Genomic DNA, 144,179 nt, shown 5'->3' on the forward strand with positions numbered 1-144,179 from the left:
TTTGTCCCTCCTTCCCCCTGCTTGAATGGGGAACACCTTTCAATCAGCGACCTCAGATTAATAAACCTGACTCACACCTTGGAATTGAGTTTGAGGGGATTATCTGAGTTGGATGGGAGACTTTTGCTTCTTTTTGCATGTCAGTTTTTGTCAGTGTTAGCAGCTCCCTTGATACCAACAGAAGACCACTGTTTTCTATAGGTAAAATATAAAGGTCTAGCTTTTCCAAAGAACCCCTCTTGCAGCAGTTCTTTAGACACGCCCATGGCAGGTAGATGGATTTGCACTGGAGGCTAGCAACAGCCAAGAGAACAATGGAAAACCCTTCTGCTTCCCATAATGGAAATGTGATTATTGCTGAAATAACTTGCTTAAATAATGGACTTACTTAAATAATGGCTTTGATCTCCAAAGAAAACAAATACTGTGGATTTATAATAACAGAAAACCACCATATCATCTCCTGGCATGACAGGAATGCTTTTTGCATTTCCTGCATCATCCCTGCATTCCCTGCAGGGAATGCATTTTTTAAATGCAACATGAACATTGCAAAGGTAATTTTTGTATCAAGGCTATGGGCCTCAAGCCATACAGGATTAGCAGGTACCTCGCCAAGGGTCTCTTCTGGATAAAAAATATTTAAACACATTAAAAGGAGCATTGTGCTATGTGCACTGAGTTGACCTGGCAAAATGAGATTGCCAAAGGTCCTTTCTTTTTTCTCTTTAGAAAACTGTGTTTGAATTAAATAAGGCAAGATCTCTGGGATCCAAGAATTGGCAGGGCTCGGGCATAGACGCCATCAATTTACTTTGGCCAATGTGTGTGGCTGGAGATCTGGTAAAGGAAGGTAGTGGAAGTGAACAGATCGACATCACCTGTTTTAACAGCCACCACAAGCATGGTTTTTCCTATATATCAGAGCCCATAGAAGGTCTGGGAGATGGTAGTATACGCACCACACAACCTGTTGTCTATGACTAATGGATCTCAAGCCATGAAGGTCTTCTCCAAGGAAGGCAAAACAAGCCACCAGTTGAAAACTCCCCGCATGAACTGGAATCATCCTTAGGGGATGGTACTATGTAATTCAAATGATATTGCAGTGACAGACTGGACAGCTATGGGGAAAACTCATATCCTTGGAGCGGACTGGAGAATGAAAGCCATCCTGAAGATGAACACAGTGGAATGCTTTCAAAGACCAGAGCATATTGCAGTAAATATGGTCCAGTACAGACCACTCAAAACTATATATATAACTATTGCTTACCCTGTGGGAGATACCAAAATGTGCAGAATGTTTTCTAAGCATTGCTCCTTACTCAAAAAGTTCCCAAGTCAATCCAAGTGATGTTTTTCTAAAAGCCGATGTTTTGCTATGACTCACATGACAAGGAAGGCTAGAAAGTTGTCTGGAAGGCAATACTTTGTAATGAGATTCTGCAGTTCTCCCCTTGGGATATCCTTCAACCCATGACCTTAGCTTCTCCCTCTAGTCCCAGAGAAGATGTGGACCAAACCCAGTCCTTCTGAATTCGGTCCCATCCTTCAGCCACAAAGGTGTCTTCGTCTCCTGTCCCTACAGTCTGCTGAAGGAGGATCAATGAGGATTCAGTTGTACCAGCCTGGGCAGGGTTTTTATATTGTGCGACCTTCCAAGGAGTACGCTGGATTTGATCCCCTGGTTTCTGAGGCACAGGCTTTCGCTTGAGTGCCTGACTTGACCAATTCACAGGCAGCAACAATTTGATTAAACAGTGCTCATTTTAGCCTTGTTTTCTAAGAAAACAAGAGCTTACGTGATTATGCTACCTGTTATCTGTTTGTTCATCTGTCTGCTTCCCGTAATATCTTTTGAACTGGTTAGCTAATTTCAAACAACAGTAGGACAGAGGTCTTAGGGAAAATGAGGTTAATGGAAATTGGCACTTTATTAATGCTATTAACGCTTGTTCTGAGGGAAAGACAGGGAGAAGCATATCCCTTTGGGAAGCAGTCAGCATTGGCAAGTGGTCCACTCATCTAGGCACCTTTTTTGCCCGCCAGAGGTACCCACCAGGACACAAATGGGAGGTGGGAAATACTGATAGGAGTGCATGAGGTAGGGCCAAAAGCGTGAATCTGTAGAAATGGAGACTTAACAAAACATTGTACTTTTTGTTACCATTGGTGGAAGTTCCTTGTGATTCATGTGCCCTGCTAGCAGACAAACAAGGCTATAGTTTTCTTGGTGATTCAATGCCAACACCACAGCTGGTCCCTTTGAAATTCTGCCAACTCTGACTAAAGGACTCTTTAACTTTCTTTGCTGGAAGAGGGAAGAGCTCCTGGTTACCAAAGGGCAACTCTTTGGTAAATACCCAAGTTGCTGCCTCAACATCACAGACAGAGAAGGAATTACGAAGAAAACAGCTGAACCAAGTTATGTCATGGCATTCATTGTTCTCCACCCTTTCCTGAGTCTGTGTCAATCCCAGCAAGAACCTCTTCATGGCATATAGGGGGCAGAGCTGCAATGCAATATTTGATCCTGAGGGGTCCCTGGTTGTCTCTGTACTCACTCAAAGTGTAGAAGGCTCTTGCAAGCTTTCGGTGACGAAGGACTGGGTCTTGGCAGTAGCTGCTTGTTACCAACACACTGTAAAAATCTCCAGGTATAAATACAGTCAGTTTCTCTCAGAAATCGACATTATCTTAGACAAGATCTCTGGGGGGAACCCAGAAAGTCATGTAGTCAAAAACGCCTCACCTTTCTTTAATCAGGAAAGAAAAGCCTACAAGCTATCTAGCATTTCAGAACTTGGTGCAATTAGGAAGGATGGTGATGTATGAGTACGTTAACATTTGGTCAAAGTGTTACCATTTTACAAAATGGTTTGTAAAAAAAATACATTGGTTTTGCCCCCAACATGTCAAATAATTCCTTAGAGCAGTGATCTGTCACATCCCTGCTGGTTGCAGACTGAGGTGTTTATTTAAATTATTTTCCCATTGCCCTTTCATGCTGCAGGAGCCCTGCACGTCTCATGGACTGTTACTCTGTGGTCCATATTCCACAGGTTAAAAATGTTAATCGCCCCAGCTGTGTGAATGCATGAACACCATTTTAACCATCCCTAGTATTTCCAGGCTTGGATATCCTACTTTCTCCCAGGCAATCTTTTCAAATGTTTCACTATCTTAACAAGTGGAAAACATCTGATCTAAATTTCCCTTCCTGTAATTTCAGCCTGCTGCTTTTATCTCATCCACCACGGACAAAGAGAACAGATTACACCTTCCTCTCCTGAAGCACTCTTGTAATTACGTGAGAAAGGATCATATGACCCCTGAGTCGCCTCTTCTCTAAATTAAAACAACCCTGGCTTTTTTTCAGCCTTCCTTATAAGTCCTTGTTTGTATTGAGATAGGCCTACCTGCTGGATAAAGCAAAAGTGCAACAGTCTACCTTCTCATTAGAGCTGAGCAGTGATTACTGCAGCTACCCGTCACCAAGCATGAAGAAAATGTTCCGGTCTTATATACCACACATTTTTGGGACCTGGAGCTAGAAATACCTAGATTCAAACACAAGTTCTACTGCTGCCAGTGTGTCTGATCCTAGGTAAATTGAATCCCGGTTCATAGCTCCTTCACTTGACAGACAGCTCTGGAAATAACAACTTGCTTAACTTAGCAGAGCATGACCGTATAAAATTGGAGATTGTGCAGATGTTGTAAAGTCTGGTGGAAGAGCTCACTGCTATGACAGACTCCCACGTGAATAGAGGTTCTCTTTTAGAAGTTATTTTAAAAATTTTGTTCTGAAACACTACAGGTGTCTTTAAAAGTCAAAGTTCTTCAAGAGTGACTACATCAAAGCGCTGGGATATCACTAGCTTCCAAGTAAATATAGGGAAGTGCAGGACTTCAGAATACCAGGAATCCCATGGGTAGGTATTGATATTTGAAGCCCTCCAAGTGAATGATTAAACCGATTTGCCTCACATTGCTGTGACTCATGGATTTCCTAGTATCAAGCCCTCTGAGCCTGCTGGGAGGATTCTCTCTACAGTAGGTGTAGTCCTCCTCCCTAAAAGATGATTAGAAATATCAGAATGCTTTCTGGTTCAGGCTGGTCTTTTTATTTTTGTATCACTGCAGGACAGATCCACATGGAATCACTCAAATGATTATTAGATAAGACTTTTCCTCCAGACTAGAACTTTCTGCACAATCACCTTCTTTTAGCTGTACTGGCCAAGAGACTCTGTTTCAAAACTTTGTATGGAGTTTTATGGGCTTCCTAGCTCAAAAAGAGGATTTGGGTTGTTCTGGTTTTAAGACATTAAATTCTAAGAGAGATCTCTCTGCAGTAACAATCACAAGGAGGACCATTTCATAGCATTTTCTGAGGTTGTGTGGGCATATTAAAAGACACCAATGTTGCTTTTTTCTGCTCTTTATTGAATGAATGAATTTGACACAGGTAGATGCAAGCAAGTAAAAAGAAGCCCGTATTTTTTTGTAAGAGGGAGCGGGCACTGATGTAAGTTACAATCTCCAGGTGACCCAAGTCCACTTGCAAACATTCTTATTGCATGTCCACTCAATTTATATTTGTCTATCTGCAGTTTATTCAGGCACTACATTTGCTTCTCCGTGGTAGCAGGATTGCTGAGGTGAATTTCACAGCTCTTGCTGCCTAGTACTACTCTAGGGATTGCTTTGAGGAGCACAGTGGCAGAACTTGTCTGTTCTGCTCCCAGCCTCCCTCTTCTTAGCCCATTGGTTTATTTAACTGAGCTATACCCTGCTCAGCACGTTCAACCTGTGTTCACCATGTGTCGCTCACAGCTAGATGAAGTAGTCCAGCCTTCAGCTGTGCTCACTGCACCAGGATTCAGATTGGGAGGACAGAGATGGTGATGACACCATCCTGGACAGATGTGGAGGTAGCTGACAAAGTACTGCTGCAAATTTGCCTTTTGTGATTAGCATAGACCTGCAGCTCATTACCCTAAAGAGCAGCAGTGCCTCCTGAACTTTGACAAGAAACACTGTATAACAGGGGAGCTTCTCATCTTGCAGTACCAAGAAAAGCAGGTTTTCCAAGGCTTGAGGGAAGAGTAACCGAGGCAGAAAGAGAAGTCTATTATCAGTATTCATTTCAATGCAACTCTAGCCAAAGGAAGCCTTGAAAGAGATTATTTATGGAGACTGTAAGAGGGAACAACTTTTCCAGGCAAGTGGGACAAGACTGTTTTTCTACAGGAAAGAGATGTTTATCTAAGCAATGCATCGATAATTAGGAGAGGTGAGTTACTGGAGTTACTCAGCCTTACTTAGAAATCTCACTTATTATTTTGGGCTTTTCATTGAGGACTTCATCTCAAACTCAGGAGTTGAATTAGGGCAGAAGAGCTTGCTCACAAAAAAACAGCAACAAGACTTGCTTCCTCTACCCCTGAAGAGGCCAAGCTCAGCCACCACGGAGTTCCTTTCATTAACACAGCCATTGGGACTTTCGCTGCAGGCTGTGCGGGTCAACGTCATAAGTAGTATTACTGGTATTACAGTGGATCACAGGTAAAGAGATAAAGAGCAAAATACCTAGAAATTATATGCTTACTATGCGCCAGCATTGATGGCTCTCCACCCAGGCTAACCAGGCCCACAGCAGATCAGCAGTGCTCTCCGTCCACGTCGGGCATTGCAGGGCTCAGGCTCAGCAGGGCAGCACAGGGAAAAGGGGCTAGCTGAGGGGGCCAGATGGTCAGTCAGGGCTTCCCAGTGGCGCAAGCACAGCAGCAAGACAACGTGAGGGGATGCACTTGTCTGAGAGCTGCCTGCTCGCATTCATCTTGAACCCAAGGTGGGACAGGGTAAAAGAAATTACCCAAGAAAGGAAAGTGGTCCCTATTAGCCTCAACCCTCTCTTACGCCTGCCCAGGACCACGTCTTTCTCCACTTCTGGGCTGGGCCTGGCATGGGACTGCAAGGTAAGGAGGTGCTTTCCCCAAGTAGCTGTCTTGTGTTGGACTCCATCTTCCTTCAAACAAATCTGATCCAATGGGTACTTCTGCTTGTTTCCTCTGCCACATAAGGCCTCAGACAGGGTAGGAGGCACAGTATTGTTCCATGCTCAGCTGAAATCATCCTAGATTTCTCCCAGGATTTCTCCAAATTGAACATGTCCAGGTCTGTGCGTAGAAAACCATATAGAAAACCCAGAAAACACCTGCCCAAGTAATGGTGGGGTGACCCTGAAAGATTGATATCTGCCACCTGGCTTTACCTGCTTTGATACTAGAGAAGTTAGAGCCTGCCTTAAAGCAATACTTAGCTTCTATCTTACACTCACTTCTCTGTGAGCAAACCTGGGTTCAGAACACAAGTGCAACTTTGGCTAAATCCTAGAGAAAATCTCACTTGGCACCTCCAGAAGACAGTTTATGGCATACAGAAAAGCGAAGCAAATAAGAGAAGGCTGTAGAGAATTTTAACATAGGAAAGAGGATCTGTGTATTTTGTCAGCATCCTTTCAGGTCCTAATATTATTGGGGGAAATGTTAATTGAGCTAGTTAGTACCTGTGAAGTGAAAAGTCAACCCAGAATCACAGAATGATGCGGGGTTGGAAGGGACCTCTGGACATCATCTAGTCCGACCCCCCCTGCCAAAGCAGGTCCACCTAGAGCAGGTTGCACAGGAACGTGATTGCAGCTCTTTAGGATAATGAGCTGCAGGTCTATGCTAATCACAAAAGGGAACCCAGCTAGGTCTTCCTCATGTAAACCTTCATCTGCATACCCATGTTGTCTCCTTTGCATGCTCGTCATAGCACAGACCTCCCAGTTCTCAGCTGCATAGTGCTTGAAATACTCACAGTGGCAGAAGCTACCTTATGTCACTCCATCTGTGAACACATGCAAGCAGAGCATTCATTTTTTGCCTAATTAACTGAAGAAAGGGATTGACTAAAAGCAATATTTCACTCTCAAATTTTAAAAATATCATTCACAAAGCTCACATAAATACTCTGACAGGAACAATTGCAATTACAGTGGCCAAGTAATAAGCACAAGCAATTAACACAGTCTTTAAATACTTTAAATATAACATTTCTGTCCTGTTGATAGGAAAGATTTTATTTTTTTTTTAAATCAGAGGTTTGGAATAAAAGCATTTTGCTACACAAAAATGATTGAAGCATTTCTGTGTGTGTGTGTTATCTTTAACATGTTCCCTCTTCTGGAACTACTAAACAGATTTCCCAGGGGAAAAAAACAAAAAACAAAAAACACCAAAAAAACCACCCCCAAAACCAACCAACCAAACAAACAAAAAAACCCAAAGCAAACAAACAAACAAAAACCAAAACCCAAAAAAACCCAACAGGCAAAGTTCATTCAACATGCTTCTAAGAAACACGTTTTCAAAAAAAGAATAGGGAACAGATCTGAAAGTTTTATTTTGAATTTAATTCAAACAGATGTAGTGGCCTGTCACCTGGTTTGCGCTACAGCTACTTGCAAGACAAGTGGAGAATGTTTGACACAGTAAACTCTACCTCCTCCTAGGGCTGATATAACAATGACACAAAGTGCCACAACATCAAACATCAGGCCCAACTGTTTTTAAAAACCAAGCAGTATGAAGCAGCTCTCTAATTCCCTTCCAGGTAGCCATAAGCGCCTACTCTGCCCTTTATCTTCCTGCTGTGCAGCTGTCTATGGCTGTGGTCCCTCAGCCAGGCCAAGACAACTGGTGGACTCCACCTCGGTGTGGTCAGGGGCTGTGTCAAACCTCGGCGCATATTCAGGTGTGAAGAGGATAAATCCGGAGTGGACAGCAGAGACCTGCTTTCCCAGAGAGATAAAGCACTGCGTTGCTCTCCCCCTGCCTTCTCCAGCAAAGCAAAAACGTGAAACCAACTTTCTTGATGCTCCTTCACTGCCTGGCAGGGCACCTGAACGGGCCTCTGGTCCAAGCATCTCCTCAGCCTCTGGGTACAAAGAGCACTAACGTGAATCATAGAATCATAGAATGGTTAGAGTTGGAAGGGACCTTAAAGATCATTGAGTTCCAACCCCCCTGCCGTGGGCAGGGACACCTCCACTAGAGCAGGTTGCTCAAAGCCCCATCCAGCCTGGCCTTGAACGCTTCCAGGGATGGGGCATCCACAACTTCCCTGGGCAACCTGTTCCAGTGCTCTTACACCAATAAACTTATTCTTAAACCAATAAAAATAAAATATCTTAAACCAATAAACCAATAAACACAGAGATGACACTGGTCCTTGTAGGCTTTCTCATCCGTGCCACACAATATTTATATACGATGCAGATTGTTTTCATGAGATGAGAAATGCAAGCTGGCTAGAAAAAACAGGGCAGAAAATACTAAGTTTGATAAGCTGTTACTCAGATTTTCATATGGAACAGCTGAGAGAATGGAAACCAGAGGATATTTACATGTTCTGGCCTTCTGGGAACGTACCGAGGCTGCATTACATTCAGGAATGTTGCCTTGTTTGCAAACCAGGAAACCACCTCTTGCTTGTGCACCCAGCAGCACAATTAGAGGGAGGAAGGGCAGCACTCAGCATGAGAGAATCTGTGAAAACATAACAGTGGAAAACCTCCATGTATTACACTTAGACTAAACAAGCTCCTTGCACACCTTTCTCAAGCCTACCAATGACACTGCACTATGTAATGGAAACCCTACTGCCAGTGAAAACGAGTGGTGAGTTACACCCTCCCGTGCTTTCCAAAATCACCTTTCTGAGGAAGGAACTTAACGGTGAAGGATTTACGGAGAAATAGAAGGAAATTTCCTTGTTTTATCCTTCATGCAATAGCTGTGAAATGACAGCATGAAAGCTGTGATTCACAAATGGGAACATCCCCCCCTAGCAAAGGAGCTGGTGCTGTGCTTTCTCATTTTCCAAAACTCTGAGTCACTTTCTCTGTGTTTAAGCAAACATCACAAATGAAGTTTAAGCTGTTCTTGAAAGCATTAAGTCTTTTGACGCAGATGGTTACCTTTCTTTCATGATCAGCAGCTCCACTTCGAGTACAAAGGAAATTAAAAAATCCCATTCAGTGCTTGCCCACATTCACAAGTCACAGACAGATCAAACTAAAAGTGTTTCCTGTTCCATGGGAACAAAAATGGATGAAAATGTTGCATGCAGGGAGTGCATAAATGCACTAACACACACAAATTGCCCTCCTGCATTTTTCCTCCATGGAGCTTTGGCTTCCATCAGTAACAAAAGTTTTTAATAAACCGTTTCAGCTCAGAGAGCTCTAGCAGTCATAGGTGCATAAATTGAAAATTTCATTTGGTTCATCAGTTCAGTACCAAAATTAAAACTTCCCATCGGAAAGGATTTGTAACAGGTACTATCCACTATTATTTCTTCTACAAGATCAACACTGTCATTCCCAGATGTCCAATACCATCTGTGAGTTGTGAAATTTACATCTATGAAGCACAGCTCCTGTTCACCATTCTGTGTATTGGTAGATAGACCTGTGAGTGGCAGGCAAGAGTTGGAGCCACAATCCTCTTGTTTCACCACTGGCTCTGCCACATCCACGTGGAAAGAAGAATATACCCCTAGACTTCTAGAAGAACATAAATGAGAAAATACTAGGGGGTATAGTGAATTCAAGTTCCAGGCAAAAATGCAGAGCTGAAAGAACATCCTTCTCAACAAATTTTATCTCAGCTTATCCTTAGCTGCACTCATAAGCAGTTTTCTCAAACTTACTTGCTGTATAAAATCATTTGCTGAATTGCTTCGGGTAATCATTTCAGGACTTCACTGAGTTCCAGCGCAGTTTCTTTACATTCTAAATCTGCGCTGTATTGAACTGTTTTGCTCAAATATGAAAATCACATTCACCTTTCTATTCCCTGACTATGCAAAAGAAATATAAAAGCGAAGCTTCTTCTTGACTATTCAGGTTAGCAAGAGCAAAACCTGCTTTTTATGACTACTCAATTCAATTCCTGGCTTGTGTGATCATTCCTGATGAGAAACCAAACACAAGAAAAGTTCAAACAATAAACATAGAAGCTTTTAAAAATGTGAAGGAATATTCCAGCACAACATGGCTGTGAACAACATTGCTTCATCCATATAATAAGATAAACAAAGGAGAACCTTAAATATTTCAGCTGAAATGCAATTTGTTCATAAGTGAAAAAACTCAACATACTAAACCAATCTTAAACTGGCAATAACTGCATCAGTAATCATTTCTCATATGTGCTTCTGCTGTAGAAACTATGAGAATTATTCATGCCATATTGCAAAAACACTCTAGCGTATCATGCTAGTTCTTCTGATATAAAAAATGTAGCCAAGAATCCCACTTGCAAATCAACATATAACATATATGCAGTGCAGATGATTCATTCCTTCTGCACCACTCTTTTAATGTGTTTGTTAGAACTACTTTTTCTATCTCATTTTCATTTAGACAGTTTGTTTCTTTATGGCTTTGTCTTTAACAAAGAGAAAAATTGTCCATAACTGTGAGAAAAACCATGAAAGCTCCTTAGGCACAAACCCATCATTTTTCTCTTCACCTTAATTCCACCCAGAGACCCTCAAAATTAATTACTCGGGGTGGAGGAAGGAATGTACTGCCCCTATTAAGAGGAATCATGAAAGATATTGCCTTGTTAATATTGGTATTAGGTGGCTCCATAAACCACCCTTTGCTAGGATTTGTCTCCCATGGGTAAAACACCAGAGGTACTGACACCAATGGAAACTTTATCTTGACACTTGTTTTGGCCGATACCTAATTCTGCAAAGGTGTACAGTCTCAGCCATCACAAAATCCCACCCCTAGGTAACCCTGTGGTAGTAGGAACTATGCAGTTGGGCATACAGCTGTAATGGGGTGACAGTGCTTGGCTCTGTACACCCCTGGCACAAAGCTTGGATTTACCCAGAAGAGTGCTACAGAAAACAGTCACAGGGCTTTCTCCTGGAGGAGGACTCTATGCATTTCTGTCCATACAATTTGAAGCTTGATCCTGCAAATGCTGGAGGATGGGTGATTTACTGAGTGATTTGCCTCAGTGCAACCTGTGGGCAACAGGGTCACAGGTCTCCTCAAGCAATCAGGATATTTTTTTATTGTATTCAGGAACTCAGGCAGAGACAGAGATACCACATTTCAGGCACTGAAGCCTGGTAACTTGAATGAGCATTTCTTCTCAGGTGTACGCTCATTTGCCATCCACCCATTCTCCCCCCACCCCCATCCATAGAATCATAGAATAGTTTAGGTCAGAAGGGACCTTTAAAGGTCATCTAGTCTACCCTCCCCTGCAATGAGCAGGGACATCTTCAACTAGATGAGGTTGCTCAGAGCCCCGTCCAACTTGACATTGAATGTTTCCAGGGATGGGGCATCTACCACCTCTCTGGGCAACCCGTTCCAGTCTTTCCCACCCTCATTGTAAAACAATTCTTCCTTATATCTAGTCTAAATCTTCCCTCTTGTACTGGTGGAGTTCACAGTCCTGAGGAATTCGGGTCAGGTGAAGAGCAAAGTCAGGACCTTGAATTTTAAGAAAGCAAACTCCCAGCTCTGCAAGGAGTTAAGTCAATAGGATCCCCTGGGAAAGTGTCCTCAGGGACAAGGGAGCAGATCTTTAAGGACACTTTCTATAGACCACAAGAGCTCTTGTTCCTCAGGTGTAAGAAATCAGGAAAGGAAGGCAAGAGACCAGCATAGCGGACTTGAGATTTACTGGCCAAAGGGCAAGAAAGAGATGCACAGGCAGTAGAAGCAGGGACAGGTATTCTGGGAAGAGTATAGGGACGCTGACCCCATCCCTACACAACCGGGCAGCATTCCTAAGCCTTCCCTAAGAGGAAGGTCTGGCCAGCATACTGGACCCTCTGTTCCCCTCAGAAGGGAGTTGCCTACGGCTGTAATCGCTTCTTTCCTTCATCATGGAGGTGGGTGTGATACAGGGCATAGGCCTTTCTCACCTTGGCAGCACCTCTGCTGAAGGTGGCCCATCATCCAGACCCTCATCCATTGACCGGCCTTCGCATCCAGAGAGAGCCTCACGCCTGTTGTACAGAGGCACTCAGGAAGGCAAGGCAGGCAAGGAGGGGGTTCACCTGCCGGCCCGAGCGTGGACTCCCCTCCATTCACTCCCCCCCTTTGAGCTACCGTGTTCTGCCTGTCGGCAGCGGGATACAGGAGCTGCTTGATCTGCGGTTTTTCCTGGTGGTTGTTCCTGTTTCACCCACGCACCCACCCACCCATCCATCCATCCACCCACCCACCCACCCACCCATCCATCCATCCATCCATCCACCCATCCATCCATCCACCCACCCACCCACCCACCCATCCATCCATCCATCCACCCACCCATCCGTCCGTCCATCCATCCATCCACCCATCCATCCACCCATCCATCCATCCATCCACCCACCCATCCATCCACCCATCCATCCACCCATCCGTCCACCCACCCACCCACCCATCCATCCATCCATCTATCCATCCGTCCGTCCGTCCATCGGTCCACTCGGCCACACCTCCCCCCCGACTCCCGCAGGATAAAGAACGGGAATCCAACGCCCATGGCGGCAGTTCAGGTCTCCGCTGACCCACGCAGCGGGGCGGGCTGCCAAGGCCGACCCAACGGCCGCCCCCCCCCGCCGGCTCCGCCCCCCCCGCCCCGCCCCCGGGCCGCCCGCCCGCCCGCCCTCCCACGCAACCGACGGCAGACCGCCGCGCTCGCCTTCCGCCCGCCCCGCCGTTCGCCATGCTGCCCCCGGGGGCGCTCCGCCGTCCCCTCGCCGCCGCCGCCCGCCTGGCCCGGGCCCGGGCCCGCCCGCAGGTACCGGGTGGGCGCTGCGAGCGGAGCGGGGCGCGGGGGCGCCGCCGGGGTGGCGGGAGCGGGGCGGGGTGGGCGGGGCTTGGCTCGACGCGGGGGCGGGGTTTGGCCCAGGTGGGCGGGGCGTGGGGCGGGCCGTCTGTCGGCGGGCGCAGGGGGCCGGGGCCGTCGTTGTCGCGACATCCTCTTTAAGGAGCCTGTGTGCGAGCCCCGGGGTCTTCTCCGGCAGCGTGTGCCGTGCCGTTCGGGTGGGAGGGGTGGCGCGGCAGTGCTCCAGCGGTTGCTGGAGTGGCAGAAAGCGTGGCGGCTTCTCTTCTCCTGCAGAAACGGGGCCCTGGCCGCGTCGCTGACGGCGTCGCTGCTGTCGTGGCGGCGCGCTGTGAGTGCCGGATTACCGTTCCTTCCAGATCCTGCGGGGACTCGCGAAACGCAAATGCTGGAAGAAGCTGTGACACATGGCAACCAAAGCTAGATGTGTGCTCCTCCAAGGGGTCGCTAGGAAACAAGGGCCGTGGTCGTGGCCGTCACTGTGTTGTGGCTTGAGCTGCACGGTGTGCGCGCCTGCTGATGCTGGTGGAGTAGCTCATGCCCAGAACCCATCCTGCAGCCACCCTCTGGGCAAATACGGGCTAGGGCCACAGATTCGGTTTGGCCTTAATTTTTCAAGTTGTGTTGGAGAGGCGAGTAGGGCGTGCGCAGGTTCCTGGGGCAGCTGCTGAAGCAGGCCTGTTCTGGGGGGTCTCGGGAAGCAGCCAGCGATGGGCAAGGATGCCGACTTCAGCAACCTCGTGCTGGCAGGAATCAAAGTCGTTTCCCAGGCGCTGGCACCTTTTTCTTCCTGTTGCCAGCAAGACGTTATTTGCTAGCGCTGGTGTAAGACTGCAGCTAGAGAACGCTGCGGGAGCGTGAGTGGGTCGAGTAAGGGCAACGCAGGCAGATGTTGGTATCGCCTCCGCTTCAGCCGCATCAGCAGCCTCACCGCTGAATAGCGTGTTCCACCGACTCCCTTTTCGCGGCTCTGGCTTTTTGCATCCTGCCGCTGGCTGCCTGAGGAAGGAGTACGAGGGAAGGAGAATTCCCTTGCTTTGTTGCGGGCTAATAATTAAACAATTGAGCGCGACAAGTGAAAGACACGTCACGGTCTGTTGCGCCGCCAAAAGGAGTTGCAGCAAATAATGCACGTGGGAACTATTTCCAAGGAAAAAAGTCACAAGATCGTGAAGTACTCCCTCTCCCAGCCCCCAGTATATATCTCTATAGAGTCTCACTTTTTTTAAAAAAAGTCTAGAAATTAGACAGAAGGCGGTTTTCTGGTGTGAGAATTAGTTATTTTTCTTAATGTTTCCTCTCAGGTACTTGCATCCCTTGCTACAGGGCCCAGGCAAAAAAATAGCATTTTCTACGAAATTCGCACATACGATATTAAGCCGTCAAAGATGAAGGATTTTGTGGAACTGGTCAACAAGTACTTCCATCTTCGCACAGCTCACTCGGAGCTGGTGGGATTCTGGTCTGCGGAGCTGGGAGCGATGAATAAGGTTGTCCACATTTGGAAGTACGGTACGCTCAGCACCCCTTTGCGCTGCTCTACTCTCTCTGCGCTCCCCGTCTCCTAGGCAGGAAGGCAAAGAGAACGCTTACCCGGCTTTTATTTGTTGCTCTCACTGTAAGAAAATAGATATTAAAAAAAAAAAAAATCTGTTCCTGTGCTCATTACTGAAAAGAACACTGCAGAGCCTGTCGTGACAATTTTGATGTGTTGGGATGAGAGAGTTACAGCTCTTCTTAAACAGAAGTCTCTGCTCAAAACAGGTATAATAGAGGGATTGCGGCACAGTGCCGCAGTTCATGGTTATTTCTAATTTAGGGCCCGTTCCTGAACCACAGATATCTTAAGGATTTCCAAATGGGTTGAAAAAAGGTTGAGACCTCCATAATAAAATAAAACATATAAGTGCAGATAATCTATATGCAGACTCTGTATGTTTATATGCATGTGTAATTGTTCTCAAATTTTAGTTCAGTGCAACAGTCACTCCCCTAAAGCAAATGAGCACGCATTTTGCAAGCTTAAACTCCTCCTGCAGCTGGACCATGCTGAGGTGGGAAGTCACTCCAGCTGCCCCGGCACCCCAAGCACATGGAGCGTTTCGTTGCTGCTTCAGCCTTGGTGGCAGCAAGGCTTTTGGCAGTATAATCAACTTTTTATGTTGTTGGGAGTCGGTGCTGAGCTGGAAGGTGCTGGTGAGCCAAGAAAAGCTAAAGTTATGTGATAAACAAGGTGTGCTGGCTGTGCTCTTTGTGGAGCCCAGGGGAACGTGGTACTTGGGTTGTGGAGAGGTGGGAAGGCTCACTGGTGTCATTTCTTTGTATACCTGCTGCGGTATCTGTGTGCTGAGACAGAGAGTTTTGTTTCTGAAGTGCTCAGTCTGCTCATTGAAATCCAGCATGTTCATAGTACCTGTTCAAAATAAAGAGTCTCCTCCCCTTTTGTCCTGGAGGAGTGGAGGGACCAGCCGTCTATTGACAGGAATACTATGAGTTTACGTGTATCTGTGGTTCATAAGTTGTCCTCCTCCTCAGAACTTTTTTGCCTTGTTCTTTGTCTAAAAAAACCACCCCATTTTTAATAATCTATGAGAAACCTTTGAAATGGTTAACTAAGGAAAAACTTAACAATTTTTATTTCTTTCCTAATGGTGTTTACATGTGTAAGGTACAACATACTTTCTTCTTGATCCATCAGACCTCTGCTTATATCTTTTTAGTAGTTAAAAATAATCAGTATATTTTTCTCTTGGTCCCAAGATAACTGCTGTTTCTCAAGATTCTTCCCATTCTCAGATGCTGGATTTTTCTCTTGTACTATTGAAATCTGTCTGCGTACACATACTGCTTAGGATGCCACTGCAGCCTAATCAATTGAAATTCAGACATTCTTAATTCAGTGGATTTGTGGAAAAGGTCCGGATTTGGGGCATTTAATAACTTTTTATGTAGCTGAACGAACAAACATTACTTCTACACTTGCAATGTTAATGTCATTTTATATAACCCAAAACTTAACGTTTTTCTTTGTTTTCTCTTGGTAGGCTAATATTCCTTCTGAATTTTCTTTCCCACTTCACTTCCTTATCCACTGTGCTTTCTCTGAATCTCCTTATCCTCAGTAACTGTTGCCACATCCAGTAGTCCCTGTGGATGCCATATATGAATCTTTCACTTAACTTTTTTATAAACTTCCTTGGAAAATCTGGTTTGGCTTGAAACCATTTAAATCTGAGAGCTAAGGCAAAGATATTTGCAGAATTTAAAGGCAACTTACCACATCTGTGTTGAGCTAATATGCTGTATAAAAAGATCAGTTTCAAACTTATGTAAGTGCAACTTGCCTCCTTGTAATTATACCTTTTGTTTGAGTCTGATGTGACGTTAAGTGCATTTTTTTCATCTTTTTTTTCTTTTTTTTCCCTTTCTTACAGAGGATTTTGCCCACAGAACAGCAGTCCGACATGCACTAGCCAATGACAAGGACTGGCAGGGAAAATTCATCTCCGCAGCTCTCCCCTTGATGGAAAAGCAGCACAATGAGGTTGCTTATCTGGTTCCCTGGTGTCAGATTGGGAAGCCTCCAAAAGAAGGAGGTGAGCTTATCTTCTCTTTTGCTGATAAAGTTAGTGATACTGATGGACTAACAAAAAGTGGCTCAAAGTTTAAACAAGGTATTACGTGGTTTTATAACCCTTTATGTAACAAGCGCATGTACGTACACCCATGTGAAAAAGGTGACATGACACAGATGAGAGACAAGGTTTTTAAGAAGGATCTTACACTGACTTAGATCAGTAACTGACTAGAGCCCTGATTGTTAAGGTTGTGAAGAGGTGTGTGAATTGCCTAAATGAACATGCAAAATGGCAGCGCCATAGCAGTGATCAGAGCAGTCTTCCTGGACTTACGTTGTCATCTACCAGGACTTGAGCAAAGCATTTTACACTGTCCCGCATGACGTCCTTGTCTCTAAATTGGAGAGACATGGATTTGACAGGTGGACCTCTTCGTGGATGAGGAACCGGCTGGATGGTCACACTCCAAAGAGTTGCTTTCAACCGCTTGATGTTCAAGTGGCAACCAGTGATGAGTGGTATTCCTCAGGGACTGGTACCGGGACCAGTACTGTTTAACATCTTTGTTGGTGACATGGGCAATGGGATTGAGTGCACCCTCAGCAAGTTTTCTGATGACACCAAGCTGTGTGGCGTGGTTGAAATGCTGGAGGGAAGGGATGGCATCCAGAGGGACCTGGACAGGCTTGAGAGGTGGGCCTGTGTGAACCTCATGAAGTTCAACCAGGCTGAGTGCAGGGTCCTGCATGTGGGTTGGGGCAATCCCAAGCACAAATACAGACTGGGTGGAGAATGGATTGAAAGCAGCCCTGAGGAGAGGGACTTGGGAGTGTTGGTTGATGAGAAGCTTAACATGACCCAGCGATGTGCGCTTGCAGCCCAGAAGGCCAACTGCATCCTGGGCTGCATCAACCCAAACCACACTTTGATTCTATGACTCTATGATCTGTCAGTGGGAGTACACTGCCTGGAGACACTAAAGACAATGATTATTCTCTTTCACAGATGTCTCTCTCGTCTATCAATTTGCTTTGATAATACTGCTTTCACAACAGTTTTAAGAAAAAAAAAACCCAAAATAATCCCTACTTTTTAAAGATACATGCAAGTCAAGCATACTTGTAACAATCTTCAGGTTAGGTGTAGATGTCCTGCCCTGATGTATTTTAATTCTCTCTGTAGCAAATGTGGTATTAATAGTATTGTTCCCCAGCAGGCCGTTCCACAATTTATGAACGTTTGCAGACTTTGTTTCATGGAGTGGTTTCAAACGGGCCTTGCTTTAGCCCTCAGCATCTGCACACATACCGTAATCCGTGTTCTTTATTTCCCTGTGATTCTGATTGTTATGCTGTTACAATTCAGTTTGAAAGCAGTCCAGTTTTCTTTTAAAACTGGAGAGCTGACTTTTCAAACACGTTGGTCCCATTTCAGTTTATCATCTCCAGCACATTGCAGGAGAATGAGACTAGACATACGTTGCCATGTGGCAAGTGTCTAGCTTTCTATTAAAGTGTCAGCCATTGTGATCTAGAGTAACTGCCAGAAAGAGATGGATAACGTGTCTTGTAGCAGGACTGGAGTTTTTCAGCAAATCATGCCATTTGTCTACACAGAAGGGAGATTGTTTGGCAGAGCAGAGGTGCTGAGCTAGTCCTGGTCTGTTGGTCATGCCTTCAGATCTTGCTGTGACCAATTGCCAGGAGTCGAAGGGGGCTTATAAGGTCATAAACCACTTCAATGCCAGAAAACATTACCAGTCTTAGAAAAGGCATTGTTTGATCAGCTACCCAAATCCTGTAAACATTTGTGAGTATCTGTGGTTGCTGCAAAGTGGTCTGAATCTCCCCAAACTTCCAGGCAACACTGAAAGTCGCTAAGCTGGGCTTTGTGTGAAGCCTTCAGTTCCTCAGGGTCTCTGGTAACTTGCATTTGCACTTGAACTAGCTCCAGTTAGCGAGCCCCTTGGTGTGCTCTTGTGAGCCCCTGGATGCTGTGAGATGTTGTGCATGCTGGGATGAAGGGGCAGTTTCTTGTCCTGCTGACCCCAGATGGCAGGGAATGGCAGTACTGGTTTCACAATAAATACATTGTGGCCCTGACACACTGTTTGAGAACCAGCACATTAATTTGTGTTTCCTGCCTTCAGTTGGTCTTTTCCTTTTCTTCCAGGAGTATACGAATGGGTTACTTTCCAGATGAAGCCTGGTGGGCCAGCACTGTGGGGCGAAGCATTTCGCGCTGCAATCAATGCTCACATCAACACAGGCTACACCAAGCTGATTGGTGTTTTCCACACAGAGTATGGGTTACTTAACACAGGTAGTACTCAGTTTGACAGACTTTGGCATGGGAAGGGGCGGAGGGAGAGGGGCAAGCCCTTGTCCTGGATCGGGATTGGCCAGCTTGATGAAAATGTTGGTGTGGATCACCAAATTCCTGTAAACAGTCCTTGAACCCAGCTTTGCATGTTGGGTTACAGGCTTAAGCTGGGTGCTGCTATCTTAAAAGACTCAGATCTGATGTTAAAGAGTCAAACCTTTTAAAGGCTCAGCAAAGGATCGTCCCACCGCTTACTGGAGAATTGTTTCTGCTAACTGCAAGGCATCTAACAGGTGAAGAGAGACTGCTAGGACTTACAGTACGTGTTGTATGGCAGCATAGCAGTATTCAGCTGACTTTATTTGTCCTTTTTCAGTCCACGTGATCTGGTGGAATGAGAGCCCAGATCACCGGGCAGCGGGAAGGCACAGTGCCCATGAAGATGCCAGAGTGGTAGCAGCTGGTAAGATCCAGAGGACTCACTAGCATTACCTGCATGCATGCTGAGAAAAATATTATTTCTTGTTGTATTGCTGTCTTAATTAAATATGCATTTAATTTCAGTGCGGGACAGTGTCAGATTCTTGGAGTCCCAGCAAAATATGCTCCTGATTCCTCTGCCGTGCTCGCCCTTGAAGTGACCTTCTTCTAAAGGATGTAACGGATGGCAGAAAGGACCAGATGGAGGTGCTGTCAGCAAGTGCCATCACATGAATCGTCATACCCTTATGAACTGAGCCAATTGTTCTTCATTTTACAGTAAATGGATGCAAAATGCTGATCACTAGCGTTGTAAATCAGTAAAATTTTGCACCCTGATAGCAATTACTAAAGAGAAGTTTATAGTGATGTACCTATATCCCCAGGAAAAAGAACTTGAGCCATATTGCTTTTGGCGTGAACCATACTTCACCTATCTTTTATTTTAACCTCTGAATCCCTAATCCTTTTCTGCATAGCTAGATCACTATCAAACCTCCTAAGTGCCCCTTTCCAAAGTTACAGCTCAGGGCTGGTATCATTTTCATAATGTACTTTTGTAACTCTTGTAATTATCGCATCTTGGATACTGCATACTGCTGTAAGAAGGAATCCCCCACATACCTGTTACCCAGATACATTTTAATCAGACTTCTCATTGGGGTGCTTTGTATTAATTCTGGGTAACGTAAAACATTAGTGTGCCTGGAATTGCCCCCAGGAGGTGTTGCAGTGAAGCTGCTCTGCCACAAGAAGAGCATTTATTCACTGTGATGTTATAGTTCACTTCGGCCCTTTCTTTTTCTGTTCAGTAAACTCTCCCTCAGAACTGTGGATTAGATACATAATGCTTTGCCTCATGTATTTTAATGTTTGTTAACTGAAATTGGATTAGCTCTTCTTATTCAACTGTGTAGTCGAACCCAGCTGATCTACACCTACTTACGTTCTTCGAAATACTTTTTGCAGGACTGTTAAAAGCCAAATAAACTTGGATGAAGCATGAATTTTTAAGAGCTTGAGCTGTAAACGCTACTCTTTTTAAACTTTGAAACGATAAACCCCATTCTCCAGGTACAGCATTCGGCATGTCAACAACAATCTTGGTAACAGTTGCTTTGGAGCCAGTAGAGTGAATAGCAGCAGGGCAGACTGAGAAAGTCAGACTTGGGTTTTATGTGCAGCAGTATGGAGCATCCTCTTCTGCACTTTAAAGGTCACTAACTGGCAGTAGCACCTGGGAGGCTTTTCCACACCTTAATCACTGACCTGCAGTAAGTGACTGATTTTGCATCTCTACTGAAGTATCTCTGCAGTCTGCCTCATGATGATTATTGCTTCTGTGAAGTGCATTACGATCTCATGGAAAGCACTGAAAGCACAGGTGTAGTCCGAGGTGCACGGATGGGATGCAGCTGCTGTGGTAAGGGAGTATAACAGGTCCCAGTCTTCATGCTCTCCTCCCTCCAGCAGGACCATCTTTAGCACTCTCAGGTAGAACAACCACTGCTTTCAGAAACCACTGCCTTATATTATACCTTTAAAAAGTTGATTTGTAAAATGTAAGTGGCTGATAAACCATCACTATTAGTTGATTCAGAATGTTGCTTTATGGCAGTTAACTCAAAGGACTTTAAGTAACAAAAACATGGGCTGAAAAATGGGACAGGGAACTAATAGGACTTCTTTTTTTCTTCTCCACTTGAATGCAAAAATTAAGCTGTTTTATTGTTTACTGGGGAAAAAAAAAGTAGTTTTACTAAAAAAACCTGGGCCTGTGACACCTATTTTCCTTGTCACTAGCAATGAGAGTGAAAAATACTCAGGATGTACTTTATTCCAAAGTTTGTTGTTTTCTGACGAGGTTGATAAATCAAGCACATAACCCAAAGCACCAGCTGGACACTAGATTAACACAGGATACCCAGGAAATTTTAATTGGCTTCCTCTCTCAGGATGAATTTTCTTAATGAGCGTAACCTCATGAATTGGTTGGATTCTGGAACTTAATTGGTTGACAGCTGGAATACAGGCAGCAGGAAGGCAAAGTTTTAGAATCAGTTTTCCTTTGAGCAATCAGACCATTACTCTGCTTGCATTTGTAAAATGCTGTTCAAAATCAACACAGTATTAACATGAGTGATCCTCCGGTAATTTGATATTAGCTAAGTTTAGGGTATTTCACATTCTTTATACTCCAACATTAACATTTTCCTTTGTCAGTGAAAACAAGTATAGGGTACTTTTAGCAAGGAGAAGGGACAATTATCCATAGTTGCAGCTTGCCACATCTCTCTAATGGAAATATGCAGAGGCAGGTACCAGACTTGGGATTTAAACATGGAGGTAAGTTTGTTATGCTCTGCAGCTGGGTTTGACAGTTACACTGATGATTTTTTTTCAGGGTTTGCTGGAGACCTTTCCATTTACTGACTTTAGAAGCTTGAAATAGCACTTGCCTTTCAAACCTTGTGCCACTTCACTGACCTGAAAATAGAATGTGGCTCATGCCAATTTGTAGAGATACTGGAACTTGCAAAGTTCACAACAACAACAAAAAAAAAAAAAAAACAACAGGCAAAACAGGAGCTGCTAAAAGCACTCCTCAAAAGAACATACGCAAAAACGACACTTTGAAGACCAATGATGCCGTAACAGCTTTATTTTTTACTTAATGCAAGGCAATTAGAGTGCCTTTTAATACTTCACATAACAGTTATTAGCAAATACAAATATATATACCTTTTTTTTTTGCTTTTAATGAAAATGTCCATTTAAGGATTTAACTTAGAAATTTCAGTTGTGAAATCTCTCTAGATTTTTGCAAAGTTAACAGATATTCCAGTGCAAAAATAGATCCCATTACAGATAGCATAAAGTGCTTGGAATGAAGGACCAACTATAATTCAGGAGGGAAGGATAAGCACAAAGTGGTGGTTTAACCATGGGGGAAATACAACTCCTTACTAAAATACAGGTGTACTACAAAGAGGGATGCAACATGTCAATAGTAATAAAGTTTAAAATAAGTTAACACCTCAGTGCAGTTTCATTATCAAGAGTGGTTCATATACTGACTGTATGTGATCCTAGAGTGATTTTTCCCCAACATATGAGAGTAAATTAGTGGCTGTCTGAACTTATTCCATGACAAATCTTCGTCTGAGAGTTGCATTATGCTGTCTGTTCAGTGCAAACAAGACAGATCAGCGCTCTGAAACAGTTCAGTTAATATCTATGTTTACTGCAACATTTTGTCACAGCTAGCGGACTCCGTATAAGCATGACAGTCACAGGGCAATAAGAATCGAGAATCTCTTTTTGATGGGCTAGGGAAAGAGTATTATGATGTAACTTGTTTCCTGCTAAATCAATCATTTATATGAGCAGTGACACAGAGCAAACCACAGCCCTTTCAGGACCAAATCTGAATCCTCCTAGAACTCGTTCTGGTTCTACATGCATTAGTTTTGTGCAATGCAGAATTTAAGCCCTTCACTTCAGTGACTTAATGCTGATTTGTAATAGTGATTTTTAGCAGTGGTAAGCCTTCAATACATGCTATTTGTTTCAAATACCACAAGATACCTGCAGCCTGTTACAGAGAAGTCATGGCTGTAGCTCAGCTGTTCAGTAATTTTTCTGCACCTGGAAGTCTGGTGTATTCATCACCCCGTAACTCATCCCCATAGGGTGACGATGCCATAAAGGTAATGACTAAGCATGTTTTAAGTGAGGTATACCAATCCCCATTACACTCCTTTCTCAATCCCCTTAGCAATGTATTATACAGATAAAAAAAAAATAGTATGAAAAAGGCACTTCAGCAGAGCATGTAGTAAGCTCTTACTTCATCCCAAGGCAGGACATAGCAGGGACCGGGAACTTGTGCTAAATATTTAACTGTTTGTGTATTAAAAATGCTGAATTGGTCAGTATTACCAAGTATACCTGGAAATATGTAATCAACCTTCTTCAGGCTCGTGCCACCCTCTTCACTGTTTGTTGGGCTGCTATGGGCATTCACAGAAGAAAATGGTCCGTGATTGATTCACGGTGGAATAGCATCAAGAACTAGTGCAGAACCTGTACGGGTATTTAAGGCGGAGGCACGACATACAGGAATGGCCCAGGAACTGCACATGGGTTCAAACCACATTACGGAACCTATTTCTGAATGTAAAAGCAAGACAGAGGGGCCTGTAAGTGTATTAACAAAAGCATACTCTCCCATGACTGTTGTACAATGTGAACAAGAATTGGTTGTCAATGTAATAGTATCCCCTCTAGTACTATTCTGGCTTTGTAAAACTTTGTTGTATTTGTAAAAATTATTGACTGATGCAACACTACTCTTTTGAACCATCTTATTCTTGAAGGGGATTTTTACTGAAGCAGTTCCAGAGCACTGGAACAGGCTGCCCAGAGAGGCTGTGGAGTCTCCTTCTCTGGAAATATTCAAAATCCGCCTGGGTGCGTTCCTGTGCAACCTGCTCTGGGTGAACCTGCTTTGGCAGGGGGGTTGGACTAGATCAATCTCCGACGGTCCCTTCCAACCCCTACAATTCTGTGGTTCTGTCACATGTATAATAAAGGTGTATTCTCCAGTTAGGGATCACCTAATGACTGAAACTACACTGCACAACAGAAGCAGAAACTTACACATTAATCTAACATTATATCAGTTTCCAAACGGAAAAAAAATTAGGTGAACAACTTGCAGTAATTGCAGATAGCGGCTGATTGCTAGAGTCTGGAACTTGGTCAGATCATGAATGTAGCTATTGCTGAATGGATAGAATGAGAGCATAGCATTGCAGGCATAATGTAAAGAAATACTGTGGCTACAAAGATCAACTGAAAGCACTTTCAATCCCTAATTATGCTACCTTACCTATTTAAAGTCATAAATAATACTGTTAAAAAAAAATCTACATCTCATTTCTAGTTTTATCTGGCAAATCCAGAAATGGCAACATGCTTGTGCTAAGCAGTAACTTCAGATGATGGGTACCTTTCTGGTGCAAAGCAGGGGCTAAAGAGCAGATATTACATATCTGAGTGTCATCTCATGATTTAGAATTTGCTCTTGGCATTAGCAGCTTGTACAACTACTGAGTTTGCTGCTGTGGTCCAAACCCTAGGTCTGCTTCTCTCACACTTCCTCCTACTAGGTGTTTGTGCAGCGGCTGCAGTACCTCAAAGGAGCAGGAGAGTACTTAACTACACAAAAAACTAGTCAGAGTAGGTTATTGGTTGTGATGCTGGTGGGATAATCCTGTGCATCTGCAGGGTTCACAGTTCTGCATATCACCGCTTACTGATGGAGATGAATGTATACGATGGCCTGTCTCTTGCCATCCCATCTGCACAGTACTGCTTTGGGGCCCCAGATTTGTCACCAACTGACCTACACCAGTCTAGGAAAAGCAGGTGGTCAGGTAAGTTTTCACAACCTAAGGCTACAACACCGGTGGTGACTTTTCTTGCCACTGACTGTCTTGGTGCATTCATTGCCAGCAATGGATGTAGCACCAGGAAATTCCCACTCCTGACATGATTGTTTTAAAGACTAAAACATTCATGTCTAAAATACCTATAAATAACCACTGGCCATGATTCCTCAATGAACTGTTTTTGCAACCCTAGTAAAAACATACTGTACAGGACAAGATACAGTATGGTTGAAAGCCCACAGCATCTGATGGGTGCTTTACCACAGCTTCAGAGTTATACTGTAACGAGCTAAGTTCAAGTCTTTCACTTGAGAACAGTACAAGACGACTCCAGGAGGCACTGCCCCTGTAAAGGAATTTTGTTTTCATTGCATTGAATTGCATTGCATTGAATGGTTATCAGTAGAGTGTCCAGTTTCTCTTCCTCTAGCTTCTTCTGTGGGAGTATCCTATCCCAGGAAAAGGAAGTTTGCATTCTGCTTATCATTTCTTTGCTGAAATTGGCTCACACACAACTTTCTTTTACCTTCTCATCTTGCAGGAAGGAATTAAGGATTGCAATGTCTACCACAGTTTGGTTTTTGTGCAATGACAGGTCCTTAGTGTGGTCGTCGTCGCTTTGGTCCTTAGCAAAATTTACAAATACCTACAAGAAAGAAGGCCATGTCACACATCACCCAGGATTTTCATTAATTCAGGGCATTTTATACACTGAGCATCCTGAACTAGTCCTGCAATTCAGTATTCTTTGCTGAAATGACCTTAAAATATAGGTCTAGTAAGTTGGTGGACTTATTCCTAACTCTGCACAAAGAAGGTTTTGACAGGCTACTTAAAAAACTTACTTGGTCAAGCGTGGTCTGAGAAACGGAGTAATCTTCTATGTGGAGTCTCTTTTTGTTCTGTGAGAGAATACTGAATATTCTGGCCAGGGAGGATGGTGAAGAGGGAAGCTGGTACTGCAGCATATTCCGATGCTTTTCCTTCAGGACACTTCCGGGGAAGGCATGCCCAAAGAACTCCTCAACAGGCTTCAGGTCTGGGTTTGCCCCTGCAATTCTCACCACTATGGTGTAACCATCTCCGAACCTGTAAACAAGAGGGCCAGCACAGGAGTTATGCACCTTTGAAAGAGAAGTGGAACTTAAAATCCAGCAGCGTTTCCCATAGCCAGAATAGCAATGGGAACGCTGCACGAGGAATCGAGTCTGACCACATGTCCCTAAAAACGCAGGCAACTCTGTGGTGTAAGTGAAAATAAAATAGCTACCTGTTCTTTAGATGCTGGACGCTGCCCAGACACCTGAATCGCCCATTGACCATTATCGCCATTCGAGTGCACAGGGCTTCACATTCTTCCATGCTGTAGGCAGAAGTAAATTAATTAGCACTGCAAGCAGCAGCGAAGGGCAGAGCAGCCAAGCAGAGTTTAGCATCCAGCCCTGGCAGACGCAAAAGGCTGAGTGTGATACAATTGGGCTGCTACTCGCCTGTGAGATGTTAGCACCACTGATCTCCCCTCTTTGATTACACTCAGGGCACAGTTCCACAAGAAACGACGTGCTTTTGGATCCATCCCTGTTGTTGGCTCATCCTGCAGAATATGTACAAAAACCAGATTATGCTGTTGCATTCTGCTGACAAATACTTCATCTCTGAAATGACCTGTCCATTCTGATTATGTATACTGGAAGCGTTGAAAATAAACAAGTTTGATTCATTTTCCAAAATAAGAAAATTATTTATACTCCAAATGTTAAATTAGCAAGCATCTTTTTCAGAAATGATAAGTACTGCTTCTTCTGCAATTAAAACATGTTGAAATATCCAGTTCTAAAACAAGTTAAAGTCAATTACCTTGTTTAAATAGAACACTAGACTACTTTCTCCTGCACTATGAACTTTAGCAATCCTAAGGTTTGTCCTCGATTTTAATCTAAAGAATCTGGAAATACTTATTTCCAATTTTTGACTGAATTATTAAAAACACAGGAGTGATTCTCCTGCACAGTAAGATTCACTCATGTTCAGCAGGAAGGCTGGTTTTTTGCAGGTATAGAAATCTTTGTCGCAATAATAAGGCGGTGAAGATGCTATGCCGCTAGCAGTTTGGCATCATGTTTGAGATCTCCATTTCCCCTGTGATTTTTCAGATTTAGAAGCCTAGAGACACATTATAGCTTGCACCTACATTTAAATAGGGAATCTTCATCTCCTTGTGCTCTTTGCTCATGTTTAAGTGATTAATGATGTATTTAACCATTAGTTGGCTGTGAAATATCTAGTCTTCGTTTGAACCTGATTTTTCTGTTTTCCAAGGAAAATGTTAATAAGCAAGAGTTGTAGACTTACCAGGAACACCACAGGTGGCCCTCCAATGAGGGCAATGGCTGTGGAGAGCTTGCGCCTGTTCCCTCCACTGTAATTCCCAGCATATTTTTCTCCATATTTCACAAGGCCCAGTTTCCGAATTGCCCACTCGCCAACCTAGAAGAGACAGCACAAAACCATCTTGAATCAAGCACAGCAACATCTACACAATGAGATTTTCCTTACGAGCTTTTGCTTTAAAAACATTTTTCAGAAGGACCACTCATGGGAGGATCTAATGTGGCACGGATACAGGTTTTTAAACACCCCGTTCACCTCTGTATCAGGACGTACACAATGCTGTCCCTGGGAGGCCAGAAAAACCAAACTGCTGCAGCTGATTGGCCAGTGAGCATGAGTTCAACATCAGCTGAGCCACGTTAACGACCAGTGTGGTGCTCTGGGCAGCACTGGTTTAGCTAACTTTCCAGTTGCTCTGGGCTTGCAGCACACAGGTCAATACTGACACACAGAAATCCCACTGCGGTGCATCTTAACCCTTCAGACATATCGGGGAGGGTCTGGTTTGTTATTCAAGAGTATTTTACTACTGAAGCCAATAGGAGGTGTTGTTGCCCTGGGGACTAAAAAGTGTTAAGGGGAAGAGATTCAGCTAGTACTCAGATCATACCCAGAACTAGGTCCCTTTTTATATGGGGTTGGTGGGAACATCACGCAGAGGGACTGGTCAGCACCTTCGAAGGAGCTTGCAGCTTTCACCCATCATCGCTACTCTCAAAGAAGGACTCAAGCTACCTGGACACACCCTAGGCTCTGGCCCTATCCAAAGCACTGGGTACAAATGTCATCCCTCATGCCTACAGCAGTTCCTATTCTTCAGCACCCAGGACACATAGGGAAAACTGCTGTTAACTCAAGGAAACAGCACTGAGAAGGGTGCTGTACGGTACTGGCAGCTGTTATTAATTGCCTAGACACATTAATTGCCCATGTCTGAATGCTGAAATAGCAGCACTTTAATGACATAGCATGATCAACTGGAAAGATGAAACAGCCAGCATAAGACTTCCGTTAAGCTGTAGAGTGCTCGCTCCCTGGGACTTTGAAGAATTAACTCTTGACAGCAGGTGAGGTTTTGTAAGACCTGCAGCTCCACAGCCCTCAAGCTCTTAAAGAGTTTAAAAAAAAGGAAAGAAGTCACTCAGAGAAGTGAATCCACTATGAGAACGCAGGACCCGAAGTATCTGCCCTTTAATTTAGTACTCTTTTCTAAGCAGCACTGAAAAACCATAGTGAGTATGGTTTGCCTTGGAAGGAAAAGAGGCGCAAGATTTCACCATACAGTATCTTCAACAGCTTTACATCATGGCATTGCATGTGTTGCAGGGAGAGTGTATGCAAACAGGAACAGCTGGTCACCAAGGTGGGTTCTATGGTGTTTCATTTACCTTGCAGACTTCTTTCTCTGGAACACCTCTCAGGAGTGCAAAGAACTCTAAGTGCTCTCGCCCTGTCAACAGTTCATTAACAGCATCAAACTGTGGGCAGTAACCCATATTCTGATGGACTTCTTGGATGTTGGACAAGATACTGTCAAAGAAAAATACCCCTTTGTTAGGATGTTGGACAAGATACTGTAAAAGAAAAATACCCCTTTGTTATGATTTCACAAGTACACACTTCTATTTTAGGTGTTAAAAGAAGTAAAGTGAAAGAGTGTTTTTTGGAATAACTGAACTAACAAAAATACAGGATCCTAGAAGCCAGTCTTGGCCAAATGCTTTTTTCCTCTCTCCCTGTCCCCCCCTTCTTTTGTAAAATATGACATTTAAACATAAGAGGGCAGGTATTAGAAGTGACTACCAGACTAGATTTTCCTAAGCTGCTGAAGTTCTTTACCAGACCCAGCCAAGGGCTGAAACACATGCCAGGAGTTGAAAAAAGAAAAAGTGGGGCAGGGTTTAGACTTGCTGGAAGTAGAACAAAGGCTGTGAGAGCTGGAGGAAAAAGCAGCAAAGGGTCTGTTTTGACACAAAGCAGAGGGAAGATGCATGGTCTTTCACCTGTTTCCTTTGAGGAAAGCTTCTCCTCCTGTCACATCTGTATCACCAGTTAGCATCTTAAAAGTGGATGACTTGCCAGCACCATTTACCCCCAGGAGTCCAAAGCACTGAGGATACAAAAGAGCAGATGAGCACAGTGTATTTGAGAACAGGATTCAGCTACATCATTTTCAGCACTGACAAGACAGGAAGGAGCAAACTTGACTCTCAGGACAGCTAGAGGGAGTGAGTCTCCAGTACATTTTCAGAAAAAAGCTTCTGGACTTTCATTTTAAATGTAAATCTTTAGGCTGTGAAAATGAATGAGCTGTGGTGTCCCCTTGGTGCAGTGCTACCACAGCGTATCTGTGCCAAACCCTGGAGCATGCAAGAGTTTGGCCTCTGGTCCCAGACACAGAGTTCGGTATCTTCTTCAAAGTCAGAGACACACAGAATCAGAAACTGCAACTTCCAGGCAATTTCCTTTGATGTAATTTGAACATCATCTGTTTCTGATCTCACCTTATCCTTTGCTGTCTATTGCTCTTAAATACTGCAGTAATAGCAAAGTAATTGATTTGACAGATAAGCTTACCTCTCCAGGGGGTATTCCAACACAGATCCTATCAACAGCTGGCTTTCGCTTCATTCTATAAATCTGGAAACAGAAGAAAAAGAATGAGAAGGACTATGTCAAAGAGAACTATAATTAGAGCCATACGTATTCAACACTACAAACACAGTCCACTTTTGACCCCACTAAATTACTCTGAGGCGTCTGGTAAACTGCATGGTCTTATGCCAACAAGTCTTAGGAACACAGAACTCTTTTGTCACCTTGGTTAGTTCCTTGATTTCCAAGATGTCACTCTGTCCTCCTCCACTGATTATCCTCTGTCTTTCTCTGGTTACATCCTCATCTTCATCATTCACAGGAGGCAGCTTGGCATAGACAGGCCTGGAGACAGCAACGTGAAAAAGCCTTAGCAGATGATGAGAGGGCCTCCATAGTTAATATTCTCCCCACATCATGGGGGATACTAATGAAAACTTGACCTGCCTGCAGCAGTGGAACAGACAACCTACCTGGGTTTGATGAAGAACCTGTACTGGATAAGTACTGTGATGAGGAAGAAGACAACACCCTCTACTGCCATTGCAAAGAGGTTCCTTCCCACCAGGTCCCATGACAGAGGGGACACAAAACGGTTTTCTCCTGCCAAAATGAGATGAAAAGCAAAGTGACCTTTCCAGAGAAAGGGGAGTGGACTAGTATTTCTTCCTGCAGAGCTCACGAAGTTGGGCAGCAGGGCAACTGGAGAGCAGCCAGTGGGAGGAGGGAAGGGACAGACCACACAAGGGCCTAGCTGTGGCTGCATGCACATTTCTTTCTGTAGCAAAGTTGGGACTCAGGCCCAGAGAATTCAGTCTGCCAAAGAGCTGGCCCACCTTCCCAAAAGGTTAGTGAAGCACAGAAAGACTGACTCATGCCTGGCAGTTGCATCCCAGAAAAAAAAAAAATAATCCAGCTTTCCAGGATCTCAGCCACTCCTTACACTTGGCCTCATGATCTTCTCCATACATTTGGCTTTATGCCTTTTTAATTAATGCCCCTAATAACTCATAACTCTGGGAATCTATCTGCCAGGCCCTCTTCAGTCCTTGTAAGAGCCTAAGGAGAACCGCTGTGGCGACTTGCCAGCTTTGATCAGATCTGTGCTGCAAATTGTGCATGTTCAGCTCCTGAAAAGTCTGAGGAGCAAAGGATGTTCACTCAGATCAGACTCAACCTTTCCCTGTTCAGTTCAGACCACCGTCCCTGTGATACACAATTTCACTTACCAAACCTCTCCAGAGCATCAGCCATGGCCTGGTTTTTTACCATGTCAATGAGTCCCCGACCCAGGCAGAAGTGTGGGAAGATGAGGAAGACAGACTTCAGGATGTCATTGATGTTGTTCAGCTTCTGTTAATACAAAATCAAGTGCTAGTGAGCAGAAAGCAGCCACCACCTGCCAAGTGTGACCAATGTTGCTACTGGCCCCTCCCTCCCCGAACACTGCAATCCCACAGAAATTCAAGGATTAGAAATGCTCTCCCAAGAGCCAGTGCCATGGTTCCTCTGGAGAGTCAGTATTGTTGTGTTGCTCAAGATGCTACTAATACAAGCAAACTGCACTGAAGAAGACATTCCTTCAAATGCCCACCGTCCAAAAGGCAGCATCTGCAAACAGTAACATGCAGGAAGGCGAGAGGTTGAGGAGACAGGAAAATTGTGCTTGCACAGACTGGCTCTCTCAGTGGCTGTGGGTAGCCCCTTCCTGTCCCATATTGGAGGCTGTAATCCTTTTCCTTTCTTGTCTTCCATTTGGCTTAGCCGTCAGATTGGACTGACAACAGCCTGAAGAGAGACCCTTGTTCTGCCAGGCACTTATCTTCAATCATGCACCTGCTTTTACTAAGCTAAAACAGCCCTTGTAACAAAAGGGACCATCATCAAGGACTGCCTTCTTATGCCCACAGGCAGTGGTACAATCAACAGGTAGCTCTCACAGGGTCTCCTCAACCTCCTCCCACAAGGAATGCTTCACACCAGTGTGGGTCAAATGGAGCCTGCTAAGACATCTTGTGTTGCATATAGGCACGAGAGGAACTTGCACCTTCCCCAGGAGTTACACACCTCATTTCAGTTTTCCAAAGCCAGGTAAGTTCCTAATAGAGTTAGGGAGGTATCTGCCACAGGAGGCAAAACTGAGTGCAACTAAATGGTTGAGTGCCTGAAATGGCCTGTAGTAGACAGAAACTGCCCCTTATGAAGAACATACAGGAAGTTTCATTTGGACATAAGAAAATATTTCTTCTAATATTCCATTGCCATTCCACATCGGGGGGCTGGAACTCAAATCTTTAAGGTCCCTTCCAACTCTAACCATTCTGTGATTCCATGATTTTTTTCACCCGAAGGGCAATCGAGAAGCAGAAGAGGTTGCCTAGATATGGCCTGAGCAACCTGCTCTAGCTGACCCTGCTCAGAGGTTGGACTAGATAATCTCAGGAGGTCCCTTCCCACCTTAATTATTCTGTGAGCATTGCTGAAGTGGGCTTTAACCCATTTCCATCAGAACCTGTGTTTAAACCACTTTAGTAGCTAATGGATACAGGCTGGGGGCTAGCCCTTCTGGAGAACTAGCTGCTAAAGGCAACATGCACCAAGACGGAACTAGATCATAGCAGTGCAAAACAGTGAGGAGCTTCTGGGGAAACTTACGTTATTGGTGAAGAGCTCCAGGACAAAGGTGGCCACACTACCATTGATGCCAATGAAGAGGTTCACACTGGTCAGCACAACATAGGCTGTGCTGGGGATTTTAAACACGAAAGAGGCTGGATACATGAGAGGGGTGATAGACCACCTAGCAAGAGGAAAGGCATCAGGTAAGCACCTTGCACATCTAAGACCCTTCCCAGTCATCCTTCTGATGAGAAATTCCTTACCCATAGAGAAACAGAAGGAGAGCCAGCACAGGCAAGTTGGAGGAGGATACGTAAGACTTCTGCTGGAAGCAGATGAAGATGATGATGACTAGCGTGGCTGGAACAATGTAGTTGCACTAGAAGGTGAAAAATATGGCTTTAGATTTGTTTCCAGATGACAAAAAAAAAATAAAAGGTGTCAACATTCTTTTGTTTGGTTTTCAACATTCTTCAGTGCTCCCAAAACTCCTTCCAATGGGAGACACTTAGGAGTGACATGTGCAAACTACAATGTAACACACGTGAATTCACATTTCTTGGTCCCTCTAGAAGTAGCCAATAGACTCTCAGAGGTTCTGGACACCACAGGTTGAAAAAACATACTTTGAACAGAGCAGAACAAGGGCCTACACAAGCAAAAAACTTTGGGTAGCTGTTTTAAAGTGACACAATAGATGCTGACGACTGAGGTCATGGTTGCCCTCCCATCCTCTGTTCAGTGTTCCTTGTCCCACCAAGGTGAACCACTGCCCCAAGAAAGTAAACACAAAAGTTGTAAGCACAGTTGTTATTCACCAAATTGATACAGTGCCCACTGGCCTGAAATGGACTTTGCACTTCAGTGCAATGGATGTGCTGCAAATACAGAATGGAGGACAGTTTAGCACAGTCACAAAGCCCTTACCATATCCCAGACAAAGTTGGCCAGCCAATAGATCACAGGCTTCACACCACTGATGAACTGCAAGTGTTTAGCCTTGCTGACACGTTCCTGGATAAGGAAGACCACAAAGCTGGCAGGAACAAAGGACATGGCAAAGATCACACAGATGGAGACTAGGACATCTACAGAGGTGGTCATCCTGGACAAGAAAGAGAAGAAAGCAAAGTGTCTGTAAGTTGGTGCTGGCTCCTTTGAGATAAAAATGAGGCAGCTCACGCAGGGCAGTGCAGAAACTGTTTCTCCTTCTGCTGTCCCTGTTTTGCAGGGTAAAGGATGACCACATCTGTGTTAACTGCACATATTTTCTCCAGTCATAACAAAAGGAATATACACAGCCTGTTGGCATCTCAAGGACAGCACCACAACCTGGAGATTGGCTGGAAACTTCAGCCTAATAGATTGCTTTCTGCCTTCCTTATCAGCACCACTTTGTATCCCACAATGTATTTCTTGGGGTTGTAAGGTTTGTGGGGGTTTTTTTTGTGTTGTTTTAAAGTTCAGAGGTATCTGACTGTCCTCTGCCAGTGCTCCAAAGTTTGAAGGATATATCTGCAGACAGCTTACAAATCCTGACTCTGGTTGTGATAGCAGTGAACTAATCAATGTCTCAATGCAGTAAGCTCTGTGGAGTACCATGTGCCCCCCACGTTGAGACAGTAGTCAAAGCTGAACAGGATCTATCAACGGTTTTTAGTCAAACAGTGGCACCTTGGGACAAAAGAATGACCATATTCATGGTGAGCTGCGTTTCTGGATATAGCTCAGAGGAATTTCCCAAGTGTCAGAAGGTCTGAAGATTATACTGGTTCTTAGAAACTGCAGCTTCCAGGGACTCAGAGACATAGAAAGCTCACACAGCAGTGCTGTTCAACAGCAAGTGCTCAACAGCACGCGTTGCCACCTGCCCAGACCACAGATAGTAAGGCCAGCACATTAAGGCCTAAATGCCACAGGACATTGAGTGTCCACCCAGTGAGGCTAAAACCTCCCACATTGCCCGTTTCCAGTAATCAGCAGCTGATGAGCCCGAACTCATCTGTGTTCACATCAGGACTTACAAAGCCACTTCAGAGAGCTGCTGCTTGGTGAGGTTGAGTGGGTGATTGAAGGCAGTGATTCCATAAGCACTAGGGTTTTTGCCCTGCTGCAGGTTAGCCCGAAGAATGGCATTGTTGATCACATTCAGGAAGGAGGCGATGGCATGCCAACCCTTGTTGTTGAACCACACCTGCAAGAGACCACATCAGCATCAGAAAGGCACCAGGTAGATCAGCTACTTAACATGCTCCCAAGCCCTGCAGAACATCCCTTCCTCTACTAAGGGCGCATCGTTTCTTTCCACATCCTTCCAGCTAGTTTGCTCACAGACAGAACACAGTTTGATCAATAACCACAAGAGTGTGCTGGATGCTAGAACTGGTCTAGTACTGAACTCCTGGGCCTTAGGCCTAAACTCCAAGGGAGAAAGAGATTCTGGGGAAACCCACACAAGAATACAAGCTGCATTTGCTCCACTAGCAAATACAGAGAGCTTCGGTTTGCACAGTTGTCCAAGGTGAACTGCTGTGACTCTATTAACTAAAAATAACTCCAGGTTACCAGAGCTTCAAATAGCAGGCACAGGTGAGAAGTGGTTAATTTACCTTCACGTTGTTCTTTGTATCCAGGCCTTTCATGAAACTTGACAAGCTGTTCAGAAACCGATCTCCAGAACTCCCCTGCAAACAGCAAAGAGACAGTTACTTCCCCTCTGAGAGTAGCTTCATTCATGTCCTGGAGGCTAGTGGGGGGAGGGTCACACTATATTTTTCACAGCTCTGACAGCCTTCTTTCCATTCTGCAGCCTGTGGCCACCAAGTCAGAGGTGATAAGAAGGCTGAGTAACTGCAGCTTTCCTCCCCGCAATCCCACTGGTAAGAGAGGTTTGCCTTAGGCCTGCTTTTTTCCCAGCAGTAAGTATTAACCAATGTTCAGAAACATTGCAGCCCACAGACAGTCCGAGAAGAAAGCAGTGCCCAAAATTCTCTTCTAAGCCAAGGCAGACTCAGCACAGGAGAGGTCAACTGAGGTTTTGAAGGAGATGGCAACCAGTTGTTAAATCCCTGAGACCACCCGCCCTGTCCTGCAAAAAAACACTCGGAGATGTCTAATCTCCACTGGCTTGCAAATGGTGTTTGGCAGAACCCACACCAGCCATGTAGGCTGTGTAAATCTCAGCTGAGCGTGTCCTCAAGTCTTCTACTGCTCCCTGACACCAGCCTGGGAGACCCCAGCTCAGAGGCAATAGGAAAAGCCACTGGACACAGCTACGGCACACATGATCCACATTTTATGGCTTCCAAGTAACAGAACTCTGACATTAGGGCATCCTGGGGTTAAGAGGGACAGCTACTCACCTGTGCTAGCTCCAAGATTTTCTTCACCTGCTTAATGGCATCAGTGACTTCATGGCTTGGAGGAAGCATGAGAGAACTGCTGGCTCCCAGGGAAAAACCACCATACCTAAAAGTTCAGACAGAAAGTGATGCTAAGACCTGACTACTTACTGACTTCCAGAAAATGCCACTCCTCCACCCTCCCCAGGTGTCTCCTCTTCCTGTGCTATATCCAAGGCAAGCGTGTTCACTCTTACACGAAGGGATGACTTTGACCTTCATACACTGCTGCTTAGGCATGATGTCTCCCATTCTTTGTTTCTGGATTTAAATACCCGTCTAATGACTGCTCAGTGTGCTGCTTCATTTAAAGAATGCACTATCCTCTGCTGCCAGTGCAGGCAAAGCAGGACATCTCTTTGCTTCCCTTGCTTGGAAGAACAGCACTTCCCAGGATGAAGTATCAGCAGGCTGGTCCTGAAAATTTTTTCACGCCAGGACTGTTCCCCACATCAGGCAGGCATGCTTTCCAGTGATCTGGGTTGTCCCACTTTATTGTCCAGAGAAGTTGTGAATGCCCCATCTCTGGAGCATTCAAGACCAGGCTGGATGGGGCTTTGAGCAACCTGGTCTAGTGGGAGGGTTGGAACTGGATGATCTTTAAGGTCCCTTCCAACCTGAATCATTCTGTGATTCTTAAATATGCTCTCTCAACATTTGGCAGTTAAGAATCATATGAAACAAACTACAGTGCAAGGTGTATCTGTCATGCTTAAAACAATGCTTAAGGGTTAGCGGATGCATACAAGCCAGAGAAAAGGCAGTAACTCACCTGAACTCATTCACCCAGATCTTATTCTTTAAGCTGTAGAGACAGAAAAGAAAGTCAAATGTATAATTCATAGAACAAGAGGAGAGAAAGACCTTGCAGTCCTGCAGACACACAGCCAGGGTAAAGTATTCAACAGCCTCTCACATCTGGCATGTGTCTCACCAGTCCTTTTGGGTGTAGTCCCTAGGGTTGGTGCCCAGATTTTCCCTGTACTCTGCCTACAAGGCTCAGGACACCCCCCTCAGAGCTGCCACAGCATCACTAATAAAGCAGAAACACCACTTGAGGTATGGATCAGGACAGTGAGGAGCCAAGTGGCTCTGGCCCACTGCTGAAGAGCTTGGGTTGCGAAGGCCTATTTGCTTGATCTGTGCAGCATCTCCCGTACAACAAGCAGCATTTAGAGGGGGGGGACGGGAAGGGAAGGGACAGGGTGTGTTCAAGTAGCTACCTTTTCCCGATGATCTGCGCGTATGTCTTCACTAGATAGTCTGATATGTTGCGACCTGTCAGATTCTGGAGTATGTCAGTAGTGTCTTGCTCACGCTGGCATCACCGAGGAAAACACAGATAAACACCCATCAGAAAATGCAGATGCCAAGTCAAACTGCGCGCAGTGCTGCACGCAAGAATCACACCCAGCCACTCTGCTCTCCAGGAGCGTCCCTCACTGCAGTACCACTGAGCTTCCTTCTCCTACCTGTGGGGGTGGCAGCCCACCAGCACCAGGGGGGCACACAGGCAGCATCTTCTTGATCTTCTCATTGCTGCACTCGCAAGATGGCGAAGGATTCTCCATGCTCCAGTTGCCTTTCAAGAAGATGTCCAGGACTGAGTCTGGGACTGAAGCGGTGGTCCACTCTGTCTGCCCCACAGTGCAAGGAGTGTCTCTATGCCAAGAAAAATGCAAGGCAAATGCAGTTTTACAACTACAATGGCCTTTGCTTACAAACCATTTTAATAACAGGCACCACAGTCCCCAGAAGAGGCAGGCTGTTTTTCAAAGAAGCCTGACCTCGAGACTAACAGCTCAGAGCAACAGACTGAGCTGTGCAGCTTCTAACAGATTCCAGTGCCAAAGAGACTGAGGTTGGCCAACACTGAGTAGTGCTGGACACTCCCCTCTTCTCATCTGCTCTGCAGCATGCAAGTGCTTTATTTCAGTCACTCCCAGCACACACAGCATCCAGAGTTCAAGGTGCATCTGGATGATGCTCTTAACCATGTGGTTTAGTTTTAAGTAGTCCTGCAAGGAGATATTCTATGATTCTAAGATCATGGCAGACATTCATTTTTTGGATGACTTGCCTTAGTATGTTCTTTGCCTTTGGGGCACCAGAATGCTGCTCTTCCCCCAGGCAGCATCAGTAGGCAGGCTCCTCCCCATGCCCCATGGGAGTAACCCAGCTCCTGCGTCTGTTTTGCAGGATACAGCTTACTTTTCACCTCTGGCCAGCATATAAGGCCCCTTGACCCTCTCCCCATCATCCTGTGAACATGAGCTGCAGTCCTTCTAGGCTAAAGACACACTATCCTGGACTCTGCATATACCATCTGCACTCATGGCCTGGATCTTCAGTGATTTTCCCAAGACCATGCAACAAGTCAGTGGCAGAGCTAGGAAACACCACCAATGCTGTCTGCCTCTCTACTCCTTGTGCAGGTGTTTGTGGGCACACTAACCTAGGTTTCCAGTGCAGCTAGAAACAGAGGATCGTGGAATGGGCATAGACACAGTCAACAAAATACAGCAACATGACTAGTTCCTTTTCCATGTTCAGGACCAAACTGTAATTTAAGAGACTACTCTCCTCTCAGTCTTGGTCAGTAAGGACTTGCTCACTCCCTTACCATGCTGAGGGCTGGTAACTTTCCAAAAGGTCCTGAGCAGAAAAAACAATGTAATTGCAACTCTTTTGGCTTAAATCCTGCTCTGGCCATGAATGACTCATTCCCTAAGGCCAGCTAAATATACTGGGTGACCAGAAGCTGGGGCTGGGCTTCCTCTTCCCAGCCCAGAGTTCTACTTACGGGATGGAGTGTCCCTGCATACAGCGTGTCCCAAAACCAGGCTTATTGAGAAGGGCATCCAAAAGCGTCTGAGTGCCTGCATCTTCTGGAGCATCATTGCTATGGGTACAGCACAGAAACATAATCAGGTCAGTGGAGTCAGGTCGGAACAGGCACACAGCAAAAGCAGCAGCACAGCAAGGCTGAGAGCACAGTGAAAGAATCCAGGAAAAGGATACGGGTAGGTATTTCCCTTTTAAGAGCGTTTGGCCTAGGAGCACACACATTCTTGGTCTTTGTGCATAATATTACTAGAGTCATAGAATCACAGTATTGTAGGGGTTGGCAGGGACCTTCGGAGATCTTCTAGTCCAACTGCACTACCAAAGCAGGTTCACCTAGAGCAGGCTGGACAGGAATGCATCCAGGCAGGTTTTGAATATCTCTAGAGAAGAAGACTCTACACACTCTCTGGGCAGCCTGTTACAGCGCTGTCACCCTCGAAGTATTTTATCCTTAGGTTTGGATGGAATTTCCTGTGTTCCAATTTGTGTCCATTACCCCATGTCCTGTCACCACGTACCACTGAGAAGAGCCTGACCCCATCCTCTTGACACCTGCCCTTGATATTTCTAAGCATTGATGAAGTCCCCTCTCAGTCTTCTCCAGGTTAAACACACCCAGGTCTCTCAGCCTTTCCTCATAAGAGAGGTGCTCCATTCCCTTGATCATGTTTGTAGCCCTCCACTGACTCTTTCCAGTAGTTCCCTGTCCTTCTTGAACCTGGGGGCCCAGAACTGGACACAGTACTCCAGATAGGGCCTCACCACAGCAAAGTAGAGGGGGAGGATGACCTCCCTCAACCTGCTGGCCATGCTCTTTTTAATGCACCCCAGTTTAATAGCACAATTCGGAAATGGCTATGGCCTTGTCAGTAGTTGGAGTTGGCACTTAAAGGTCCAAAAAGAAAATACCAGGACTATATTAAAACATGCTTCTCAGCTAAGCCCACAAAACAAATTTAAACCACCTGGTAAGGAACTTAGTAACTCACATTTGCAGAGAAGAACAGAATCATAGGATTTAGCACCATTTCTAGGCCACAAGAAACATACCTAATAAAAGTATATTGTTCATCATACATCCAGGGCTGTAATTCCAGGCTGGGATACTTCCCAAAGGGAGGAACGATCAGGCTGAACATGAGAGCAATACACACGAAGACAGCTGGCAGCACAATCTGAAATTGCAAGGGAAGAGCAAACCCTTTTTAATGTGAGTGTTCCCATAGGCAACAAGAGCTACATGTGAGCCACTTAATGGATCAAAACCTCTTCAAAGTTTTCCAGGAAAGCCTATGCTATTTACACTAAGGTGTTGCTAGACACCAAGACCTACCCTGGCATTCAACCAGGGCACTTCACTTGGGATGCAGGGGATTCAGTCTACAAATGCCACTTTTGGATTTGAACCCCAATTCATCCTTGCTGTGCAAGATTACTGTAACCACTTGGTTATCATGTAACAGCTTTCACTTGCACGAGCCTTCTTTTGCTCAGCTGTGCAGTGAAGACTAGTTTTTGTTATCTGTATTCCCTTGAGGTTTTCTGCCCACCTCTAACTCTGAATAGAATGTATTGTTCAGAGCTGTACCTGCTGAGGGACTCTGCACATGTTGGGTGCTCTCACCTGAGCAAAGAAGCCCTTCCTGCTTCTCTTGGCAATAAGAAGCCTCTTCCACAACAGAGCCATGAACTGCTGCTGGGTGAGCTTCCAGCCCTTCATCTGGTAGGAGCCTTTCCCGTCCATGCCGCTGAGAAGGTCCGTCTCTCTGGATTCTGCTAACAAGAAGAAATGACCCTCATTCAAAAGCTCACAGAAATCCTCTTGGGGCACTTCTGTGCTGGAAACACAAGGAGATACCTGGAGCAGCTACTCTCACTCATCAAAAAAAAAAAAAAAAAAAAAGAGAGCAGTAAGCAGAGACAGCAACAGAAATTCACATAAATGCATTTCCACCCTCATCTCTGAGCTTTGATGGGAGGGTTGAACAGGCTGTGGATACTGCACTGCCCAGTACTCCTAAAGGCAAATAAACCACCACTCCTTTGGCAGTGTTAGCCTTATGATCTGCAGTGTTTATAATATGAAAGAGTATCCACAAGCAGAAAACAATCTTGAGCCACAGCAGTACCTGGATCTATGTCTGAATCATTAGGATCAAATGCATCATCTTCTGTAAACGGACGAAGGCAGCTCTGTCTGTCTCCAAACGGACGCCTGTTCCTTCTGGCTGGCAATGTCCCATCTGAAAATAATGCAGTTATGATTAGCTGAACTGCTTCAGTTAGTCTCCAGTTAGCCCCGGAAAAACCAAAGCAGTATCATTTTTATTTTACATGTATTCCATTTGCAAACTGAGGAGCTGATCTGCAGTGACCCCAGTGCAGGTAAAAGTAAAACCAAGACTGCCACTCTGCAAGGGCCACATGTTTTATGCATCACTTTTTGTGTGCTGTCTTAGAAGCTTCTTCCAGTGCACTAGACACTTTTTTCATTTAGCCATGGAAAATGGCAGGCTGCTCTCACTGTAAGAAAATTCTTACTTAATGTACGCGTGAGCTCAAGTGCAATTTGCTAGCACTAGTTTATGAGGAAATGCTGGCACAAGCACTTAGTGTAGTGAGATGCTCTCAGAAAGAGAAAGTCATTTGGTCCCTACTGCAGTCTGACCCTGTAAAGAGCTCTTCCTGTTCCTCAGAGCAGACAATAGCGTCAGTCAAGTGATTCACCATACACTCAAGCACTAGAAATTCTCCACTGTTACAAAATAATAGAGTCAATAGAAGTTAACAGTATATAAAACAGGCACTAAGTATACTAAGAACAGCTATTTTAGATCATTAAAAATATTAGTACAGCAGAGTTCCAGTTTAGCCTGTCACACCTTTGCATGTGTCACTGTATAGCTGGACATGCTGCCATACACAAAGGTCACCCACCTGCCCAAGGCTGGTGAGAACAGGAAAATTCATCATCTGAGATACCTACTAGACCCTTTACTCCCCTAGAATCTAAGCCCTGCACTGAGATTTTACTCCTGAAATATCTAGGGTTGGTCAGCCTTGTGCTTAAACAGCACTAATACCATAAGAAAGGGTACCTCCCCCTGAAGTGGCCTTCAGCTCTACAGGAGACAACTACAGACTACCTACCTGAGGTTTCTGCATCCACTCCACTATCATCAGCCACTTTCAGGAAGATCTAAAAAGCAATGATAAGCATTAGTGAAAATTTGAAGAGGAGCAATACTTCAGATTGGTTCAGAAGATGCCATAAGAGAGCACAAGACTGACAGATGCATCATGAGAACAGCAGATACAGGGTTTATCCCCTGTGTGATGGGGACATGGATTTTGTGGCTTCTCTCCAGCTTCCAGGAGACAGCCTGTAACCGCTTACCAGCCATTCCCCCTTTCCACTGTCAGTTCTCAGAGCATCTCAAATACAAGCTCTTTCCCATGTCTCAGATAAAGACCTAGTTACTGAATTTGAGGAATCCCATCTTCCTCCTAGTCTGATAGTACTCATACTCCTGTTCACGCCTGAATAGGCACCTCTATGGAGCTTGTCCCATGGACTCTCCCAGACTAGAAAAAAAACATTTTCAAATTTTAGAGAGTAGCTAAGGCCTTCACAGCTGTGGGAAGACCTACAGGGCAACCTCAACACCATTCCAGGTTCCCTTGTCGTTACTTTTTTGGAAAAAAAAAAAGATTTTATATAAACAGGGTATAAAGTGCCTGACACTTCTGTGATAAAAGGCAAGCAAGACTTGTCAGCTTGAACACAGCCACAAGGAACAAACCCCAAAAACATCCCTGACAAGGGCGTGCATCTAAATGGTTTCTGTAAAGTAAGGTCTCCACTACTGAAATACATGTTTTCAGTTATGAGCAGCAGAAAGCATCCCTGAAAACACCTCAAAGGTATTTACACAGTCACCAGAAGCCAAATGAGGGGCCAACCTTCACATGACATCTCAGCAAAGTGCAACTGAGTACAAAGGATTTGCCTGTGCTTGCCTGTAATACATTTCAGTTTTTAATGCACGCTTCTATGAGCACACACTTAAGAAAGCAATCCATTTTGGAGACAAACACAAAGCTGCCAGTTCCACAGTAAATGTTTACAGGAAGAGACAAGACTCCGTTTTGTTCTTACTTCTGCCATGATTAATTTTGCCTAGTGTAAGTCAAAAGAGAACCTTCGGCTCACTCACCTCCTCCAGGGTGGTTTCAGAGATGCCGTAGCTGGAAATGCCAAGATCAGAGAGACGGTCATCAATTTCATGGAACAGCTCCACAAAAGCTCCCTCTTTAGCAGCCTTGTATGGCAAGACATAGGTTAATTCATGGCCGATATCCTCCACCAGCCTGGCCTCAGGGACGTGTTTTGTAATGAGATTTGAAATTGCAGAGACATCTGGAAGAACCGAAAGGAAAAGACAGTGTTCATCTTGTTACTGCTCTTTATGTGGAAAGAAGATCTCAGTCTGAAAAACCTCACCGTAAGGAAAGGAGAGGAAATGGGACATCTCTGGAAAGCAGCTCATTTCCATGGGAAGTGTGGTTTCTTTTTACATTTAACACAAAGTTGGATGAAAGCCTGGACCCAAGCCTGGCTATTCTTTTTATCTGCAGAATTTGGGAGAGCTTTTACATGCTACTGGCAGCCCTGCAAGTCATTGATGTACAGTTCACCAGCAAACATTACATATTGCTAACAGGCCTAGCAACTATGTAATCTCTGGTTATTAAATCTCAGGACAGCTTGAACTCAAAATGGCTCACTAGAGAAAAATGTTCCAGTATTTATGGATTTAAAAATACCGTCTCTGTGACTTCAATAATAGCTGTCCCAAGACCACAGCTATACAGGGGCACAAGATTAAGGCAGTTGTCCAAAGTCAAAGATAGCACAACACCAACACTGGGACTGAATCTTAAATTATTTTCTTAGCCTCACCTATTGTCAGTGTGTCACTTTCATGGTCACTGCCAAGGCCAGCATCAGAGCTGCTCTGGGAGACACTGTCATCCTGGTCACAAAAGAGAAGACAATCATTGTTTCCTGCTGTTTAATCAAGAAGGGGCCCACAAGATCCTACTCTCTAGGTAACTCCAACCAGATGCTGCAACATGCTGGATACTCCACAGAGGAGTCAAAGTAAAAGTGACACACCACTGCAAAGGGCTGAAATACAAGAGGTCACAGTTATAGAAGTGTTTACAGAAGTGTTCACTTCATATATATCTCTCCAATCAGCTTTGGATCACCGGCATTGAAAGAAGCTATAATAGAGATGTACGTCCCATGCAACAGTTTAACCAGACATGATTCACCATAGCATCTATAAAAGCAAGTAACACTTCTTTTAAAGAATAAGTGATTTCTCTTTGAGACATTCTACCATGCAAAATCTTAGCTGCTGCTTCCCTAAGGTAGGGCAGGCCTAAGATTTCTTGAAGGAAGAATGAATATGAGCAGGAAGAGGCAGCTGTACCTTTTTCAGATAGGACACTGTGCTGCTGCTGTTTCGGCAGGAGCTCAGAGAAGAATCCACATCCTTCTTGACCAGGGTCAAATAGTAGCCTGTTCCCAGCTGGTTCTTCAGGAAGAGAGAAGAGCCAACACAGCAGAGCTTGCCATGAGAAATGATGGCAATCCGGTCCCCCAGAATGTCTGCCTCGTCCATGTGGTGTGTGGAGAGAATGATAGTGCGGCCTGGAAGAAAGCAAGGGAAGACACTGCTGGTAAGTCAGCCATACTCATGTTCCCAAGCCAAAGCCACAATCATCTGCATCTTGCCATGAAGTTGGATGGGAGGTTGATGCCACAACTCCAGGCTCCTTTGAATGAGGCTAGCAGTATGGAAGGTGGTCACTATTGTCATCACAGGTTTATTCTCCCCACTCTCTGCAGGCCCTTGTCATGCTCAGCAAAGGCAGATTAATTTCATGTCAGCAAGGATGGTTGCACAGAGCAGAACAGGACACTGCTGCACACCAAGGGTGAATTTCTGACTTTAACTGCCCTCACAATCCAGTGAGGAGCTTTGTTCATGTGTTCTGACATCAATAGGATAAGAAAGGAAGACAGATGAGAGATAAGAACATCCTCGTCCTGCATGCTCTTTGTTCCTTCCTCAGTGCAGGCAACAATAGATTTGCAGAGACATTGCTATTTTGAGAACAGTCATGAATCAGATTGATTTTCTTTTGCTTTCCGTGACACATTCATTAGGAGTACTGAAAAAGACCACATACCTTGCCGATACTTGAGGAGCAATTCCCATATTCCTCTGCGAGAATAGGGATCCACCCCAGCAGTAGGCTCATCCAGAATGACAACCTTGGAGCCACCAACAAAGGCTAAGGCAACTGAAAGTTTCCTCTGCATGCCACCTGACAGGCACAAGAAGAAAGAGGTGTTCAGGCTGATGCAGAGATGAGGGGAACAGCAATAGCTGCAGCACAGTGGATAATGAGGTCTCCAAAAGAAAGCAGAATTTGCATACTGAGAAGACCAAGCACTGTTACTGTTTCAGGCCCTTCAGCTCCCATCACTTTCAGGACAGGGGATAATTCATCTGGATGGTCTTCTCTCAGTGGAGTCCAACTCTCCTCCTACTGCAGGAAACCACACCTTGTAAGCCCTTCCATAAGTGAATCATACTATCCCAACATTGGCAGTAGTAAGTTGCCAGCTTGGAGGCCTAACCATATTTGAGGATCTGAAGCATAGGTCTCCAGAGACTAAGCAGCAGAAAAAGGTCCCAAGAGACACCCCTCCAGTGGAAGTGTGCCAGATGCAGCAGCAAGGAATTATATTATGCTCTTCAATACTAAAGCCAACCTGTGGCTCTCTATCTCCCCAAGGTCAAATGTGCAGGCTGTGCTGATAGTTTAGTCAGAGACAAAGGAGTCTCGGTCCCTCGACTATCTGGTACAGAATGATACAGGAATCCAGCCACTCCTGAACAAAGGGGAAGGATATTCCAGGATACCAACTGAAGAAACAAATCAGCATAAGAAATGCACATACGGTTTACAAACAGCAAGGAACTTGGGAGATTATGGTCTGAGCCACTTTCACCTAAACCCATAAACCCCAAACATATTAGCAAGCATTTGGAGAACACATATCCCATGTATCTGGACTATGTAGTGATGAAAACAAGTACAAAATACTCAGAGAAAGTGAGTGACTTGTTATGGCCATTAGATAGCATAAGATAGTGTAAGATTGTTAAGTTTACTAAGATACACTGATAAGGTACATAATAACTCATTTCCTTAAGTGCTTAACAGTGTGGTAGACTATATTTAATTGGAGGATTCAACCGAAGTCTGTGACATGAAACCCAAGAGTTTTTCTGGGGCTGAGGAAGCAGTGGAGAAATGTAAAAGCAGCTGAACCTACCAGAGAGTTTGCTTGTCCTAGCTTTCAATTTGTGAGGCAAACCAACATCCACTGCCATCTGCTCCATCTCCTCTTTGACCTTCTTTTCCGGCAGACCTTTGAGCCGAGCATAGAACCAGATGTGCTCCTCCACAGTCAGCCTAGGGAACAGGAGCAGGCTCAGGGCACAGCTGAAAGCACCATGCTGGGATTCATTCCTTGCATTAGCATTACAGCAGGCATGTTTGTTTGCTTGGGAAAACATCTTTTAAGGCCGAGGTTTCAGAGAAGAGCTACAGACTGGGTGTGCTCAGCTTGGGCCTGATTTCCGAGTGTGGCTATTCAGCACCAATGTAAATAATCCTCCTTTAAGGGTGCTTGACAGAGTACACCTAACATCCCAAATGAGTAGGCACTGGGGAAACATTTGGCCTAGATAAGTTTAGCGGAGTATATTTCTTTAAAGAGACACAAAAGATGAAAGCGTAGGCCCTTGCTGATAATTCACAGGCACATACAAATATGCTAATAAACAGAATGTCCTTGAACCAATCTCACACCATCCTGCTGTCTCACACCATGCACACAGATAAAGTTAGGACTGCTCTAGCTGAAAGCACACTACTAAAGAAAGCAAACTTCTGTTGGTTAACACCAGCCTCGCATCCCACAGATGCTACTCACAAGTCAAACAGAACATTGTGTTGTGGACAGACACCCAGGTTCTGCCTGATGGTGCTGAGCTCAGAGCGGATATCTTTGCCCAGGATGAAGGCTGTACCCGAGGTTGGGGGGAACAAGCCAGTCAAGATGGACCTGAAGGACAAACAACAGATAAGCAGGTTTCACCACTAGGTATTACCTACTGCACATATCAGGATAAATGAAGAGTGGGAAGAAACCCTGGGGAACTCCCACACGAGGAAAGTAGCCTGAGAAACATCTCACTAACAGCCAAAAAAAAAAAAATCTGCTCCAATGTTTTTAACACACCCACAGAACCCTGCTTGAAGGAAGTACTTTTTCCTTTAAAAGTTTCACATCTTTTCAGTCCTGACTTGTTTCCTTACACTGTTAAGTCAGAATCACAAAGGGCATTACTAAAAAGTACTGTCAGGAGATTCATTTGGCACTGCCTCAACCTCCAGTTTCAGACCCCTGTACTTGTACATCTTCTGAGGCAGCTGCACAACTGGGGCAAGTCAGCAGAGCACCTTAGTCTGCACCAGCTTGTATGCTGCAGTTGTACAGCTACCTCTACTGTACTGATAGGAACTGCAGTACTCAGAGTCGCTTCCCCCACTGTCTTAAAGCATTATTTTGTTCTTACATGGTAGTGGTTTTCCCTGCTCCATTATGCCCCAGAAAGGACGTGATTTGTCCTTCATAGAAGTTGAGTGTGAGACCATCTACAGCAACTTTCTTGCCATCACGATAAACCTTGACCAGGTTCTGGATGGAAACACCAAGGCTCAGATGCATAGGCTCTTCCTCCTTGCAGACTGGAAGAAAACGGAGAGAGGTATGATAGGTTTTAACAGCAACTGCATGGGAGTTCTAAGAAATGTCACATTCCCCCAAGTCTGTAGAGACCAAAGTCTCTATATGAGCTATACAGAGAACTGACCACACTTTTTCCTCAGGGACAAGAACCTTCCACAGAAGTTGTCCTTTAGCTCTTTTGTCTCTACTGGGCTCATCTGGGAGTTGGAGATCTCCAGTGTCACCAGGGTCAGTAAAAGTGGGAGGAACTACTCAACTCCATGAGGCTGGAGTACCCACCTGCACTCAAGTGAGCAAAGTACCTTGGGTTTAGGTGGATACACCCAACTGATAAGCACACCCAAAACTGCTATAACAAAGGGACGACCAATTTCATCTTAGCCATGCCAGTCCTGCTGTCCTCGGACTCTCCTTTCAAAAAGGAAGATCATAACACTTCAATGCATAAAGGCTGTGTCCAGCACTTACCTTCTGAAGGCCCCTTCTGGTCAGGATGAGGGTGCTGCCTGTCCTGTGGTTCCTCACCAAACCAATAGGACTTTGTGAAAGGAAAGTACCAAGGCCTGGGAATTCCGTACTGGCCTAAAGAGAAAAGGATTATATGAGCCTGACTACACCTGTTCCTTTTCTTATACTAGCTTTCAGGACAAGAAGGGAAGTACTCCACCCCCAGCTAGCCTCTAGATTTGGCAAGACTAAGAAGAGATCTTTCTTGATGAAGACACTGCAAGACTTTGGGGCTAAGAGACATCTCTTTTCCCAAACTTCACTTTAGGGTTAAAAGCCCTGTGCTGGAAGGTGCTAAGCAGCCACATGTGTTGATACTTTCAACTTCTCCCCTGCAGCAGGGTCTGTGGACTTAGCAATTCAGAGAAGGGAACAGCTGAAGTGCAGCAAAGCTTCTGGGACTATCTCAGCCATCACCTCAATGGGGCACAGCTTCTGTGCTGGGCAACAGTCACTGCTATTAGCAGCAACAACCTTACGGTGATGCTGGTCTGTGGTTTTCCCCCACGACCTTTCTGCAGCTCTGCTTAAAAATGGGCCCAATTTGCACCTTAGCAAGTGGAGGAGGGTGAAAGGATCTATTTAAAAGTATGAACTCAGAAGCAGACCTCACCTGGGAAGACAGACTCAATGTACCAGGTCATGACCCCATATAGGAAGGTGTCAAACAACATCATGACAGCAGATGTGGTGATGCTAAAGCCGTCTTCTTCCAATGGGCTCTCAAAGAAATTGTCCCACTGAACACCAACTCCCTGCTCTTCAAACAGTGCAAAGTACTCACAACCAAAGCCAAAGGCTACTGGAGACAGCAGGCTCTGCAAACAGGAGGCAAGAACAAGCATTCAATTTTTCACAACTACTCTCCAACTGGGCAGTTTAGCTCCAGCATAAGGCTATGGATTTGGTCCACAATCCTTATAGGAAAAGTCAGAAGTCCCAGGACCATGATCATATTTGCAGAGACGGAGTGGCAGACTCAGTCTTGGTTCCAGCAAACAAGGCCTGAAGTCTCTGCTGGATTACTACTCAGAATTGTTTGTTTCCCTATTTTCTTTCCCTTGCTCTTTGGATATTTATGTGAGGGAAGAGATCACTAACAGCCACCCTCTCCAGACAGCTAAGAAGTGCTGTGCAGAGGAAGGGCAGTTGGTTCCTTCAGCCTGCATATCTGGTGGAACAGCATCCCAGCGTACAGAAATCAAGGCAGCTTAGTCTAGGTGAATTACTTCTACCAAAGCCAACAAAACACTCCCAGCAGCTACTAGCAAGTTCAGTCAACCTATTCTCCAAGCCCAGCCCTCACGGCCTCTTACTCTGGAAAACTAACCTCCCATTGCCACCTCCCCACCTTGTTATCATCGTCTAGCTAGAGAGCTCCTCAGTGCCACACTGGTGGAGGCACAGCACCCAGGACAGTCTCTTCAAGACTCACCGCAAAGATCTTCAGTGAGAAGCTGACATAGTCCTGCCAGGCAACACACAGCACGTAAGGCAGGTACAGTGTGAAATATACAATGCCGCCACAGGCAGCTGCCAGGTTGGCTCTGGAGAACACGGTGCTGATGAGGAAGCACTGGAGTATGGTCACAACACCGAAGATAGACAGGAACACAAACACCACACTAGGATCACTGTAAGGCAGCAGATTCCCCATCTGTCAGGAGAAAAACCAGTATAACAGGCTTTGAAAGGGCTCTCCAAAGTGGCTCTAGTACAAGCAGGTCTGCAGAGCTGAAATTTGCACAATAGCCTTCCCAGAAGTGTGGCAGTACCAGAGGCACCTTCTCAAAAGCAATAAATCTACAGCCCCTCCTGCTGTTTTCAGCCACTCAGCCCCGTTTTCTTCTAAAACCCTGTTGCCAAAAAGTTGCTGGTCAACCCACACTCACTAACTCCTCCCCAGTGTTCCAGTGCAGGCCACTGTTTCGCAGGGTCTCAAGGCTCTAGATTCTGCTGCCATAGACCAAACCAGTCAACTCACCTTAAGGATCAGCACCAGCAGGCCTGCACTCATCAGAAGAGGGATGAGGCTGCTAATGAACCAGCTTAGCCAAAGGATGCCGTTGTCAAGTCCCATAATCCTCATTGTCTCCTTCAGCCGGGCTTCCTTCTCATACACAATGCCCTTAATTATCACAGCCACTGAGTAGATCCAAGCTAGAGTCATGAAGAGAGGCATGGAGCGGCTCATGACACGAAGAAATCTGACAGAAAGAAGGAAAGGGGCCAAGAGAATAGAGTGAGAAAAGTCACAGCAACCTCAGCTACCACTCCAGGACTAGCAGAGCATGGTGACAGCTAAGGCTACACTGCACAAAGCAGCCAATGCACAGAGCATGACACAGGATCACTGTGAGGTGAGGCTGATGGGTCTAGCACAAATCACCAGTCCGGAGTGGGAGCTGGAGTTGCAACTGTCACTCAGTGGAAGAGCAGGTGTGAAGACCTGCCTTTCCTAATGACTGCTCTCAACTGCTCCTCTTTCCACTGTCCTGTGCCTAGGTCTCTGCTTTTTTTCCCAGTGATATTTTTGCCTGTATCAGGTTTGGCAATATGGTCACAAGTCAGGAATGTACTCCATATGTCGAAGTCCTGGACAGACAGTCCTTCTCCTGGGAAGGACTCTGCAAGTCATTACATATTCTAAATCCTCCACGCAGGTGCCCTAATTCCAGAGATTAGGAAGACTAAGAAGATTACACCAATAGTAGGGACATAAACCATGTCTAAGGAGTGACAAAAGGCCATGCCTCCCAAGCCACAATCCTGCTGGATACATACATGTCATCCACATAACACGGGTAGGGCATCTGTTGCACGTAAACTCCTGTATTCTTTTCCGTGCCCGTCTGCACCCTAATGATGGCCTGTTCCACCACATCCTGCAGGTAGGCAAAGCCTCCCCAAACATAGCGCATGTCCTCAAAGGGGTCAGCACGGGGACCAGGATCCCAGTACCTGCACAGAGGGAATAAGACCTTTCCGTTAGAAATCCTCATCACCGCATTCCCCGTAGCACATTGTTCATAAGGCAGGATGTCAGGACTCACCCGTCCTTGATCTTGTTTGTCCTTTCCACATTATCAATGTCCATGCGTATCTTGTATTTCACATGCTGAGGGAGCTCTACGCTGTTAGGAGCTATTTCAGTGAAGACTATGCCAGCCCAAAACCTCCTTTCATCCAGAAGTTCCAAGGACTTGTTTATAAGCCGGACTTCTGTGGCCACAGGCTCCAGTTTATCCAAGTTGACACACTAGACAGGGACAGATTTCAAAGTGTTTAGGGGCTAAGTTACAAAGACAGATGTACTTTGCTTACATCTGAGAGGGGGTTGGGGTGGGGAAGAGAACTCTGCAATGGTAATGCCGTGCCCAAGAAAAGGTGACAGCGCTGGACTACTTTGCAATGACTCATGGTAACCCAGCAAGTTGCTAGAGATGTCATTTTTTCCTGCTTGGTGGTCACTTGCCAGTCAAATATATATCACTGCAGAATACCCTAGCAAAAGTATTTTCTGGACAAGATGTTAGGTAGCATTCCAGTACTAGCTACAGGATCCCGTCCAGGTATCCATTTCCATAGATAGTCTTATTTTCTCTGTTACCAATAAGATATGTCTGATTCAAAGGCCTCTAAAAATCAGTGGAGAGACCAGAGGGCTTTGGACCAGGCCCCTGATAGGCCGAGGCCTGTTCGTTTGCACTCATCTGCCAAGGTGATCAAGTAACAAGCAGAACAAATCTCATTATTTGCTATGTCTTCCTCAGCTTAAAAGCAGCTGCTAGCTTCCCTGCAGTCCCCAGCGAAAACCCCAGACCGAAAGGCCAGCTGTTACACTGCCGGGGCAAGCAGCAGCTCCCCGCCACCCCGCAACAGCAGGGCAGGAAACCTCTCGCAGTGGCCCAAGCGAGAGCTTCAACGACAAGGCCTGCACCTAGGTTCTTACGTCTATATTTAGGCACCTGAATAATGATATTTTCTAACACGCTGTGCACTCAGCCCTACTAAAGGCGGGCTGTTTACAGAAAACGGACTGGGGAACATCTATCTTCCCTTCCCAGGAACACCCCACCGTGCGGGTGGAGACCAAGCTGCTGCCCTGCCCCAGCTCCGTGCCCACAGTAGCGGGATCTCACCTCCATGAAGCGGGAGATGGTCTGGATAGCCCGGTCTGTCTCATTGAAGGCGTCCACCCAGGTATACACTGAGCCATTTGCTGTCTCAAAGTCCTCCGGATGGTTTGACAGGAAACGGGCAATGTCCTCCACTGTCCAGTTGGAAGCCGGCAAGTGCAGGTCCCACAGAGCCTTGCCTTTCAGCAGCGTCTGCAGAGATTTTATTTTCAATGGAGAAAGAGTTGTTGAGAATTAATATTCTATCTCCTGTCTCATCATGAAAACAAGTACTATCAGGGAAAATGCCTTCTAAAATGTGCGGGGAAAGGCCCTCTGCCATACTAAGAAGATCAGCGTAGCGGGGGGGGGCGGCCTTCCTCTTAACCTCCCGTGTGTCAAAGGATGTCCCTCTCTCAGTATAGCACCATCGGTTGTGCTTCACAGGCTGGCTGTCGGGTCCCGTGTCCTGCCACCCCTTTCCCGTGGAGAGGGCAGCAGAGAGCCATGCACAGCTCTGCACCCCGAAGACACAAACCAGGTCTTGCACCAGCAAAAGAAGGAAGAGGGAGATGTGTGTTCAGGAGAAGCGTTTGGCTGATGGTGCTTGCCAAGCTCTGCTCACCCCTCCTGAACAAACCTCTGCTGCTGGCTGAGATGGAGAAGGGCATGGCTGGAGGCTGAACTGCCACAGTGCTCAGCAGAAATACCAGCACCAGAGGCCAGGTGGCTTTTCTTATATGTTTTGCTATTGTGCCATCAGGGCTGGCTGAAACAGCCCTGTACAGCCATGATGTCCCGCCTCTCTGTTCTCCTGTCTAGGACAGTGTTTTTTTCACCTGGTTTAACTGCTATATTTCTGAGGATGGGCTATTGCCCCACTACGTGTATGCACAACGCCCCACACAGGCGTAAGTCCAGGTAGAAGGACCTGGCACTGACGCAGAAACCAGTCCTCTGGGCAGGCTATATAAAGTCAGGCAGGAGGGGAGCATTAATTGTAAAGGGCAGTTGAACTGAAGTGGGAGGGGGGGAAACAAACAAAAACCTGCACAAGAGAGAAAACTATAAAAACCCTAACCAATAAAAACAGGAAACAGACTTTCTGCCAGAATAAAGAATGAATTGGAGAGGTGAGGAGCTTCCCCATGCTCTGCCGTTACCAGAAAACCAGAAAGTAAGGGTCACACAGTTACAAAAACAGCATCATGAACTGGGAAAACAGAACAGGCCAAGCTGGCAAAAGAGAACATGTGAAAGGAAAATCCAAGCAAACAGCAGTCTCCTTGCATTCAGCCTTCCAAGGCTGTCTTGTGCCACCATCCCCAGCAGGAAGGGCACCATGCCTGCAAGGACGGGGCTCAGACTCATCACTCCTGAACTCCAGGGCTGCATGTTGTCCTCCCTGAAGTTAGCAGCTACATTAGCATCAAGCTAGAAGTGCCAAAATAGGCAAGCAAAGCACCTTCCTCTCTTTCAGCAGAAAGCAATATGCCAAACAGACTGCACAACCCCGAAAGCTGGGAGGTGATGATCAGTCACCCAGCAGCATGGCAGCCTCAGTGGCTAACAAACAGCAAACGACTGACCTCCCTTTTGAAAGCAGCCACAAACAGGCAACTCTGTGTTTCAGCCTGTTCATGTACAAGTGATCTGTGCTGCACCTCTAAACTGAACGGGATGCTGCCTAGGAGCTGCCCAGGCATTGACAGTGAAGTATTTCTGCTTGTGCGAACTGCACAACAACAACAAATGAACTCCTGCTCCCATGCCAATAGAGAACAGGAGACCAGACTGCTGGGAAGATCAAGAACTGACCACCATAGCCAGCAGGTTTAACAAGAAGCACAAAATACAAACCCAGAAATTCCCAGGACTCATTCGAAAAAAAAGAAAAAATAAATAAAAATGCAGCAACATTCACTTTTCAAAGGACACGACTATAAACCAATAACCGAATCCTGACTTTTTGCCTGCATTCTCTGCAGTAAATGGTTCATTTTACAGTTGGTGGCCCCAATTCTCAACTCCCTCATGCCAACATCTAGACAATTAATTTTCATAAAGCCAACAGAGGCACAGGAGTGATGAAAATGGTATCTCTGGCCCTCTAGTATGTCATGTTGATGGGGAACCTGCAACAGGGCAGGTCAGAGACTATTCAGCACAGCACTGCATTGGAGTAAACAAGGAATGAACTTCAAGGCTTAAAAGACCTGGGGAGGTCTCTGTGTAACAGCTGCACTATGACACCAAACCAGCCGCCTTGCAGACACAACAGAAAAAACTACTCTACAGCTGTCTCTGTTGCTCTACCCCAGTTTTACATCACTGTGCTGCCAAAGACATCAGCACATCCACCCCTCAGAGTTGCACCTGAGGGAAGCAACAGTAAACTAAGCTTCAGACCAGGACAGCCACTTAAGCAGATAATGCCCCAATAATGCAGGTTTAACACCTGGCACAATGCTCCAGGGAGCCAACTGGCTAGCAGAAAGCGTGTCAAATCCGAACAGACTCCCACCCCTTCTTCATGGTCTAGTATGCATGGCACATTAAGAAGCAATCAGCTGTACGGTGAAGTTTGCTCTTCCCCCATACTTCTCTCAAATACTACTACATTAAGCATACCACGCAACTTCAAATTAAGTTTTTACAAGATTTGTGCCAAGCATCTAGGTTCAGCTCTAGCATGACAGCCACTCAATTCCTACTGTACCCAATGGGGCCCAAAGCCACGTGGCACCTTCCAGGATCTGATCTAGTTATGTGACCACTCGCTTTGCTGCTATCACAACACCACTGTTGTGAAGAAGCACACAGCACAGAGAGCTTAACATGTCACCAACCCCACAGGGTTCCCAGCTTACAGAGGTACCCCCAGCCAGATATTTATACCACATTAGGGCAACCATGTGGAAGAAACAGCCCATTTGTCCACAGAGGCAGACTAGTCGCACTGGTCCTGTTTGCAGCAGGTCGCTACATGAAGGAGCAAATGCCAGGCACAGTGCAAGATTGGTACAACCACATGTTTTCAATGAAGGTGTCTCATCCATACCATTTATCTGCCCAGCTCAGCACTGAAGCACCATCTAAAGTAAATTTTTCATCACTTACTGCAGAAGACAACATAGCAAGGACAGCATACTGACCCGAATGAGATCCATTTCCTGACTGCTTTCCATAAACGTCCAAATCTTTGGGCTTATCTCCTCCCACATCCCCCCGAGGTCACGAAACACACCCAGCTCCTGGAATGTCCTGTTCACCTGTTGGCAAAGAGGAAAGGAAGGTTATTTCCAAAAGCTGGCAGAGATCCACTGTGGGCTAAGAGGTTGCATTGACCTGTCATGCGAAGTACCGAGTGTTGCTTATATTCAAAGAGCAGCTCAGCTTCTGCAAGGACCAGAGTAGGGAAAAATCAAGTGCACTTGGAAGGAAAACAACAACAGGGAGTGTGGTTGCTTGTGGCAGAGCACTGCCTTTCAAGGTTTGGTGGCGAATCACTCTGCCTTGGAGACGAAGGACACACAGAGGCAGCACCCCCCTATGCACTAGAAGAGTCCTGCTGGGGGAGCTTGGGGAATTAGAGACCACATTAGGTAAACCACAATCGGAAATGATAAAAGGATCCATTGACGAGCCTGCAGTGGAGGAGAGGAAGGACACCTGAAGGCTTATCAAGGTCTTCCCCACTCCCATATCCCACATCAGAGATGCGAAGTCTGTGGATAATCAAAAGGCACCATCAAAAAAGCTTCCAGCCAATTCTAGAAAAAGAGTTCAGCCTGGCCTTTTCTCCTTGAGCCTTCAACAGCAGATGCATGGGAGGTGAGAGACTAGGGAGGCTGTACTTTGCAGGCAATCCTTTCTAGGCTTCTGTTTGGGCCCAATTTAACACAGAGCAGCTAAGCTGCGCAGCCAGAGAACATACCTCATCCTACATACCAGAAGATAGGGCTAGAGTTACCTCACTCATGACCTTCCTTATGGCTGGTGTGTCTGGAGTGTACAAGATCTTCCCAATCAGCAGTGGTTTCAAAGCCCTCCAGATAATCCTGGAAAGCGGGCTGGATTCCAGGTTCTTCATCAGCTCATTGCAGTAGGGTGCTGAGGAGGAGAGGACAAGGGTGAGCGGCTGAACAGCACAGTGACAACTGCAGAAGGCATATGCCCCACTTGTGTGCACTTTAACGGACAGTCACAGCTGAAAGCACAGCATTTGTCAGACAACAAAACCCCTCCTCTGCTGCAAAGCTCCACAAAAAGCCCCTTTCAGTCTAAGCCTCCACAGTCTGCCCAGCAAACATGGAGCACCCAGGTAGCTTCCAGTCTCCTCTTAGAGCCATACTGCTAGTTCTGCACAGCTCCCACAACCCCACTGCATGGCATAAGCAAAGTTTGTCCAGAAAAGGCCAACAGCTGCACATGACTGTGCTTCCTCTCCCTCTGAATGAGGTCCACTGCATAGCCTTCCGTGGACTCTACAAAAGGCCCTTGGGAATCCCTTGCACGGTGATATCCTCAATGGCCTTAAGGACATGGGCAGAAGGTGGCATATGCACGCTTTTCTGAAACAGTAGAAGGTATGCTGCCCCTTAGGACAACCTGCTTTCATCTGTGGAAATTTCGGAAACGCTAGTGATGACAACCATAAAGTAGATGGGACCTTAGGCTATGCCAGGGCTACACTTACTTGTGGAGTTATCATAGAAGTTAGTTACATCGTCTTCAGTGCTGTTGCCTCCAAACAGTGCTTTGTAATTGTTATCCTCATACCAGTTGAGGGATTTAATTTTGAGCCCTCCACCTTCAGGATGGCCACACACAATGCGCGACACAGCCTGGTAGATCTGGGTAGAGGAGTTTGAAGCATTCACGTTGGTCAGGAACATCACCTCTTGCCTCATGTCACTCCAGCTCTTCATGCTCAGCAACTGGAGAAGGTGGGAAAAGAGTAGAAGCAGAGATAGGAGCAGGATTAATAAAAGATCTTATCACTTTCCTTCAAATCACACATCTTTTTTTGAACAGATGAGAATACCTTTGAATATAACATCAACAGTGAAGACCAGGGAAAGTGGAAAGTACATTTACCCCTGCCACAGTGGGGTGACGTACAGAGAAGTGTCTTCTGTGTACACACAAGGAACTTGCCCTTCCCAAGCTCTTTACTCTTAAGTTTTCTCCTCCAGTGCTGTTGGTGGTTCCTGCCCTCCCTGCCCTCTCACATGGAAGCTGCTTGTCTTCCCAGTTGCACAACAAAGCTCACATTCCCATGCAGCCCCCTCAAGTCAGGTAGGGTGGGTGCACTGAGTCAGAAGAGGGAGTAAGGAGCAACACAAAGTGAGTGCAACTCATGGGACACAGACCGGATGAGCTGCAGGCCCCAGCAGTGTCATCTGGCACAACTCCACCAAGGTCAGCAACCCTCCACTGATTTACACCAGGCAGCCAGTTTGACCTCCTAGATAGGTATTGCTTGTCCCCACCCCAGCACCTCACCACCCGGTTGTAAACGGCATTCCCAAAAAACCCTTGAAACAAGCCCAGCTGCAGCTTGAGCAGCATGAGCTGTGCACACAGCCAGCCACATCAAGGAGCCCTCTCCTGCTCAGCAGGCCTGACATCAGGCTCAAGGTGACAATACACAACTGGTCGGGATGATTGATGCCTCCAGGCTCATTTGTCTGGCATGAGCATCTACCTGCAATGTGTCATGAACAGAAGTACCAGGCACACAGCCCGAGACATTCAGTGCATTAATGTCACCGTAGTCAGAAGCATGGCCAAGCTCACCACAACGGAAAAAGCAACACACCTCCATGAGCACTGGTTTCACACCACACTCAAGCGTTGCTCATCTGGAGATGTAAGAACATCAGCAGAGGTGTGTCCATACAGACTAGAAGTCCGTTTATCTCAGTAACCTCTGTGACTGTGACAATAAGTGGATGTTAGGAAAAAATAAGGCAAGCGTAAGAGCATAGGATATTTCCCGCAAGTAACCTTGCAGCTCCCATTTATTTTCAGCTCAGGGAATTTGTGTTTCCTAACCCTCCATGAATTTCTTCCACAGTCAACTCCCGGAGTTTTGAACTTCCACAAGTATTTAACATCCAACACGTCACTGGAAAGAACCTCCTCTCCTCTCTCCTTAACTTGGCTACGGTCAGCTCCGTTTGGTGCCATGTCGTTGTACTGGAAGAGATAGTGAAAATTCAATCCCCATCTCTTTTTTTCTGGGCCACTCAACTCTATAGATCTCTGTCATATCCCCAACTCATCTCTTTTCCAAGCTGACAAGTCCTTGCCTACTTTCTTGCTCCTTGTGATAAAGTCATTCCACTTCTCAATGTCCTAACTGCCCTTCTTGGAGCTTTTTCCAGTTCTGCTATCCTTTTTTTTGCAGAGGAAGGGCCTAGATCTGTATTCCATACTGAACAGGAGGGCAATCCCCAGTTTCATGTAGTGTCATGGTAACATCTTACAGCTGGCTCTCTATCCCTTTTAAAATCTTTTCTAGCATTTGATCAGATTTCTTGACTGCTACCGAAGTATCAGGTGACATGAACTTGGATGTTCTTCCTGTGCTGCCCAGAACAGCAACATGCGCTAGTAAGGGCACACAGAGCTGCCAAGACACCTATCTGTAACTGCTCATCAGCTGCATCTCAGAAGCAGCTTTAGATGCTGTGGCCCAAATGCCCTGTTGTCAAGAGACAATAACAGAGTCAAAGAGCATCTGCCGGTTTTGCTCCCTGTGTATTGATTTTGTCACCTTTGTTTAAATAAAATGCAAACAATCAAAGTCTACGACAGCTGGTGAAGCCAGCCAGCAACAATGCAGAAAGTGTCGGTGTGCTGGAACAATTCAATCTAACCTCACCCAAGGAGAGGACACCCAGAGTCTCTGGCCTTACACTGGGAGGCAAACCTGACCCTTTGTGTTCATCTGTAGCACTAGGCATGCTTTAGATGTACCAACATCTGGACAAAAATTCTTGATGCTAAACAACAGCCACTATGTGTCACACACACAAGGAGCCTCTATTTTTAGCTGCCTGAAAACACATGACACATTGATATGATGGAAGACAGCTGTGAGAACAGCTAAAGCCTGGGGATTCGGTACGTGTGTCCAGAGCGACTGCTTCAAGTGTACTTTCATTTCCCCACCACTCACTGCTGCCTTTGTCTGCACCCTGCTGCCACTCAATCCGGCCTCACAGGTTCAGGGTGACTGACAGGACACTAGCATGATGGGACATGAATGAAAGAAATGTCACACAACAGCTTCTGTTGGTTAGATATGCTCATGTGGATTTTTGGATTTGATGATTCCTCACCCAAAAGGCCAAGGCTGCATTTCAGGTATGACAGTTTGAGTGTGCAATTCAAAGGGACCCCTTGGTGAGTTTTTGCTGAGGAAAAAAATCAGCTATTTTACCTCAGGTACCAAAAAGTCAACTGCTTTAGCTGAAGTACCATCCATTCCCTAACATAAGCAAAGGTACACAAATAGGAACTGCAAGTAATTCCCATGACTGTAGGAGGTGTTAACCATCCTGCAGAGGGATTGCATTAGCAAATACATTTTTACACATAATTCAAAAACAGCTTGAGCAAGCAGCTTTATTTCATCTTTGGCACCAGCAACTTTACAACTGACATGCAGAGCTGCTCTGTTCACACCACTGGAAGCAAGCAGCTCACGTGTGAAGTGTTACTGAGCTATTTCTTCTCTCAGACACCAGACATGGCTCTCTAAGTGTTTCTTAATAGTTGCCCTTGCTCTCGGTGTTTCTTGATAGTTGCCCTTGCTGTTGGTATTTAATCTGCCCTCCTGGGTTGATTTAAAGAGCCCAGGGACACACATCAAATCAATCCCCACACTCGAAGACAAATATTTTGTTCAGACCATTCTCTAATTAAAATTCCTTGCTAGAAAGGCTCCTAGACATGGCACAAACAATAGTTCTCTCCACCCCCTCAAGCTGCTGCCCTTCGAAACAAGGGAGCAAGTCCCTCCTTTTCACACAGAAATCAGCCTGCCAGACAATAAGAAGTAACTTTCGGTCAAGCCATCTGGAGCTGCTCACGCTGTACGCAGAGGAAAAAGCTGCCTTTGTTTGCACAGCAATAGGGCAGAATAAAAGGTAGTTCTACCCAAAACAGCTGCCAAGCAAAAGGCACATTACCCTGGGACGTTTTCGGCCACATCAGCAAACTGAATGTCACATGGTTTCAATTATTTTTATCCCAGACAAGAAAAAAAGGCAAGCTGAAGTGACGTAACGGGAAAACAGCTGTAGTCAAAGTCTGAAGGGCAGCCTCCCTGTTCGCAGCAAGACCTCTGCCACGGTCTTAACTGAAGCTGATGCTGGAATCGTCTTAATTTCACTGTAAATGGGACCCGGCGGCAGGTTCTGGGACCCGGGGAGGGATGCATGCCAGGAATTGTTGGCTGGCACGGGGCTGGCTCCCGGCAGCCGTCCCTCCGTGGGAGTGGAGCGCAGGCTAACCTGAAGTGACCCGCTCTTGTGCCTGCTCTCGGAGGTTACTGCCGTTCACGGCTCGGAGCGCTCTCGCTCTGATGCGAAGACGGAAGACTAGCAAAGGGGAGGAGGCGGCGGCATTGTTTAGTTTAGATGGTTGTGATTTCTGCTGCAGGGAGAGAATGTTTTTGCCTAGTAGCAGTACTTCAAAGTCAGAGCCAGCCAAAAAGCAACTAAGGTAAGTTTTTGGCTCAACCGCCCCCTTCCCTTTCCCAGTTTTGGACTTTTGACTCACACTAGGCACGAAGAGCTTTTTTCTTAATCCATCGTTTCACCTGCGAAAACAAATACTTGCAGTCTCTGTAATGTCACTTTGCCTCTGCAAATCGCTATTTATATTTTGTCAGAGCCTCTCTCAGCCAGTGTCACCATGCCGTTGCACTGAGTGCCCCACAAGGAAAAACAATCTCTGCCCCCAAAAGCTAGTTAGGCAAAGAGCTAACTGTAGCCTACAGCTATTAATTTAGATTAGGATAGCCACAACATCTCTTCCACATACCCTCACCACACCAAGAACCAAGTAACAACCATGACATGGCCGGCAACTGAGTCAAAAAACTAGAAAGGAGGCAAACCTCCACATGCAGTTTTTAAGGCACTGCTAGGCAGCAGATGTATTGCAAGCCCAACAGTTGTGCCACTGCTGAGAAGGCAAACCCCACAGAAAATGTCTCAATTCCTGTTCCTCCCACAAGGATCTTTAGCCATACATCTAATAAACTCCCATGGTGTTTGTAACCTGAAGTTCCAAGGGGTTACAAAGTGTATGCTGCCACTACTGGCACAGGGAGAATGGCTGTAGGATGGAGAGGAAGTTTCAAAACAAGCCAGCGATCTGACTTTGAGTTGCACCAAGCAAACTCGTGCTTCTTACACTTGATTGCAGGCTAAGACAGCAACCAGGGTGATGCGTTCTCCTGACATGAACGCACTCCTTACCTCTTTAACAAGCTTCCCAAGGCTCTCTCTCAAAGCTTCCACAGTCTCAGACAAATCCTGCAAGGAGGAATTGAAGGAAAGTCGTCCCTGCAGGAAGAGAAAAAACAGGAAACTAGAAGTCACTGCAAGGCACAAACAAAAAATTAAACTCTTGTGAACATTCTTGTGAAGGAAGAGTAGTGAGGACTGTTCACATGGCAGAGTGCTTGAAGGGGAAGACAGAGCTGGCTTTCTGCGCGCCCTTGAGTTTAAACTACCCTGGGCTTCAGCACCCCCCAATGCAATAGGGAGACACTTTTCCTTCCTCACAGGTTAGGTACACAGATGCCATAACCAGAACCATCTCAATGAAGTGCTAAGTGCAGGCACATACACTTCCAGCATAAAGGATGGCTCGCATTGCAGGTCACACACAATACAAGCACAGCCTGCAGGACAGCATGTGGATAGACCTGAAATCCTGCAAGCCAGTGCTAAGAAGGGGATACAAAGTCTACACAAAGGAGCAAGAGACCAGTTGGTAGACACAAGCTTTCAGTGGGCTCCACAGATAACAGCTCAGATACGGAGAACTCCTGTTACAGGGTACATACATCATCTTCAGCACTCAAGTCCTCCCATCAGGCCTTGACATTTTTTATCTAAACCAAGGGTGTATTTAAAAAAAAAAAACAACAACAGTTTCCATGAAACAGCTGACACTCACCATCATCACAAGAGAAAGACTGACTGGCTTCTAGAAGTGGAAGGCACAGCTTTCAGAAAACTATTTGCTCTAGCAGGGAGTTGCAGCAAGGACAACTCCTTGTTTCCAGCTGCTCTACATGTAACTGGCAGGTCTGGGTTTTGATTTGTGTCATTCTTTTTCCCTTCTGTTCACATGGGAAACACTGGACACCATCCTTATTTCAAGGGAATGAAGATTAAAATAATTTCCTGAGATTTCATGTTAGCATCTACACCTTGCAGCGTTTGAAAGCATGCTAAAGTTACAGCACTGTGACACACAAAAGAACAGCCATGACCCTTGACTTTAGCATGCATCTTTTGGGCTGAACCTTTTCATTTTCACATCTTTCATGGGTTAATTTCTGGAAGCAAAGTCTGGAGGCTTTCACTTGTTGTTGTGATTTGCTGGAAGGTGGTAAGACCTGGTCAGTGCCAGCTGGTGTAAATGGGCACTGTTCCACTGATTTGCTGGGGCATTTAAGACTCAGCTAACTTTTCCGAGTCTACAGTTAGCGCCTGCTCCAAAGCCAGTTACAAATTCAGGGAGGCTCTCTCTAACCTCTATGTAGAGTCCATAACACCACTAAAAGCAGTCCTTAAGGTCTGGATAAATCAAAACACATGACTTGGGCTAAAAGAAAAGCAACTGAAACCCCCAGGCTGAGACCTTGAAGACCTGTTTAAAGAAATACGGTCAGCAAATATCACAGCTACATAGCTGTACTACCACTTCAGCAACAGGATGAGGTAGAAAGTCCTAGGTTCATGCATAACAGTAGTTGTGCTTGTTCAGTTCCATATACCTCACCAAGCTCTACAGATTCATGTTGTTCACTGTATCCAGAGGCGATTCAGGGACAAGGTGCATGAGGAAGAGTTTTCTGATGATACTAATTGGTTCAGAACAGTGAAAAGTCAAAAGCCAATTGCAAAGGATTAGTGAAAGGCCTCATGCTGACACAGTTACAAAGTGCCAGACAAAATTCAGTGCTGCAAAGTAAAGTACATAGGGAGCAGACAGTTCTACCTTAAGATAACCTCTGATAGCTCTGAACTAACTACTGCCACTCAGAAAGGGAGATCTTGGAATTATAATGATAAGACAGATCAACATCAATATAAATCCAGCGTGCAATCCCTGTTCTCAAGTACTATGTGCAATTTTGGGTCCTCCATCTCTGAAGGAACACAAGTACAGAAATAGGCATCAAGTAGGATTCATGATAAGAATGGCTTCTGAAGGAAGAACAACAGACAACAGTTCTTCCACTGAGACCTGTAATGACAAATAGAGGTTATGACAGAGCTCTGTAGAATCATAAGTGAGACGGAGAATGGGAACAGGGGAGGATTGCTCATTGCAATAGAGGGCTTCCAGTGAAAAGATCAGTTTGAAACAAACCAAAGGAGCTACTGCACACACAACTTGGTCAAAATGGAGAAATTCAGTAGATGTTATGCAATGCTGAAGGTACCAAGAGTTAATGTGGGTTTAAGAAAGGCTTAGAAGAATTCATTTAAAAAAAAAAAAGCTTATCAAGTGCTAGGAAACACGAAGATCCCAGCGGTAGCTGAGAAAGTCTGAGTTACAAGCTACTGAAAAACAGGACATTACATTGAGGACATATTATTATATGCTGGCCTTATGGCTGCATTCTTTCACATGCCTCCATTATGGGCCACTACTGACTAGCACTTGGGGGACACTGACCTGAAGGGGACTTTGGTCCGACCCAGTATACAAGTCTTAGGTGAGTCAAGGAGCTTGCAAACCTTACCCTGAATTGTGAGGAGAACCCACCTATCCTTTCACACCCCTCACCCTGACCTTTCTTCCCTAACAAATTCATAGCACTCCAAGTCCATTTCTCACCAGAACTTGGCATGGTGTCATTGCTATGGAGGGAATTTTGCTTTCTTTACCATCACACTTCGCACCCCAAAGACCACTCAGGGAGCCTCTGACAAGTCGTATCTTCAGAGACAAAGACAAAAGTCAGTCATGAGTGGCCAGTCTTCTTTGTGCAGATAAGCATGTCATCAATTTCCCTGGAAAATAACTCTTTGCAGTGGCTTATTAAGTAGTTCGTTACATTCATACAAGTCAGTAGATTCGGGCAGCTCCAGTAAAATTGGTCCCACTGTGAGGGTGTCTTTAGTAAGTGTCTGCACTACATTGCGGGGGGAGAGGGGAATGACTCATTTTCCAGGGAAATGCTGTAAAAACATCACCTGTCTTTTCAAGGCACACTGTGGAAAGGCAAAGTTTGAGCAGGTTTTGAACAGAGCTGCCCTGTACAATTACTGTGTTAGTGGCTTGCAAAGTTATACCTTCATCTAAGTCTCCTCTTTTAGGGCAGCCAGCATCATAATACTCTTGAGGTACAGATCGCACAGGGTGGACTCTGCACTTTTACATGCATGCTGTAAGACTCAAAAAGGAGACAAATACTTAAGATGACTAGAATTGACTGTACAGTCAAGACAAGCCTTGAATAAGTCCACCTGTCAGCTCCTGCTAGAAGGGATGGAGAGCTCCGTTTCCTTAATATTCAAGGGAATGCATGTATTTGAAGTGTTGGGAGGTCAGAACAAAACTCAGCCACTGTCTGCATCACACAGCTAACTGTTTCTGCTTAAAGAGACCACTCTGCATGTTTGTTTTGAAACAGTTATGACAACTTTATACTGATCTCAGCAGAAAATTTACACTGAACTTTGCAGAAAAATCACATGCTTTGAACTTCTGCGTTTGTTTCCTGGAAGTGGAAGTCCCAAAGTACAGCTGCTTAAAACCATGATATCATTGTGCTTGACTGAAAGCACTCTCAAAAGAGCAAGAAAAGCCACAAGTTCAGTTGCAGCATGTATTTACATTGAGAGACCTTTTCTAAAGCCATTTTTCAACTGGAATGCATTTATTATTCAATGCTTAGTTCATGCTAACCATATGACAAAATACCACCCATATTACGAAGGCCGAAAAAAACAATTGGATTTTCACGTGCTCACCCACACTCCTTCAAGGACCACTGTAGTGCATAAGCCACAACATATTTATGGCTTATTACACACCCATACCACTGGAAGTGAGTGTGGAAAAGCCCTTCTCAGGCAGTGCTGCAGAGATGAAATCCCACAGGACCAATTCAAATTGTCTTTGTCATTTAGCCTTCCCCCCAAATAACTTTCAAAACTGGGGGGATTTTCAGAGGCAAAGCTGTACCACATACAGATATTTTTATGACACAAGACAGTCACCACCCCTCACACCATCAGCCCAGTGGGATACCTCTGATTTACTGCCATTGCTTTTGCTAACCAGGGTTGCCTGTAACCTTTCCCAAACTGTGTATTTCTTCCATGGGAGAAATGTTGTCCTAGCACAGGGAGAAAGATGAAAAGGAAATCTGCGTGCATGCAGTTATATGTGCTATTTCACTGTTGTGCTCAAACCAGCTTCTCCTGCCTCACAGTCTCACTGAGTATACCCAGTGCAAGGCAAACCTCAAAAAAGAGAAAATGTGTCCACAAGGGGCTTGTACAAGGTGTCCTATGCCCCACAGTACTTACTGTTGGCCAAAAGGCTTCACAGAATGAAAACATGGGTCCTAGAAAAGGGAATTTGACTTTTTGAAACACTTGTTGCTTCTAGTGGAGTGAATACTCAGTCAAGAAGGAAAGCTGATCCTCTGCCTTGGCACCCTGTGATCACTCCCAGATATTCTGCTAGGTTTTGATCTGAACAGCCCACTCCAAATAGGTCCTTACGTAAGAAAGAATGAGACACACTTTAACCTTCCGATCATGCCCCTATGTGCTTGGCTCTGCTTTTTCATCCTACAGAGCAGGCTAAATTGAAGCCATACAAAGGATCAGTGGCAGAGCTAGAAATCCTAGTAGAAAATTTTAATTAGAAGTCCTTCTTTGTCTTAACTGTACTATTGCAACAACCCTCAAGCTGTTCTAGATAGAACTGATGAGCAGGTATGTAAAGGAAAGTATTTACTTTCTGCCTCTCTTTTAAAAAAAAGCTTCCTTAACGGTGCTGTGACATTTAGAGCTCGTGCATTTCACCACGCACACAGTTTAGTTTCCTTTTTAAAAGTGTGCTTTGTCCATAATTTGCTAATAATTACTGTTTTGTTTTGAGTTACCTAGAACACTTATAGTTTCCCTTAGGCTGCAAATGTGCACACTTTAAGCCAGCAGCAGCCAGTGTTGATATCAGGGTCTCAGCCCCCACCCACACACACACCCTGACCACTGGGTTCTCAATCTTGCACCCTCCCCTTCACATTTCAGCACAAATGTTTGTGTAAGCACACAATCAGGTCAGCCGCTTTTAACCCCAATGAATTCTGTAATGTAATTTACGGCATAGTCTTGCAGAAGGAATAACAAATGGGAATGCAGAGGGGCAGGAACAAGCAGGTGCATGCCGGCCTGAGTTTTCTGGGTTAAGACAGTTCAAGAAACTAGAGCCACTCTATTTGCCAGTGGCAAAACTTCCTGTTTTACTATTAAAGCCCTCGGTGCTGTGTTTACACAGCTCTTGCCCACAGTTTCAAGTCCTTTTCACCCCAACTGTATTGACCTAATCATATTAAGAGGCTGCCTCTCCATAAGTCACAGAATGTGGCAACCATTGGAGCCCAGGTCCCCTTACATGAGCCAAAGAACCTGACTCTGAATTGCTGTTGAACCTGCATTTGATTTGGCCCTTATTTTTACTTACTGAAACACCATGCTGTGAAGTACATTAAGAGGATTAAGCAAAAAAATTAAAAATAAATCTCTGAGCAAATTATTTGCATTGGCTTACAGGCTCTGTAGTAGATAAGGTGCATGCTGACTTCAGTGTGCATGTCCAAGATTTGCCCCACAGTGCGTTTAACGATATGCTATGTCAAAAGCCTCCTTTGTTCATGAACAGAAAGTTTCCTCTTTGTTCAAAGACGTTACTGCAGGTCAAGGCACTTCCTAGCCTTTAAAGATAGTAAGTTTCAAATGTGTTGGTTATGATCGTAGAGTTTAGTCATTTTGCCTGGCCACATTGAAGCCAGTTGGCATTTATTTCACTCCGGGATGCACTACAGCAGCTTAACTAGAGGGTAGTCTATGACATTTTTCTGAGGAAAACTGTGGACCTTTACAAGACAGTGTACAATACACAGCAGGTTTAGAACTGCTGGCTTCTGGACTCGAGCTTTTTTTTCCTTTGAAGCCAAGATCATGAGCCAGTTTCTCAGAAGTCCCTCAAAATTGCACATAATGTCTTAATCTACTTTGCTGTTGCCAAGTGGCACGGAGTGGTTGTGACTCCTTTCTTTCACCAACAAACAATACAGATATAACTACACAGATACACTCAGTACCTGCTTCTGTCAACTAAGTTGTAGAGACTTCCATAAATCAGAAAAGTAAGACCGAGTCTCCAGAGGGCTCAGAAGACCAAAACCAAGTTGTACTATAGCCAGCTATTTCCATCCCCTTTGGTCCCCAAAAGCCTAGCATCTCTGAATGATTTAAAGAAAATGAATGCATATACATCTAACTGAAATAAGAAACCACTTATAGCCATACCATTTCAAACAGCCTATCTTTGTTATAGGGACAATTTTAGTGCTGTTACCTCATCTCTTAATGGTCATTATTATCTTGTTCTTCCAGGAGGAAAGAAAAAATACAGATTGAGGACACATGGAAAACAGAAGATGAGCTGCGGAGAGAGGTAACTGACCACTATGTACTGTTGAGAAGAGTAATACGATTCCAGTGCTTGATAGTGACCCTCTTTGAGTGGGGACAAAGCCAAGCAAGCAGTACATGATTTTCAGTCCTGAAAGGCTCATCAATCTGTAAACTCACATAGCCCAAACGTTTATTTCTTTTATAGCGGACAATAGAGTGTTTGTTTTAGTGGGTAACAGAACAGTCCCTTCTTCTCTCTACTGATATTTCCAGCACTAACTTCCTCAAACTTTTGTACTTTATCAGATATTTTGGACCTATAATGAAGTATCACTGGGGTTTCCTAGATAAACAGCTACATCTGCTCCAGTCTCCTATCACCCCCTAAATAATGTATTTTCCTGACGTTCAATGAATTCTTGTTCCAAAACCAGCTGGTCAACCTTTGAAACAGGACTTTAGAACTTGACTCTTGGCTTGCCACTGGCTAGAAACTTCTGCACTCAGTAGCCCCATGGTAAAGGCAAAGGGTGATGGTGTTAGCACTCAGCATAGTTCAGTCTAAATCTGGGCTCATTCCAGCCAAGACACAACATCTGACCAAAATGCAGGGACAACCAAGAACCTGTTTGTTACTATGTGACATAAATATTTTCCTCTGAACTGCAGACCACACACATTTATGCTCTGCAAGTACCACACTGCAACAGGAAGGCTAAGAATGACAGGAAGAAGCAATGTTGTTCATGCTACAGTGATAAAGACAACCTTTCTTCTTTCTTACTGCCAATGAACAGTTCACTCTGGAAATGCAGGGATTAGTTCCCAGACTGCAAGTCCTAGAAAATGTCACTGTGTCAGCAATAGCCTCTCACAGGTGGGACCAGTGGACTCACCTGAAGGGGCTTCAAAGGATTCAGGTTAGCACGGAAGACTTGCTCGGCTGCGTGGAGTTTTTCCTTTGGCAAGGTGCAAATAAAGGCTTCAGAGTCCATGGCCACCGTCTGATTTCGGATTGCGAGAAATTCAGACAGTGTTGAGCTATTGCAGAGATCTCGCAGTCGCATTCGGTAACCATACACAATGACCTGTAAAAGTGGGGAAAGCATGTAAGTCTCCCTCATAGGCTCATAGCACAAAATTGGTTATCATCTAGACAAAACTAACCATTCATAATATTTCCAGATAGAGGTAAGAGGGTGTTCTTCTCTACAGGTTGCGCAGCCCTGACCCACGTGCAACTCAATTCCAAGAAAAACATGTTTCCCTGCTGAGTACATGGGGGAGAAGCCCTGGGGGAGGCAGGTCTCTCCACTTCTCCGCAAACACACACACAGCAGCAGAGATCTGTCCTCCACTGCAGCCATTTCCTCCAACCAAGGATACATGCATTGCCTAATCTTCAGTCTTCTGGGAACTGAGCCGCAGAGACAAAACAGGGCTTGTGACCAGACAAAAGTCTGGCAAATGTATGTGAAGGGCAAGAGACCTATGTCCCAAACTCCTCAGTTGTATCTGCCAGCCACATTTTCTGTGCTGTTTGGGATCAGGATCACCTTATCCCGTAGCTCTGAAGTATCAGTGAAAAAAAAAAATAATTACTTTACTGACTGCAACAAACAAAAGATAAGATCTTTGAGTCTTTCACAGGCATAGTTTACTTAAGGAGACAGTTTTCTTGTCATTAATGTTTCCTAATCCACAAGCAACCACATGATTAATGAAATAAATGCATAAAATCCCTCTGAATTATCACCAGTCCCTTTCAAACCTGACGACCTAGTTTTTTTTTTTAAATAAGGTCAGACACAGGATTTAGGTTTGCTGAACAACAGGTACATGTCAAACAGATGCACACCTCACAAAGGTGCTAAACACAAGGAAAATCCAGAGTCTTCTATTGGAAAGAGTATTTTTCTTTTGCCCTGGGGCCAGAGGAAACAGTTTTATTGTAAATGCACAGGTAACAACAGCTTTACACTTCATTTCTTCTTTCTGTTCTTTTGTAATACCCAGCATGCATTGCCCAGCTTCCAGCAACAATTTAAGAGGATTGATCTACATCGTGGAAGAGCTAATAGTTACTGAATCATGCTGGTAAGTCTTAAAATTTTCTTGTCTTTCAAAACCAAAAGGGCATCAACAATCTGGGGATAAAAAGCGCACTGTTCAGAAAACAAGCACATGGAACTGACAGGAGAGGGAAGAGATTTATAATGCAACACTTGTGCAAACTTTTAACTTTAGTCTGCATCCATATTCCAAAAATAGGATGTTTCCATGCTGCACTCTCACTGAATAAATCGGATAGCTCTCACATAAAAAAGGCTGGCCTTTTTCAAGTTTGGGTGGTTTTTTGGCCAGCAGAGATACTACCACCATTGCAGCCATGCCAAAAAAGGGATATTCCTGTAGCATTGGAATGACACTCAGGAGACCTGGGGTCTGTCTTAAAGCAGCTTCCCCTGGGTCTCCCAGTGCCTAAGTGTTCATTCCAGTTCAAAACCAGTGTCTCCCAGTGCTCTTAGTGCTCATTGAAAAAAGTGAAGGTGAACAACCCTCCCACCATCCCCTATGTCCGTCCACCTTTCCCACTTGGATTTTAAGCTCTTTTGGGCAAAAACTACTCTTTCCAATCACAGCGAGGTCCATACCACATGACCCCAGAACAAAGAACGTGCCTGCCCGCCCTAAACTAAAATGCCCAGTCACACCAAGCCAATTCTCTGTAACCATTCCAAGTTACCTGATACCACAGTGCCTTCAACAGGCAAATACATTCTAAGTGACAGGTTAAGTCCCTTAAGGACTCTCAAAATGCCAGGCTCATGTCTGAAAGCAGTCAGAGGTCACTGTTTTGTGCTCACAGGTCACATCATTCTCTCCTGGGACTGTCTCTACTACCTAAAACAAGGGAGGTTTGTTCCAGGCAGTGTATGCCCTGGTCATTGCTATTTACTCCTCACTACCATTCAACTTACCATACTGCAGCCCTGGCCTAGGACCTCACTGTGCCCCCGCAGCTTTTCACAGGGATAGGACCTACTCCTGCCATCCAAGCCGCATTTACAGCTGTCTGGCCACACCTGGAGAATGGCAGCATACTAGACTTGATGAAATAGCTGCCTGCCCACTGATGATCCGGGCTCCTTCCAAACCCCTGGGCACACCTGCCACTATGACAGAAACACAAGGTTCAGCCCCTCTGCCCCAAGAAGCAACGTGCCCCTCAAGGCATTGGCTATTTTTATGTATTTCCACTGCATTCAGTATACTGGATACACGACCCTGCCTGGCATGTTGGAGCACTGTCACTACAGTAACACCAGCAAAACACAGTCCTGCATTATTTCAGCTCCTTACTTGCAAATGATAATTTCTGGGCTTGTTGAGCAACCACAGGACACTAACGGGCTGCAGGAGAAGACTGTATTTGCTGGGAGAGGTTTGCATACTCTGAATAGGCCCTTCTACGTGGCCTTGTGAACGAAGCTGTGATCCACTCAGTCAGAGACCAAACAGCTACTGCATATTAATACTGCAGTCACTATGCAGCTCAGTGGTGAAGTCAGATCTCCGCCCCAGATCTCCAGCAAAATCAAAGGGATCCATCTTGTGAGTCAGATAAAGTCATCCTACACGAAGAAAAAGCTCTGCCTCTCAGTTATTATCTGTATTAGAAAAGTGCTCAAAGAAAGATTTGGTAGGCCACTGCCCTCCTCTGCAGCTTACTGCCCTGTTGCTTATATCACTTCTTCCTGCCATCCCAGAACACAAACTGCTATTAAGAATAAACACCACCACTCCCAGTGTCCTGGCAGAATCAGCACAAGAATTCCACAAACAAGAACAAAGCTTAAAGCATTCAGGCAAGAGCCAGCCGACTGATTACTCCTTCACCACCCTTCAGACACATTATGTAGATAAAAGCTAAAATCTTCTTCTTTCACTGGCTTTGCCATATACAACCGATATAATATGGCAGCCACGTGACATAACGTCACAGCTAGATTTCTGTCTCTTGGAAAATCTTTCTGCCTTCCCATCAGCCTGGGGGAGAATTACTATGTTGTTGCTGCTAAAACTTTGTAGAACCATCCATAGTACAATTCTGTTTTAATCTAGCATGAGTTTCAGGCAAATTAGTCTCAAGTAAAGTAAAATTTGCAGCCTAAAATGGGTAAGATTTTTTTTCCACTTCTTTTTTAATAGAACATATCCTTAACTGGTAGGATTAACTATCAAACTGCACTAAAACAGATGGCTTGATAGAATTCGCTGAAGAACAAGACAATGTGTGCGAAGGGGGACAGCATCTGTAAGTACATGAAAACAAAGTCTGAGAGGACTATTAATCAACTCTACTTCAAAGAAAAGATCTGATCTAGAGTTGGAAAGCAGAATGGATTTCCTCCTTCTTATACACATCACCTTTTGCACTGCCCTAAGAGAACCACAGGTCTTCCTTTGAAGTCTGAAGCAACCAGTTCTGACTTCTGCATCAGAAAGGATGCTGGTGGACTAATTCATCCAACTAGTAAAAAACATGTTCCGAGCTTGACAATGTCAGACAGCCATCCCAAGACAGGGTCTCCAGCCCAACTGTCACTGCTGCCGATGTTTCATTTGAGATCAGAACTCCCTTGTGCTACATAATACACAAGTTTACTATCTGTCTTGAACAGCTGGCCACAAACTGAAAAGCACGCCTCCTCCTGCTGCAGAGCAATCTAAGGCAGAGCAACACAAAGAAACCCTGCTTCAGTCCCTTCTGAATGACCAATCACCCCATTTTTATTTCTAATCAAAGTAAAAGAGTTTGAACAGCACTGGAAACCTAAGTAATGCTTTACTTGGGTAAAAACAAACAAAAAAAAATAAGAAAGAAGAAATTCAATTTAGCCTGAAGGGTACTAGGCTATTTTATTATGCAGATAGAAACACTTGTCTGTGGGTCTCCATGTGCTTACAGCAAAGTAAGACAGTAATTTGAAGGCAGGAGGAAAGAGAGAAGCAGGGATTACGTTTTCCTCTGTGTTTGGACAACACCTAGCACAGAGGCGTCCTGCACTGTGGATCTTGGCACTATGGTTAAACAAACAATAGGCAAGCTTTATGTTAGTGGCTGAAAGTGCTCTTTACCTGCTGGAGGTTGACCTCTGCATCCAGTAGCTCCTCTACTGCAGACGATGGCATGGACACATTATGGTGGAGGAAGTCTGAGAACGTCTCATTGTCAACCAGGAAATCCCGAAGTTTCAAGTCTGGAAAGGGACAAAACAAGCAACATCACAGTCATGGCAAAGCCAAAAGGAAACTCACGTGAGAGCCCTGAACAGGAAAAGCAAAGCTGACAAACGGGGAAGAAGGAATTACACAAACCATAGCACAAAGGGAAAAAGAGGAGCTGCTGGCAAAGTGCTCTGAACCTTGGCAGCTTTCAGAGATGCCAATCCATGATGTCTACATCTCAAGAAAAAAAAAAAAAAAAAGAACCTTTAAAAACACCTCCCTTTAACATCATTACTTCAGCTCAATTTGCACACGCATATACAGAAGCGGCGAGGCACACCAAGATGCTCCCCTAATCTGGGGTGAACCCTACTCCAGCAGCAGCCCTGCACGAAGACCCAGTTTCGCTGTGTTGTAACTGCACACAGGACTGAGCTGGTGCGCAGACCACTGCGGGACTTACCGTCTTGCATTCAATTATGTTAACAGCAGACGTACTCTACCATGAATATCAAAGTCTGACACATGCAGACACACAGGTGCGATACAGAAATCACACACAGATCTAGGAAGCAATCTTAACCACTCAGCAAAATTTCTGCAAATGCTTTTTAATTCCATTTTCTTTCCCAAAAGCTTCATCTTTTGAAGCTGCTGGCGTTTCAGGTCTTGGCTTTAAAACAAATTTGTATCTCCATCACAACAGAGGAGGAACCATCTGGAGATTATAATCCATGTACACTAATAAAAGTTCACAAACCTGGAGCTTAAGCAACTGACCCTCACACTGGTTTGGGTTACCGAGCCACAGAACGACATGGGGTTGGAAGGGACCTCTGGAGATCAGGTTGTTTTATTTAGTTGGGGTTTGGTTTGTTGTTGGGGTGGGGTTTTTTTGTGGGATTTTTTTTCTTTTTTTTTTTTAAAGAGAGGACAGTTCTATCTTTACTATGCTTAACTAAGCAGCAATGAGGAAAGCAGCTATGCCAGGATGAGCTGAGAGAGCCAGTTTTGTGGGATTTACCGGGGTGAAGACTTCCAGGCTCAGAGAAGTCAACCAGGCTAGGTGCCACGCTGCTTCCCCCCCCTACTCCAGGGAGGGAGGATGCCGCGGCCCGCGGGAAACGACGAGCTCTATAGGAAAATAATGCAAGGGAGCCCCGAGAGTTTGTAACTCCCCCCCCCATAACGAACAGCTCTAACACAACTTCCCTCCCCACTCTCCCCCACCCCCCTTCGTGTTTTTTTCCCCCGCGTCGCTCGGCGGGTGGTATCCTCAAGAAAGCTCAAGCAGATACCCTCAAGAAGGCTGAGGAGGGGGTCAGGGCTGGAGGGAGGGTAGCAAAGCGAGGGGGGGGGGGTGGCAAAGCGAGGGGGGGGGGGGTGGCAAAGCGAGGGGGGGGGGGTGGCAAAGCGAGGGGGGGGGGTGGCAAAGCGAGGGGGGGGGGGTGGCAAAGCGAGGGGGGGGGGGTGGCAAAGCGAGGGGGGGGGGTGGGTGTCACTGCGGGGCTGGCAGCGCAGGCGGCGGGGGGAGGGGAGAGGAGGGAGCCGCGCGCTCCGCTCCTGCCGCGCGCCGCCCGCCGCGGGGTTACTGTCGGTCACTGCTCCCTCCTCCACAGATCCAGTTACAAATTCCCTCTCTCGCCTTTTTGTTCCACGAGGGGGAAAAAAAAAAAAAAAAAAAAGGAAAGGAAAAAAAAAAAAAAGTCAGAGTAAATCACCCCCCTCCGCTGAGGCGCCGCGGAGGTTACTCTGGGACGAGAGTTTCTCGCTCGCCCGCCCTCCTCCCCCCGCCGCCGGCCACCAGCAGGACCAGTCGGCGGTACACTGGTTTTGACCACGCCGTGCAAACGCCCCACGGCACCCCCTCACCCAAAATCAGCCACCATCCCTTCTCACAGCCTGGGGAAAGACGGGGAAAAGAGCCGGCTCCTGCAGTAACATAGACGCGTCCTTTTCCTTCCAGCAGAGGCTAAAGCACCCTGCTTCACCGCAACTGGAGGAAAAATTCCCCCCCCACCCCGAATTCCTTGGTTACTTCCTAAATGCACTGAACTCCCTAAACACTTCTGCAGCCTGTTTATTTTTTGGTGAGATTATCAACAGTTCGGAAACTCAGATGGACAAAGGGGTAGCTGGCTGAAGGCACACTGGCATGCAGAGATCAGATGTTTGCAAGCTTTTTCATTAAATCTGTCCCCCTTTAAAATATTTTTCAAGCTCCTCTTAAAGGGCCATACACCTTTAAAAAAACCTAAACACTAACCAAGCAATAATTCTCCTACTTTTCTGTTCCCTCGTTGTTTAGCTTTTGGGTCTGCCCAGGCTCTTCTGTTTATGCGTTTGGTTTGGGTTTTCTTTTGCCACATGGAAGCAGGATTTTCTTGGTCGGGGACATATTCTAGAGGTAATTGCAGGAACCTGAACTACATCGGGATTCCTGCTGGCCTGTTGGTAATCATGATGGGAATAACAAAGAGCCTGCCATCTTCCATGGCTGTAATTACCAGCCCAGCATTAGCAGAGCATTCCTCCCCTGCCTTTCTGTCATGCTGAGCATTTTCAGACTTGCTCAGCACTAGAATTTTCTGAAAATTGAAGCTGCCTTCCAAGGCAACTCCTACAAACGTCTGAAGAAGTTTTCATCATCATTTGGAGGAAAACACGAAGGGAACAGAACATAGAGTTACCGAAACTGCTTGTGGGACAATGCATGGCTTCCAGCCAGCTGGTCACAGCCCGTGATCACTGGTCATAACCCTTGTCTGCCTAAAACCACACATGGAAGCTGTGTGAGACCAAGGGACTGAACCCCCACCACCACGGTCCTGCTGCAGTGCTCTAAGAAAACCGACAGCCTTTTTTACCATGCATTTTCTCCCCAACTCCAGTCTGGTCCTACTTCCAGCATTTGTGGCTCAGTGTTTTATGCAATCCCCCTCAGTCATGGAGGCATGCATAATCTTTTGCACATGAAACCACAGAAGGGCACCAAACACTGCAATCAGTCTAAATTCCTGCCCTGGACACTTCAAAAAGACAAGAGTTAATAGAGGTTTCCTCTTGAAAACAGCCTTTCTCCTCCAAGTCTGCTTGCCCACTAGGGCCTAAGGAAATACAAGAGCATTAGTTAAAAGAATTCCTCCAAAAATAGAAAACAAAAGAAATAGGCAAGTCTTTTGAAGGCTAATACCAAGCTTACCTAATAATGCAAACATTTGGAGTGGAAGAACACATTTTACAACCAGAGACCTACTGCTGCAGTGTTTTCCTGCCATAAAAGCTCAGACACACCATCAAGTTACTCAAAAAAAAAAAAAAAAAAGAGGCAAAATATCTCAATTCAAACATGATTTAACTTGCACATCTTCTCTCACACTTGAGACTGACCAAGAGCATTGGCACGGTCAGCTACTGCAAGCCAGCGGGCACAGAGTGACACAGCTGCAGCATCCTGACAGCACATCCGAGAGAAATCTCTCCGCATACTTTCACTGACATGGACTTGCAACCTCTCCTTCCCTTTCCCCTTCAGGCACAGTCCCACAGGCTCCCCTCACCACCACTACACGGTACGATGGCCTCCTGTCTTAACCTCAGGTCCCAGCAACTGAGACAAGCCCCAGCACAAATAGGGGGATGAACTTGAGATCTGACTGAGCAACCATGCTTAAAGACAGTCAGATCCCATGTGAACCATCTCACTGATTCCATGGTGGGATGAACACCTTCAGAAGAAATACTGAGGTAGCTTGTCCTCCTTGTAGACTGCTTTTACAATTTCAGTCCTAACCCCAAGGGAGCAACAACAGAACATCAGAGAACATAAACAGAGGTTTTTCTTGCAAACTACACAAATAACACCCAATGCCAGCAGGCCCAATGACGCTGAAATGCTTTTGTTCTGCCTAGCTCCAGCTCAGGCACCATACAGCAACAAAGCAGGAGGTGGTCCCCATCCACATGAAACAAGCAGAAGTCCTTTTCCCACATGGGGCAGGCAGAATGGTCCTCCCTACTGTCACATAAGGAAGCCTGCAGCAGAACTGAGAGCTCCCAGAGCTGCAGGTCTTGTGCCTTAACAAGAAAACCACCCTTCCTCTCTGAAGTCACAGGTCAGGATTAGACAATTGCACGTGGCAGCATTTCACAGATACTGACTTCATGAAAGGCACAGCTGTCCTTCATTTCCACACAGTGCAAACCAGCCTTGGGGGCTGAATTCTGGGCATGGAAGCCAGGAACTCATTTTCAGAGTGCAGAGCATCTCCTACAGGAGTGACACGCTGCTTTAAATCTTTTTAAGATTTGCATTTTCCTGACAGCTCAACCTTTTCCAGCGCCTTCACCTTCATGCCTGAGCACAAAGCTAGGCTGGTCATCCCTTGCTTGAGAATCAAATTGTGACAATAGGGAAAAAAAAAAAAAAAAACTAACTCAAACTTACTCAAGGAGCTCAAGACATCAACATGAATTAGCAAGAAAAACAGAACCTGTGCACTTGCTACATTATTGGTCAAATCAAAGAGCAAACCAAAAAAAGTTCATGATAAAAAAAAAGCAAGTTATTGCTACGTGGGGTCTCCATCCCACACACATCAGAACTGAGGCACTAATTGTGTGGTGAACGATGTGTCCATAGTCTGTATGTTCTCCAGAGCCAGAGGTTTTTAGTGTCCTCATTCTAGAAACACATCCCCAGTTACTATCACAGGCTCAAAAGGTGGCTCAGTGCAGGAAAAGCAAGAGAAACCGCTGCCGGGAGCAGTTTTAATCTGCTGATCTTACTGCAAGTATGACCGTGACAGGTCTCACAGTAAGCACTAAGCATTTCCAGCAATACTGGGAAGATCCACAGACAAGTGGGACAAAAAAGCCTGTGGGGACAGGTTACAGAGCAAGACTATTCTCCTCAAGCGTCTCTCTCATTCTTTCTTGCTTCACTTGGAAGCACGGAGGGGCTCATACCTTCCTCCAGAAACTTAACGGTGCAGTGTCTTTTAAAATTAAACAATAGGGTAGAAAAACAAAACCCCACGGAAATTGTGGCTACAGTTTTCATATCCTGAACACTGCCTTCTAAAAATAAAAGGCACGCAAGGGCTATTTCAACATCTCAATCCACTGTAGAGTACAAAGCTCACCAGGTCTGACTCCAATTTGCAATGTTTCTGCACAAAGGGTTTGCGCCCATTATCTACAATAAACCAGTCTTACAGCCAGTTTAAAACTAACAAGCTTGGTGAAAACAATCTGACAGTAGGATTATACTGTTTACTTCCCAGCTTCACATGCTGTAAGTCCCTACAAGGAACTGGGCGAAGGAAGGGGGTGAAGGGGATTCATGCCGTAAATTAATTCAGCTAGGAGGAAAGCCAGGGCAGTGTGCCCCATCTACAAGCGTGACAAGATCTTCACAGGATTTCACTCCCTACTGATGGAACATGCAAGGCAGAAAACAATTACATTATTTTCTATGTATCCATTGCGGTTGGAGGATTTACTAGCCTTCGGCTAAGCCTGTGTTCCTCACAACCAAGCATCAAGGCAACAGAGAAGCTGGTGTTAAATTATGACCCTTCATTTCTCATCATAGAGACTGCTCATAGGGCAACCAATCATTTTCATAACAGCAGCATTAAGCCATCACAGCAAGATGAAAGTAAGACAGGATGGGGCACGAGAAGCTTTAGCTTTGTTCTTTGGAATCAGCAGATTTCCACAACAGCCCAAAGGAGACAGGACAGACAAGTGGGTTCCCAGCACCACACAGAGGCACCCATCTCCACCAGTTAACAGCAGGAGCAAAGCAACAAAGAGTGGCAAGTGAGCAAATAAGGCATTGTGTTTGCCCTGCACAGAGTTCAGATTTGCAGCTCCTAGTTCCCCACTCAGGTAAGACCACACTTCTACAGCAAGGGAGGTGGGTGTGCGGCACCTCTGCAGAGCTCCCACGCGAGGGCAATAACTCAAGACACCCGCACCAGCCTGACTGCACAGCTGGCCATCAAGCCTATGGAATACCACTCCACAGTGTCTGGGGACAACCGGAGGAGAGGGCTCCTCATGAGGCTCCCCAGTCACACAGGCCTGCTTCACCCAGGGCATCGCTTGTTCACTAGTCGTGCTCCCAGCAACAGCAGTTTTTGCAAGACACGAGCACATGAAGGGGTTGAAGCTGGGACCAAGAGCTGAAGCTTCAGCTCTGGCAGCTGAAAGCATTTAATGGTAGCGCATGTGAGCACTACAAGGACTCTGGCTAGAAACCTGCCTTGCCTTTCAGTAAACCATCACACAGTGAGAGGACTAGAGTAGGCAAACCAAGCGCTGCTACACAATTGCCTTGTACACTGGAATTTTGTATAAGTTTTTCAATGGAGTATCTGGAAAGTAGTCCTCAGGAATACATGACTGGTGCACTTGAACACCTCAACTGATTTTCACACTCATTACCCATCACTGATTTATAGACAAAAGGTGTCTGAAGCAACTTCCCATGAAAATAAAAATGGGCTTTCAAACAAGTTCAACAGTGGAACCGTAGACTGAATGACTTGTTAATTGCCGATCCTGCAGAGGAAACAGAGATCTCCTAATGCTGAAGCCTGTTACAGCATTGTACCCTACTGAGCCAATGACCCCAATCTACAATGTGAAAAGCAGACCTCTCAGGCCAGTGTTGGGCTTGGCAAGGCTGCAAGTTTTCATCTGCTCTCATTATATTCCTAACTTTGGACAACACATCCAAGAAAGCATGATAAAACAACATTTTTTAAGTCTTTTTTAAAAAAGCAATTACTATGTTTCAATTTTCCTTTTCCTGTAAGGCACTCTTTCCCCTGTGTGGTGGGAACAGCTCAGGGATACTGCCTGTATCCCTATTTATACTGGCTGGAGCTAAAAATGTCCTCCGAACAAGCTGGGCAGCCATACCCTGATTTGCTGACAAGAAATCAAGCAGCTCAGCAGGCCTGTTGTGCAGGTCCAGCTATGTGAAAATACAAGCCTAATTTGTTCAATAGCTGAAGTGCTGTTCCTTCTGCAGCCATAGCTTGACTAGTTTTTATGGTAGGCTACAGCTCTATGCTCTGTGTCCACCAGACATGCAACAATGCTGCCTCTGCAGACATTAGAAAACACCCAAGTGAGCACCTACTTAACCAGACCCCATCATCTTCCTGTATTTGCCATGCCATGAGTACAGAGGAGGTGGCCTGCTACCTATCTCCAGCAGCTAGGATCTCTCCTAGGAAAAAGGGAAGCATTGTGTGAGAGGCCCAGGCCTTCCCTCTCATTGTGGGACTGCAGACACTGCAACCATCTCCATTCCTCTACAAGTCTACATTTTCACTTAGAAGCGCTTTAAAAGGAAAAGTCGCTGGCAGAAAGCACAGCTGACACCATGTACTGGTGCATGGCCGAGACCAGTCCTTGGTGAACCTTCGCTGGGGATACATCTTGGCTTCAAGGACACAGAGCCCATTTAAGTCAGCTGAGATCCCACCTGCAACCTGCACAGAAAGTCAGCAGCAGACACAGGGTTCATACCTCTCTTCAGGTAGTACTTTAAGTCCCAAATGACACCAGGACCCCTCCTGTATGACACACACAACAATAGAAAGACTGCATCAGAAAGCAAAGACACAAGGCAGAGAAGCAAAAGCCACAGGCTGGCCTCCAGCAGTCCTGCCAGCAAACACACAGCCTGCAGAGCTTCTGTCTATGAAGGGACACATCCAACCACCTCCCTAGGCCCTGTGTAAAACCACAGAAGATGTATTCTCACGTCTTCCCCTGCTGTAAGCCAAATTCTGTTATCAGCACAGACAACTGTGAAATACAGCTTGCCAATGAAGAAACAGAAAAAAAAATTACCCAGGCTCCTAACAGTGCAAAAAGGGAAGCAGTCTTAAAGGAAACATCCTAAGTATCTTCACTGGATTGCTTTAAGAAGGAAATCTTGAGCAGAGCTCCAAATCACATGGCAGTTATAACTTGCTGAAAATTCTCCTGCTAATTTTCACAAAATAAGGACAAACTGCAAATTTCTTAGCCTTTGAATTCGCTTGTCACCCACAGAGATGACAGACCTCAGATATGACCAGATAAAATTGGTCATATCTATGACCAGATAATTATTGCACAAAATTATTTTCAGGAGTGGTACACAGAACACTTTTGGGGCTGGCACAGGCTATGGAGAAGGTCTCTAAGGGTCAAATCCAGCTCAGAGAAAGAGAAGTGCTTCTAAAGAGGCAGAAAGTAAGCGTTTTCTGTTATGATTGGATTTTTACTGCACTAGGAACATTATGCTCTAGATAATACAGATATTTTAGATGTTTCAAAAGCATCAACTCAGACACAGTAAAATGCATTAAAAAAAATAAAATCAATAGACAGACTGGAAACCAAACACCTTGGTCACATCCCGCCACATCACTATTCTAATGGCAAACACTGGTGTGAGTATACAAACGATGTCATTATGCTATTAAAAAAGAAGAGAACTAAGCAGAAGTTGAAGTTATGAGCTGTGACTGAAGAAGACCTCATCCAGAATTCCTTGTATTTGAGCACAGTGACCTTAAATTCAGTGGAAATTCAAGTCACAGGAAAAAGCAGGACTGGACATTTTAATCAAATGACCATTACTAACAGCAGAAGGGTTTTCATGAGCTGGCTACGTGAGCATGCATCTGGGGGACTGCTGGTTCAAATGCAAACAGAAGACACCTATGCCAAAACCATTTCTAGGCCCCAAAACAAGCAGGCAGAACTCCTCTAGCAGTATCATGATACTCGAAACTCAGTTTGAAAGGCTTCCCCCACAAAACTGTCCTGTACTTATATTTGTTTCACCTTACGTAGAAAGGCTGATGAGAAGAGGAAAAAGCCACCCCTTCCCTTTTTACCTCACGCTGCCACGGCTCCCTCTCACTCCTCACAGCTCTGGGGAACCTGACTCACATCTAGGGACTTTTAAAGTTGAACACGGTATCAAGTCTGCAGTCAGCAGATGGTAGTGGCTCTTGTTTTCCCTAAGCTCAGGAAGACCTGTCACTTCTGGATGTAGTGCCAAGTCCTAATGCCCTCCAAGCACAAAACACCTCCAGAACAAAGCATCAGATCAATCCAAGAGGGAGCAAAACCCACTAAAGATTATCAAGGATAAGCCACTCGTTGTGGGCCAATTAGTTCAAGCAGAAACACTGTCTACTTATGCTCAAAACATACCTACAGCTAAATTACTTCAGCCTCCCATGATTGCTCCCTATGTTTCAATTTAGTTGGTCATTGGAAAGTTATCCTCATGGATAGTAGTTTGGTTTTACTTGAGACTCAAGTCCAAAGGAAAAGAATAATCAAGCTTGAGCACTGAAACAAGAGATTACGTTTTCTCTGCCTGGTTTACAGAAACCTTTGCAACCATTCAGCCCCTTTACTAGTATAAGTCAGACTGTTGAGCAACAGCACTTCCAAATTGTATAAGAACTTTCTCAGTCTTTGGGAAAGACTGCAAAGCAGATGCTTAGTAGATACGGATTGCCTAAATCCACATCAAGCCTTAGCTAGATATCAGATCTCTTGTAGCTTACATGGGTGCTGGTTCACATCGGCATGCTCCGAACAGACCCAGCCTTGGTAGGCTGAGCAGCTCACTCTTCAGGCTGGTGTTTTGGACTGTGAATATACTAACCATTCCTTGCCTCCAGTATTGACATAACTTGCTGGCTGAAAATACACCTTGGAGTACTTGCACCAGTATCAGTGTCCACTGTGTTTTACACAGAGGACAGGAACGTTACTAGTAGACACAGAAAAGAGTAGCGCCTCTTGTTGCTTTAGGAACTTGGTCCTGAGTACTAGGGTCCCAACGCAGTGCAGTTAACCTGAAGAAAACTGAGTGCGTACTGCTGGAGAGGTCTTCTGCATTATTATATGGATGCCCTGGTAAAATTCTTTGCACTTTCTTCAGGTAGCAGTGAGAGATAACGTGAAAAGGAAGGAAAGAGACCAAGTTGGATGAAGACACTTGTGGTCTTAAAGGCTGCTCCATTGTCTTGATTTCTGTCCTCTGACTTTACAGCTGTTCTGAAGTAGCATTTTGTTGGGCAGACAACAGCTGCTGCTTTCCTAAACAGCTGGTTAGTACAAGCCAGAACAAGCACTCAGACTTGAGACATTGCTACCTTTGCAATAAGCTGTCTTTGTCCCATCAGCACATCCCTTTCTGGCATAAATGTATGGTTCAGTCTCAGATATGTTCCAGTTATGTTTCACCTGTGCTTGCTAAAATAGATGGAGAACTACACAGAAAGGACCTCCTGTGATGTAATAGTTTACCCTTATTAAGGTCTATCTGTCTGTAGTCATGCAAACCTTCTACCAGTGTCAACCTAAAATCCATCTAAAGACTAACTCAGGCAGTATTTGCCTCTAAAGACAGAGATTCAGAAGAATGTAAGTGGTCAGGGAGGGGGGAACAAACAACAAAATCCACAGGAAAGTGTCTTGATTTAAAATCCCTTAGAAGGGTCTTTTATTGCACCATCCTTTAAAACTCAATTAGAAGAGGAAGGAAACTTTAGCTGTTTGCAGAGGATGTGTGTCACAGATCAGCCTCCATCTCCTCCACATATAGCTTAGTGCTGCCAGGTCAGCATAAAAAAAAGCTAAGGCAAGATCTTCAGCTAATAGATAATCTACGTTATGCTAAATTTTCAGAGCTACACCAGTTTTTCATCAGCTGAGAATACATGCCACACAGGCATAGCAACATGAAGTTTTAACAAACTCAGTTCATTATTAACACTTAGTTAATACATAAAAATCTGTATAATTTATTTTTTTTCTGCAGCTTCTGTATTTAGTTTCGAAGGATTTTTCCAGCATTTTGGAAACTAAACATACACAAAGTACAATACAAGCATAAAACTGTAGCCTGAACTAAAAATGCATCTCAAAGAAGACTCAACCACTTCTTGATAAAACACAGCAACACCAAAAAACCCTCAGGGTTGGAAGTGAAGAATATTGCAGTTTGTTGAAGCTGCAAAGAAATTTAGCAACAGGTGGTAGAATATGTTGTTTGATTTTAGCCAAGATCCTGGCACTAACACTCACTTATTTTATGACCAAAAATATTTAAATGGAACAGCATCTGTTTCCCATGAGAAAGGCTGCCTACAAAAACTGAACTTCTGTGGATTTTCAAAAAAACTCAGTTGAACAATGCTCTATCCTCTTGCCTGGGTAAAAATGAACTTTGATTCAACATCAACAATATTTCAAAGCAATCACCTTTTATCACATCCTGACTACATTGAAAACTGCCACATCCTACTGCGATTCAGAATGAGGGCTCCAGTTCCTTGGCAGCTGTTTATTTTTTTAGCTCACAGGAATGCTCTAAAAATTAGGTAACAAGTGTTCATAATGCACACTGAAGATGAAAGGTATCATTACTAGAGAAGGCTCCAAAGCTGAATATTAACTTGAGAGCTAAAGGAAGTCAGATCCAAACTAGGCACTCTGGCCTCAGTATCAAGTCAGACACAGAAGTGGACAGAGCTTTTCCCAACTGTGGCAATTTCATAATCGCCACTCTTATGAGAGCTCAGCCCCCTGGAAATCCTCTGAGAAAGCTGAACTTTTCACCAGATGACAGTGGTACAAATTTCCTAGGGGAGAATTAACACCAGGCTCAATGTGAAAAGTCTCTATCCCGCTCTCTCAACCTACCTCAGCCTGTAGCTAATAATAAACCAAATGCAGTCTTCAACAAATCGGGCAATTTATTGAGATTTTGAGATTAGAAGTCACCAAGAACAAATCCAGAAATTGCATAAGAGTGGAAAACACAGAAAATAAATGCAAATTGAAGTTAACGCCGAGCACAAGTTTTCGGCAACATACTCTGCTATTAGCAAGCTGTACTGACAAGGTTACATACAAAAAGAGAAAGACAGTAGTAGGGTATGAGAAGTATAATTGTCTACTTAACATTCTGCATTTTATTCGCTGGTTCAAAATAAGAGTCAGTGTTGACAGACCAGGTTGAAGAGTTTTAGACTAAAGAAAGCACCCAGAACTTTTAATACTGTCCTGCTTCTGCAGCACATGCCAATATTACTTACACTGTGACAAGCAGTCAGTAAGCAATGCTTGTTTTCTTTATCATTGTGTCTTTATCTAGACAAGTTAACAGCAAGATAAAAACAGTGCCTTTAAGGTACAGTGATTTGGTTATCTGTTGGAATAGCTGTGTTTCTAATTGTAGATACGGGCACTGTTGGCTTCTCTGGATGCAGTCGGACCATTAGCTGGCACCATCGGGTTAGCCGGTCTTTAAGTAACCACATTTCCAGTGCAGCCCTTCACCAGTGCAGACCAATGCTAACATGCTTGTGATTCTCCCCATGTGTTTTTAACAGGGTCCATACAGTCTACTGTGATAGGATTCTCAGAAATGTTTTCCTCAAGCTTGTGTCACCTGGTACAGTGCAGACACTACAGCAAAGCCAGATTTAACATAACACTGCCTGGGTTTTTTTCAGTTCCACTTCCAGAGGGATTTCAGTCTTTGCCTCCTACATCCATACACGCCCACCTAGAATCCAAGCTGGTATTATTCTAAACCTCTCGCTTCAAAAGCATCTCAGCAGAAGGGAAGTTCAGACCGAAAGCCCCGTTCCGCAGAATCAGAAAACAGCGATGCACATTATGCTGCATCTCTTTACTCATCTCAGCCCCTAAGCAAAGTCATGCAATGCTGTTCCAGACAAAGAAACCTCTGAAAGTTCATGGACAACCCCATAGGAAACAAATATGATTCTTGTGGTAAGAGATTCAATGCTGCAGCAGACCTTTGTGCCTAAACCTCTATCAACATCATTTTATTACTTTAATCTAATCTTTGGCTTCAAGGTATTAAGGAAAGCAGAAATAGACTCTGTTGAAAGTGGTAACTGTGCAAATGTGTAATTCAGCAAATATCATGCCACCTCACTAATAAAAGCTGCATCGCTAACTGCCCAACACACAACTGGGGACCCACACTACTATAAGAAGTCTTCTCTACCTTTGCATATCTCTTGACAGTCAGCCTCCCAGTTTCAGTTTAGGACAGAAAAAAATAACAGACCCAGTGGATTCACACAGAGACTTTGCCCGCTACCTGTAGTAAGGGACTTAAAGTGCCCTTCCAAGAACATTTTGGAGAAGTTTTTCCAGAAGATCTGCAGTTGCCTGCACAACTTACATTCCTTACATAAAAAAAAAAGAATTATCTAAGGACACTCAAGTCTGTGCCTGCTCAGTGACCCAGTGATTTGAAGAAAAAATTAGCTAGGCAGATGTGGGAAAAATGCTATGTGTATCTGAATCTCCAAACTGCCCAATCAACATGGCACACTACAAAACCCTTTGTGTAATCCAAGTACCCAGTATTGACAGCTTGTTCTACTCGCTCCATCCCAACAGATGGCCTCTGACCAGAGCAGAAATCACACTGATTCCCACACAGTGCTGGGCTCCCCTTCCTGGCTGGATGATTTGGGCTCAGAGGTGGCAGCAGCCAGGAACCTGCTGGAGACTCTGCTGAGGGCTAACGCAAAGCAACTTGTACTGAAAACAAAGGGAAAGCAGCCTTTCTACTCGCCCACACAAGTCAAGATCTCTCTACTGACACCACAGGGCAGCATTTTTGGCAACATTTTCCCTGGCCTAAAGGAAAGGCACGGATCTGCATGTCACTGTGGAGCACAGTACCAGAAAACCCAGTTGCATATTTACGTGCAATGGCAGGAATGCCACCCTGCTGCAGTTGGTGTCTGCAGCTGTTTCCGGGGGTGAAGGCCACCTGGACACATGGTTTCTTAGTCCTCATTCTAGCCTGGCTGGTTTCTGCTAGGTTCCTTCCCAAGGGAGGCCAGGGAGGAAACCAGCTTAATTAGGGAGAGGTAGGCAGGTATAAGAACTAATTTGAATGTTTAGCTTGAGGGCGTGGGGCCATTTCTGTTGGGGATACACACCGAGAAGGGAGTAAACTATCACCTTAAAGTCATCTAGCAGATAATGTACAACATCCTGTTTTCCTGAGCACCCTTATAATCACACAGCTGGACACACACCACTAGAAAACCTCCCCCAAGGGCTGCTCTTCAGCCCAAGCCCTCCATCATCCTTTACCTGTTAAATAAAATAGCACTATTAGCACTGACCAGACAGGCTGCAAACTCCTTCAGTCCCAACATCTGTCTGTGCAGCAGAGTGCATCAGCAGTGGATGCCACCCAGCCGATGCTTCTCCTACACCACGAGCAGTACTAATCCAACAAACAACTGGGAAAGGCAGGGCACACATGGAATAATAGCCTGACATCTGATGCAATTTCTTAGGCGATGTTTGTTTCCCTCTGCCTATTTCATTGCTCCATTTTTGTTTAGTTGGGATGGTTTCAAGAAAAATAGAAACATGCCCTTTGGGATCACTGAAAACTAAGAGCAATGAAGTAAATACCAACTAGAATGGCGCACATGTGCAGCTGTTAGCAACAATTAAAGAAGGTGGCTTTGACTTTACCTGTTGATTTACTGCCCCGTGGCACTGCAAAACAAAGTATTTGGGAGTGCCTCAGGGCCAATAGCATCCCCACTTTTCAAAACAAGAGGAAAGCTTATTTTTTGCAAAAGTTTTATCCTCTCCTAAAATGGCATTCAGGCCAGTTGCAAATCCAGTGTCTGCAAGCAGTGAGCCAAACCTACTGCAGGTGGCCATCACAGCAGTCATGTCATGCTGTCACCAAGGTCTTTGACTCTGTTCTGATTTGCACTCTGCCTTATCATGAGTGTTGAAGACCTTGGTGACATTGCTGGACAGAGATGTAACAAGGCTGGGAAGGAGAGGGCACCTGGCACCTGCCTGCAAAATTGATTATATTAAGGTATGTGTGTGCCTGCACGTAGATGTCACTGCTCAGGGCTTGCTGAAAGTGGCCATGGAACGGCAGCACCCTGTGACAGCTGCCTGTGCTGAACTCCCTCACGCTACTACTAACAAGATGCAGTTACTGCTTCATCTTGGCCAGAAAAGGTGCTACATGAAGCAAAGGTGGGCTGTTCCCTACTGATAACATCTTCCCCCCTCTGCACCAGAGAGCTCTTCCTCCCACGTCATCAAGAAGTGACTGAGGCACAAAGCCTGTTGGCATGTGTGCACAGCACTGCCCAAACAACATCTTAGTGTCCCACCTTGTCTTTAACCAAGACACTGACTTGCAGGCACCTATGTAAGCACGCTGCCATCTTAAGCAAGTCCTCCTTCCCCAGGGTTCGGTACATGCCTATTATGGTTTGAAAAGCCCGTAACAATTTATTGTTGTTTAGACAATCGTTCTATCACCCAATGACCCCTTTCCACCCAGGAAGGGGAACCAGGGGGAACAAGGAAACACAAGGGTCGAAATATAAATAGATGAAATTGGGTAAGACTAAATAATTAACCATGATACTAAGGAACCAGTATTGTTCCCAATACCGATATAAAATATACAAGGATTATACTCAGCCCATTCTGTCAGTGGGAAGCTGTGCACTCCCAGCAGTGGAGAGCAAATGTTGAACACTGTGAGCGCTATGGCTTTGGGAGAAAGGGAAGGGCTCAGGGTTCTGGCACTGGGCAAGAAGTTCCCTGGATCATAGCCATCAAGAGACTAAGAACTACACAAACTTTTCTAATTTATATTGAATGTGACATTCATGGTATGAAATAATCCTGTTAGCTAGCTTGGGTCAAGTGCCTGGGTCTCACTCCTCCTCATCCCTGCACCTGGCAAGGCTTGAAAACACTGAGACCTCAAATCCCACATAGCACAGCTGGCTATGAAGTAAAATATTTCCACAAATTCAGGCACTAGAGTCTTCTAAAAGTACGGTTTTCCCAAGCATTGGAAGAAAGTTAGTCCTTTGTCGCTCAAACCAGAACAATGCCTAATTTCAGATCAGACAACACTAACAGTCACACCTTGAACATTAGTTTGTGAGGGTTATTTTAAAGAAGATTGAAGTGAAAGGACTTCATGGCAGATGCTCCCTTAACAGATTCAAACATCTACAGCCAAATACAGACATGCATGTTCTGCATGACTAGCATTAGAACAAAATCTATACCACAGCTTCAATTTGGATGCTAGCAATGGACCATCACCTCCTGAAGCCTGTTTCAAAGCCATCAGCCAGCAGTGGGAAGTGTGTATGGAAGCAGGACATCACACCAGTGTGAGAGGGGATGAGGGAGCTGCAGAGATTCCAACAGAGCCCACATCACACAGCAGGCAGCACACAGTCCCTCCCACTGGGGAAAATGAGCTGCAAAGCTGCATCTGTCTGCACCACTGATTCACATGGCTTCAGGTCCAGGCCAGAGCTGGAACAGAAGTGGTATTACAAGTGTTTTCAATTATTAGCTCATCAGGTAATTAGCCCTCCTGCTAACTGGGGAAAGGCAGTGCTTTCAGGTTTGAAGGTGTGCTTACATCTGACATCCACTCCTACAGTGGACCTTCTTCAGTCCCCAGAGTCACAAGAGGAAATGCTCCAGAGAGGAAAGGATTTAAGCATCTCTCACACCTCATTGTCAACTGCAGCTGAAGGGCTGCTCTGTAGTTCCCTTGCTTGCACAGGAATCTAAGCACTGTTAAGCGTAAATCCACAAGGACTTGTAAGACTGGAGGATGCTGCTTTATGCATGCTGTCAGAGAATGAATCAGGCAGCGAAGGAGTGGGCAGCCAGGACCCCCAAGTTGGAGGCTTTGTAAATGACCATATCATGAGAAGAACAAACAGGCTTTGTTCCCTATAAGCCTTACCAACAATGGGCAGTCTGTCATTCTAATGACACAGAGGCTTGATTATTTTTTATTACACATTTGAAATATTTTATTATAGAAATACGATCTTTGATGACTGGTCTGAGGCTTATTTTTGCTGTCAGTCCACTAGTCTTTATAGTATAGAGAAACATGAGCCTTCTGACTTTCAACTTGTACAATACTCCCTATGTGAAATGCTTCTTGGAATCACTCCTCCCTCTCAAACCTTCCCAGCAGTAACAGCTTCAGCTTATGGCTTTGACGGTTTTCTTGTAAATGTCCATGTCTGATGTTCACTGCGTGTTTCAATACAAAGCACCAGTATCTACTCTCTTTGGAAGACTTAACCTGCAGATAACTACTGTGGGCATGAAGTGTAAAATCTAGTAACAGTAACACTCCTCATTCTTACAGAGAGAGCTTGTTTCCACAAGACCACCAAGTCAAACCAAGGGTTTGAAGAGGTCCATGAAAAACAGTATTAAACCTCTTCTTAGCTCATTTTGGCTGTTCATTATGTGTCCATCTCTGCATAAAGGGTTTGCTCTGCATCTCCCCCCCCCCATTAAAATTGCTGCAGATTTAGGTAAAAGCATGACAGTACCAGTTCTCAGAGTAAAAAGAGGGGAGCCTGGCAGTACTGATAATGAGACCAGCAAGGAAGGGCATCCCCTATACATAAGTAAACGTATCAACTAATGCTCAAAGAGTCAGTAGAGCACAGTATCACCTGCAGATCTGATCCCATCACGATTCTGCACAGCCCTGGAGGGTAGAGAGGAGGTTTATATATCCAAGACAAATCCCTTGCACAGTTCGTGTCTGTACATACAGCCAGCACACATCTGCTAACCTGTCACCAACAATACAGATTATTTCAAAGTGACTTGCAGTGTACTGAGCAACATGGGAAAGGATATAACACCACCATCTCTGCTTTAAAAGTGTGCTTAGGAAACATTAGACATGAAAGTATTCTCACCACACCAGGTCAGGTATTTTTCTCCCTGGAGCCTGCCTGAACCATGTTCAAATGAACAGAGTTAGGAAGAACTACAACCGTAAAACCAGGGACAACTTTCACAAAACACTAAAACACCTACATTCAAAGAGCACCACCTGCCTGGATAGAGGCTGTAGGTGAAGACAACCAATGGCTGCATTCCCTACTCTATTTCTCTGCTGTATTTCTCTCTAAACTCTTACTTTCCATCACTTCCAATAGACATATGCATCACTAACACAGCAGCCAAGACAAACAGTCTTTCAGAGAAGAGTACCCCAAAAAGCTCTAACAAGTTGCCATGTCAGAGGGACCTGGCAATAACGGGAGACCTGCCACATTTCCCGAGACTGGGCAGAGCTGTTTCACGTCCCAGCTCTGCTGCAAGCCTCCCGTGTGACCTCACACTAATCACTTATTCATCTGCATGGGACAGGAAGGTACACCAGACCTTCTCATGCAAGCTAAAAATGGAAGAATTCTCATTTTTCATGGCAAATGGGGCTGTGCAAGCCCCCAAGACAAAATATTTTCTTTTGGATCTTGCCATTCAAAACCCTTCCAGACAATAGCAAAGAATGAAGTATCCTATACCAAACGGTCATACAGAAACAAAAAAAAAAAAACACACCAAGAAGGGAAATAGAGACTTCATTGTCAGATAATAATCAGCTTTGAGTTTGTAAACTGGAAGCCAACGTCAGCTTTTCCTCACCTGCATTCTTCCAGCACACTTCCCTCGAGCTTAGGGGGTAGAGCACTAAGTTGTAGCTGTAATGCATTCATTGCTTCACTGACAAAACAGCAAAATAACTAGTCTTTTCCAAAAAGACACACTACTTCGACTCCTTTGAGAAAGTCAGCATTTTTAAATGACTTCAGTGGGCTCTGAATTGTAATTTCACATCCAAAACAGCTGCTATTCTTGGCATTACAGACCATCCCTTTTCTCTTCCACCAAAGAAGCTAAAGAGCACACAAAGCTCTGACATAGGAGGGGCTTAAGGTACTTCTGCAGGATTGGACAGGACTTGATGAGCTGCAAATTATAACCATGCATGCTCTCATTATGGTACATTTCAGAAATTTATACACATGCAGCATTAAGCAGACCAGAAGTACCAGATGTTGGTGGCTCTTTCTACCATGCTGTTACCTGAGCCAGAGGAGTTTCCTAACTTGCGCAGTTTTCCCAGGACCTTCTGGACATCCCTTATGCTCGTGTCCTGTTGGCTGTACAAGAGTAACCTCTTGGCATCTGAGAACAGGCGGGAAACACTGGTGACAGGAAAACACAAAAACAACCAGCAGTCATCAGCTCTGTGAGCCAGCATCCACAGATCCAGTTTTACATCTCAATTCCAAACTTCAGGCCCTTTCAGTTATGCCACTGCCCTTTCTAGTACAATAAGCCCTTTCTTCAGTTACCACCCTGGGACAATCCAAGGAGCCTAATAAAAGATGACTGCTAATGCAGGGTCAAACAAAGTTACACTGGGAACCTCCATGCATTTGAAAGCATTTAAGACCAGGATGGAGAGGGCCTCCTGCTGCCTGTAAACTGCTTCCTCATAGAAGCACAATAATTTAAGTATGTCCTTGCTCCTTTTCAAAGGCTTCTCCGGGTTGCAGACACATTTTACTCTGCATTAAGCCTAACTGGCCTGACAGTATGAATGCAGCAAACAGTGCAGGGTATAAGGAAGCTGGCCATAAATTCAGCTTTCTGCAACACGTCAGCCAGTAATGAGAGACAGATGTCAGGAGTATCCTCCAGATCTGCTCTTCAACTGCCTCCCACTCTACAGCCTCCATCTCAGAGGTTCATTAACCAGGGAAAGAAGCTCTCAGAAAAAAAGAGCTTATGCCTTACCTTTTTACGGGCCAAATTCTGAGCAGCCAATAGCAGAACGGGACTCTGTCCTCACCCAGGCAGAGCTTTTCATTCACCAAGAGCTTTGTCTGCTTGGACTCAGGGATACCACATATCTACCAGCTCTCTGCTAGCCCCTCTGAGCTTGGTACATCAGTAGCAGCAGAAACAGCAAAACCCTCAATAGTGTAGGGTTAAACAACTAGCTGGCAACTTCCAAATATCCCTTTTCCACATGTTCCCCCAAGAACAGCGATGAGGAAAAAGCAGGCAGACTCACATGGAGGCATTGAAGTTTCCAACGATACCCGGGGATTCCCCAGGAGTTGGGTAGCGGAAACAAGGGTTGTTGGCATTGCAGATGATCCCCTGTATCCATGGCAATGTTCCTGCTGAAGGCATAGCTTTGTTTGGGAAATGACCTAGAAGAGAAACACCAGAATTAAGAGACAGAACCCCAGGGTACAAGCCACTACTACACAGCATTGCATCTGAAAGGTGATACTAACCCTGCACCCGTCACTGTCACAAATTGCTCACTAGAGCGCAGAACGACCAACACTAAGAAGGGCTGAGCTCTTGTTAGGTTCCCCACACAGCTCTGGCCTCCTCCACTGGAAAACTACACCTTGTTAAGCCTATAGGAGCAGCTCTTTGCTACTCTAATCTTTGCCTCATTGTTTTTTGGCCATGCTGTCAGGGATATAGAACTTCTTGCTGAGGAGTGCCCAACAGCCGGCAACACCTTCAAAGCCTGGCAGCAGTGAGCACATGCACACACATGCTTTCTAGACAGCCGTGCTCCTCTGGACTGGCATGCTTAACTAACACAAGGATTTGGCTTGAGGCCACACAGACAGCCCCGGTCAGGGTCTAGGTTCCAAAGACCTATTTCTGTTACGTTCTTTTGTTTTTCAAAATCTGCTCACCTCAATTACACACACCGTAAACACCAAGCAGGACTGGAAAGGGAAAGCAAAGGGTCAGCAATCGTGGGTTGGGTGCCTACATTGGTCTCCCTGAGGTAAATATGTCATTGCTGTCCCTTATTGTCTTGATTTCCAGACAGTCTTAAAACTTTAGGAGTTCCTGAAGCATTTAGGCACCTGCCTGACGTATCTCAAATCTTTTTGTGGAAGTCTAACTCCTGCTACTAAAGACCTACTTAAATTGTAGCCTGGAGTTTACGTCCTGTTTATCTTCTGCATTTGGGTCAAGAGTTAACAGTAAAAACAAACTACTTGTGGCAGATCTTCACCAGTACACCACTCAGGCACTTGTGAATCCCTTACCCTCCCATGTCAGGGGAAGAAAGGCTGCCTTTGCATAGTCCTGCACCTTAAACAAGATGCCAGGCTACTTTCTGCAAACTAACTCATTTTCTCACTCCCACACAAGGGAGGGGAGCACGGAGGAAGGTTATACCCCTCAGTACCTCTTAGAGCTACTCAAGGCTTTGACCACGAGATGCAGTCTCCCCTCTGGTGCCCACCTCATCCTCACAGCGTGCCTGCAATCACACAGGGGCTGGCTCCCTACCTCCACAGCCAAATGGAGGTACCAAAGCCCCAGGAGGAAGAGAAGTCAAAGCTGCTGAATTACAGCAAGGCTGGTTAATGTAGGTGGCTGAATGAAGATGGGAAGCTTATCAGTCCTTCCTGGAGAAAGCCAAGGGCTCTGTCCAGGAGAAAGGTGAAGGAACTGAAGGTTCATTGTTTCCAGTACCCAGGGGACTGTTTGTTCCCACTTCTGTTTAAAATATAAAACCTATTTACCTGAGCTCTCTGCCTTTTGTTTCATTTTGTGTTTTTGTTCTTCTTGGCTGAGGGAGGGGTTTAGGGGGTTGGGGAAAGAGGAGAAATGCTAAGATTTTCAGATTCCTTTTTGTAAAATTTCCCAGAGAGTCACCTTCTCTCTCCCCATGCCTTCTATTGTACATGGCTAAGAATTCCAAGAAACTAGTAAAAGTCATATGAAAAGAGGAAGGGCTCATAAGAATTCACGGCAACTTTTTACATATGGTGATGTATGTAAACAGCCGTTTCTTGAAGAATAAAGCAGGAATCTGCCAGTTTTAAGTCAGGTGAGTTACACAGAAAACAGTAACAGCACACTATTTTCAATGACATAGCTGCAAACATTTAGTTTTTCAGTAGATATTAAAGTCACATTTTGTCAGGCTTTCCCCCCCCCCCCCCAAATGAAGCACATTTTAAATACCTTAAAGGGTCACAGGAACAGAAAAGAAAATCTAAGCTCTACGAGACAGAAGTCACCAGTCTTGCTCAACAGCATCCAAGATGTCTTCTCTGGCTGGTCCAGTGAAAGCCATGTAACTATCACTTAAGAGCTAGCAAAATTTTCCTCCATGTTTGTAGAAAAAGGTTCCTCACACAAGGTAAAGCTGCTACAAATAAAAAATCCTGACTGGAAAGTCTTACCACAGAAACAGCCGAATCCTTGATTATTCTTCTCCTCGAATAGGAAAATAGCTGAAAATCTCTTTGTTGAAAAGACTATACTATTAAAATACTGAGGCTATCTGCAGGCTACAAAGCACTTGCATGCAGCTCTGTTACTGCTACCATCAGGCATTAGCTGCAAGTGATTTCACAACAGCATATAGTACTGCCACGATAGATAACAATCCTGCTTCCCTTAAGGCACCAACAGGGCTGCCACAGACTTCACCGTGAACTCAAGGTTTCTTTCTTTCTATCTCTGCTCACAGTTCGGCAAAAAATGTCTCACTATAAAACACAACCGTATCTGTCAGCATATGAATGTTCGATGAAATCAATCCAAACTTAGATGAAATAATTTTGTTACCTGTTCCCAGAAGCTTTTAGAAAAATTGAGAGGAATTAACCATAAAAAAATTAAAGAGTTACCAGATGCCCTACACTTTACAATTCCTGATGACAACATAGGGATAAGGCAGACAAAACAACATCCAACATATAAGTGGGAAGAAAAAGGGCTGCAGGGGAAAGACTCAAAACTCTGCCTGTGACACCAGGGTGCCAGAGCAAAGGATTTCCAAGGAGGTCAATGACTAACAAGCCCACTCTAAACAGCTCTATGAACAGGCAGTTCTTGCTATGTTTGAGTTTATATACAAGCACTGCCGCAGCTGAGACAAATTACCATTGAGGTTGCTAGTTATTTATACCAGCCGAGTAGATTGCTTATTGCTTCTCTCCAGCCTCATGTCCATATTACAGGTATCTCTCCTAATGCCACTGGAGCATTCAGTCAGAAAAGGCAATTCAAACATCAGGCAGCTGAGATTTAATTTAGGGAAGCTTCAATTACCCTGTTAGGCAGTACGTGGGATCAGCAGTGTCCAAGTGTAATGGGAAACTGCAAACATTAACAGTTCAGTTTTGAAAGGATCCTTGCGAACTTGAAAGCCTAGCAAGCAGCATAAAATGCCCCAGCCACTGCAAAGAACCACAGCATAAGTGCTGAAGAGCTAGTTCTTTACCCATTTTAAGAACGAAACACTTCAGAGTGACCTCCAGAATCATGTTGTGCTGACCCTTAAACCTTACTTTATTGTAATCAGGCAAAGGAAAGATAAACAAAGAGCTCTTCCACAATGAGCTAATTGCAGTATGAGGCTGTCACCAATCAGTAAGGCAAAGCATGTTGCTAATAAACAAGTCATGCTTCCTAAGTCAAATGGCAACCAGAGATCTAAAGATTGTCATTTGCAGAGCAAGAATAAGCTTCCTTTGAAAGAAAAGCAGAAATGTGCTCTTCTTGCGTGAGGATGTAAAGAGACAAGTAGAATAGTTTTTCCTCACAAATGTATGACTGCTGAATCTACTGAACAGAGCTGACAGTCTAATGGTTAGCAAGAATGGAATTGCTCTTGTGCTCTTTAATGTGATACATTAACCCACATTACTGTCTGAAAATGAGATTGCTTTCTTACAGATCTGAATGCTGCTTTCTTTTTATGCTAAGCCACATGGAAATCAACAATGAGAAATGACTTGGGTTCTGCATGGGTTTTGCAAACCTGTCACAGTTCTACAGCAAATTCTCAGCTAATACATTATAAATGCAAAAAAAAAAAAAATGAGAAACGGCAAGAAAAACAACAGCAATGTACAGTCCTGGAGCAACATTAACCTGTCAGAACACACTGCAGTCCCTAAGGTGGAAGGAAAAGAGCCGTTAAAACTTCCCTGAAGACTTCTGACTGAAGTATGCAACTACTGCCCCTGTATCTTGCCAGCTGCATTATTACCTTCTAATCATGAAGCAACAACCATTCTGGCTGCAGCTGCTGTGTTCAGTACTTACATTCATGCTGCTCGTAGGGCGGATATGAAAGTCTTACAGAGATCAGGATGAAGAAGATAAACAGCGGCCAGGCAACTTCGATCAGCAGCTGGAACTGGAAATAAAGACAAAGTATTAAGACGTCATATTCAAAATACAGCACAGAATAGAGGTTCCAGGACAACCCACTTGTAAGACAGGACAGTTTTGCAAGCACTGCCTCACTTGGCTTTGCCTATGCATTCCAGAAGCAAGAAGTCTGTTCCTCCAGCTTCATAGGATAATCTGCAAAGAATTACAGGCTTTTCTCATTGATATGTGCCAGTTATGGGACTAAACTGGATGTGCTTAAGGGCTATCTTTGGCTTCTTTTTACAGTTCTTTTTGTCCCCTGACTGAGACAAACCTCCCAGTGATCTTCCCAGCAATGAGATGAGTATTTCAGAGGTAGTGGGAAGTACTTGCATCCCATTCTCACAGTAAAGCATTGAGCTTCTACCCTAACACATCAGGCACGGAAACTGCGCCGGTGCATGGCTATGCCAACCCTTGCCTTTCAGTGCTGCAGAAGTATACTGGTATCAGGAAAACAGACCTACTAAGATTAAGCTCATACCTAGTTATTGTTTTGTTCTAATTTATGTTTGTTCCCAAAGGTAGGCACCCACTGGTTCAGGGTACCTACAGACAGGCACTCGGTGTCAGGTAAAGATATAAAGAACTCAGTTGTTTAGAGGGACTAGACAAGAATGTAAGAGAGGTCTGCTATGAAGTACAGAGCGTTTTTAGGCAGGGAACTGAAGCACAGAAAAATTCACTGAGATGTGCCGCATCCCACAGAAATACGTGGACAAAGCAACACTTCAGCCTAGAGCTTGAGACACAAGCTGAGGTTTCCCAGGCTTGAGCTTCACCAGCCACACCCCTCCTTTCCCGCTCCGGAAAGGCTGCCTAAACATGTAGTTTAGGTAAGTCATAAGACAAGGAAAAACTGAGAGCTTTTTACGCTGCTACTTCTTACATTTTCCCTCTGGGAGGGAGAAATCAGAGTGTTTTCTTGGTCAAATAAAAAGAAATCTTTTCCCCTTCTTTCCTGGAAAACCCCGCCTTTTGTAATGAGATTTCTACATCATTCTTATTACAGGCCAGATATGGTAAGACCTGCATCCCAGTGGGAGAGAATTCCCCCACACAAATGCGTTTTCCCATGTTACACCATTAACGGCTAAAATTAGGCTCTTGACACTCAGCACAAGGCACTCTATGCAAACTTCTAGGTGAGACTTCTAGGTAACTCCTGTACATCAAAATAACCTCACACTGTAAAAACAGCGCATTAAAACAAATGCTATTTGATCCAGCAGAGGAAGCCATCTAGGATGGCTCTTCAGATACCCTTAGGTTGACATCCAACCAAATGGCAAGGCTATCCAAAAGGCAAAAATTGAGCATCAGAATCTCTCAGGCGCTCCTGGTAAGTGTGCCAGGCTCTGCAGGATGAGTTTGGGATATTGGTTCCCACCCATTATTTTCCTGCACATACTGTGTATGACTACTAGATAAGAAACTCCACTGAGACCACGCTAACAAAGATGCCCGAGTATCTTTGGTCTCTGTTTTTACAACAAACAATGCAGTGGCAGCATACACACAGCCATTAACAGTGACAGCTTGCTTTCTTCTGTACTGAACAGTGGTCTGGATCCCAGGGGTCAGAGATCCTCAGAGCTGGGACACCAACAAATTCTCTGCTCCTTCCCTTTTCAGGATTCCCTCACAGCAGTTGCCAAGATGGCACAGCAGGACTTTTCCTCCTCTTGACAGAAAGGTGGCTGTGAAACCAGGACAACCCATTCCCTCCACCAGCTTCCATGACCATGCTCTGCCACACATCACAGTCCTCTGCCACCCTGGCTGTAGACAAGCAGCATGCACCCCAAGTGACTACACACTGTTTGGGTAAGAGCAGCATCAACTGGGCTTGTGGAAGCTTCTCAGGGTGTCCAAGGTGGCCAGATAGCCTCTCGCAGCCCTGGACAGCAGTACTCGAATGTCCTTGTTGCTGAAGGGGGAGCCTGGCCACCTGCACACATTGCTCCTCCTTTGCATGCCTAGCTGTGGTTAATTAGACAATCACAAAGGCAACCACACGTGGGCTGCATGTGTACTGCTGTATGCCTCTCACACACACCGCATCTATCTTCGCAGATTGACAGGCTCAGGAAAGAATGAGAAAGGAGGGCTACAGCTTGGGCTGACCAAGTTGTACCTTTACAGCTGAAGACTGCTGCATCATGGCAGCCACCGAAATGCGACTGCTGCACCAGAGGCTTGCATGGGGTCAGGCTCAATGTGTCACCAGTATTTCAACAGAAAGTTTGGCCAGCCTCTTGTGCTGTTCAACAAAAACTGAACTCTCTTTCCTTTTGCTCCCAAAGGTCAGTAGGTTTCTTCCCCTGTTGCTTCCTGACCTTCCTGTGACAGCGCTTTTCATCCACTGTGGCCTTTGCAGAGGACGACACAGAGATACTGAAGGCGACGTCTCACTCAGCGTTATAGTAAATGGATACCGAAAAATCAAATCTCTTCACCCACTTCTGTGCTGCAACTACTAGACTAGCCTGGTAAACAGTAAAATGAATCATCAAACCTCTAACCTGGAGGTCCACCTGGAGTTGAAGGAGGAACGTTCCATCGGCACACAGCAGGTGAACTCAGAGGCAGCACTTGGCCACGAACAAGCTACTCCTAATTTTACTGAGGCTAGTCCCTGAAGCATGCCCAGTTTATACCGGTTGGCTGATGAAGGATACCATTAAATATTGAGATCTACACTGTGTCAACAGGAAATCTGTTGAGCAAGAGCTAATCAAACTATCACCTCATCTTACCGTCAACCACCCTCCCCAACCTTTATGGTTCAGTTTCCATGCAGGGAGCTACCAGCAGCTGACCAGTCTCTACATGCAAGTTTGAGGTGTCTCCTCATATGCAAGACAGCAGGATAGTGAAGTGTTTTTTGGTTTTTGGTGTTTTTTTTTTTTTTTTTTTTTATACACAGTGACCCCTGAACATGATTTTTTTTTCCCCTCCCCCTGTAAACTCCTTCCCCCCCACTCTGGTGCTGTTGGAAGTTATCCAGTACAAAGTTACACTTGAATTGCACACGTCAGGCTGAGCTTTGAACCCAGCTTTCGCAATGCAGCCCAAACTCCCAGCAGCCAAGGAGAGGGTTCAGTGGGAAGCAAAGGCTAGCTCACACTTCTTGTGGGAAGAAGGGTAAGGATTGAACTCTTTCTGGGCTACATCTTCAGTAAGTACAAACGGGATAGTGCCATCACTAGTACAGCCCGGTCAAGGACACTGGTCTCCTAAGAGTAAAAGCAAATAGATGAATGACTGTGCAGCCACAATAACAGGGGGTGAGAAGAGATGTTCTACTACTTTCTGCCATTTTTTGCTAAGTGGCCTTCCCCTCCTGGTATCTTCAGGTAAAGCCCAAATGGGAACTTTAAAGAGAAAAACCCCACACATACAGGAATGCCACAAAAACTGATGGTGTCAGGCCTTCCTTGCAAATGGCTAATAATATCAGTGTGGAACGGTGACTACGAGCAGTTTCATATCCTTTGGACTACTTGATCGGAAACCGATACAGAAGCTGCCAGAAGGTCCCAAGAAATAGCTGAGCAGATCCAGTATCAATGCAAAACTACAAGCAGGAAGGTCTTTTTCACTAACACACACTTAGTCTACCGCGTTTCTGTGGCATCACCAAAGGATACAAAAGCACCTCTGCTGCCCAGTAAGCTAGCCCACAGCCGGCTTGACAGGACATGCATGCTAGAGCCAGGCCTCTTCAAGTAAACTCCAAACCTGATGCATTACTTTCAGAAAAGCCTGACAATAAAAGCCACCAGCTTCAGTGTAAAACTCAGCTCCCCTGAAATCTCCTCCTGGCTTAGCCAGTTTAAGCATTGCTCCAGAGGATCCATCAATATCCTTGAATTCCCCTAGCTGCTAAAGGCAGTTTGGGAGAGGTCAAGAGTAAGATCTCTAGTGACAATGGAGGAAGACACTGTTCCCGGCTATAAAAGCCTAGGTTACATGGGCAGTATCTGAGAACTGCTTATCTTTTTAGCAGTTGTAACTAATTTTGAGACTGCCTTCCCCAGCTCTCTTGGAACATTCTTCTAAATTATGAGGCTATTCACAAGGTCAGGAAGCTGGCCTGTATGTCCAAAGAGCAGACAGCCTCACCCCTTGCAGCTCACGCAGCCCACAGCCTCTCAGCTGGGCAGCCCTGTCCTGGGAGACCAAGGCTCCTGGGGTAAAGGACAAAAACATGCAAGTTACACAGAAATTCCTGCTACCTCTGGTAGCTCTGTAACCACAGAGGTATACAGGAAAAGTCAAAGATGCCACTACTCCCCTTTTATGGTTTTATTTAAGAATGGACCAGTTCCAGCTCCGAATTCACTGGACAATTCCAATGAAAACAAGCCTCAGACACCTGAGCAAAGACTTCAGAGACCGTCTCCATCTCCAGTGGTGAATATGATAGCCTCCCCTCCCTTGTGACTCCGAGTTTCTAAAACAACCCAGCCCCAACCAGCTGGCAAGAACCCTGACATTTGCACAGGGTGCAGAAAAAGCTTATCAGAGAGACCACTTTCCACTCACCACCTCAGTAACTCATGTTCCCTTCACATTCCCTACTCATACCTCCTCAAGGTCAGATCTAACAGGACAGATCCTCTGCACAGACCTGCTGTACAGGACATACCCTTGTCCAGCAGAGTTATCCCTTAAATCCCTGGAGGGGAAATAGCACGTTTTCTCTGGCTTTTAGCTGTCTGCAGGAGTCACAGCATCCTGTGAGGTCTCATTAATGAAGAGGCAGAAGAATTTTAAGAACGCCACACTGGATTTGTGCTCCTGTGCTTTCACCACGAGGAGAAACTCTTTTTGCATATTGTTTGTATCTGAACAGGTACATTCCCATACTGCTAACAGATGGTGAGGCCAGCCCTTAAACTAATCAGAACGCACCTTGGTAGAAAAACATCAGTTGTCTGGATCTGTCTCCATGCCAATGTAAGAACATGTCTCATGCCAGTCACTTAAACAATACCTCCCGTGGGGACTTGGGTTTGTCTCCCTGAATAAAAAGACTGAAGATGCCCGCTGTTGCCTCCACCACTTCTGCCATCAGGAAGCGGCAGAATTTTGTTGCTGTTGTTGCAGCTTGCAGCATTCAAAAGCTTTTAGACTCAAGTGCACATCCCTGCAGTCTGGCAATGCCCCACCTGCAGAGCAGAGCAGGTGATGGCACACGTTTTCAATTTTACATCTTCCTTGCTGCACCCAGAAGTCATGCACTCTCTCTGCCTGGTCTGACGTGAGTGTTTCAGTACTTAAACACTCTCTTACACTGGGATTTAGGACAGAATTCTTGAGCACTTTCAAGCCCCCTGGTTTCTGTTCACGTACGACTCTCTCCAATTTGAAATGGGTCTTTCCAAAGGCAGACCAGTTGCCCAGCAAAGGACCACTAGGAATGAAACATCCTGTACCTTAATGTTCTCCTTTTTTTGCTTGGTAAGTAAGCTACAAGGATACAACTTAGACCTCAAAAACCCCTTTAGCTAATACTTACAGTCTGTCTTCTTCTGTAGGTGAAGTTCTTCCATAGCAGCAATCCCAGCTGCGTCCAGAAAGCCATCTTTCTTCAGCAAAGCCCAGGAGCTCCCTTTGTGCAGCAGCAGTGGCAGTACACAGCAGAGATGTCGTGGCTGGGCATTAACTGGGGGGGGAAAAAAAAAAAAAAAAAAAAAAAAAGAGTTGAAAGGAAAGGAAAAGCTGTGTCAGAACAGAAAAGGCAGTAAGAAAGGGAAAGGCAGAGACTGCACTCTGTCTATGACCCCATGTAACCCTACAACCCCCCCCCCAGCACTCCCCACTACTGCCTTCTTACCCCATGCACACCAGCCAAGTCTCATGGGTCTCAGTAAGCTCTGATTTAGACTCACAGTCTCTTACCTCAGAGCTCCAAGACACACAAGAATGCAATACCCGCAGCACAGCAATTTTCTTCCTTCCTGCCCAAAAATTCCAAGAGCACTAACACCCCAGAACAAGGAAAAAATCATAGGTCTGAAAGCTGATTTAGAGACCCCTCTGAATGAGGCTGAACCATACAATTCAACCCTTTTAAACAAACAAAAAAAAAGAAAAAATGTTCTTTCCATATTTGCTTTCATAATGGTGAAAAGCCTGCTGCCGAATTAGGAAAGCTTTTGTTTTCAAGTCCAGTCAACACCACCACTTGTAGGAGAAAATGCTATGCGCTTCACATGCAAGGGAGAAACATCCATTTCCTTGAAGGTAAGTGACTAAGAACGACCCTGCAGCTATTCATATTTGGATAAAGTGAATGGAAAATTGCTGTTGAGTCAGCCTTCAGGTCTTCCAACCACCTGACCTCCAACACTGTTGCGAATTGGGTGCATTCAGTACGCACCTTGTGAGAGTATGAGAAAGTATAAAGGGTTAAAAAACACATTCATCTCTCTGGTGGTTATTAACAATAGCATGGTACAGGCTTGGCTACACAAGAGACTTCCAGGAAGACTCAATCAAATGGAAAGGTGAGCTTACAGCTCATTAGTTAAACTTCATTAAACCTTTTTTCCAGAATTAATTTGGCATTGCTTAATTTACTTTTGAGTTTAAGGCCACTTCAGATTAAGAGGAGTTTCATTCTGAGTAAGCGTCCACACAGGAATTTAGTTAATCCATATCAAATTAATTCTGATTTATGTACTTGAATCCACTCTGTTGACAGGCTCAGTGTTAACACAACAGCTACCAGCCAATCCAAACACACAGTAAGAACCGTTCCCTCCAACATCTGTTAAACTGGGAACACACATGCTTTTGATTCTACTGTCCCACATACCAGTACCCTAGCCCTATGATTCAGAGTTGCGTGCCTGATTGCAAAATGCATTGAAAAGGTTCCCAAAATCCCTAAGTGAGCTAAAAACGTAAGACTTCCTCAGGAAATACTCTGACCAGTCCTACACTGGAGTAAGACTAGATGATAAATGCCAATTCTGGATGTGAGCTTCGGTTAATGAGCACTTGTGGCCTTCAAGTATCATTCAAAAGTAAATTCCATTATTACAATGACTTGCAGATTAAAAACTTGTCTCTAATAATATAGGTCTGTGTTACAAAAAAAATTTCCCTAACGTGACTAACAAAAACAATTAAACCCATTACACTGAGTTCTACAGATAATTACACTGTAGTATCACAACAGGACAACAGTGCTTCTTAATGCCAGTACAGGGAAGCAAAGAACAAGAACAGACGCCTACAAAACCCTACAAATTGAACCTCATGTCAGCATGCAGGCAGCTGAGTGTACAGTCAGCATGGGCTCATTAACTTCTGCTAGGTACTGCTGTAATTCCCCCGACACGACCTCTACAGATGCTCCTTCACAGAGGGACGCCCCGCTGATGTGACAGGAGAGCCTCCCTCCCCTGCCGGCTGGAGCACCCTGACACTAACACATGCCAGCTGCACGCACATCTGCCTGGTAGGCAGTGGATTCCCACACACAGTCAGTGTGAGGGACCCGACGGGCTAATAGCACATCCACAGCAGGTAGAACACCTGCCCTTTGTGGGCAGCCTCAGAGGACAAACCCTGGCTGCTGAGGACCACACATGCTCGTGGACTCAAGGCACACGTTCACTTACAGGCTTGGATATGGGAGTCTTCACAGCACCTCCTCCGCCTGTCGGTATTACCCATTTAAAGCTGCGATTAACATGTAACCCGGACATGAAACCAAGCAGGCAATATCATCACCTCTCCTTTGCACCCCTTCCGCTGACCCACTTCTGCTCAGGATTCAGTGGATTTGGCAACAACGCTTTTAGTCGCCCTACTGAGCAACCTGGATTGCTACTCACCTAGTGCACAGCCGCTCCGTCGTCACTAACTTGGTCCAAAAAAAAAAAAAAAACCACCACCAAAAAACCCCCAAAAAATATCCTTCATAGGCCACTAGGAGAATTGCTCTTTTCAAGCACTTTTCTACGAGGATACTGGTCTGCGGGTCACAGACCTCCACCATTTGCTTTGCTGTGCTCTCCAGCATGCCACGAAACGTAAGCCTTTCTGCCCGAGCCCAGCCCTGCAGCCCCCGGACGAGTCGAGCACACGGATGTACAGGACAGGAAGGGACTGCACAGCCTCCTACAGTCACTAGTAGTTAACACAACAGATTTTTACATATAGAAGGGTGTTCACAGTACCCACTCCATATTCCCTCCTCTACAACACTATCAACTCTCTGCAATAAACTACTTTTCAATGCTTTTCCGACAATTACGGCTAAATACCAAAATCCACGAGTATAAAGTGCTACAGGAAGAGTGCAGGAAGGATCCCAGGGAGAGCCAAAGAGACATTTGGCGTTGTTATCAATGGAAACACACCCAGTTCCTGTGCCTTAGTACCCTGCACAGAGGCAGAATAAAATTTGAAGCAGTCCATGGGATGTTTGAGCTAATCACAGGGGTAGCTAGTTTAATCCACGTCGGTCAATATCCAGACATCGGTCCCTCGCAATTGCAGTTGGTCTGCAGGACCCAGAACACAGAAATATCGCTTTATGGAGGTTGTAGGGTTCACATTGCTCTAGCAAACTGCAGTGAGATAAGGGCACATATTTGATCATTTAACACATCTCAGGTGACCAGCAGAAGCCCGTGCAGCCAGGAAGGCTTAGCTGTGGCTGTCCGCTTGAGTCCCAGCTAAGCTTTTACCAGGAACAAAGCAAATGTTCTGGCCTTCAAGTAAGGTCCGTTTGCCTGTATACAAGTTTCAAATGAAGTGAAAAGATACCGATTTGTAAGGACTGTGCCTGGAGACTGGGAGACCTGTCCCAGACGCAGGCACTACCAGCTAAGTCCTAACGTGAAACCAGGGGACAGGGCCTCCACTGGGCTAATCACCAAGAGCACACAGCCTGACCCTGCAGCGTGCCCAGCTCTTCCAGCCACGCTGGGTTGACGTACTCTCCAAAGACTTCAAAGACAGACTCTGCCCCAGTATCTGTAACAGACTGGGTAGCGCAGGTCTGTTGATGCCTAGAGCCGTCTCCGATTTTGATCCGCAGAGGCTGACAGATTTGGTTCACTGCTGACACAAGTTAACTAAGTCCACTTGAATTACCAGTGCATCAGAAAACGCTCTGTAAACTAAGAATCTCAGAGGAAAATGGGTTAGCACTATTTCAGATGTTTTTCCAGCTGACAGTAGGCAAGAACTGTAAGCCAGAGATGCAGAAAACTCGTAGACCCGACACTGCCACCTCAGTTGGAGCGGAAGCCCATCTGTATCTCCGCTTCAGACTAGTCCACTAAGTTCAACACAGCTGGGAAATCCAACTTGCCATTTAGTACTGCAGTACCAAAACAGACAAATAGCAGCTAGTTTCCAATGCAGGCTCTCGTGTCTCATCTAAGTAAAATACTGAGCCAACAGCAGGTATCAGTGATCACTCCTGGCACTTACCTGAAACTGTCTAAAACAGCAATACTGTTTCTGTCTAGAATAAGAAAAGCCGCATGAATTCATCACCATAGCTTAAGTTTTCTGTGATGTAAAGTACCATGGGTCTGCTGAATAGAACGGGAATTTATACCTGCCAGTACTGGACTCGTTCTTCTTAAAGTGCAATGTCTTGCTTCTATCAGGCACTTCCTCTCTGAAAGTAGGAAGAATTCCCTCAAACGCAACAAAAAATGCAACTTTGTTGTGGAAAGGTCTTTGTGTAAGACATCAAATTTTCACATCCAATCTTTTCATTGTGTACACTGCACGTTTTACAGCAGAGGCAGATACCAATATACAGCAATTTTTGAGCCCAAAGGCATCAGGCTTACTTACCTTCATCACTCAGAAATCTATTTTTGCCTAGCTGTGAGTATTCCTCCACCTCTTCACCAACATACCCAAAACAACTGCAAAACACGGAGCACACCAGGAGAGACTCGTATTGCCGGCAATTTCAGGCTATACCTGGCAGCCGTCTAGCAACTCGGGTGCAAACTCAGACTGCCACTACAGATACAGAAAGTGGCTGTCCGATAATTGAAACAAGCAATGCGTGTTTGGAACAACATCCCGAATCCAGGCATATGCCTGGCATGTAGATACAGCCATGACTATACAGTTAACTAGACAGCCAAGGAAAAGTAAGGATTAAGAAGCCATTTGGTATTTTTCCAGCAAACAAGTGGTGGGGATCCAGTATAGAGAGGTGCCTACATGCTCTACCAACACGCCACTCAGGCTTGCACACACTTAACATGCTATTTGTCGGGTGACTCAAATTTCTCCAATTCCTGACAAACACATACACATAAAGGATCAAGTAAAAAGATATCCGAATCCTTTCTTAGATCTTCTGACAGATTTTTCCCCAGGCTGTTTCTAGGGAAAAGCTTACCCTTAAAATCACATATTTAGCCTGCAGAATCAGTGGACATCAGAGGATGGGCAGGAGGTGCAGAGCAACCTGCATCTACCTTCTGATCGGGCCTATGGTTCCTGCTTCGCTCTTCGCAAAGTTCTAACACCGGTAAGGACCTCCTCTATTCACCCAGAGCAGCAGCCACAACACCCACCAGCACAATTAAAGCACAGGGTCCACATGTTTGCCCTATGGTCTGCCTTTGCAGAAGACTTCCTGCATGTTACATTTCCCCCCACTGCAGAAACCCTGCATGGCCTTCAGACCTACACGGCTGCAGTTCTACCTCAGCGTGCAACCCAGAAAATTACTCTTAAGAAAAAGTTAGGCTACAGGGCAACCTCTGAAAATGCTGAGGTGAAACGCATATTTTACCAACCCTTTCTTTCTAGATTTGGAAGCAAAATGGCTGTTGAAAACTCCATTAGCTGCTACGCCAAGTTTCCAGACCCGATCTGTCTTAAATGCAAAGCAATGTATTTTTACAGCTGTAGATTTAAAGATGAAAAAAAGCTCAAGTGGCAGAGAATCAACTCCCCACCCCCACGCCTGGTGTCTGTACTAAGTAAACATAAAACAGCCTTCAAAAGCAGCTTTCTGCAAACAATGCAGCTGTTTGCTTTCTTTTGGGGGCAAAAAAAACCTTTCCCCTAGAGAAGAAATCACTATTTAGACAGGGAACAAAGCGAACTTATCAAACCTTCTGAGACTGGAACATTTCAGGATTCTGGCAAGAGGCTATAGACCCTTCATGTCTCCAGCAATGACTTAAACTCAGTCCTGGTCAGCAGAGCTAAAGCCTTTTTACTAGTTGATGAAGGTTTCAGTGGCCTCTATGAAATCAGTTAGCAGCCTCTGTCCTGTTCTCTCAGTCAGATATTCCACATCACGAAAGCTACCACCACTGCTGGCTCTCCACAGACCAAGCAGCTGTAGGGAGTACCAATCTAGTATTAGAGATGACGCCCTTATGAGGGTAAAAAAGGCATTCTATGCTGGACACAGCACAGGTTTGACCTATGAAAGCCAGTGCTGCTCCTCTCCCATGAGCAGACACGGTATAGCATTTTATGCTTTCTGCCTCAGACAAAAAGTTGTACCTTTGCTGAATTCCAACAGCTTTTGCCTACATACGTATCAAGTGAAACCAGACCCGCCTTGGAAGAAAAGGGGCAACTAAAGCACAAACACCGGATTTCAGCAAAAATATAGTCCTCTTTGGAAATGCTGAGAAATGTCTTAACATTCCATTTCCTCGACGCAGTGTCAGGCTGCATTTTGTGGAGCAAGCAATATCATGAGCCACGTCAACTCTGCGAAGCCCAGATCCAAGGCCAAAGTCCCCCAGTGCTCCATATGCCATCAACCGACAGCAGGTCCCCGCGAGGGCTGTGAACACCAAGGCAGGACAGAAGTGCCTGCCACATGAACTGACGTTTTGGCTCAAGCAAGACAAACCATCAGAGAACTAGATGCTCTTTAAGGTCCCTTCCACCTCTAACCATTCTGTAATTCTATGACATTTGGGTAACAGAGGTGCAGATTAAGCCAAGAGTCCAGAATTAATCCACATGTCCCAAATCAAGGTCTGGTGTCTTGGCCACTTCCCTGCCGAGTGCTGGGATTTTGCTTCTTCCAGCATAGTAGCTACAACCAATAAACTTACTCTTACACAACTACATCCACTTTGTATAACCGATGACTCTGCAAGGCCATGAGAAGCTCTCAAGGCATGAATGTTCCACAGTTCCCAGAGAGAGAAAAGCGCTTTCCATCTATGCAACTTCAAATGAGGCTAAAGGAGGTGGAAAAACAGCATTAATCCCAATTCTGTTGAGATTAGGCTAGATAAAGAGCAGCTGTGGACAAATGCAAGCAATTTTTTATCCTGCTGCTAGAGATCTAATTGGAAATAATAACCACAGCAGAAACAGCCAGTGCATAAAGAATCGGAAGTAATGTCCATTCTGTGATCGAAACAACTCACACAGAGCTTGCAAAACTCATAGCAGCAAATCTGACATTCCAGTCTCTAGAATTCTCAAGTCAAAAAACTCACAAGATCTACTGGAGCTCTAGGAAAGAGGGGAAGCTGCCACCCAAACCATGACAATTTTATAGTAATAACAGTATTGATCTTTTAAAGTAATATTCTAACCTAAAGAACCTGAACTAATTTACAAGAAGGTGCCACGAAAACTGTGAGCAGCACAGAGTTGAAACAACTCACCCGAGGCCACAAGCAAAGCAAAAGCAGAGACGAGAATATAACCACCAGATCCCACACGTCTGTCCCCTGGTTTAAGCTCTAGCCCCTGCTAGACTCTGTAGCAATCACACACAGTGCAGGATCAGCAGTGGAGGTGTGAGCTTTGTACCTACAGCCTGCTGCCTGGGACACGGTATCATTATCAGTAGAGCCACACAGACACTGAAAGCAGGTCTTTCATAATCTCCCCAGAGGGGACATTTCTCTCTCGTTTGCCAAATGGGTATCAGACACCAACCTTCCTATTCCACCAAAAAAAGTCATTCAGTGGGAAGTGCTTTCCTCTTCAAAATCACCCAGGTCATGTCACAGGGTTTACACTGACTCCTTGATGCTAACAATGTGATTGGAGAGCTTCTGGGTCAACAGGCACGAATTTAATTAAGACCACAAACAACAATATTTGAGTGGCAATTCCTGGCAAGATCCTCTACTAGTTTACATCACTTCACACACACCGAGCACCTGGTGTTAGGTTAGGTAATAAACAGGTTCTGGCCTTGTTCTCCAGCTCTTACTAACACTAGCAACTAGAACACTGCTTTCAACGTGGCCATCCGTGGCCCTCTAAATAGCAATCATTCATACAACAGACACACTTTAAAATCCTCCTTCACGATAATCCACAACCAGTTTAACTCATTGTCCCTTCCTGGACAAGCACGTCAAATTTTGTAAAACTATTATGAAAGGATAGTGCCGCAACACCAGAAAGCCAATGAAACAGTATCATGGAATCCCTCCAGCTATCTGCCACCTCTGGTCCTGACAGAACTGAGACAGATAGCATCTCGTTCATCCACAGGATCCCTAAGGCAGCATGCACAACAGCTATAAAACACTGAACAAATTATTTCCCTTCATTATCTAAGGGGGCCTAACCCCACAGAAGACTGGAAACAACCAGTGGAAAAGGAGTCCTCCATTTTGCACAGGCCGACAATAAAATACTTACTCACAACCTGCTTTAACTGTTGCTATTAAAACAACTAGTGACATAACCTGAGCCCAATACTAGGTTCTGCTACCAAGCACCAGTACCTAGGTACCAGTGCACCAGGTACCACACAAAGAAGGGAGCCTGGATCTTGCTTTGGCAAGAGTTGGAACTGATATACTATCATGTTAGAGGCAGAAAACAGCCTTCCCAACTATTCAGGAAAAACGACAAGAGGTTTCTAAAGGCATTTAGCCTCGGAAAATGGATTTTTCGAAAGTCAGTGTATTATGTGCTCAGCCTTTCTGAATGCTGCACTATGAACACCTGAGCAGATGGTCATTTTGAAAGACCTGGACCAGAATTAACATAATGAGCACTGAAACTGCTGGCCCTAAACTCTTCTGAGTATCCGTCTTCATTCTGTCAAAGCCAAACTCCTAAGACGTACTTCTGGGCCACAGGTGGGTCCATCCCTACCAAACAGAAATAAGCCATAGGGGACACTTTCTCCAAGGAGTCAAGCACTAAGTACACCATAATACAAACTCAACTATGTTTCTCAGAGTCCTCAGTGCCTCCTCAGACCTTTACACAATGCCACGTTTTCAGAAATAGTTGGTGTTCCATAAGCTTCCCTTGTGACACAACACGCCAAGCTGTTTTGAAAACCTGTCCCAGGTCACAGGGAAGCAATGTCTACCTACCAGAATGACCACAACAACTGGTTCTCATTACTTCTAGCATGCTCAAAAGCCTTGTTGCTGAAAACAAGCGCAGCTCCAATGCAATGGAAGATCTCAAGCTTGAATGCACCACAGCTGGACTGACCCAAAGAGGAGCACGTGCAAGAGACTGTGGCATGCACTTAGGCAAGAGGAATTGCTTAAATGTCAAGTATAACACTCAATATGAAATGCAGTTATCTATTTTATAAAAAAAAAAAACAACAAAAACAAACAAACCAAAAACACACCAGCTTCCACTGGAAGGTTGTGAAATACGTGAAGCATTTCAACTTTCAACATTACACTGAACGTCCCCTACTTTCCCCATACAAAAAAAAAAGCCAAAATCTAGTCCACTCTGGCAAAAACAAACACAAAAGCTGATTTGCTTTATCACGGCCAATGTCCAAAAATCCATAGTCCACATTAGCAGGTTTTTGTTTTTTGGGTTTTTTTTTTTTTTTTGGCTCTCAAAGAATGAGCTCCTCTCTAGTAGAAACTAGAAATAATAGAACATCCTGCTAAAATAATAATTGCGACATTTGAGCTCAATTGATGCCATTAAGCTTTGATCTCTGAGCAACTAAAAGTATCATCAGTACACAGTCTGCAAAAAGCTGTGTTACACAGCCTCAGTCACTTTTTCCAGCTGATGACGCATCCTGTTTAAGGACGTTATCTTTGCAACTAGGAAAAAGGGTGAAACATTTCACATTGTAAAAGGTACTTTTCTGCTTGACAACCACTTCAAGGGGGAGAAGGAAGACAGAGCTCCCCCAAGAAAGTCATCAGCCTCATCAACTTTCAGGAAAAGAAATCCACAAGCTCAGAGAGAAAACTTCTCTGTCCTATTCCACCATCTATTCCACAGCACATCCCGGTCATTGAATCACTTTAGATGAAGTAGCCATAGATCTGGTTTAACAAAGTGTAACACTGATAGGTGCTCCAGATCCTACTGCAGAGCAGCTGGAGCATCACTGGGATGCTTGTACCTTCTGTTGAGCAAAGTTACCAAGCCCTGCAGCTTTGCCATCACATTCATAAGCTTTTTTTTTTTTTTTTTTTTTAAGGAGTGTCTTGCACATCTTGGTTTTTGTACCTTGCTCTTCCCTTGGGAGAAGACAAGGACACAAACTGCACCCAGTACAAAATTAAACTGCAGTTTGAGGTGTATGTCTGCCTTGTAATACCAAAAGAAACTTTATTGTTATTTTCCTCTTCATCTTTGCCATTTGGGACCATCACGCCATAAACCAGTGTGTGTATGTTCAGTAACAGAGCAGAACACAACACGGCTTATACCGCAGAAAACATCCCAGCGGTGCCTTTGAGATTCACTGGCGTAAAGAATAAGCTGTTAAGCTTGATATATACACAACTGCGCTGGTATCTGTGGCAGAGGTGTAAGTAACAGCAGATGAAACAAAAATACCCCTGAACTATGCAGAAAAACATCAGCCAAGAAAAAGCTTGTCGTACAATGAAAGGAAATGACATTGTCAAAAAAAGCAATAAACTGGCAAAGGCTGTACTTAGCAGCCATTGTCAGCTTGAGAAGAGTTTGATCCTTTAAAGCCAACAACAGATCGGGCCACAAGATGACCTGGTCTGCCACACGGCTACCATCTAACGCTATGTTAGTAAGTCATTAAAGTGATAAACAGGTGGCCAAGTACTTTTGAAAGCAATGAGTGTCAGCTATGCAGAGGAATTAATTTCTGATCAATCTTGGCAACCACCACAGGGTTCGATAACCACTTATCTTTAAAGCTATTCATAGAGGAATATGAAAATAACTGGCACGCATGATAAGAAAGAAGCCCACGTGCCTGCTGTGGCAGGTATGGCACAGGGCACTGGCACTGGGAGCACTGCCAGAAAGTGTGTGCCAATCTTCCCCATTTTTCCTGATCCACAAAGGAAACTGCTTACATTCGTTAACTCCAGCTGCACAACCCATACCCCCATACAAGTGACAAAGCTTCAATACTTAGGGTCAGCGTAACAGGCAAGTCATGCAAAGCAGGCTAACATATGCCTATTTTAACATCATCCATAAACAGATCTCAGAGAGAAGCAAGAATTTATTCAAGTCCTAAGCCACAACTCATGATGCAGAAGAGATTCAGGACAGAGTTCTGTTAGCTTGCTCCAGTAGTTTCAAGGGCCCATGCACGGAAGTGAAGAGCTTTTGTCTACTCAATTTCAATCAAATGGCTCAGAACAGAAAACACTTCAGGTAAGCACAGAAGTGGTATGAAACGCCAAAAGGAAAAGCAACGCACTTCCAAGAGAGAAGCGTAAACAAAAGTTTTGCAAGATTGTAATAGATACAGCATCTAAATAATACACTTTTTTTTGTTGAGATTAGCACCTTAATGGTGCTGAGAAAATTCCACTAGAGCCAAAGCATACTCCCACAGAAAACCCAGTTGACTGTAATTATGTCTAGTTTTATAGATAAACACAATTGGGAAGTTAGATATAGTGGTGTGGAATATTAAAAGCATGTCACAAGAACTGAGATTGAAGCTCTGGAAGATACCACAATTGGGAGAACAAAAAAATAACCTGGGAAAAATGAGATATGAAAAAGTCGGAAAACAGATGGTATACAGGTGATGGTAATCGTTCACGAGTCCAGATCTCTCCAAAGAGATTAGAAAAACTCATATTGCTTACTTTAGGATGAATATTTAAACATAGATCTGAGAGAGCTGGGGAAAACAAAGCAGTTAGAATTGCTACTCTGATTTAATAGCAAATAATTAAAACATCTTAAATACTTTAAAACAAAGAAATTAAGAGAAAAAGCACATTGTCCACTGGTAGAACAAAAATACAAAGGCAGGATGAATTTAGTTTATTAAATAGGAACGTTTCATTTAGGGAAGAAGTAGACTTTGAACTTTGACTCCTGTACTGCTACCAGAATGAAGTGTCTGTGCATCCGTGCTCAGAAAACATTAGTGCTGCTTTATTGTTTAGATGAGGAGAGGTTTGGGGTTTCTTTAGTCCATTCAAATTTGGTCCTATATCTGCTTTTATGAGCAGACATAGCCAAAATCTTATTATGGAAACACAATAACAATGTGGGAAGAGGTCAAAAAAAAAAAAAGCTATCAATAGATCCCTAGGGTATCAATATATTCCCCCTGAATACAGCTCTCAGACAAAAGAACATGTATGATAATTTGCTTGTTTCTTTTGAAGGCACAAGAATTCACCTGGAAAAGCAAATGCTACATCTGGAAACCTGGGACTTAAACCCAGGTTGCTGAAACTAGCAACACAGCCTACAGTCATTAGAAAGACATGTTACAGCAGCAGGTGAGAAAAAAAACACCACACTTTGACTTCTACCATAAACTTTTGCCATGTCGTTATTATAGCAATGGTGAATGCAGGTAAGAGGAAATGGGGGCAAATCATCACAGGAAGATGGGCAGAGATGCTGGGAAGCAGGTTCTTCTGGTCCTTAGTCCTGCTCTTGTTACCTACACCACCACCACTGCTCTGAGGCCTTCCACATGGCGTAAGTTTGGCTTTTACTAAGCTAACAACCAAGAACACTGACATTAGTTGCGCAGTTTGCTTGCCTGCTCCTGGTAACAGCCACTCACTTAGAAATGGGCTGGTAAAACCGCAGATTGTTTCAGGGAGCCAAGCAAGTAGGGTGATAACAGGTTTTGGCCACCTCTATCTTCCACAGAGCCCTGCCTGCTATTTGCTAAAAAGGAAACCAGACCTCTAGAATGATCTCTGAACTGTGTGGTCAGAGGCTCTGACTTTGTTTGTTCTTTCCCAGAGAATGACCTTGCTATCTAGCCCAAACCAGAACAGTCTTGGAAAAGCTCTTTTGCTCTCCTTTTTTCTGTCTTACAGCAATTGTTCCCTAACAAAGTTAGCATAATGCAAACCGATCTCATTGCATTAGACAGAGCTCTGCTAAGCAACACTCCTCCAGAAAATAACAGAAGAAGAAAAAGGTCAGCTTGTATGTGGATATTTATGCCATTCAAACTGATGTGCATTCTTATTATCTATGATCAAGCTTTTTCACTGATAACCCAATGAGTAAAGATCTGAATACTCCCATTTTTCCCTACAGTGTTTAGCCTGTTGTGTCAGGAAAGCTGCATCAACAGTTTTTCATCCTACTCTGTCTCTCTCAGTCCTTGAGGAAAGCTCATATGCTTCCTGCCCCCCAAATGACAAATGTTAAGAGGCAGGAGTAGTTTTGCTGCCACCTATTTTAAAGAAACAGATCAAAAAAAAAAAAGCGAGGATGAAGTACTCCAGCCAGTATTTCAAATCATGGTAATTCTGCTGAGTTGCTCCCTATGACTTTTGTACAACCAATAGCAATATAAGACATGTAGCTACAGAATATGAAGGATTTTAACTTTGTTGTCTTCATTTTTGGAACACTACAAGTAGCCTTACCATGGTATTTTTAATCTACACTCTTAATATCAGTAACTGCAGATGTATGTGCTCATCAACTACACAGAAAATACTCAGGATTCAAATTCTCAGCCAGCATAAACATGAGACGATCCCAGAGAGAGCGAATTTCTACCATGTCGGACCTGCAGAAAGAGGGCACAGTCCCTAGCTGCCTCAGACGAACAAGGAAAGTGTCATATGTATAAAATACATTTTATTAAACATTAGGTCCCTGACTCTAGCCCCTCTCACAGCAGAAGTCATAAAGAACATCCAGCCTAACAGAAATATGCCAGTGTTTGGTCAACCAAGGCCTCCAAACTTATTTCAGGATTTGGTGTGCTGCCCAGCACAAGAGATCTATATAAACACCAAGGGTGTTTGCTCCAAGGTTACTTAAAGTAGTTGCTGGTTCCTTTTCTGCTCCGCTCCTGTCATCATCTTTGTGCTGGCACCAGTGCTCACAAAGCCATGAGAAGGCTCTGAACACAGGATGCTGAAAATAAATAAAAATAACCACCAAGAAGAGAGTTTGTTCTCAGTTACTCACCCTGGGCTGGTGACCTCCAGTGCCAGCACAGGGGATGAAATGGCCAGGGAGAGAAAAGAGAACGGACAGTTGAGCGAAAATGAAGCAGGTCCTTTACTAGCTCACTAGCAACCTTCAGTTACACTGAATTAAAGTTCTGAAGAAACCACACCCTAAGAAATACTGTGCCTGCATGGTGCAACGCATGTGATAAACACTGGCAGCGCTCATCACATCTGGCCACAGATGGATGAGTTCAGTACCAGTCCTCCTCTTGATCTGTCTTTATGGGTCTAACTCTGCCAGGTGAACTAACTCCCTGGTGAGACAACAGGCTTGCAGAGATGAAGGCAAGGGAAGACTTGCTTTCTGAATTCTGTATGTTACACTTGATTAACACATGAGAATGCTCCAGCCCAGAATTTGCATAGGAGGTCCACCGCTGCTTTCCTCAAGTCGCTGAGGCTTATTCCTGAATCATAGCAGACTGTTTTACCCATGCAGAGCCAGGGAGAAGTTCAGCCTAAGGAATGCTAAAGAAAAGGTTACTCCTTTACAATTTTACTGACTTTTTCTTAAAAAAAAAACAACTTATGGCATTACATCTTCTGTAGCTCAGCATTTCACCAGGAGCCACTCTATCTTCACCATGATGGTAGTTGTTGAATTTGGTACCGATCAAGTCTCTGCTCACACCAATAGCAATGAGCTACGCCGGTTTTTGAAAACAAATTTAGCATTACAAAAAAGGATTGCCCGCAGCTGCCTGTGGCAAACTCATTTATAAACATGCCTCAATCTTACCGGCTGAAGAGACCACTGAGAAACTTTCAACATACCTGCTTGCACTGCTATGCAGCTGTATTTAGAGGAAATTTGGAAAACTGATATCCAAAAGATTACCATGACTCCTGCAAACACCAAAATCTTACATATAGCTGCACTCAAGGTGTTTGCTTCACATAAATATCACATGCTAAGTGTACTTCAGCAGCAACTTCTCGGGGAAAGTGACTGGGAATGGTTGGAGCTAGCTGCTTGATTATTACACTTTAATGCTAGATGACAGCAATTGTGTTCTCTTGCAACCCAGAAGCCAGGAGGTATCTCTTCAGAACACCTATAGTGAGCATAAAAAAGCATATGTTTTCATTATTTTTTTTAAAGCTAGGCATTCTTAACTTTTAAAACTTCAACTTAAAAGTTCAACACCATAAAGCTCATGTTCCATATTACCAAGCTCTCATCCACACTCGAAGAGCTGACTTCCAATTCTTACCGTAATCAGCCCTACCAAATTATGATTACATGAGGAACAAGGTGCTCCATGTCATGAGTAAAGGCATCAGACTCCTGCCCTTACTTACCCAAACCATACCAGATACAGACTGTATTACACCCCTCTCACATAAATTAAAAATCAAATTTACACAATGAATTGTGAAGACCCAGCAGTGGCATTTGTATCTGTTACATAAAAAACACACCACAGAGTCCCAAGTAGTACCCATTTAGCTTAATAACCTACAGGGGCATCACAGAATCACACGCTAACCTGTGTTACGGGAAAGTCTCAACACACATCACCATTCCCACTTGTTAGGGAGGCAGGCTGTGCCACAAGGGCCAAGAACAAAAGCATTCGCATGGTAGTAAATGTTTACTACCATGACCCCCTTTCAAAACTGAGCAAGACTGCTGCATTACAAAAGCCACAGCAAGCGTGGCCATCTGTTGTTCATGGAACATCCCCAAGACATAGCTGCTCTCTGCAGTCCAAGCACCAACTCATTTTCAAAGGAACCTCCAAAATGAATTCTAACTTGTTAATGCATATCAATAATTTTCAAGGAACTCCAACTCATCTTTAGGCTTCAAGTGAGCGCATGCGTACAAGTATGTAAGCACATGTTTACATCCCTCTGGCTTCACTAAAGATCAACTTTGATCCTCCAAGTAAATTATTTGTACAACCTTAAAATCTCCAAGGCCAACTGCCGGCGGGAAGCAGGGGGTGGGGTGGGGGTAGCGAACTCCTGGTTTATATTTAAGAGGCAAAAATACTGTTTAATACCAAGTTTTAATTTACAATTGGAGTATCTTTCCTGATACATCTTAAGCATCTGGGCAGCCGTGCACCTCCCGAACTAACCGGTATTTTGTAACAGGCTGATGATAGGTCGTAACGTAGCAGTCCAGACTTAACAACAGCCTGGCACGCAGAAGCAAGATTTGTTGCATGCAACCGAACCTCCTGCCCATCACGAAAGCGGCAGGATCGATCTTTTATTTTTACACACACACACCCCCATCCCAGGGCCCTCCTCCTCCCCTCTACCCCCACGACTTCATAGGATTCGCGTGGGAGTGAAGGGGATAAAAACCCTCCCGTTATCTTCTAGCACCCACCGGGGCTGGAAGAGGCGGCGGTAAGGTGAGCCACCCTACGCGAGCGCTGCCAAGCCAGAGTCGCCTCGCTCAGGATAAGCTAAAATAAAATAATTATAGAAAAAAAAAAATGAGCACACGCAGAGAAAAACCCCACTATTAGCCCCTTCCCGATTCCCCGCTACCTCGTAAGCCATCCTCCGCCCCGCGCTCCTAGCACACTGGGCACCGGGAGCGGCACCACGCCGGAAAACAAAAGAACCAAAACAATAAACGCACTTATTTGCTGTGGAGGGTTTTTTGTTGTTGTTGTTGTTGTTGTTTTTCCCCTCTCGCTTTATGCCGCTCCAGAGGGAGCGGGGAAGCCTCCCCCGACAGCTGCCCGCGGCGCGTCCTCCCCGCTGCCGCCCCTACCTCCCCGGCCGGCAGCCGCCCCGGGTCCCGCGGGGAGCCCAGCCCAGCCCACACCAGCCGCGCCGAGCCGAGCAGCTGCTCCTCCGCTCCGCTCCGCGCTGGACTCTCCGCTCCTCTCCGCCGCGCTCCGCTCCCAGCCCCGCTGCCGGCCCCGCTGCCGCCGCCCGCGCCCCGCAGCGCCTCTTATAGGGCTGCGCGGAGCTGCCCGCCCCTCGCACGGACGGGGCCGCCCAGGAGCTTTCTTTTCCCCTTCCCCTTCCCTCTGGCGTCCTCTCTCCTTTTTGTCTTCTTTTCTTCCTCTTTCCCTTTTTCTTTTTCCTCTCTCCTTTTCTCTTCTCTCCCTCTTTTTCGCTCGCTTTCCTCTCCGCAGCGGCTGCTGTTTCGGGGGGGGGGGGGGGGGGGGGCGGGGACGCAGCGATTTGCATGTGGGCGTGCACGTTGCAGCCCAAAACAAACTGCGAAGCTGTGTATGTCCCCCTCGGTATTCCTTCCCCCCCCCCTCCCTCCCCCCCCCGCCTTCCCTCCCCCTCGCCCCGGCGGGCCACGGGTGGCGTGGGCTAGGTGCCTTACGTTTAGCGGAACTCCGCGCTCCCCGCTGCGGGAGAAGCACCCCAGCCCCTTCATCTGCCTCCCACGCCCGCCCCCCGGTCGGCCCTTCCTGGGGACCGCGGGCAAAAAGAGCAGAACGCCCGGGCACCGAGTCACCTGCGGGGTCCCTGCGCTCCCACCGCCCTCAGCTCCACGCCTGCTCCCCTCCCTGCATCTTCAGAGCTGGGCCGGGACAAGCTGGGCACAGCTACATCCTCAGCTGTCCAGCTACAGAGCGCAGCGAGAGCGCTGGCCTGGCAGGAATCAAATCAATAACAACCAACTTCAACAGGACCAGAATTTGTCCTCCATGTCACTTACGGGAAGGAAAAGGCAAGAAAGTGTGACGGCTAGTGCTTTGATACTTACCATAAATAAGGATGAATTCAGTTGAGTCAGTTCTTGGAGAAATTGACAACCTTTCACAAACTTTGAAAAAATAAAAGCCTCAATTTATTTTTAAAGGTTCACAGTGACCAACTTGACTTGCTCCAAACACAAAATCCATAAATGATGGTGTGTTTTAGCTATCTGAGAAATGGCCTGTGTTGTTGATCTTAGCAATTATTAAATTCTCAGATGGCTGAGGGTGTCACAGTTCCTTGTCCTCCTAAAAGGGCTCCTCCCCTAGAACCATCACCCATCACACAACTCTATCCCAATTTTTGGCTTGGTACACAGCAGGAGCACTTAAAACCCCTGCAGTGCAACCTGCGAAAGTGTAGCAGTGCGTTCTGAATGCATAAAATGCTCTATGAATGAGAACCAGCAAGGCACAAAGAGCAGGCAACTCTTAAATTACAGTTCCCTCTACAGAAATAATGCACTGCCATTGCTCTTCTGCAGTGAAGTGCTTGCTGTTAATGCTTTGCCTTATTATGAGCAATCTGGATGATACACAGCTACTCAGGGAACTGTATCGTTTCCTGACTTGTATTTCGATGCTGAGCCTACCACCATTGTATTTCTTTGAGTGGCACAGAAATACAAGTACCTGAAAGCAAAACCCAGAGAGCTCGGACTGATTGTGATCTGAAGTAATACTAAGAACTGGAGTCTCATAGTTAGCAGTAAATATTCAAATTAATAACGCAGCCCCGTCTACGCTGAATAAAAGCTGACGTGTTCATTTCGGCAGAGACCCAAGCTCCTTCCCGCGGTCACCAGCTCACAGAGGGGCTCAGGAGCAGACAAAATGAAAAAGCTCCTGGTTCTGACCTTGGTTTCCCCAGTGTGGCTGCTACGTAACTCCACTGACTTAAACAGATTCACTCAGGTTGTACCTTCATCTGGTTGTAAAACTGAAACAAAAATTGGGTCTTCAATGCATAAATGCAGCTGTGTGTGTTTTTCACCATACAGTAGAGCTTTCCATCTTTACAAATTCCCAAACGTTTACTGGATCTCAATTTTAAATTATAAAATGAATAATTTTAGCATGTTTATTCAGAATACAGGGAGAAAGAGTACATTTAGTTTACTATCAGCAGAGTGTTAGGGCTCATCCCACATAGTAAGCAGTTTGAAAGAGAGTGGGGTATACTGGATAGGGTTTTCAAAAGAATTAGTGACTTGACATCAGTGGAAACAGCACTACGTCAATACCAAAGAGCTGAAAATTGTCCTGCTACTAGTGTCTCCTTGAAACAGGTTCCTTTAAGGAAAGTGTGGATTTTTTCAATATCATCACAAGGCTGGCTTTTTTTAAATTCTGGAATCAGTACCTGTGCCAACAGTAAAAGCATTGGGACAACACTTTCCAATAAAGCAGCTAATATACAGATGTTCATGAAAAGCAAATGGGCATTTAATTTAGTTTGCTCTGTTAAAATACCTGTAGGGTGGTGGGAAAGCATCTTTGTGCACCCCTGGATAGCATTACTCTGCTTTTGCATTCTCCTGATTTCATGAGAGTGGCGTCAGGTCACTGAGAGGAGGCACGTCCTGACAAATGGTACAAGAAGGGTGACAAGGGAAAGGGGCACAGTCAGATCCAATAGCTGGGCTGTACAAACACAAAGTCAATAGTCATACTGGGAATAGTTTCTAAGAATAACAATCTCCTCCACTAACCATAGTTATGTTTGGGTGGCTTGAGTTTTCAGAGTGGATGAGCACATGCAACTCCTATAGATTTCTCAGAGATATTTATACCTCCCAAGTCTTACAGCCACAGTGAACATTATGTTGGCTTTTGTGTCCTGTGGAAGGTGTCACAGGTGTTTGCAGGCAAAGCAGTCTCAGTTAGGGAATTCTGCTTAATTTAATTTATTGCCAATTAACACAAAATTTCAACTACCGATTCACATATTGGGGGGGGAAAGAAGACATATGCAATTAAACACTTAGGGAAAGACCTTTTCTCCTCCCTCCCCAAGCTCAGCTCCAGTTACGCATCTCTGTTACCCCCTCCCCAGTCTCAAAATCCCTTGCTTTCAGTAGCTGTGACACTCAATCCCTTCTGTGAGGCACTGGGTAATGTGGGAAGTTGGGGACCAGTGTGTAATGGTTTCTTTCTGCTGCTCCTCGCTTCTTACTCATTTTCCTCCAGTGCTCCTTGTCTCTTATTGTTCCTCTGCTTCACAGTGGGTTCTCCATGGGCTACAGTCCCTCTGGGGATGCCCTGTTCTGGCATGGGTCCTCCATAGGCCACAGTTCCCTCCAGAGTGTCCCTGCTCTGGCATGGAACACCTCCTTCCAAGACTGTGTCTCTCCCTTCCATGTGTCTTCTCTACTTCTTCCTCCTCCATCTACTCACAGATGTCCTCACATCTCCTCCAGTGTCTCCTGCCCTAGAGGCTGCTGCTCTTCCTCAAACATGTTTGAGCAAAGGTGCCATGTGCTGCTCTCATTAGTTGAGGTTTTGGCATATGGTGGGTTGTTTTCATCCCTTTCAAAGCTGGCTGAAAGCAGCTGCGACTGGCACAGAGGAGTTCACAGTCTCCTCCCTTGTAGTCCCCTGCTACTAAAAGCCTGCCAGTTATGCCCAATACACAGTTCCCATTACATGCACTTTCAGATTAGACCTGATCCTTTCCTCTTTTCCAGAGGGTCGTCTTCTCCTTCAGCCTGTTCTCTCAGTACAATGTCCTTTTGCAGGTATGAACAAGCTGTCCACACTAGGGCCTAGTGCTGGGTACAAGGGAAGAGCTACAGCGCTGCAAAGGGACTGTAGCTGCTTGAGATACCGAGAGGTCAGAGAACGTGTAAATTGCTGTTCATGGAAAAGACATTATGTAGTGGAATGAAGGGGTGGAACTGAAAATAGGAAAACACGCTGTGTTCTTGCTGAGGAGGAAGTTGTTTCCTCATACTTGTAACTCGTACAAGACAAAACACACAATTGTTGAGCCTGCAAGATTGATGGCTCCTAACGTCAGGATACTGGAGAAGACTGTGGGCTTAGTCAATCACATTGGGAGATGCCTTAGTATAAACTGAAGGGGTCTAGGGCACAACTCAGCAATAAAGAAAGCCTCAGATTAATACACCTTTTGCAGTCAGCTGTTGAGATATTTCATCTGTAAATCCAAGTTCTTTTTAGCCCTAGATGACCTAGTCTGGATTAAGTTCAGGAAGCAGTAAAACCAGCAGATTAGTAATACTTCTATTCAGAAAATTACTTTCCAAAGAGCTTTGGTCAGCTCTTGTCTATTACTTCACAGTTTTGTATCACAACCACAGCTTCAAGATTCCTCACTATTGTACACTGGGGTACATGCGGAAGGTTAATCTGCATTTCAAGCATCTGCTCTATCTTCCTTTACTCTCTCCCTTGATTTGCAATATCTGAGTCAGTGGATGGTGACAGCTTTCTTAAGGTCTTCCTGGAAGGAGCTTCCTTATTTTTAGTAAGAAATAATTGCATTGTTATTACTTTATAGCAACATAAACTCTCACTGAGCATCCTAGCTTCAATTTATATTTCCTAACATGGCAGTTAGTCACTCCAGCCTGGTTTATAGCCAGTAAAGTGACTACATCATGCTGCTTACTGCAACCAGCCATGCTCTCCCCATCCTTCTACTTACAAAAAAAGCAGGTAACAGGTAGCTGCTGTTCAGTTGTTCCAACTAGAGACAAACAGAAGTACTAGCTAAGGTCTAACGATCCCTGTGGCCTCCACTGTGGCCTGCAGTGGGAAAGCTTTGAGGTGCTTATCTGTGCCACGTGAAGCAGTGAGTCTGCGAAGCAGTGAAGGCCTTCCAGACAAAGAACATCGCAGGCCTGTCCCAGTGGGACCGCAAACGAGTCTGCTCTCCTCCTCTCCATCTTTCAATATAAACATAGGTTTCATGCTTCAGTCACTAATAAGATGCTTCTAAGTCTTTTAAATGAAACACCAATATATTGAAGTTCAGATATGAGCAAGCTGTGACTTAAGCAGTTATGGATAACATTTCTTAAGTAATGTATCTCGTGTTTAAGAAGGGTGAATTAAAAGCCATCTCTTGTGAGGGTTAGTTGCCAAATGACTGCTGTTATTTTAGGAAGAGAGCCCATTGCCACAAGCATAGCCTTGTCATCTCTCACAAACACTTAACATTAAATATAAGCCAAATTACATCTGCAGTTATCTATATACAGCAAGAAGCTGCAAGGCTCACCGTTAACAAAATTACCACATGTTGGATGTAAAATACAGCCAAATACTTAGGTGGTAAAAATTCTTTGAGTTTGCCAGAAATAAGCTAGTTTTCCCAACCATGGTTCTAACCTATAGTTTGAAGAGCAAAGAAAATATGTAGAGTTGCCAAATAAAATACTGGAAGCTTATGTAAGGTAGCAATTTTATTTTTATATTAAGTTTCTTCCTTTCTTAGCTTCTCCAGAGGTATACTTTATAATGGCATGGAGCATGTATGTATTTTTGTGTTAATGTTTCAACCTTCCTCTGTGCAATTGTCTATCTTTTAAAAATTAGTCCAAACCAGAACTCGTACAGAAACATTTCAGTGTACATTACATGTGCATTGCCAGACAACTTTTACAGGGATAGACTGGGCTGCATGAGCCAGGGTTTCTGTGCAAGCAATGTGACTGGATGGATAGCTATGCAGAATGTAGAAGTTCAATGTGAACAAAGACCATGCTTTAAGAATTCTGCACTTCATCTCCCATGAAAAATGTTCATGGAAATAACATCCCTAGTGTATGGAACGAGGAAGCAAAAATTCATCACAAAAGAAAAGTGAAGCCTAGCAGACACAGAACCTGATCAAATGTAAACAAAGCCAAATAAAATGATGCAATGTGGTTTTATCTAACCTCAGTTTAGGTACTGACAGACAAATCTTCACTGGTATAAAATACACCAACCAGGATGTAAACTTCACCAACTTAGCCCTAGAGATATGTGTGAAGATGGTCAATTCCCAAAATTTGCTTGTGGCCAGCAAATGCCATTTCACATCAGTCCCAGTACTCTAGTTTCTTAAAAATGATTTAAGAGAGATCAAAATTTGACTGTTTAAAATTCTTGCTCAGTCAGTTCTCAAGAACTTCAGTGGAAATTTTGCCTGAATGAGGATGCCTACACTGGGCTCACTACTCCTAAAGCTTCAGACGTTTACATAGGGAGTGTGTATTAGAGTAGCTCCATTAAGTCATTGGAGATGTGCACTTGGAAATTTGAGTGCATAGGCTGGCAGTGCCCCCATCTAAATTTTAACTGTAGATAAAGTCAGTCCCTGATTAACAAATCTTCTTTCACTCACAATTCTACAGCTGTAGACAACAGCTTTCAGTGCAAATCTTAGTGTCAAGGGGAGCAGTTTCAGGAAGTGATGTTTTTCCTTCACTAGATAATGACAATCAAGCAGGGAAGGAAATGCACTGCCAAGGGTTCAAAACCAGCCTGTGACCCAGAAGGAAAGGGAGGAGGGGACTACTCCATAACTGTACAGCCTGCTTCAGCACCAGTATGACCATGGAGGAAAGCACACTGTCCCTCACCACTATCTTAACAAAAGAGTTGCACTCAGGCCCTGGAAGGTTTTATTTACCTAGCCTCACAGTGATACACAGGCCAGTATGCTCCTTAGCCTCCACCCAAGCAAAGGTCTGCTTTTAAGCTCTTCAGCCTCACAGCAGCTTCCTTCTGCTCACTCTGTACCCACCAGTCCTCCAGCATGGAGTTAGAGCAGTACCTCAGTCCTTCTCCTAAAAGCATCTCCACGTCTATGACATTTTTTTTTTTACTATTATTTTTTGGCCAGAACCATTTCCTTCTCTTTTCCCATCCCCAGCCTCTACTGAGCTCGTGGATACCCCACACTACTGAGCTTTTGAGTGTCTATGCCATCCTTGCTTTCCAGAAGGCAAGAAACACCTCTTTTTCACCTCCTTTCCCAGGAGTTACCTTTTCCAGAGACATGACTGAGACTAGGTTTTGTTTTTGTTCTCTTCATACAGTTGGAGAATCACCTTCTGCAATCAAGCTTTAAAGGTGTCTATTCAAATCTTGAGTTTCCCCGGCAATCGAGACAAACTCACACTGCAGAATGAAGGATCTCTATTCAAAACCAAATCTTTCCACAGCTGCTCAGAATTGCCGGCCAACTTCCATGCTTACAGATACTGCAGTCTGCTCTGTAAAGCCTAACTTCTTTTCCTCTCACTAGCTTGTTCGCTTTGGGGTATGCTTTGCACTGTATTTTTACAGAAAGAAACAGGGATCTTTTGAGTTCTGCCAGCTGTTACATTTTGCCCTGTTGAAACAGCTTGGCTTTATGAATGTTTCCAGCTCTTTCATCAAGGCAGCAGGTTTGACCTCTACATTCTCTAGCTACTTGCAGACATCCGGGGCTGGATTCAGGGTGTAGCCAGCTTGCTCCGCAGATGCAATCTCTTTCTTGGCTCTGAGATGGGCCAGTTCCTGCTTCTGCTCATTTTGTCCTAATCTGAAGAACAGGTATCTCCCTGTGCCTGTTAATTATCTCTCCAGCATCTGCAGCAACGGGACATAGTCTAGTTTAACCTTCTGTGGTGCCCCTCCATTCGCCACGTGGGATCTCCTCAGGCAGTTGGACAGACTATTCCCTTGCTGCAAATGCTGCCTTTAACTTGCCTCCAGTGGTGGTGCCAGAGACTGTGCAGCCACTGGTCAGGATATGAACAATCTTCCTGGGGATTCAATGGACTCACAATCTATTGTACATTTCCACAGAGGCTCCAGTACCTAAGCTATGTCCTTTCTTATCGTTTCTGGCCAGTTTTCGTCTTTATCCCCACGTGGCATGCCCAAGTGTGAAATGCTGTCTCTTTATTGTCTAGCACCAAAACTCACTGATTTCAGTATCCAGATCCTTCCTCTCCTTTGGAAGAGGTTCTTTCTGTTTCTCTTCAGCTTAAGAGGACCTCCTTCTTACTCTGTTGCTTCTGCTTCGGCACATTCCCACCTGCTCCTGGAGCAAGAATAATGCAATGCTTTGGAAGCACTCTACTTTTGGAGAGGGACAAAACCTCCATTTCTCTGTCTTCAAGTCTTTACACACTAGTTCTATCCTGCTGTACTTGCTCCTGGTCACACTACCCAGACTTTCCATAAAAATTAATAATTCTGGGGCTCCATATTTCTCTTATTAGCTGTCTCCTCCATTTCTGAGGCCCTAGAGTATCACACATAATTGTATGGGAAATAGGTAGTTTTACTAACTCTACTACTTTAAAAGGAACAAAATACTCGTGTAATTTTTTTTCCCAAGTCAGGATCCACAAGATCAGGCCTTTCCTTTTCCTTGGGAAAAGCAATGTCTTCAGGATTAGCCCTATCAAAATTACAGAGCAATGAGATATCTGTTTGTGTTGTTTTTCTTGATAGCTGTAAAAACTTGTCCGCTTTCTTACTGCACATTCAGGAAAGAATTCTATTACAATTGCCGTATCCTGTGATGTCTGTCCAGGCTTCCTCCCTAGGCTGCTCATCGGTGTTGACTTTCATATCTTTCTAAAAGAAGTTATGATCAGGGACAAGTTTTTTGACTGAGTTTTCCAGGAGCCCTCTTCGGTGATGTGTAGGCTAGTGAATCATTGTAGCCTACCAGAAAGACATCTGCAGTGGAAATTATTCCCAGCAATCTTCAGATTCAACCTGCTACTGATGACGCTTAGTACATTTCTCTCAGGGACACAGAGATATTGTGCAGTCCATTTCCATGTTCTGCATCAAGGTAAAGCAGTTCACTGACTCTGAAAAGTAAATTAAGGCTAGATTTTAAAAGTTGCCCAGCAATTTTGGTCCTCAACTGAGTGGGACGTAGTTGTCCCAATTTCTGAAGCCACTTCAAAGAATCCACTCAAAGCAGTAGGTTCAGAATTTCACTCTTGTTCTCCAAGACTGCTTTTGAAAATTTTGAGTTTGGTCATTCAGTTTTAATTTCCTAGGTTGCTTTAATTTTTAATGAAAGAGCGAGTCAACCTTTCACCGATGAGCACCTTTGAAGGTACCAACAATCACTAGAATATCTCTGGGACACTCTGGAGTGACAGCTCTGGAACCATTGTGTCTTAACTGTTTTCCTCTTCTACTTCTAAACATTGTGCACAATCTTTAGGGTACTGTTATAGGTAATATTAATGATCTGTTTATATACACTCCAGTATTCATGATAAATAAATCTCTGATGGCAGAAAGCTTATGTAAAACTCCTCCCTATGCAATTACAGTTTAGACATATAAGCACGTAACATTACACAAATAAGGTAACATTGTGCCCTGAATGGATTCCTGCATACAAGATTATATGTAGCAATGTGAGCTGTAGGGTATTACAGTTGGGAAATCTCAGGCTGCACAGATGGAACTAAGGTTGCAGAGCTAACTGGGAAATTCACTAAAGCTTTTCTGTTCCCAGAACTGGCCTTTAAAAATGGGAGAAAGTTTTCCTAACAAAGTAAGAATGAAAAAATATCAGCTGTCTACAGAAAAAAAAAAATCTTTTCTTATCCTAAACTCAAGCATAAAAGGACTCCACCTTCTTTGTTCTTTCTTTCCCTTATCCTTGCTGCCACCCATTCAACGGAAGTTAAAAAAAAAAACAACCAAAACCCAGAAAAGCTAGGAAGAACCAGGAAAAAAGTGTAAGACAGCAAACAAACACGAAATGCCCCTAAAAAGAACAAACTTTTCAGTTTTGTATCAACAACTAATCAGAGCTTTCAGAGAGTAATTACCAATGTTTTTATCAGTTCCATCTGATTAGCTTATTCTTCATTAGCTTACTGCATGTGGACAAATAAAACCAGCAGCGTTTTGTGGATGTATTCTGATCCTGCCTACACAAGAACAAACTCCTTCCAGAGAGAAAAAGAAATATTCTTTCTTTCAGGAGTTTCTTTGGACCATTTTTCAAGGATAATCGAATGTCCCCTATGCATTAAGCAGCTTAGCTGCTCTTGCCCCATAGCAGGTGTGTCCCTGAAGGCTACAGCTGGGATATAATGCTTCTTACATACTGCCACTCTGAAAAACCGACTGCAACCTACCACTGAATGATGGCAAGAAGCAGGAATCCATCTTGATTAACACTATTGTCTTCACATTGATGTATCTTTAATTCCCTCACTGTATCAACCCATGGCATTTTTTCACCCACTACCCTGGGGAAATTTGTCCAGCTATTGTGTTAGGAAAAGTTTAAATTTAGTTGATCCTGCCATGAAAAAAAGATGGTGGAGAAAATTACTTCTTAAGGGATTTTCCCACCCTGTTTTTCTACGCTACTCTCCTTACAAAGGAACAGAGCATAACCAGAAAAAACACCTGCATACTGCTGCATCACAAAGATGCTCTGCTGCACACACTGCCACAGGAGAGCCGGAGGAGGTGTCAAACCAACTACAGCACTATGGCTGGAAGCCCTGTTCTCATAGGAAAACATACAGTGAAAAAATACCACTGTGCTGTGTAACTGCTTAGAGGAGGACAAGCAGCCAGGAGTTCTGAGGCACCTCCTCCTTTCACACAGTTATCAGCCACCTTAGGAATGTCAATGTAAATCTACTGCAAGTACTGTCACTGCTTCCAGAGCTTTATGCAAACCTCTGCATTTCAGGTTTCAAAATTTTCCAGCAGTACTGGAATTATTGGCTCCCCTACCAACTGGAACTGATTCGGGAGACCTGAATGGCCCACTGCTGTTCAGAGGTGCTCTTCTTGTTTGATAGTTTACCTGTCATGCACAAAAAATTGTTTGATGCATGGAACTTACTTGCTTGGTATTAGCAAGTAATAGAAGTTGAACACACCCCTTTGCCACTTAAATTGCAATTTTAGAGGAGAACATCCTCATCGATCGATTTTTCTGGCACATATTTAAGATTTGAGAATGTGTGGGTCTGCACGCCTAAATCGTTTGCTGAGGAAAACTCTGGTGAAGTAAAAAAAGAAAAGTGAAAGAAAAAGTAAGGCTTATGTTATGAAATACAGCAACTAAACTCTAGTTTTGACCTGTGTCTTTAAATATCACAATAATATACTTTGCACTTAACTACGTGTTACATAGACTGAGTTACCACAACTGCATGCAAATCTTGTGTACATTTATTTTACCCACACTTTCCTGAGAACCTCAAAATCCTGGTTGTTCCAGCTTTTTGTTTTTGGGACCAATTTGCAGACAGTCAGTTTTGTATTTGTGTCTTTTCACATGCACTGCCTGGACGGAGACCGCTGGCAGCTAAGCTTTGTCTCGCTGTTAGTATTCCATGGGGTTTTGGCAGCAGCAGTATAGAGCAGATGGCAGGCCCTTCTCTTTTCTTTAAGATGCACCAACTGACTCGGAGCCATGTATGGATATGAAGCAGAGACTGAATGCAGCAGAACGTGCAGATAATGGTATAGGAGAAAGGGTCTGTGAAGCAGTGCACTACATGACCCCACTTCTGACACTTGCACAAATCACTGTCACTCACCTTTGAGTCAAGTTCCTCCCTGCTACTCTGGATCAGAGGAGTGATTATATCAGTGGAGACCACTGAGTTGTGCTCAGTTCCACAGAAACACAAAATAAAGGAGAGCCCCCAGTCACGGACAGGACAAAATCAGCCCTTACCTTTCCTACAAAATCAGTTCAAGTTCAGTTGGTAAACTGCTGGTAAACTTCACTTCAGCCTTTCCCATATTCATGGATCAAAGATGGCAGTATTTTCTGCTAGTTAGAAATTACAGTTTCAGCAGCTACAGTAATACTACTGATTTATATGGAGCTGCATTAGAGAACGTGGGCCTTGTCCACATATTAAAGGAAAAACCTTTTCAAAATCTTGTGTCAAACCAATCTCCTTCTGCCACATACAGATGACATCCAAATCCTGCATGTCTATGGTGAGCTGCAAGACAACATTAGAGATAGCTGAAAGAGTCTCTTACAGCAAAGTTTGTGATTTTCAAATTATTACAAGCTTCATTAATTGCTCACATGTTTAATGAGCTTTAAATAAATGGATGAATCCTCATCTGTTGGTGTTAATGCAACAATGCAAATTATACATGGGCGAGAATCTACTTGGTGCACACTCTTTTACCTCTTTTCTCTTTGACAAGGCTGGTTTCTAAAACATATAATCCATATTTATCCTGAGGAAAAATGTAGCACAAAAGCAAGCAATCGACAAGCTTCCATGCGGGACAAAGAGAATTATCTGGAGGGAATAACTAATGTGATTTAGTGTCTATCATAGAATCATAGAATGGTTAGAGTTGGAAGGGACCTTAAAGATCATCGAGTTCCAACCCCCCTGCCATGGGCAGGGACACCTCCCACTAGAGCAGGTTGCTCAAAGCCCCATCCAGCCTGGCCTTAAACACTTCCAGGGATGGGGCATCCACAACTTCCCTGGGCAACCTGTTCCAGTGCTTCACTACCCTTGCCATAAAGAATTTCTTCCTAATATCTAATCTAAATCTCCCCTCTTCCAATTTAAAACCATTACCCCTTGTCCTGTCACTACACTTCCTGACAAAGAGTCCCTCTCCAGCTCTCCTGTAGGCTCCCTTCAGACATTGGACGGCTGCTATGAGGTCTCCCCGGAGCCTTCTCTTCTCCGGGCTGAACAACCCCAGTTCTCTCAGCCTGTCTTCATAGGAGAGGTGCTCCAGCCCTCTGATCATCTTCGTGGCCCTCCGCTGGACCCGTTCCAACAGGTCCATGTCCTTCCTGTGTTGAAGACTCCAAAGTTGGACACAGTATTCCTGGTGGGGTCCCATGAGTGCAGAGTAGAGGGGTAGAATCACCTCACGCGACCTGCTGGCCACACTTCTCTTGATGCAGCCCAGCATGCGGTTGACTTTCTGGGCTGCCAGTGCACATTGCCGGCTCATGTTGAGCTTCTCATCCACCAACACCCCCAAGTCCTTCTCCTCAGGGCTGCTCTCTAACCATTCTCCGCCCAACCTGGATCTGTGCCTGGGATTGCACGTCCCAGGTGCACGACCCTGCACTTGGCCTGGCTGAACTTCATGAGACTTGCACGGGCCCACCTCTCAAGCCTGTCCAGGTCCCTCTGGATGGCATCCCTTCCCTCCAGCGTGTCGACCATGCCACTGAGCTTGGTGTCATCGGCAAACTTGCTGAGGGTGCACTCTATCCCACTGTCCGTGTCTCCAACAAATATGTTGAACAGCACTGGTCCCAGTACCAACCCCTGAGGAACACCACTCGTCACTGGTATATGTCAGTTCAGACCTCATCCTCCCTTGAACTTCAAAAAAAAGACTTCCTTTATCTCTCCCTATCCCTGAGCTGTACAAACATCTGCCATTAGCTAACAGCAGCCCTCGGAGCCAGACTCTGTGACAGGATAAATCAGGATGCATCCAATGCCCTCAGTTACTATGGCAGACCAGTGTGAAAGCCTGGCTCGTACAAATGGAGTCTGATTTTTCAAGTCAGCAAATCACTGAATTGCTGGGACACGCTGCAAATATGTGTAGTTGCTGAAAGGAATTCCTCCAACTCTATAGACCATTATATTGCTAGTTTAAACACAAACTGACTTAGGGCTTGTCTACACAAGGAAGCTACTTCTTAGTAAGGAAGAAAGTGAATTTACAGCCAAGCACTATTATTCTTCTGTGGACACATTGTGTGCATGAAGTAAACTGCTCTTTGGTCAAGCTTTGAGAGAGTATTATCCCAGGAATGACTCCTGGAAGACTACCCAGTGCAATGCAGATCAGCCTTGTGAGACCCGCTGAAGACAAATACGCAGAGTATGCTGAAATATGCAGTAAGAGCCAGTGATAAAAAAAGCTAGAAGAAAACCACAGCTTTCCTGCAAAGTTATGTTTATTACCCATAGTAATCCATTCTTGATATGCCCTTGTTGCTTGCCCAACAGATGGTAGGTTAACTGCTGGAAGGCTAACTCCTAAGCAGCCTCGGCAAAGTCTCTCACCGTATCACACACACATGAACACACAAGGTGGGTTTTCCTGTTAGTCAGACAGCTATTAACAGAACTGTTACATCTTCAAAGGGAAAATGAAGCTTTCCTGATGTTTCATTTCCTCTTCTATGCTGTGCTGCAAAATTATCTGGCCTTCTAGCCTTCCCTTTCCTAAAACTAACCTCAAGAGTTCTTTTTCAACCAACTTCTGTCTGGCCTGGCTCCTCTCCCTCTATTTTCAGCTTAGCTGTTCTACCCGTCAGGTCTTCTCTGCCCAATTTGACAAACCATTCTTTCTTCGCTACTTCTTGTCCCGTCCTTTCTGACTTAACACTGACTAAGGAAGGCAGTTAAACCTTCCTGAAACAAGGCTACAAAGCAAGGCCTCTTCTCAATGGGATGGTGATAATTTCCAGACATGAGACAGCCTACTCTGAAAATATCCCTCTTCCAGTAGCATCAGTTACAGAGAAGCTCTCATTCTCACACCCAGAGAAACACACACAAGACTAGGCCATGGATATATTAAAGTAGCATAAACTTTGGCATCACTTGTTTGGTCATGGCATACCCATCACAAGTGAAGAGTCTAGTTCCATTCCTAGCTAAGCTGCAGAGATGGTCAACTTCAGATAGATAAAAACCACTTATAGTAACATTAATCCTCTCTCTTTCTCTCTCTAAATATATATATGTATATGGGCCTCAATAATTACATTTTAGAATAGAATTCTGGAATCATGAGGACAATTGTCTGACAGCTTCAAAGTATGTAGACCCACATTTCATAAACACATTACAGGCGGGGCCTCCTTTCTAATGGTCTGTAAGCAATGCTTGAACTGCCTTGCCAACACTAGACTGCAACTAGAACAAATTCTTAAAAGAGTCCTAGGCTGAGCCTCTGTGATTCGGGGATTTTCAGGTGCATTTAGATGCAAGAAGACAGAAGAAACTGTTCGGTATAAACTACTATGAACAACATCTGATTTCTTCTGCCAGGAAAGCTATGTACAGGTTGAGCCCCATGCGTAGTGCCCTCAAAACTGTGGAAAAGAAAATAGGGTTAGGTCTCTCCTTTACAAAGACCCCTACTCCAGACAAAAACCACTTTGCCAAGGCTAACAAAGGAAATTTTAAAATAATGTGAAGAGAAACTTCCAAATAACTTACGGGAAGAAAAGAAAGGACGTATGTCCCTTTTACTTAATCTGCACATGCCCTTTCAAGCCTTGGGCGAGACCACTGTTTTTGAAGGTAGAGGAGATGCAGCTGGAGTTTGGAGAGGTAGGTCCTTGTCTCCTTCTCACAGGGATTTCACGTGCTGACACACTACAGTTCCCAGAGTGCAGCAGAGGCTCCACCATCCCAGGCAAGCTTGAAGATATTTTGGATCCTGCTGTTCTTGGGTGGGTTTTTTGGGTTACTTCTAACAGCCTTTTTTGTTGTTATTCTGACAGTGCCTGATCAGAACTGAGTTGAATGCTCCCTGGGATGGGCAGAGAGACATGCAAAGCAAAGTGAGTTGATTGCTTTTGTTTGCTGTATATACGGAACAAAAAATGTCAAGCTGTAAAATGCAAAACATAACTGCCACCAAAAGTTGGGGCATCACTTAATTCAAGATGCTCCTATCACCTAAAACTGGACAGAACTTCTCTTTCAAAGTGTGCATGGCTACTATTAACATAGAAAACCTTCTGGCACTGAAGAATCATTCTGACAGATAACTATTTTAACCAATATTACCCATATCCCCAGCCAGAAGTCAATATCCTTTTTTATAAGCAGGAATCAGAGAAAAAGCATCAGCTTCCTCCTCCAGCCATGTTCAGGTGGCACAAGTTTTGCTGGCACCAAGAGACCTCCACAAAACCTTTCCCCCCCTTTTTTTTTTCTTTTCAGGAAAAGGATTTTGCCTTGCATTCTGCAAAGTTCCAGGTGACCCTGAGAGGGACACAATTAGGAAGACTGTTTGTGTATTTTACCATAACTCTTAGCATGTTAGAGGCCAATTCAGAGAACTGCTTAGGTAGTAAGTCAAGAATGCCAAAAATTACTCATGATTAGAGCATCTCTACATTGTTCATTAAATAGGATCGCAAGTGTGTGTAGTTCAGCAGTCAAATCCAAATTTCTTGCACCCATTTGCACTGGGTGCAAATTCATATCTTCATTGTTGTTAATATCAGGTCTGGAAAAATGTATATACTGCACCCTTCTTTTAATGGCACTGACACTAACTAGCACATTCAACAGTCCCCCTAACCAAGACCCATGTCCTGCATCTGGACTGTATCAAGCATCACACTTAAGATTCATATGCCCTATAATGAGATAATGTAAAGGCAGGACCAATGAGTTTCCCCCCCCTCTTCCCCTGCCCCAATAACTGAATAGAAAAAGGAGAAAAATACATTAAACCCACAAATCTTAAAAATTCAAATGTTGTTTCTGTGGCATGGGCATTCTACCTCCGTTTCACCTACCCAGTATTTCCTTTGGGAATAGCTGAACTAATACAGCCCCTGGTAAGATATGGCAAGCTGTGATGACTTCAGACCAGTGCCACAACGACTGAAACCAAGGAAACAAAGGGAAGCCTTGAGACTGCTCGATTCAGTCTATAATGTATTGCAGGCTCTGGGATGAATTCAGAGAACAAGGATTCAGCCATATGATTTAGGGTCTTATTCAGTTCAACACTAAAATGTCCAAATTGTATTTTTTAATGGCTATCAGAAGAATTATCAAGACAATGTATTATTTTTATAGGTAAGAAAAATGCCAGGCATAATCCAAGTGCTTCTAACTCCTAGACAGCTGCATTTATTGTCCATGTACTAATTATTCTCTTCAACCAGCTGGGGTTGTAAAGGTAGGTTTCAGACTCAGGCGGAGGCTTTAAGTTACTGCTAACATGTAATTACATATAAAAAGAGAACAGCACTTCTTTTATACAGAAAGGTTTGTTATTTACATAGTGCCCAGAGAATGCTACAGGCTCTGAAGGGAAAACATAATAACAAGCATATGATGTAAAGCAATAATCCTGCTCTTACTGTAATAAAAATGAACATGCTTGCTTCCCTAGGTAGAGGGCTGGTCTCCACATTTGTTTCAATACTGAACTAAGTACGTGTTTTTAAATTGCCATACTGCAGAGATTTTTTTGTTTGTTTATTTTCTTTCAATAGTAAATCTCTCAGTTCCTCCGCTATAGAACAGGAAGAGATTATTGAGTTCAGCGCAGTTCTTGAAGTCAAAGGGAGTTACTACTTCCAATAGGAAGGCTTTTGTTCAGAGCACAAGGCTGTTTAGACACAGTGTAGATCTGTAAGCTGCAAGGAACAGCTAGTGCCAGAGAATTTAGCTTGTTCATTGTGCTCATCAGTATGTGTTACCATTTTGGCATGAAAAAGAAAAGCTGCACAGTATTAATAGAAGAATTATTTAAAAGGTAGAACATATTCAGAGCAAGGCTTCTGCAGTTCACTGTTATTTCAGACCTGTACAGTGCCAATCACTGTGCTGATAAACCCCAACAGTGGCTGGGCACAACCAAAAGAGATTGTTTGAAAAGTCTACTCTTGCAATCAAATGCAAGTGGATGTATGCTTGTAAATCTCTCAGCCTGCAGGGACCTGTATGTACACTGTGGGACACAGTCTGAGCATTTAAAGAAAATTTAAAGGGAGCTCAGTTGAGAGAAATACCCAGATTTCCTGCACATACAGAGTAATAACCACCACTTACTTTAATCATATGCTGGACATCCATTTAAAAAAAAAAAAACACAAAAAAACGAGAACTTGATTTTTCTCGGAGAGGAAAGCTTGTGGTACAATTGGAAAGCAATTAGTTTCCACTTATCCTCTTTTTTACTTTGCATTCTTCATGATATTTTGCTTTGTGATTTTACCTCCAGCTTGATGCAAAAGAACTTATCATTATAATTTATTACGCATGATAATTCCCACATTTTATTGTTTGTACTCCAGTAATGCACAAGACTTCCTGCCAGTCATCAGGTACTGTGTGAACACCAACAATGAAGACAGTTGTTGCAGCATATAAACATTTTTCACTGGAGCACTGTATTTGCAGACTGTGAACATCTCACAAAAAATTAACTCACTTTAGATCTATACCCAGCCTCATTTATCACACATATGACCGCATTAAATCGTTTCAGAAATCTATTTATGAAATCCCGATTACATGACTGAAGTCTTAACCTAGGCCTAAAGAGGCTAATGATATTCCTCCTAATGGGGAAAAAATCTGACCAAAGAACTCCTACATTTGAGATGAGAGTGTCATTCTAGTTCCTAATTGTAAATTCCTAATTCTGTAAGGGAAGCTGAAAATGAACACTTAAAGATCCTAACTGCTGTCTTTACCGCCTAGGACTTTGGAGGATGTCCTAACACGAGGTATAATCGGAGTTCTAGCATTTGTAGGCCTGATAATGAATATTACATTAAAACAAGGCTCCAATTACACTTCCAAGGAAACTGAATTGGAAATCTGTGCTATTTTTAAAGACAAACCCATTTACGATAAAATTCCAGCTCAACTGGCTTAGTTTCCAAGCTGGGGAGGCATGCCCAGTCTTGTCGCAAACCCTGTAGAAGCATGAGCTTTCTACCCTCGGGTAAAAAATACCCTTTTCAAGAACAGCTCTTTTACAGTTTAAGCTGTCCAGATTAGAATGTAAAGCCATCTTAAAACACAGCAGTACAGGAATGCTGTTTGAAAAAACTGTGTATGCGTCTATCTGCTTTTCACACACAATCCCTGTGAGACAGATGAGGAGAGATGCTCTTTGCCTGAAGCACAACATTTTCTGCTGCTGCAGTCTGAGATTTCTGGCTGCAGCTCTAAGTTGCCACTGAAGTCACACACAGAGGGGCAAAGGCCTGTGGAGTAAGAACAGATGGCGAGGAAAAAGGGAAAGGAAGCCCACAAAGTGCAAGCACTCACAAGAACAGATCCAGAAGACAACCCATGGAAGGCAGGGTCTTCTGGAAGGCACTGCAATAGAAGGTCTGGTATGCTACTCTTCAAAAGATTGTTTTATCTAGACCCATTTTAGCTCATAATTCTGTCCTCCCAAGCATGCTGACACTTCTTTTGTATTTAAAGTATAAAAACTGTTTCTTCAGTGGTATGTATGCAAGTCCACAGCTACTAAAAAATTCAGGAAACAATGAAATCGTGTGAACAGATGTAAATAAGGTATTCTTATTATCCCACTAGAGAAAGAAAAATTATAGCTTTGGTAAGATTTGTATTCATGAGGAAGTCAGAAGATTCACTGGTATGTATAATGGGCCCCCAGACACTTCAGTACTTAGTAAACAGCAATTGTGCAGTTTCCCTTAAATATCTCTGAAGCGAAAGATAACAAAAGCAGGTGGAAAATCTACATCAACAGGTGTGGGCAATACAACAGCGGGGGGGGGGGGGGGGAGGGTTTGGGGGGAGAAAAATGGCTGTAAAAGTGATAAAATGGTTGGTTTCCTACCCCTTCCCCTGCCCCCCCCAATTACTATAGCAAATCTAAGTATTTCCCCCAAGTTTATTTGTGCCTCCATACAGCATAGGAATGAGCAATAAACAACTTTACTCAGTAACCTGGCAACAACCGAGTACAAAGAGAAATCAATCAGTGGTTTAGCAATGGAGAGAAGAAAGTCTGCAAGGGGACAACGGGTGTGATTCCAGTGAAAAACACCTAAGCACGCGAGGGGGAGAGGGAAAATAATGGAAGCATTGAACTCTATGGCAAATCGCGAAGCTGTTTTTAAGAGTAAAGAAGCATTCTTCCGGAAGTCTTTACTGCTTCAGTGTATGCTACAGCTTAAGTAGCTAAATAGAAGCAACCCGTACTTCGTGGAAGAACAATAAATGAAAAAAGTTCATCTCTTTTGCAGCTATTTAATGACGGCTAAACTGAACTTAAGTTGCTTTTATGCAGTGGCACACAGAAAATGGGAACGTGTATCATGTTACGAACTCTTGCAGCATTAAATTTCCTTCAATTCTGGTCTCTTCTGGACCAAGGGAGGACTGCTGGTGGGGCTTTGAAAGCCTATCCTGCTGTTAAGGCAGTTAAAAAGTTATTACAGCCTCAGGAAGATTTACGAACATTCCTGAAACCGAGCTAAGAAAATCCAACGATAATCCAAGTCTTCAGTTCACAGGCCAGTTAGGGTCATCTTCATCATCATTTATAGCAACGTCCTTGAACAGCCGTGCTGTAGGCACACAGAACAGAGGGACGATCTCCCCACCTGATTTTCCTGGTTAACAACCGTAATTTACCACAGGGTAAATTTATGGAATAAATACAAGAAACCAAATTAACACTGGGGAAGTTGTACCTATGAAAAGCATGTATTTGGCCCCTCCAAGTGCAAAATTCAACCCAGCTGCAGGATTCACGTCTGGTCTCAGCAAACACATCTACACCACAGTTGCTTTTGTTCTTTAAAAAAAACTGCTATCCACGCCTCACCACTGTGGTTTTAACGCTGTAGAGATACACAGCTCTTCCAGAGCGAGCGAGCATTTCATTTTTCTCCTAGAAAAAAAAACTAGAAAAATGGTTTATTTTTCACCCTTTCCTCCGTCACGTGCTGCCAGCTCAGAACTAATGGTATGGTGTTGGCCCTAGAGGTTTCGTAAGTCCCTTCTGAGCACTTAGGCTTGATCCAAGATCAAAATTCTCATTAGAAGTAATCCCTTCATGCCAAAATCCGGGCAGCGCGGGCAGGGGCTCTGCCTGCCACGGAAGGGCTCACTGCGGCCGCGCACCACCGCGCTCCGCTCAGCCCACCGCCGGCCCCCGCGGAAAGCAGAACCGGGGCTTAAAAGGATGGCAGGCACCGACACCGCACACACACACCACCCCCCCCCCGCCGTTCCCTCCGCAGGGCGGGGGGGGGGGGGCCGGAGCGGGCCCCGCGGCGGTGACCGGCAGTAACCCCGCTGGCCGCCGCGGGGGAGCCGGCCGGGAAAAACAAGGCGCTTCCCCTGCCAGGCGCGGGGATGAGCAAGCGGGAGGGTATCCGCGGCGAGCGCCTAACCTTTCGGCTGCAAAATAAGTGGCGGTGCCGGCAAGGGAGGGGAAGGGAGCCGAGCTGACAAATATAGCGCGCACCCGCTTTTGCCTACGCGCCCTACCAAGCGACACCGCCACCGGCGGGGGAAGGCTCAGACCCCCCCACCCCCGACACCGCCGCCTCCCTGCCTCCCGCGCCCCGGAGCCGGGCTGCGTTTGGGGGGGGGGATGAGAGACCGCGCTCCCTGCCCCGGGGTGGGGTGGGGGGGAAATACATCCCGGCCGCTCCGCCGCACCCCGCGGGTCTCGGGTGGGGGTGGAGGGGGAGCGCGCAGGCGCCCTGGGCGCCGCCGCTTGACCGACAGTTACCCCGCCGGGACGCGGCGCAGCGAAGTAGGTGAAAGGTAACTCGGTGTCAGCGCCCTCAGGAAGCGCGGCGGCGCCGCGCGCATGCGCGGGGAGCCCTTCCCCTCCCCCTTCGTCCCCCGCGCGCTGCCTGCCCCGCGCGGCGAGGCGGGGGGGGACGGGGGGGGGGGGGACGGAAGCGGAGGGTACGTGGCAGGAGTGCGGGGCTTCGTGGGGGCGGGGGCGCAGCACAAAGGAGACCCGCAGGCAGCACACACACCCCCCCCCCCCCCGAAACGTCTCGTCCGTGTGAGAGCGGTGTGTTTGCTGGGGGGGGGGGAGGAGGGTTCCGAGCCCCCCCTCCACCCCCCCCGATGCCCCCCATGACCGGAGGGTCGTGAAGGCCTCTTCCCTGGCACATCTGCTGTGCTGTTACGGGTTTTCCACCAAAAACCAAAAAAACCCACCACCCACCCGGGAGCGCCACGGTGGGTACAGGCTGTGGAAGCGTTAAGCGTCGCCACACAAGGTCGCCGACATCAATCACGCTTAAATTGCATGTGTTACTGACGTCATCAACAAAAAACAGGACCCAGCCTTCCCGCTGCCGGTCACCCAGCGCCGAGTCTGGCACGAGCCGCTGCTGCCTTTCGTTTATGGCTTAATTTTTGTAGACCTTTTATTACTAATGGTAAGACGGTGTTTAGTCACTTTAACAAGTACATTGGTATTTTAGCAGGTTTTTTTGGGGGTTTTTTTTTGGTTTGGTGTCGTCCCTCCCCCCCCCCCCCCCCCCGTCTCTAAGGTGACAGAGGGGAGAGGACAAATGGCTTCACTTCGGACTGACTTGCTTTTTTACCCGTTTATGATCTCATGTGAGGAGTTTGGGTAGTTCACGCTGGCGCTGCTAGTAACCCAGGGGGGGTTCTGATGTTCATACGCCTGCTGGCAGCACGTGAAAACGAGTCATCAACTCTCATATACAGATATATGCATTTAATTATATATATATATATGATTATATATGTAAAATATATATATGTTGTTTTTTATGTATATGTATAATCAGCATCTTGGGGGCTAGAGTTCACAGCCCTAAGCAGCATCCTGAGGGCTCGTGGTTGGGGACTGGAGACCCCTCCGGGGAGCGCAGTGCCCAGGGTGGCTGGGGTGCCACCGCAGCACGGCAGAAGAGGGACTGAGGGGACCCGGCTCCGGCTGGGAAGCCGCCTGTTCCGTTAACAGCTGTGCAAGGAGCCCGGAGTCCCACGGGGAAGCCAAGAAGGCTCCAGCTTTTTTGCTTCTTTCCTTCAACGCAGCAGTTGTAGGGGGCCTTTGTTTTGTGAAACCGGAGGAGGAGGGTGGTTGATGTCAAAAATGGCTCGGCACAGATGCTTTCGTAGAGGGAGGCTTGCAGCATCTCACAGTCTGTGTTCGTCTCCTCTCCCTCCTCTGGAATTTAATTCCTATAAACTGTGAATAATTTATTGCAGCTCTTGCAAGCTTCAAATTGTACTAAAGTTTCCAGAGCACAAAGAGCACTGGTGTTTAATGTTTTTCAAGCTCTCAGTACATCCAGAGATAGGGGACACTGATTATTATAACCAAACAAAATTGCACTGCCAGGAGCTTTTCAGGTGCCGTACAGCTGTATGTACAGCTACGTGAGTGGAAACCTCGGTGGGTTTATCCTGTATCACCACTTCCGCCTTCTGTCAACAGAAAGTGTAAGAGATTTTCAGGCAGATTTCGTCCCAAAACACACGTTTGACTGCATCTCAGGACATCACCCGATTTAGCTGTCTTAAACCGCAGTAGGTGCGATGACAGTAACAACATGGTGAAAACGTGATGCCATGGCTCAACACAGTAGATTTCTAAATCTATGTTTCAATTAAATTTATGTGAATTTCTTCCTTTTTCTGTTTTAAGTGTAGAGAGACGACATTTCTCTGAGATTGACATCACCTTGTTTCTTCTTTAATGAAAACACACTGTACACTTGGCTTTTCTTTTTCGCAGATTTACTGTTCTTCTCTGCAGATGCCTCGACCCAGAAACAATTGTTCCAAATTCAAGTGGACGGTGTGGCCCAGTGCTAAGGAAGATAAATGTATTTAACCTCACAGAACATGCTGCTCTCCCACAACCCGAACATGCTGGAACAGAACACAACTGCCTGGGAGGACAGCAGAGAGGCTGCAAGTATATTTCAATAGAGAAGGAAAGATAAGTTTGGCATGAAACTTCAAAGTGTGCAGGGAAGAATGTATTATTTCAAAACCCTGCATGTTTGTCCAGGCAGTCGGACAATAGCATTCCTAAAAGCATACCATTTCTGCTTTACAGCACCCTCAGAAATGCTGGATACCTCACAGGACAATTTGAAAATAAGTTCTGGCTTAAAGTGTTTACAATCCATTTTCCTAACACTGGAGCGGCTGATGTTAAAGTTGGTCTGAAGTGGTTGGTATATGACAGACACTAAATTTAGTGTTTTGTTTCTGGGCCTTGATCTGGTATTGGGCTTGCACAGAAGTTGCACGGCCACTTCTCCAAATGTTCACCTTGCGTTGCTCCCTGAATCCGTGGTTTAACTTTCAACAAAGTCAGTAAAAGAGCTGATCTGACCCAAGCCACTGGTGAAAATCTGAAATACTAGGAACTGAAGTTTACTGGTTGAATACCAGTAAACTAGCACCCCAACTTTACCGTTTAGGACCTGTTATCCCTGTTACATAGCAAAAGCCTGACGTGGCCTCTCCCATTACAATCAGACCCTCCATTAAGTTAAGTTTAGTTTAAGCAGAGCTTTGTTTCCATCACTTCAAGATAGATCATGCCTCACTGCAGCTACTCAAGTGTCGTGCTGCTGTATTTGCCTTCTGACAAATTTCTTCCTGCTTTGACTTCTCCCACTGTTAGAGCTTTCCACAAGTATTCAGGCAGGGACAAAATGGAGTTGGCACACGTCTTCCTCGCTGCCGCGAGGCGCCGTAGTATGCAAGCAATATACTTGGAGAAATAACCTCTGTTTCAAGGGTTACACATTGCCCTTCTTTCTGCTTGCTCTTTGTGCCTGAAACAGGACAACAGGGCAATATCTGCACTCAGCCACCTGAATCCTTTAAAAACTAGCCGTCCTTTTGCGTGTTCTTTCTAGTGGAAGAGGCCAGA

General features: G+C 45.0%; 2 protein-coding genes across 2 annotated transcripts; one reads left to right on the forward strand and one right to left on the reverse strand.

Annotated features, from left to right (window-relative positions):
- The first annotated feature begins 12,746 nt into the window (after positions 1-12,746).
- Positions 12,747-20,318, forward strand: NIPSNAP3A (nipsnap homolog 3A). The gene is made up of 6 exons (XM_074166405.1): positions 12,747-12,881; positions 14,231-14,438; positions 16,361-16,522; positions 18,677-18,826; positions 19,203-19,289; positions 19,391-20,318. Exons 1-6 carry the CDS (start codon positions 12,807-12,809, stop codon positions 19,465-19,467), a joined length of 759 nt encoding a protein of 252 aa, XP_074022506.1. The 5' UTR covers positions 12,747-12,806; the 3' UTR covers positions 19,468-20,318.
- Positions 20,319-21,951: 1,633 nt separating this feature from the next.
- Positions 21,952-103,061, reverse strand: ABCA1 (ATP binding cassette subfamily A member 1). The gene is made up of 49 exons (XM_074166836.1): positions 102,996-103,061; positions 97,358-97,451; positions 93,324-93,465; positions 92,327-92,448; positions 73,208-73,329; positions 68,962-69,153; positions 61,643-61,729; positions 56,842-57,082; positions 56,116-56,255; positions 55,298-55,414; positions 52,167-52,355; positions 51,078-51,283; positions 50,809-50,985; positions 50,009-50,231; positions 49,460-49,681; positions 48,638-48,842; positions 47,986-48,099; positions 47,345-47,516; positions 46,699-46,830; positions 46,036-46,175; positions 44,880-45,017; positions 44,117-44,337; positions 43,579-43,651; positions 42,833-43,035; positions 41,766-41,814; positions 40,745-40,858; positions 40,240-40,388; positions 39,666-39,790; positions 38,572-38,670; positions 37,241-37,430; positions 36,992-37,086; positions 36,541-36,573; positions 35,730-35,835; positions 34,977-35,051; positions 34,392-34,561; positions 33,295-33,472; positions 32,631-32,746; positions 32,404-32,548; positions 30,978-31,101; positions 30,222-30,351; positions 29,973-30,093; positions 29,731-29,793; positions 29,157-29,263; positions 28,542-28,683; positions 27,115-27,249; positions 26,253-26,356; positions 26,033-26,125; positions 25,608-25,851; positions 21,952-25,408 (listed from the first exon to the last, which is right to left on the reverse strand). The coding sequence occupies exons 1-49, from the start codon at positions 103,059-103,061 to the stop codon at positions 25,268-25,270; spliced, it is 6,786 nt and encodes a 2,261-aa protein (XP_074022937.1). The 3' UTR covers positions 21,952-25,267.
- Positions 103,062-144,179: the final 41,118 nt, after the last annotated feature.

Source organism: Numenius arquata, chromosome Z, assembly GCF_964106895.1.
Source record: "Numenius arquata chromosome Z, bNumArq3.hap1.1, whole genome shotgun sequence".
Lineage (NCBI taxonomy): Eukaryota > Metazoa > Chordata > Aves > Charadriiformes > Scolopacidae > Numenius > Numenius arquata.

Excerpts from the sequence above, each read along its gene's own strand:
- NIPSNAP3A (XM_074166405.1), top strand. The coding sequence starts at position 12,807 with ATGCTGCCCCCGGGGGCGCTCCGCCGTCCCCTCGCCGCCGCCGCCCGC. Across the intron at positions 16,523-18,676 it reads GAAGCCTCCAAAAGAAGGAG|GAGTATACGAATGGGTTACT; the intron begins GTGAGCTTATCT and ends CTTTTCTTCCAG. Across the intron at positions 18,827-19,202 it reads GTATGGGTTACTTAACACAG|TCCACGTGATCTGGTGGAAT; the intron begins GTAGTACTCAGT and ends GTCCTTTTTCAG.
- ABCA1 (XM_074166836.1), bottom strand. The coding sequence starts at position 103,061 with ATGGCTTTCTGGACGCAGCTGGGATTGCTGCTATGGAAGAACTTCACC. Across the intron at positions 31,102-32,403 it reads TGGAGCTCTTCACCAATAAC|AAGCTGAACAACATCAATGA; the intron begins GTAAGTTTCCCC and ends TTGTATTAACAG. Across the intron at positions 25,852-26,032 it reads GTCCAGCATCTAAAGAACAG|GTTCGGAGATGGTTACACCA; the intron begins GTAGCTATTTTA and ends TCTTGTTTACAG.